The 144,179-nt window shown below is 31.6% G+C and overlaps 13 protein-coding genes and 1 long non-coding RNA gene across 22 annotated transcripts; 6 read left to right on the top strand and 8 right to left on the bottom strand.

The window, feature by feature from the left end:
* The first annotated feature begins 23,462 nt into the window (after positions 1 to 23,462).
* On the top strand, positions 23,463 to 28,587 carry LOC110652711 (vacuolar protein sorting-associated protein 20 homolog 1). 3 transcript variants are annotated; one of them, XM_021808337.2, is made up of 7 exons: positions 23,463 to 23,845; positions 24,503 to 24,606; positions 25,294 to 25,446; positions 25,738 to 25,890; positions 27,331 to 27,414; positions 28,085 to 28,235; positions 28,306 to 28,587. In XM_021808337.2, the coding sequence occupies exons 2-7, from the start codon at positions 24,505 to 24,507 to the stop codon at positions 28,329 to 28,331; spliced, it is 669 nt and encodes a 222-aa protein (XP_021664029.2). In that variant the 5' UTR covers positions 23,463 to 23,845; positions 24,503 to 24,504; the 3' UTR covers positions 28,332 to 28,587. The 3 variants fall into 3 exon arrangements, with proteins under 3 accessions (XP_021664029.2, XP_021664028.2, XP_021664027.2); XM_021808336.2 differs by having other exon boundaries at positions 23,465 to 23,845; positions 24,499 to 24,606; XM_021808335.2 differs by having other exon boundaries at positions 23,465 to 23,845; positions 24,338 to 24,606.
* Positions 28,588 to 38,810: 10,223 nt separating this feature from the next.
* Positions 38,811 to 42,823, top strand: LOC110644229 (protein TIFY 6B). Of its 3 annotated transcripts, none has more exons than XM_021796925.2 (7): positions 38,811 to 39,127; positions 40,727 to 40,911; positions 41,212 to 41,516; positions 41,595 to 41,685; positions 41,764 to 42,067; positions 42,185 to 42,245; positions 42,536 to 42,823. In XM_021796925.2, the coding sequence occupies exons 1-7, from the start codon at positions 39,043 to 39,045 to the stop codon at positions 42,624 to 42,626; spliced, it is 1,122 nt and encodes a 373-aa protein (XP_021652617.2). In that variant the 5' UTR covers positions 38,811 to 39,042; the 3' UTR covers positions 42,627 to 42,823. The 3 variants fall into 3 exon arrangements, with proteins under 3 accessions (XP_021652617.2, XP_057995950.1, XP_057995949.1); XM_058139967.1 differs by lacking the exon at positions 38,811 to 39,127 and adding an exon at positions 39,202 to 39,386; XM_058139966.1 differs by lacking the exon at positions 38,811 to 39,127 and adding an exon at positions 39,467 to 39,697.
* Positions 42,824 to 53,687: 10,864 nt separating this feature from the next.
* LOC131175478 (uncharacterized) lies at positions 53,688 to 55,968 on the bottom strand. The gene is made up of 2 exons (XR_009145676.1): positions 55,883 to 55,968; positions 53,688 to 53,992 (listed from the first exon to the last, which is right to left on the bottom strand). It is a non-coding gene; the product is annotated as an uncharacterized LOC131175478 (long non-coding RNA).
* Positions 55,969 to 56,054: 86 nt separating this feature from the next.
* LOC110644212 (surfeit locus protein 1) lies at positions 56,055 to 60,504 on the top strand. Its single transcript, XM_021796905.2, has 6 exons — positions 56,055 to 56,399; positions 56,562 to 56,677; positions 58,221 to 58,459; positions 59,114 to 59,273; positions 59,357 to 59,640; positions 60,067 to 60,504. Exons 1-6 carry the CDS (start codon positions 56,201 to 56,203, stop codon positions 60,134 to 60,136), a joined length of 1,068 nt encoding a protein of 355 aa, XP_021652597.2. The 5' UTR covers positions 56,055 to 56,200; the 3' UTR covers positions 60,137 to 60,504.
* A 1,212-nt stretch (positions 60,505 to 61,716) lies between these two features.
* LOC110644217 (uncharacterized) lies at positions 61,717 to 73,710 on the bottom strand. 3 transcript variants are annotated; one of them, XM_021796909.2, is made up of 11 exons: positions 73,087 to 73,710; positions 72,245 to 72,502; positions 69,436 to 69,678; positions 69,097 to 69,246; positions 67,628 to 68,937; positions 66,578 to 66,651; positions 66,381 to 66,462; positions 66,176 to 66,301; positions 65,939 to 66,042; positions 62,895 to 63,052; positions 61,717 to 62,199 (listed from the first exon to the last, which is right to left on the bottom strand). In XM_021796909.2, the coding sequence occupies exons 1-11, from the start codon at positions 73,525 to 73,527 to the stop codon at positions 61,960 to 61,962; spliced, it is 3,186 nt and encodes a 1,061-aa protein (XP_021652601.2). In that variant the 5' UTR covers positions 73,528 to 73,710; the 3' UTR covers positions 61,717 to 61,959. The 3 variants fall into 3 exon arrangements, 2 of the variants coding, with proteins under 2 accessions (XP_021652601.2, XP_057994898.1); XR_009145392.1 differs by lacking the exon at positions 65,939 to 66,042 and having other exon boundaries at positions 62,054 to 62,199; positions 73,087 to 73,694; XM_058138915.1 differs by lacking the exon at positions 61,717 to 62,199 and having other exon boundaries at positions 62,913 to 63,052; positions 65,939 to 66,032; positions 73,087 to 73,694.
* Positions 73,711 to 75,876: 2,166 nt separating this feature from the next.
* LOC110644228 (uncharacterized) lies at positions 75,877 to 79,892 on the bottom strand. Its single transcript, XM_058139059.1, has 8 exons — positions 79,876 to 79,892; positions 79,540 to 79,715; positions 79,332 to 79,451; positions 77,832 to 77,995; positions 77,556 to 77,645; positions 77,118 to 77,276; positions 76,295 to 76,376; positions 75,877 to 76,092 (listed from the first exon to the last, which is right to left on the bottom strand). Exons 1-8 carry the CDS (start codon positions 79,890 to 79,892, stop codon positions 76,082 to 76,084), a joined length of 819 nt encoding a protein of 272 aa, XP_057995042.1. The 3' UTR covers positions 75,877 to 76,081.
* An 875-nt stretch (positions 79,893 to 80,767) lies between these two features.
* LOC110644218 (agamous-like MADS-box protein AGL61) lies at positions 80,768 to 81,563 on the bottom strand. The gene has a single exon (XM_021796910.2). It carries the CDS (start codon positions 81,404 to 81,406, stop codon positions 80,873 to 80,875), a length of 534 nt encoding a protein of 177 aa, XP_021652602.2. The 5' UTR covers positions 81,407 to 81,563; the 3' UTR covers positions 80,768 to 80,872.
* Positions 81,564 to 84,891: 3,328 nt separating this feature from the next.
* LOC110644213 (uncharacterized) lies at positions 84,892 to 85,395 on the top strand. The gene has a single exon (XM_021796906.2). The coding sequence runs from the start codon at positions 84,892 to 84,894 to the stop codon at positions 85,393 to 85,395; it is 504 nt and encodes a 167-aa protein (XP_021652598.2).
* Positions 85,396 to 86,341: 946 nt separating this feature from the next.
* LOC110644220 (uncharacterized protein At3g17950) lies at positions 86,342 to 87,291 on the bottom strand. The gene is made up of 2 exons (XM_021796912.2): positions 87,036 to 87,291; positions 86,342 to 86,960 (listed from the first exon to the last, which is right to left on the bottom strand). Exons 1-2 carry the CDS (start codon positions 87,261 to 87,263, stop codon positions 86,463 to 86,465), a joined length of 726 nt encoding a protein of 241 aa, XP_021652604.2. The 5' UTR covers positions 87,264 to 87,291; the 3' UTR covers positions 86,342 to 86,462.
* A 1,267-nt stretch (positions 87,292 to 88,558) lies between these two features.
* Positions 88,559 to 95,087, bottom strand: LOC110644226 (uncharacterized). 3 transcript variants are annotated; one of them, XM_021796921.2, is made up of 5 exons: positions 94,734 to 95,086; positions 91,041 to 91,114; positions 89,713 to 90,196; positions 89,411 to 89,636; positions 88,559 to 89,217 (listed from the first exon to the last, which is right to left on the bottom strand). In XM_021796921.2, the coding sequence occupies exons 3-5, from the start codon at positions 90,148 to 90,150 to the stop codon at positions 88,709 to 88,711; spliced, it is 1,173 nt and encodes a 390-aa protein (XP_021652613.2). In that variant the 5' UTR covers positions 90,151 to 90,196; positions 91,041 to 91,114; positions 94,734 to 95,086; the 3' UTR covers positions 88,559 to 88,708. The 3 variants fall into 3 exon arrangements, with proteins under 3 accessions (XP_021652613.2, XP_021652612.2, XP_057995795.1); XM_021796920.2 differs by having other exon boundaries at positions 89,713 to 90,164; XM_058139812.1 differs by lacking the exon at positions 91,041 to 91,114 and having other exon boundaries at positions 94,734 to 95,087.
* Positions 95,088 to 96,109: 1,022 nt separating this feature from the next.
* LOC110644227 (uncharacterized) lies at positions 96,110 to 98,631 on the top strand. The gene is made up of 5 exons (XM_021796923.2): positions 96,110 to 96,354; positions 96,462 to 96,511; positions 96,812 to 96,938; positions 97,668 to 97,772; positions 97,884 to 98,631. The coding sequence occupies exons 1-5, from the start codon at positions 96,240 to 96,242 to the stop codon at positions 98,504 to 98,506; spliced, it is 1,020 nt and encodes a 339-aa protein (XP_021652615.2). The 5' UTR covers positions 96,110 to 96,239; the 3' UTR covers positions 98,507 to 98,631.
* A 731-nt stretch (positions 98,632 to 99,362) lies between these two features.
* Positions 99,363 to 103,588, bottom strand: LOC110644225 (uncharacterized). Its single transcript, XM_021796919.2, has 6 exons — positions 103,146 to 103,588; positions 102,755 to 102,889; positions 102,527 to 102,614; positions 101,066 to 101,160; positions 100,521 to 100,688; positions 99,363 to 99,757 (listed from the first exon to the last, which is right to left on the bottom strand). Exons 1-6 carry the CDS (start codon positions 103,498 to 103,500, stop codon positions 99,597 to 99,599), a joined length of 1,002 nt encoding a protein of 333 aa, XP_021652611.2. The 5' UTR covers positions 103,501 to 103,588; the 3' UTR covers positions 99,363 to 99,596.
* Positions 103,589 to 104,380: 792 nt separating this feature from the next.
* On the top strand, positions 104,381 to 128,520 carry LOC110644224 (translocon at the outer membrane of chloroplasts 64). Its single transcript, XM_021796917.2, has 13 exons — positions 104,381 to 104,742; positions 105,406 to 105,558; positions 109,544 to 109,668; positions 109,968 to 110,093; positions 113,486 to 113,668; positions 113,798 to 113,942; positions 115,688 to 115,850; positions 122,665 to 122,799; positions 122,950 to 123,150; positions 123,801 to 123,928; positions 124,007 to 124,058; positions 125,377 to 125,446; positions 128,019 to 128,520. The coding sequence occupies exons 1-13, from the start codon at positions 104,540 to 104,542 to the stop codon at positions 128,099 to 128,101; spliced, it is 1,767 nt and encodes a 588-aa protein (XP_021652609.2). The 5' UTR covers positions 104,381 to 104,539; the 3' UTR covers positions 128,102 to 128,520.
* A 5,270-nt stretch (positions 128,521 to 133,790) lies between these two features.
* LOC110644216 (alkane hydroxylase MAH1-like) lies at positions 133,791 to 135,503 on the bottom strand. Its single transcript, XM_021796908.2, has one exon. The coding sequence runs from the start codon at positions 135,429 to 135,431 to the stop codon at positions 133,905 to 133,907; it is 1,527 nt and encodes a 508-aa protein (XP_021652600.2). The 5' UTR covers positions 135,432 to 135,503; the 3' UTR covers positions 133,791 to 133,904.
* Between the last annotated feature and the right edge of the window lie 8,676 nt (positions 135,504 to 144,179).

Here is a 144,179-nt window from a genome sequence, read left to right as displayed (position 1 = left end):
AAAATTTTTATCCTTGAATTTGAGCCAATCAATTTGAGCCTTTTAGATAGCTCCTACATCTTCCATTGTTCTATAAGCTGAACTTTAAGAGTCTCAATCTCTTCTTGAGGCACCATTGAGTGATGAGAAGAATTGATGGCATCAATTTGACTTACTAGCACCTGGATATTTCTCCTTGAATTCCCAAATCGATGTCTACTCCACTTAGTCAGGGCTTTTTTTCACTGGTTCATATTTGTTACCAGTGAGGAAGCTGCTGGACCCCAAGCCCATACTTGCTTAAACGATTCCTCACATTCAAAAGAAACTATCCATCTTGAATCAAATTTAAATGGCTTGTAATACCGATGGAATCTAGGCTAAAGAAACAAGACCAAAGGCTTATGGTTCGAAGCATATAGTTTATCATGGATCAATTGAGCTCTATCAAACAACAGAGCCCATTCAACATTAATTGAGGCTTTATCAATACGCTCTAAATTTCGATGATTTCCTTGCTGCATATTGCCCCACGTAAATCAATTCCCTTTGAAAACCATCTCCTATAGAGCCAACTCAAATAACATATTCCCATAAGCAAATGCTGATTACAAATTAATACCCCAGGCCCTTTGCTTATCTATAAGCGCACTACAAATATTCAAATCCCCCATAATAAGCCAAGGCATCCCATTGTTCAAATTTCTTATCTATAACACACTTCTCTTTGATTTTATGTTGGGGATACCGGTTTTTAAGGATGAGAAGAGAGTTGTTTACAGACCATGTTATACCATTTAGAACCCTTGTCTTATATCATTCACATGAGAAAGTGAATGTGAAAGTGTTTTTGACTTTAGAAAGAGGTTTAATCTTAAAATTGAAAGCCAAATTCCACACTTATAAATTTCCAATAGCATTTGCATTTTGTTTTGTCATTTGATTTAAAGGCAATCAGTGCATTTGTACCTAAAAAGGGCTTGATGTAAACTCAACCTCCTTGATTTTCTGTTGGGGAGACTATCTTTTAAGGATGAGAAGAGAGTTATTTACAGACTATGGAATACTATTCAGAACCCTTGTCTTATCTCTTTCATGAGAGAATGTGAATATGAAAGTGTTTTTTACTTCAGAAAGAGGTTTAATCTTAAAATCGAAAGCAAAGTTCCATACTTGTAAATTCCCACTAGCACTTACATTTTGTTTTGTCATTTGATTTAAAGGCAATCCATGTATTTGTACCTAAAAAGGGCTTGATATAGACTCAACCTCCATGATTTTCTATTGGGAGCACCAGCTTTTAAGGATGAGAAGAGAGTTATTTGTAGACCATAGAATACTATTAAGAACTCTTATCTTATCTCTTTCATGAGAGAAAGTGAATATGAAAGTGTTTCTGACTTTAGAAAGAGGTTTAATCTTAAAATTGAAAGCCAAATTCCATACCTATTTCAATACATTTCTGACATGGTTTTCTAATACAGTCCTACAGGAAATAATCCTTCCCACTAATAACAAGCTAGATAAATTTTCCGTAGCTTGATTATCCAATTGGAGCTCTAACATAACATCCTCCCAAGACATCAAATTGATTTTATCACATAGGTCATTAATGGATTGTGAAGGATCCATAAGGCATACACTAGAAGTTACAAAGAAAGGACAAGTTTTAGGTGAAGGAAGTAAAAAGAGAAGATAATGAAGGAAAAATCAGAAACACAGAAAGTATATAAAACACACAGCCTTAAGTTCCACTCTGAAAGGAGAGAACACTTGTGACATCCTCACTTTAGATAGTTCATATATTTTATTATTCCGGTAATCAATGTCTGTCCAGACAGCCAGAATGTCTGGAATTATATTTAGATTAGAGCGATTTGTCACAACCCAACCTATGGGCCGGACCGGCACTAGGACCTGGGCCAGCCTAAAGCCCCCGAGCCGTAGTAAGCCTAACTGTTCATTTACCCAATGCTGAGGCCCATTTGGGCCCAATTTCAAGAAAACAAACGGACAGAGTCCGGCCATAAAATGGACTTACCAACGGGAAGTTTTTGACTCACCCGACCTGTAAACACAATAAACAATCCATTGGTGAGCTCAGCTCACCCTCCACATACTCATCAACATAATAATAAATGGGAGCTCAGCTCCCTCATCCAATCCATCAAACAGACTTAAAATATTAAGTTTACAGGTCCAACATGATAATAATATTACAGACCAAATTCAAATAATTACTGCTAACACATGCGGAAATTCTAGGAGTAAATAAAATTACACAAATATCGATAAACAACCTGCGAAGTATAAAAGCAGGTTAACCCAGAATAAAATATCCTCTTGCGGCTGTAAAAATTTTTGAGCAGAGTGAGCGTTCGACTCGAGAGTAAAATATCAATTTTAACCATAATCTCTATAACTATCTGTAACTAATGCACCCTGTAGAGTGAAATGCAACATCAACATCATATTCACATCATAGCATCAAAAAGGTAATTTGGAGCACTCACACACCCTGTAGCATCAATCATAATATATTGGGAGCTGATCCCCTATACAGCTCTCTTAAATCCAACCTGGTGCCAGCGAAGAACTCAAGCCGGACTTTCGCTTAATAAACCAAATCGAGGGTCCCAGCGAAGAACTCAAGCCGTGACTACCCCTCGAAGGAACGGGTCCCAGCGAAGAACTCAAGCCGTGACTACCCCGTCCTATCCATAGTCCACACCACATCACACGCACGCCAACGCACGCACACTGCTCCAAATTACCACAACACCACCACTCATGGCACATTAACCGTTATGAATGCATCATAATTCGTGCCTAGAGTTTTTCTACATCATTTTATGCATATTAGTGATGCATGGGCATCTTGAACATATAATAATATCGAAATTTAAATTAAATTTAATAGTTTACTCACAAACTTGACGACAAATTCTTCGTGGCGGTGGGCGGAGGAAGAAGGTCATCGCTCACTTGACAATTACATTACATCTATTTAATAAATTTGACTCAATACAAACAAAGAAAAATATCAAGTACATCCTAAGTCGTGCCGAAAATCCGGCAGAGTCTCCCCTATACCTAGGACCTACCCAACCTGCAAAAGGGCTAAAAACGCACTTCTATATTCACAATCCATATATCAACAGTTCAATCATATCACACAGCCCCTCTCCAGGCCCATCAAATCAATCATCCATCACAATACGCAAAATTTCAATTTAGTCCTTATTATTGATCATTTTTGCAAAAACTGCCCAAACAAGCTCTAAAAATTATAAAACTTTGCCCTGCAGTCCTTAGCAATATTAAGCTATTGCAAAAAGAATCGTAATTTTCTAAACTACCACGAATATTTTATGGATTTTTAATCCTATTTAAGCACTAGAAAATTACGTAAAAACTAGGTTCGGGTTTACCTTTGCCGATTCCGACTTCGGGGACGCGCTCGGGACGTCTGACAATGGGGGGCTAGCCAAAACCTCGGCCCAATTCGGAGACTTTTCCAGAACGTGCAGTTCGCCTAATTTTGCAGACCCGATCAACTGTCGAATTTCCGCGAATCGAGGATACCTACGCGAAGCCCATAACACGGGGGTTAGTACGTAAATTTTTCAGAATTTTCTAAGCTCATTTAATGCTCGAAAATACACTGCGAAGTTTCATGGGACCCACCGAAAAACGGTGTCGGAAAAATTCAAAATTTATGTCGTTGCGAAGCTCTCGACGAATGGAGCGTGCTGGTGGCCTCGGTTTCCTCGTGGGATTCACGGTTTTCGAGAAATCTAGCCCAAAAGTCGAAATGGGCTAAAATCTTCCCGAGCAAAAATCGGACAATCCGCTCTATGGATTTCGGCGTTCTTGGTGTCTATGGAAAGCTCTCGCCGAGTAGATGATTTTGGACACAAGACCCGGTCCAATTGGTGGCCGGATCGGTTGGCGAGGAAGTCGGACGCGCGACGGCGTGCGGCGTTCAGGGACGTTTAGGCGTTCATTCATTGTTGAAGTGGCGGCGACGGCGCTCTTACGGGCTGGTGGCAAGTGCTGAAGTGAGAGGAGAGAGAAACGAGAGAGAAGAGAGGAGAGGGCGTCGCGCGCGGGAGGAAGAAAAAGAGAAGAGACCGGTCCGATTCGACCGGTCCGATCCGGTCCGGTTCGATTCGGCCGGTTCGATTCGAAATACAAAAATTTGAATTTTTACTCTGCCTCGGGACTGAAAACGAGGTCCAAAAATTTCGAAAAAAATTCCGTAGAACTCAGAAAAATACGTAAACTTCAAATATATTTTTAGTTTTGCCACGTGATCTTTAAATTAATTTTTTAAAAATCATCAAAGTTTATATTTTCGGAAAATCGAACCCGATTTTTAAAATCCGAAAAATCTCAAAAAAATTCCTAAAATTCAAATAAAATTAAAATACCAAAAATACTCATAAATAATAAAATTTTGGGGTGTTACATTCTTCCCCCCTTACAGAAAATTCGTTCTCGAATTTTTACACAAGACAGAATAAAGTACATGATTATACATTGAACAAGTAAGGGTACTTGCTACGCATGTCCCGTTCTGACTCCCAGGTGCACTCTTCCACCGACTGACTCCTCCACAAAACCTTAACCATAGGGATCTGTTTGGATCTTAGCTGTCTTACTTGGTAGCCCACTATGGCTACAGGTTGCTCCTCAAATGTCAAATTCTCCTTTAGCTCTATCACATCCGGCTGCAGTACATGAGAAGGATCGGGAATGTATTTCCTGAGCATGGAGATGTGAAACACGGGATGAACGTGAGAAAGGTTGGGTGGTAGCTCCAACCGGTAGGCAACTGGTCCATTTCTATCCGTAACCTCAAAAGGTCCAATATACCGAGGTGCCAACTTGCCCTTCTTTCCAAATCTCATGACTCCCTTCATTGGAGAAACCTTCAGGAATACATAGTCGCCTTTGCAAACTCCACATCCCTCCGTCGGTATGCATAACTCTTACATCTGTGAAAAGTCTTGATCGTTCACGATTAAGGAACCATCTCTCAAGTGTCTTGCACGTGTCTACATCGTGCACCTTCGCTTCCCCATTTCTGTCCAACACGGAGGAGACCTACACTTTCTTCCATATAGTGCCTCATAGGGTGCCATCCCTATCTTTGGAGTGGTAATGCTTGTTGTTGTAGGCAAACTCCACCAAAGCTATTTGTCTCATCCCATTGACCTCCAAAATCCAAGACACTCATGCGAAGCATGTCTTCGATGTTTGGATTGTCCTTTCGCATCGTCCGTGTCTGAGGGTGGAAGGCATCTTGAAGTTCAGCGTGTGCCAAGTGCCTCCTGCAACTTTCTCCAAAACCGAAGTGATCGGGGCCCTCTGTCGGATATTATGGGCGGAACTCCATGCAATCTGACTATTTCTCGAATGTAGAGCCGAGCATACTGTGCCACAGAGTATGTAGTCTTTACAGGTAAGAAGTGAGCTGATTTGGTCAAGCGGCCTACAATTACCCATATCGAATCATATCCTCGCGTGGTACGAGGCAACCCAGTCACAAAATCCATAGTGATCATTTCCCACTTCCATTCTGGGATAGGGAGCTCTTGCAGCTTCCCTGATGGTCTCTGGTGTTCAAACTTCACCTTCTGACAAGTCAAGCACTTGGACACAAAGTCTGCAATGTCTCTCTTCATGCCATTCCACCAATAGCTATCTTTCACATCATGGTACATCTTGGTGGAACCTGGGTGGACACTGTACAGTGTATAGTGTGCCTCTCGCATGATTTCATTCCTGAGGTTGTCCACATCGGGCACACATATCCTAGAACCTTGTACTAGGGCACCATCATTGGCAAATCCAAACTCACCACCTTCACCTTGCTGTACTCTTTCTATGATCTTCATCAATTGTTGGTCTCTGTGCTGGGAAACTCTAACTCTGTCCCTCAGGTCTGGCCTCACTGAAAAGTGAGCCAACAATACCCCCTCATCTGAAAGATCTAGGATTAAACCTTGATCCATCAACTCATGTACCTCCTGAATCAATGGTCTCTTCTCTACTAAAACGTGCGCCAAACTGCCAGAAGATTTTCTGCTCAAGGCATCTGCTACAATATTGGCCTTCCCAGGGTGGTACTGGATGGTGCAATCATAGTATTTCAGAAGCTCCATCCATCTCCTCTGTCTCAAGTTTAAGTCCCTCTGTTGGAAGATGTACTTTAAACTCTTGTGGTCGGTGTATATCTCGCACACTTCGCCATACAGGTAGTGTCTCCAGATTTTCAGTGCAAAGATTACAGCCGCCATTTCCAAATTATGGGTGGGGTAGTTCTGCTCATGCCTCTTCAGCTGCCTTGAAGCATAAGCCACTACCTTTCCATTCTGCATCAAAACACACCCTAGGCCAACTCTGGAGGCGTCACAATACACGGTGTATCCTTCACCACTCACAGGTAGTGTCAACACAGGGGCAGTGGTTAGACACTCCTTGAGCTTCTGGAAACTCACCTCACAGTCATCTGTCCAAATGAATGGAACATTCTTCCTGGTCAACTTAGTTAGGGGAGCCGCTATCCTGGAGAAATCTTGTACAAAACGCCTATAGTAGCCAGCTAAACCCAGAAAACTTCGCACCTCAGTGACTGTTGTAGGCCTAAGCCAATCAGTTACAGCTTTAATTTTCTTGGGATCCACTTGAATGCCGTCACTAGAAACCACGTGTCCCAAGAATGAGATGCTTTCTAGCCAAAATTCACATTTTAAAAATTTGGCATATAGCTGGTGCTCCCTCAACGTCTGCAACACCATCCTCAAGTGCCACACGTGTTCTTCCTCGGTCTGAGAATATACCAAAATGTCATCTATGAATACGATGACAAAACGGTCCAAAAATGGCTTGAACACCCTGTTCATCAAGTCCATAAAGGCTGCTGGTGCATTAGTGAGTCCAAAAGACATCACCAAGAACTCATAATGACCATACCTTGTCCTGAATGCCGTTTTGGACACGTCCTCACTCCTGATTCTCAACTGATGGTAGCCTGATCGCAGGTCTATCTTGGAAAAGAATCTAGCTCCTTGGAGCTGATCAAACAGATCATCGATCCGAGGAAGTGGATACTTGTTCTTCACTGTCACCTTGTTCAGCTGTCTGTAGTCGATACACAATCTCAATGACCCATCCTTCTTTCTCACAAATAAAACAGGAGCGCCCCAAGGTGAAGTGCTCGGACGTATAAAACCCTTGTCCAAAAGCTCCTGTAGTTGTTCCTTCAGCTCTTTCAATTCTGCTGGTGCCATCCTGTAAGGTGGCATCGATATGGGGTTTGTACCCGGCACAACATCAATGCAAAACTCTATTTCCCTTCCTGGTGGCAACCCTGGAAGCTCCTCTGGGAAGACATCCATAAATTCTCTGACAACAGGAACATTTTCCATGCTGACACCTTCTACAGATGTATCTCTCACCAATGCCAAATACCCTTGGCATCCACGCCTCAACATTTTTCTGGCACTAATTGCTGACACCAAATTATATGGAGCCACGCTCCTGTCACCATCAAAGCTAAACTCTTCCACACCAGGTATGTGGAAGTATACCTTTTTGTTCCTGCAGTCTAAGGTGGCATAATGAGTTGCCAACCAGTCCATCCCCAGGATTACATCGAAATCCATTACTGGTAGAGGAACCAAGTCTGCTGGGAGGATCTTTCCATCCACTACCACTGGGCTACCCGGAAATACCATGTCTACATCTATGTTATCACTAAGTGGGGTAGCTACTGACAAAGGGCACTCTAAAGTTGTAGGGTTTCTACCCAACCTCATGGCAAACACAGGGGAGACAAATGAGTGCGTAGCACCCGGATCTATCAAAACACGAGCCTCATAAGAATAGACCAGAAGAATACCTGCCACAACTGCATTTGAAGCTTGAGCATCCTGGTGGGTCAGGGTGAAAACCCGAGCTTGACCCCTACGAGTGGCGAGAACCACGATCGACTTCTACCTCCTGATCTGCCTCCAAATCCACGTCCCCCTTGTCCTCGGCCCTGTTGGCCACTGAACTGACTGCCTGCCATGTTGGAAGCGCCCGGATACAACTGTCGAGGAACATTCGCAACAGAACCCTGTGACCCCATCTGTGGCTCGCTGAACATGGGGCATTCTCTAGCAAAGTGACCCGGTTGGCCACACCTGAAGCATACTCCTGATCCCATCAAACAAGGTCCTGAATGTCCTCTTCCACACTGTGCACAAGGTGCCAAGGAGGATCCTGAGCGACAGCTGCTGTACCAGGCTGTGACCCGCTGCCGATCCGTACCAGTGCGAATCCTCGTGGTTTGTGTCTAAAACCACTTTTCTTGTTCCTACTCTTTCCTCTGTAATTACTCTGGCCACCACTATCCGGAGTACCCATGGAAGGGACACCTGAGGAACCCTCTGCTCTGTTTTTCTTTGCTCTTCCGCTGTCATCTACAGCATAACTGATCTCAATCTGTCTAGCTCGGTCAACCACCACATCAAAAGACTGATCAGACATCATGGCCAGGTTTGCATATCTCCTGTCAAGCCCCTTTAGGAATCTTTTCACCTTCATAGTCTCTGTAGATACTGCTGTAGGGGCATATCTGCTCAATTCCAGAAATTCTGTAGCATATTCATCTACAGACCTGCCATTCTGTCTTAAGGCCTCAAAGGCCCACTGCTTCTGATCTCTGAAACTTTCTGGCACAAACCGGTTGATAAAAAGTTCCACAAACTGAGCCCATGTCAAACCCTCCATCCGGGGTAACACGTAGTCATTCATCCATTGCCTAGGCATGGGCCCCATGACGTGCTGCATACACTCTATCAATCTTCTATCAGTCCAATCAGACTGCTCTGCTGTCTGCAGGAATCCAAAAACCGATATGCATCGTCTGACACATCATAGGTACCAGGCACCAACTTCTTGAAATTTATGATCTGTTTGTAAGATTCCTCTCTTGGTGCGGTGGACTGCTGCTGCTGTAGAGGGTGGACCATATACTGCGCCATCATGTCGATGGTTCTCTGCAGACCAGCTAGAGTAGCTGCCATGGGGTCCATAGGACCCTGTGCCATGAAAGACTGTTCTTGAACTGTGGGTAGCTGCTCTTCTACTTGAGCAGCTCTAGGCCTCCTACCCCGCCTCCTCGGGGCAGGCGCCTCATCCTGTGCTGACACCTCATCAGGCACATCTGGCTCTGGTGCAGTGGCAGCTCTCCTGCTTCTACGCATTTTCCTGAAATTCAGCAGCATTAGCCCACAAAATTCAAAACTGCACATTACACAGCTCTATAGACTCATATTTATACATAACATATGGAGCAGAAACTAGAAGCAAAGATGACAATGCAAGACGAATGTGGACCCTATATTTCCGCATGTGACTCCTAGTAGACTCTTCCCAACACTTTAGACAACATTCCCTAAGAATCTGGAGCCTAAGCTCTGATACCACATTTGTCACAACCCAACCTATGGGCCGGACCGGCACTAGGACCTGGGCCAGCCTAAAGCCCCCGAGGCCCGTAGTAAGCCTAACTGTTCATTTACCCAATGCTGAGGCCCATTTGGGCCCAATTTCAAGAAAACAAATGGACAGAGTCCGGCCATAAAATGGACTTACCAACGGGGAGTTTTTGACTCACCCGACCTGTAAACACAATAAACAATCCATTGGGGAGCTCAGCTCACCCTCCACATACTCATCAACATAATAATAAATGGGAGCTCAGCTCCCTCATCCAATCCATCAAACAGACTTAAAATATTAAGTTTACAGGTCCAACATGATAATAATATTACAGACCAAATTCAAATAATTACTGCTAACACATGCGGAAATTCTAGGAGTAAATAAAATTACACAAATATCGATAAACAACCTGCGAAGTATAAAAGCAGGTTAACCCAGAATAAAATATCCTCCTGCGGCCTGTAAAAATTTTTGAACAGGAGTGGGCGTTCGACTCAGAGAGTAAAATATCAATTTTAACCATAATCTCTATAACTATCTGTAACTAATGCACCCTGTAGAGTGAAATGCAACATCAACATCATATTCACATCATAGCATCAAAAAGGTAATTTGGAGCACTCACACACCCTGTAGCATCAATCATAATATATTGGGAGCTGATCCCCTATACAGCTCTCTTAAATCCAACCTGGTGCCAGCGAAGAACTCAAGCCGGACTTTCGCTTAATAAACCAAATCGAGTGTCCCAGCGAAGAACTCAAGCCGTGACTACCCCTCGAAGGAACGGGTCCCAGCGAAGAACTCAAGCCGTGACTACCCCGTCCTATCCATAGTCCACACCACATCACACGCACGCCAACGCACGCACACTGCTCCAAATTACCACAACAACACTCATGGCACATTAACAGTTATGAATGCAACATAATTCGTGCCTAGAGTTTAACTACATAAATATATGCATATAAGTGATGCATGGGCATGCTGAACATATAATAATATCGAAATTACAATTAAAATTAATATTTTACTCACAAACTTGACGACAAATTACTGTGGCGGCTGGGCGGAGGAAGAAGGCTGTCCCGGCTCACCTGACAATTACATTACATCTATTTAATAAATTTGACTCAATACAAACAAAGAAAAAGATCAAGTACGTCCTAAGTCGTGCCGAAAATCCGGCAGAGTCTCCCCTATACCTAGGACCTACCCAACCTGCAAAAGGGCTAAAAACGCACTTCTATATTCACAATCCATATATCAACAGTTCAATCATATCACACAGCCCCTCCTGGGCCCATCAAATCAATCATCCATCACAATACGCAAAATTTCAATTTAGTCCTTATTATTGATCATTTTTGCAAAAACTGCCCAAACAAGCTCTAAAAATTATAAAACTTTGCGCCTCGTTCATTAGCAATATTACTAAGCTATTGCAAAAAGAATCGTAATTTTCTAAGCTACCACGAATATTTTATGGATTTTTAATCCTATTTAAGCACTAGAAAATTACGTAAAAACTAGGTTCGGGTTTACCTTTGCCGATTCTGACTTCGGGGACGCGCTCGGGACATCTGACAATGGGGGGCTAACCAAAACCTTGGCCCAATTCGGAGACTTTTTCGGTAACGGGTCTGTCTGGCTGGAATTTTGTAGACCCGATCAACTGTCGAATTTCCGCGAATCGAGGATACTTACGCGAAGCCCATAACACGGGGGTTAGTACATAAATTTTTCAGAATTTTCTAAGCTCATTTAATGCTCGAAAATACACTGCGAAGTTTCATGGGACCCACCGAAAAACAGTGTCGGAAAAATTCGAAATTTATGTCGTTGCGAAGCTCTCGACGAATGGAGCGTGCTGGTGGCCTCGATTTCCTCGTGGGATTCACGGTTTTCGAGAAATCTAGCCCAAAAGTCGAAATGGGCTAAAATCTTCCCGAGCAAAAATCGGACAATCCGCTCGATGGATTTCGGCGTTCTTGGTGTCTATGGAAAGCTCTCGCCGAGTAGATGATTTTGGACACAAGACCCGATCCAATTGGTGGCCGGATCGGCGGATGGCCGAGGAAGTCGGCGCAGCGCGCAGGGACGTTCGCCGGCGCCGTTGGCCCGTTTAGCGGCTACCGGGTCATTGGCCGGGCTGGTGAGGCGCTAGCGAGAGGAGAGAGAAACGAGAGAGAAGAGAGGAGAGGGCGTCGCGCGCGGGAGGAAGAAAAAGAGAAGAGACCGGTCCGATTCGACCGATCCGATCCGGTCCGGTTCGATTCGGCCGGTTCGATTCGAAATACAAAAATTTGAATTTTTACTCTGCCTCGGGACCGAAAACGAGGTCCAAAAATTCCGAAAAAAATTTCGTAAAACTCAGAAAAATACGTAGACTTCAAATATATTTTTAGTTTTGCCACGTGGTCTTTAAATTAATTTTTTAAAAATCATCAAACTTTATATTTTCGAAAAATCGAACCTGATTTTTAAAATCCGAAAAATCTCAAAAAAATTCATAAAATTCAAATAAAATTAAAATACCAAAAATACTCATAAATAATAAAATTTTGGGGTGTTACACGATTAGTCATAAATAACTCAAATAATGATAAGAAAAATTAAAAAAAATTTTAAACAATGAAATGCATTAAGGTTAAATGAGCCGTAGCTCCAGCTATGAGTGGTGACCTAATGGGAAGCGGTTGTGAAGACAGCTAACAACCCTAGACCTGTGGAAAACCCTGTGAAATAATTTTTGAGACTCTAGTGAAAAGTTATTGAGGCTTAGATGACAATAGAATGCCAAGAAAATGCTAAGAAAATTTTGTACATCGGCACAGACAAATTTAACTCGATAAGCAAAACGAAGGGCATTTTAGTCATTTCACCTTCAGAAATGATTTTTGACCAACTTGTCTATTTAAGTGAATGAGGTTTATGTCTTAAAATATGATTAAATATTGTTAAAATTTTAATTAAAAATAAGTAAAAGAAATAAGAAAAGAAAAAAAAAAGAAAAGAAAATTAAATTAAATTAGAATTATGACATCATGCACATGTACGGATGATGAAATTAAAATCTCCCAACCAATTAAAATATGACAAACCTAAATTAAATATATAAATGGGATTAAAAAGAGACAAAAATCAAAAAGTCATCCTCTTCATTTCCCTCAAGCATTGCTGATTCTCCATGGAAACACACCTCCACCATATTTCAAGCTCTTTAGCTTGAAATTCTCCCTCATCTCATACCAAAACCCATAGATGTCTTCATAAGAAATTATCCCTACACCTTGAGGAAGCTTAAGGCAGCAAAAATTTGAGGAAAAGTGAAGATTAGACAAGTCCAAGTTGGGTCATAAAAGAGGTTAGTTCTTATTTCCACATCTTTCTCTTTATTCCATATTAGGGACTTAAATTGAGTAAGAAATTGCAAGAAATTAAAATAAAATGTATGTGTATGAACATCAAGAATTTTGGCAGCCATGGGAAGAGGCTGGAATTGGTTGATTTGTTTGAATTAAATTGCTTAGGAATGGTTTCTGATGAGTATAATTGAGTTGGATGTTGATTTGTGTGTGTTGGATGCAATGATGGATTGTGAGGATTAGGGTTTGTGAATAAATTGGGGATTTGGTGCTTGGATATTTAATTGGAGTTCTAATGGTCAATTAGTGACCATTTGTAGTGAATTGGCCTTAATTTGGATGAATTGTGGTATTGAATGATAGATTGAATGTGCTGCCCAATTTCTAGAAATTCTGGATCTTAAGTCCAGTGAGTTTGGGCAGCTATAACTTGATGTGTGTAGCTTCAATTAGTGCAAAGTTAATTTTAGATGAAACTAGGGACCTAATGCCACAATTTTCATGAAGAGACCCTACCCAGAAAATCAACCTAGAGTAACCTAAAAATTGCCTAAATACGGGTAACCAAAATCTGAACCTGGAAAATGACCAAATAAATAGTATTTGTTCAAATAGTCATAACTTTGTGTAGAGAGATCCAAATGACCTGATTCTTGAACCCATGGAAAGTTTAGACAATTTAGAACAACTTTCATGAAGAACAGAAACTCAAATTCTGACTATAACCAATTCAAATTATTAGCCAAAATTAGGACATTAAAACTGCCAGAAGCCAAAACTGCATAAAATTCTAGACATGACCAATTCGGCCAGTTATGGTAATTTGACCATAACTTGAGTTACAAAATTTCAAATGGGGTGATTCAAAAAGGGAATTAAAGTAGAGACATTAATGAACAACTTTGATGAAAAAAGTTTAGCCAAATTTCTACCGTATATAGGTCCAATGGAACAGTAAACTTAGGTAACCAAAACTGAAAATTTGAAAATACATCTAGGAAACTTTAAATTTCAATTGGCAACTAATGCCAACAAATTTAGGCCCCAAAATGTGGCATGACTATGTATTTAAAATTCGTATATCTAGTAATTATGAAAAAGTTAATATTTTGAATGAATAATAATGTAAATAGTAACCACCATGACTTATGAGATAGTATAATAAATTAGAAAAGCCATTATAATTGTTAAGTATGAAATGTGATTAATAAAATTTGTGATTTTTTAATATGAGTAACCCTAAAACATAGAAGAATGCTTTAAGTACAATGGTACATGAGAACAATTGATATGAATTGTGATCAATATGGAGAATATAATGAATGTATAAATTATGATGAATACATAAACTATGTATAATTGTGATTTAGGAAGTTATACTTCTACTAGGAACAGAATTTAATGTTATAAATTATAATTGGATCTTATGATGAAATAATGAAATAATAAAATATATTAACACTTAATGGTACTAATGTGCCCATGTATTATCTAGACACGTGTGTCAGATTGGATAATTGGCATGCCAATAGGGGATTATTTGAGTAGTACTGCGTAAAGCTTTATGCCTGCATTCATGGCTTATATGCCCGATTATTTGTTACCATGTCTTTTTAGCCATATTGATTGCATACGTGGTTGACGTTCTGTATTTCACGTCCCATGGTATGAGGGCCCGAGACACCACGGTATCCAGTACCAAGGACCCGCTTATCTAGTTTAGTCAGCCTGTCATAAGCTACTTGGACAGTGAAATTTATTGAAATAAGTTAAGAATATTAGTAATTAAAAATATTAGAAATTAAATAAATGAGTAAGAAGACCAGAAATAAATTAGATTAGCTCTAAGAATTTATTTATTAGAAGGACCTGAAATGAACTTGATTAGTTATAAAAATTTTAATTATTATGAAATCTAAGACAGCCTAGAAAGTATTGAGGAAGTTATAAAAAGATTAGCCAAAATATTATAATTTAAATAAATATTACAAATGTGTCTTACATAATAATACAAGCATAATTTAACATTTTTAGATTATTTTATATTGTGCATTATTATGATAAATTTATGAACTAAGCACCTCCGCAGAGTACTAAATTAGGATAAAAGATATTTAATTTTAGAAACCTCATATGAAGTATAATTAAATCTTAATTATCCGAATTATATTTTATTTCTATATTTATTTTTATATTATTTATTTGTTATATTATTACACCACTAAGCAGCAATACTTAGCGCTATGGATTTGTTTCCTTACGTAGGCACTGAAGAAAAAGCTCAGTGGACATTCGATTGGGATTTTAGAGTTCTAATCTGTAGAGTATCCAAGGTTGTCGCCTCCTTAGCAATGCATATAGATAGGGTCCATATAAGTCATATTATGTATTTTGTATATCACAAATATTTTCTATGCTGTAATGTGATTATGAAAATGTAATTAATATATATGTGATATAAATTAATAAATTGACTATTTCATATATAATTAATTTGTATATCTTGTAAATCATGAATTTATGTAATTAGTTTATAAATCATGTAAATTAATAAAGATTGAGAATTTTTGTATATAAATTAAGCATGAATGGAATTGTATGGGAATGAGTATGTAATTGAAGTACACAAATGATATTTGAAATACTGAGATGATTATAACGTGTTGAATGAGATTATTATTGGAAATTTTTGTTGAAATTTTTTAAAGAGGTGAACAGTAAAATATGTCAAATGGTAATAAAATAGAGGAAATTTCGTCAGTTTCTCCTTAGACTATAATTTATTTTAAAATATAACGAGTTTAAAATTTTTAAAGGAATAAAGTAAGATAAGAAAGGGTGCTTCGACACCAAATGTAACACGCCTCGCTCGGCTACACTATAGACGGGTAAGGGGTGTTACAACACTCAACTTTTTTTTCATCATTTTTTAACTATATAGAAAATTGACACATGCCATAAATCAATGGCTATCATATATATAATATTATGTCATTTTGTACAAACAATTAATATAAAAGTTAATTAAAACTCATTTCACTTGGTGACTCTTAATTAGATTTATAGGATACCAATCACCAAGCTAGGGCATTATGTTTTAAATAAATTTTAATTTTTAAGATAAATTAGACTAACCAAAAGCTTGATTTTCAATTCTCTGATTTAGTCAATTAGACCAGTCCAAATTTGACAATCAAGATTATTTCTTTAGTTATTGATTTAGTTAAACATTGCATTAAAATGATTATTTACTTTTTCGATATATATGATGATTAAAAGAAATATTATAGGGTAAATTATAATTTAGTTCTTAAGATTTGATTATACCTATAATTTAGTTTCTATATTTTCAAAATCAATTAATATAATCCTTGAAATTTGATAAAATCTATAATTTAATCCCTTTATTTAATTTTTCATTTGACTATTATGATCAAAATGCTCTTAACTCTATATATATTATAACTAAACAATTTAGCCCTCCATATTTTGTATTATAAACAAAATAGTCCATTAATTTAAACTACTTTGTTCATAATACAAAACTTCAGTGAATAAATTATTTAAATTAGAAAATATATAGAGTTAAGGCCTTATGATCATTTTTGGTATAATTAATGGCAAATTGAATGATAAATTAGACGAAGAGATTAAATTATAGGTTTTATCAAATTTCAAAAATTAAATTACTTAATTTTAAAAATACAGAAACTAAGTTATAAGTTTTATCAAATCTTAAAGACTAAATTATAATTTACCCAATATTTATAAAATGGAGCGTATTCAAAGAGCACATTCACTTCCTTTAGAAAAATCATTTAGAATAAAAGAATATAAATAAATTCTCATATAATTATGTTATTTTTAGCATGACTTTTATTTATTTTAAAATAAATTATTTTTTTAATTTAAAAATTAAATTTTTTTATTTATTAAATTTTCAAATATGAAAATTAATAAAAAAAATAATTAAATTAAATTCTTACAAATTTTTAATTTTTAAATATATTAATTATGTTTAATATTAAAATTGAAAAAAATATTTTAAACATATTAGTTAAAATAATATTAAATTTTAATTTTTAAAATAAATTTTATATATTTTAATTATAAAAATTTTAAAATTTTAATAATATTTAAAATAATATTTAAAAAAATAAATTAAAACTATAATTCCAAATAAAAACAATATTCCGCACTAAAAGAGCCAAAAACGTAATCGGCTCTGCAAATTCAGGCTCTCTGTAATTTATTATGATGTTAGAAATTTTTATAAAGTTTTTATACCTTTGTAACGGAAGACCATGTGAATACGTACGATTGAGAAATTTATTAAAATTTTTATATTTTAATTTAAATGTGATATATTTTAATTATAAAAATTTTATAAGATAATAATAATTCTCAAACTTGACCCATCTCATATTTGACAAATATATTTTAATTATAAAAATTTTTCAAGATAACTGTCACGATCCAACCTATGGGCCGGACCGGCACTAGGACCTGGGCCAGCCTAAAGCCCCCGAAGCCCGTAGTAAGCCTAACTATTCATTAGCCCAACTCTGAGGCCCATTTGGGCCCAATTTCAAGAAATCAACCGGACAGAGTCCGGCCATAAAATGGACCTACCAACGGGGAGTTTTTGACTCACCCGACCTATAAACACAGTAAATACTCAATTGGGGAGCTCAGCTCACCCTCCACATACTCATATCAGCATCAAAAATAAATGAGAGCTCAGCTCCCTCATCCAATCCATCAAACATGCATATAATAATTTTACAGGTCCAACATGATAATAATATTACAGACCAAATCAAATAAATACTTCTAACACATGCAGAAATTCTAAGAGTTAATAAAATTACATAAACATTGATAAACAACCTGCGAGGGAAGAAAGCAGGTTAACCTTAAAAATATCCTCCTGTGGCCTGGAAAAATATTGAACAGGAGTGAGCGTTCGACTCAGAGAGTAAAATATCAATTTTAACCATAATCTCTATAACTATCTAAAACTAATGCACCCTGTAGAGTGAAATGCAACACCAGCAATAATTTCACATCATAACATCAAAAAGGTAATTTGGAGCACTCACACACCCTGTAATATCAATCATAATATATAGGAGCTGATCCCCTATACAGCTCTCTTAAATCCAACCTGGTGCCAGCGAAGAACTCAGCTCGGACTTCCACTTAATAACCAAATCAGGGTCCCAGCGAAGAACTCAAGCCGTGTCTACCCCGAAGGACCGGGTCCCAGCGAAGATCTCAAACCGTGTCTACCCGTCCTATCCATAGTCCACACCACATCACACGCACGCTAACGCACGCACACTGCTCCAAATTACCACAACAACATCCATGGCACGTTAACAGTTATGAATGCAACATAAATCATGCCTAGAGTTTAACTACATAAATATATGCATATAAGTGATGCATGGGCATGCCTGAACATATAATAATATTGAAATTACAATTAAAATTAATATTTTACTCACAGACTTGATAACGGTCACTGTGGCGGTTGGGCGGAGGAAGAAGGCTGTCCCGGCTCACCTGATAATTACATTACAATTATTTAACACAAATGACTCAATACAAATCAAGAAAAGACCAAATACGTCCTAAGTCGTGCCGAAAATCCGGCAGAGTCTCCCCTATACCTAGGACCTACCTAACCTGCAAAAAGGGCTCAAAACACACTTCTATATTCGCAAACCATATATCCACAACTCATTCACATCACACAGCCCCTCCTGGGCCCATCAAATCAGTCATCCATCACAATATGTAAAATTTCAATTTAGTCCTTATAATTGATCATTTTTGCAAAAACTGCTCAAATAAGCTCTAAAAATTCTAAAACTTTGCCCCGCGGTCCTTAGCAATATTACTAAGCTATTGCAAAAAGAATAATAATTTTCTAAGCTACCACGAATATTTTATGGATTTTTAATCCTATTTAAGCACTAGAAAATTACGAAAAAGCAAGGTTCGGGTTTACCTTTGCCGATTCCGACTTCGAGGACGCGCTCGGGACGTCTGACAATGGGGGGTAGCCAAAACCTCGGTCCAATTCGGAGACTTTTCCGGTAACCGATCTGTCTGGTCGGAAATTCACAGACCCGGACAATTGTCGAATTTCCGCGAATTGAAGATACCTACACGAAGCCCATAACACGGGGGTTAGCACATAAATTTTTCAGAATTTTCTAAGCTCATTTACTGCTCAGAAAAACACTGCGAAGTTTCGTGGGACCCACCAAAAAATGGTGTCGGAAAAATTTGAAATTTATGTCGTCGCGAAGCTCTCAACGAGTGGAGCGCTATGGTACTCTCGGTTTTCTCGTGGGATTCACGGTTTGCGAGAAATCTAGCCCAAAAGTCAAAATGGGCTAAAACTTCCCGGGCAAAAATTGGACAAACCGCTCGATGGATTTCGGTGTTCTTGGTGTCTATGGAAAGCTCTCGACGAGTAGATGAGTTTAGACACAAGACCCGGTCCGATTGGTGGCCGGATTGGCCGGATTTTGGCCGGGAAGTCGAAGAGTCGCGCTCATGGCTGTCGCTTCTGAGCCGTTCCTGTTCAGTGTGGCGCGCCGTGGGGAGGGGTGAGGCGACGCGCCGGCAAGCTGGGGTGGCAGGGGAGGTGGCGGCGCGGCAAGGGGAGGAGGGAGGAGAGAGAAAAAGAGAGAAGAAGGGAGAGGGGTCGAACGCGCGCGGGGAGGAGGAAGAAAAAGAAGAAGACCGGTCCGATCCGGTCCGGTTCGATTCGGTCGGTTCGATTCAAAATACAAAATTTTGAATTTTTACTCTGCATCGGGACCGAAAACGAGGTCCAAAAATTCTAAAAAAATTTCAGAAAATTCAGAAAAATTTGTAGACTCCAAATATATTTTTAGTTTTGCCACGTGGTCTTTAAATAATTTTTTAAAAATCATCAAAGTTTATATTTTCAGAAAATCGAACTCGATTTTTAAAATCCGAAAAATCTCAAATAATTTCTTAAAAATTTAAATAAAATTAAAATACCAATAATGCTCATAAAATAATAAAATTTAAAATTTTGGGGTGTTACAATAACAATAATTCTCAAACTTGACCCATCTCATATTTGATAAATATATTTTAATCACGCCTTATCTAGATGTTACATGAGATGAGAATGAGAGATAAATATCATATATGATTACTCAATTTTATAAATATTTTAATAAAAATTATTAAATTTTAATTTTTTTTTATAAAAATTACTAAATTTTAATTTTTTTGATAAAATTCATTGAATTTTAATTTAATTTCATAAAAAGTTAATGTGATCGTAAATTAAAGGTTTTCAAGTTAATCAATTGATGTATCAACTATTTTATAAATAAAATTATTTTATTTTATTATTTAAAAAAAATAGAATGTATAAAATACATCTCTCCTTTTTTTTTGCTCCTTCTTCACTAGCAGTCACTAAATAATTTTATGTGTAAAATAATTAGTAAATAAATAAGTTAACTAAAAATTTTTTAATTTCGATTATAGTGACTTTTATGAAATTAAATTGAAATCTAGTAAGTTTTATTAAAAAAATTAAAATTTAATAATTTTTATTAAAATATTCATTAAATTGAGTGATAGCATATGATAATTATCTAGAACGAGGAGAATATCGCAATCCCTAAATCTACATCAATAATAATATATTACTATTTTATTAAGAAATTAATTAATTTATATATATATATATATATATATATATATGTGTGTGTGTGTGTGTGTGTGTGTGTAATTAAGTATTATAACTTTTTAAAATAAATGTATATTTTTAGTTATATTTTTTAATAAATAAATTTACATCAATAAATTAAAATAAAAAAAGAAAATTCATGCGAAAAAGCACAATATATATAATAAAATTTACATATAAAATTTGATAATATTCATATATTTATATTTAAAATATATAATAAATTAAATTTAGGTAAATTTATTTGAAATATTTAATTAATAAATATAAAAATAAAAATTGAAATATTTAATAAATCGAAATAAATATTAAGTGTGATTAAATTTTTCAATAAAAATATAAAGAGAGAATTATTTGATAAATATATTTTAATCACCCATTGTTACATGAGATGAGAATGAGAGACAAATATCATATATGATTACTCAATTTTATAAATATTTTTATAAAAAATATTAAATTTTAATTATTTTTATAAAAATTATTAAATTTTAACTTTTTTTTTATAAAATTCATTGAAATTTAATTTGATTTCATAAAAAATTAATGTGATCATAAATTAAAGGTTTTCATGTTAATCAATTAATCTATCAATTATTTTATAAATAAAATTATTTTATTTTATTATTTAAAAAAAATAGAATGTATAAAATACATCTCTCCTTTTTTTTTTTGTTCCTTCTTCACTAGCAGCCACTAAATAATTTTATCTGTAAAATAATTAGTAAATAAATAAGTTAACTAGAAAATTTTTAATTTCGGTTATAGTAACTTTTATGAAATTAAATTGAAATCTAGTAACTTTTATTAAAAAAAATTAAAATTTAATAATTTTTATTAAAGTATTCATTAAATTGAGTGATTGCATGTGATAATTATCTAGAATGAGGAGAATATCTCAATCTCTAAATCTACATCAATAATAATATATTACTATTTTATTAAGAAATCAATTAATTTATATATATATATATATATATATATATATATATATATATATATATATATATGTGTGTGTGTAATTAAGTATTATAACTTTTTAAAAATAAATGTATATTTTTAGTTATATTTTTTAATAAATAAATTTACATCAATAAATTAAAATAAAAAAAGAAAATTCATGTGAAAAAGCACAATATATATAATAAGATTTGCATATAAAATTTGATAGTATTCATATATTTATATTTAAAATATATAATAAATTAAATTTAGATAAATTTATTTGAAATATTTAATTAATAAATATAAAAATAAAAATCGAAATATTTAATAAATCGAAATAAATATTAAGTGTGATTAAATTTTCAATAATAATATAAAGAGAGAATTTATATATTGAGAAAAAATAATAACTTAAAAAATATTATATCACAAAAGTATGTATTTATTATCATATGATTTATTTTGATATCATGTAATTATTCTGCACAATTTATTTATTATATGTTCAATATTCACTAATAGCTAACGACCGTTGGATTATCAAATAGTTAATTATATAATCATCATTAAGTTATTGTTTGAACAATATTATTTTAAATATCATTAAAATTTTATTTTAAAAATTTTTTATAATCAAATATATTAAATTGAAATTAAAATTAAATTTAAAATTTTTATTAAATATTTCATCGGCAATTAGATTAAATATTTATATATAATTTTTTTTAATTATAAAAAAGAGGGCTCTTCAAACCTTTGAATCTGAAGTTTAAAATTATCAATTGATGTCTTTAATTTAATATATAAATTTATATATTTTATATATTTTTTAATTAATTTATATATATTTCGATATAAATATATATATTTTCATGTCCTTATTTTCATGTAACTCTTTAGCTTTCTTGTTAGAAAATTGATTTCTTCTTAAGTTTACTTAAGAACATTTTTATTAAGATATTTGAGGCAAAGCCAAAAGCACAAATTTAATCTATCTCCTTTTAAAATCTAATGATTGTAATTATGAAATTTAAGAATTGTTTGTGAAAATTATTATAAAAAAGATATTTTATTAAATATGTTAGTAAAAAAAGTTTAAATTAATTTAAAATTAAATTTAATATATTTTAATATTAATAATAATTTGTTTGTAAAAAAATAATAAAAATAATTTATACGGAAATATATTTAGAAATAGACAGTAATATTCTCCTGAAATTAAAAAAAAAATCCAATAATTTTATTTTTTTTTTCAAATTGGCCGTCAAATTTTCAATTACGTGTAAATCAATCATGGCTTAATTAATAATAAAATATTTTTTCTTTAATTTTAAAATATTAAAACTATTTATTGCTTTTAATAAAAATAAAAAAATTAAAAATTCAATAACAGAAGAAAATAAACACGAGAAACCCAGAAAGATTCAAAACATTCAACCCATAAAATCGAAGAACAGGGGAAGAAAACTTACATTTCATCTCCCACATCTCACACTCACTCACTCACTCTCTCTTTCTCTCAATCGTCGGCTTTGAGCGCCATAGAGGCCTAGCGTCCGTTTAGGCGAAATTAGCGGCGATCAACTCTACGACTCCCATGCATGGATGAATTCCTTCCACAGTAGTGCCGAAGTATGGTTTTTGTTGGCTGGCCCTTTTCTAATTGGGCTGCTTTCATCCTTCTTCCTCCTATGCTGTGGTTTCTCATAGGTACTTATTGAGGGAAAAACCTGTTAGGATGGTAGAACTTTTGTAACTAATATCAAAGGTTTGCTTTTGGGAAGAAGCTGAATCAGTATAGTCTCGCCCGTTTGTAGAAGTGTTCATAATACCTAGCATGAGTGACACTGACAGGATCATGAAACTGACGTTTAAAGATGTTTTAATTAGTTTTTTAAATAATAGAGAATAATTTATAAATAATGGAAACATTTAGGGATGAAATTGTAATTTATCCAAAGAAAAATGAGCCATTGCAAAACGAATCGTTTTGCAGCACGTTGCTTCCGGCAGGCTGTCATCATCTTCTTCCCTAGCTGGCCAGAGAAAAACCAGCTCCGACGAAGGCCATTTTTGAACGATCTAGACTCTCCTGACATTTGGCAACAACACTTGCATCATCGTTGACGCTGATTCTGTTCAAGTGAGCTTGTTCACACCTCAAAACCATGAATAAAGAGAGAAAAGGAAGACCCAAGGACTACGGTATACAATTCCAAGCGCTTAGAAAACGATCCCAAACAACGAAGACGAATGATCTCGATTCCAAGCAGCGAATAGAGGGAGAAAGGGAACACCCAAGGTTTGCTAGTTGATGTTTAGGTTACTTTCTATTGGCCGTTTGGTTGCGGAGAAAAGGAAAAAATTGATAAAAATTGTTCAATTTTTGTGAAAATGAATGAAAGAAATTGTTATTTTTTGTTTGATTACCAGTATTACTCGTGGTTTTCATCATTGTATAATAAATTGTTTTAACTGGTTTTGTTAGGCATTCAATCTCTTATTAACGACTTAAAATTGATCTCACAAAATGACATATTTGCGCTGTTTATTTGAGAATTTGTGGCCACCAACAGAAATTTAGAATAAAATGCTTCTGATTGGATTCAAATTCTATTATGTATGTCTATTTGCATTATTCTATATTCCCTGTTGGACTGAGGTTCGAAACTAATGAACTCTGTTAGCTCTATTATCATTGTTCACAACATTTATGTTAAGAGAGTAAAGGAAGTTCTGGGTGTACGTGCAACACGGAGCCTTGCGTGTTAGTTTAAAGTATTGCTTGTTACAGGAACTCTTCAATCGAGGAAGAGTATCTACATTGACAATAACACAAGTGGGGGAATTCTGGATTAAGAGTTTCCCAAATCTAAAACTCTGGTATTACCTTAATTTTCATTGATAAGGAGTAGTACTAGGATCATAAACTCTTGGTTTATTACTGTTAACAAGGAAGAGATGGGGAATGTATTTGTGAAGAAGCCAAAGATCACAGATGTGGATCGGGCAATTCTCTCTCTCAAGACTCAAAGGCGCAGGCTTGCACAGTATCAACAAAAGGTTCTACTCTCTCTCTTTAAATTTTTTAGTTTTTTTTAGCATTTATTAGGTTGTGAATTTGGTGGTTATTTTAATATTTAATTTTTAGGTTTATTAGTTTATTATTTGCTTGATTCCAATGTTGAAAACTTTGAACCTCCGAGCAAAATTGGAAGGCTTAACAATAGCTACATTATGTCTTCATATATCTTAGTGGTATGGTTTTTAAGTACTAGAGAATTGGGCTGAGATTCCTTGTGAGAACTTGAAGAATCATAATGAATTCTCATCCATCTAAAAGTCCCTATAGACGACAATTTCAAATTGTAAATTCTATAACCTTTAGTTAACTCTTTTAACCCAAGAAAACTCCATTTTAAACTTCTTGACAACTTATTTCCGAGGAAAAACATTTACATATGGTGTTTCTAAGAAGACAAGCCACTATGAAAAGGTTTTCTAGCATAAAGGAAACCACATGCTCCAAATGTAGAAAAAATTGGGTCTGTGGTTATAGCTTGCTGATTCAAGGTGAAACATCAAGCCAATAAAGCACAGAGGAAAGAATGAATGCTTACTTTGAAGATCTGCAAAGGTCATGATAGTATTTTACTAAAATATTGGGTCGTTGAGCATAATTTCCAGTTATGGAGACATGTAACTTCAGCTGTCATTGTGGTAATGTTTCTATGTTCTGTATTTTCCCAGCTTGAGGAGGTTATCGAAGCAGAAAAGCAAGCTGCTAAAGATTTGATTCGTCAAAAGAGAAAGGATAGGGCATTGCTAGCATTGAAGAAGAAGAAAACACAAGAAGAATTATTGAAGCAAGTAGACACCTGGCTAATTAATGTTGAGCAACAAGTAAGTAATGATATGTAGGATACAGTTCATGTCCTTTCATTTAGTTTTCAATATCGTTTTTCATTTTTCTCTTCCTTTCTCCATACGTGATTGATTATCAACAACATAAACACAATATCACCTTCCTCTTTGAAAAACTCTACAATCCTATTAGGGAGTTTCTGCTTGATGCACTTGACAAAATTTGGCAAGTAGCAATTTTTGATTTAGGAATATTCTAGAATTTAGCATGTTCTTGATTGGTAGCCATTTGTAGATGCCCTAAATAACTCTACAATTGTTTGGGTTCAGTTGGCAGATATTGAACTGGCCAGCAAGCAGAAAGTAGTGTTTGAGAGTTTGAAGGCAGGTGCTGATGCAGTCAAGGCAATACAAAGTGAGATCAACATAGATGATGTCCAGAAGCTAATGGATGATAGTGCTGAAGCTAAAGCTTATCAAGATGTGAGTTTAATATGCCACATTTTATTGGAATCCGTAGGCATTTAAAATACTAATTTTTTGCTCCATATATATAAATCAATTGACGTTACATATGTATGCATGTATATGCATTTTTCAACTATTACAAAATGTGCAAGTGAGCTACTCTCGTTTTATTCTTCAGTTATTTTGAAAAATTGTTTTTTGTTTCAACTCAACTCAACTAAGCCTTTATCCTAAAAATTTGGGGTCGGCTATATGGATTCGCTTTCTCCACTCTAAACGATTTTGGTTTATTGTATTTTTGTTTAATTGAGTAAAAAAATACAAGCAATAGGAGTTTCTTGTCTGGTTAAACAGTGACATGGCTACCAATTCAAACTCTTGCTAACACGGAAGATGGCCTAACAATTGAGCAAGTAGGATGCTGACATTAACACAACCCCATAATACATTGCTCTAGGCATCAGGCTGCCTGTTGTTCTTGGCAACATCTAACTTTAAACTACATGCTCCTATCCACCATTTCACCTCCCACAATTTCCAGAATTATCATGTCCAAAATCTCTACTCAAATATCTTTATTCCTCCAAATTTATTTGTGGATAGGTCGTAACTAGCAGTTGAGCTAGTGGGATGCTGATGTCAATGCAAACCTGGAATACATTGCTTTAGACATCAAGCTATTTCTTGTTCTTTAGCCCATCTAATCTACATGCTCCCATGATGCAGCCAAGGAATTCAAGAAAATTCATTTTCAAATACTCAAGAAGCTTAGGGCTATGGTTTATATTTAATTTAAAGTTTATTGGCAAATTATAGAGTACTTCCTTGTTCGTTTATAGTTTTATTAAATTAGCACTAGTTTCTTAAAGTCTCAGGGGAAATTTTGTAATTTTCCTGCTTTGTTGGAAAATCTAGATTTCAATTCAAGTCTTTATATAAAGTCCTTGTTGGTTAAGGATTACTTAAAGTTTAAGATTTATTTTTGGAGTCCAAATAGGTTTACCCATGTGTGTAATGTTGTTTGAAAAGTTCTTTTTATCAATATGAATTCTAGCAATTATGCTTCGAATTGTGTGATGCAATTCAACCCTAGGGTGATGCCCATGGAGCCTTGGGTGTGATGCCATAGGAAGTTTAGTTGTGAAGCCTAAACTTTTTGTTTTATTTGTCACAGCCCAAAAATCTATTATAGAGGGTTGCAATAAGGTGTTGTGTTTTTACCTGGTGATCTTAATTTGTCTTAACTTTACAGAAGATTCATTTAAGATCAACACCTAATAGCAAATTCTATAATAGTTTTGGTGAGCCAAAGTTTTTCTTATGTTCTAATGAACCTTTAGCCTAATAATAATCGTCAATCACTTGCTTTGAGTTTTCTTCACCCTCCACTATTTCCTTTTCAGTTTATTTTAAATTTTTTTGATACAAGATCCCGAATTTGTGGTGGATTTGAAGGAAATAAATGCTATCTTGGGGGAGAAATTATCAGCAGAAGATGAAGAAGAGATCTTAGCTGAATTCGAGAACTTGGAAACTCAGGTATGAGTATCTTTAATATTAGCAACTATTTCACAGGCTGCTTCTTCTTCTTCTTCTTCTTTTAAATTTTGATTAAACTGCCAAGTGCATTATATTTATTTAAATCACTTTAATTTCTTTGTTTAAGGAATCAGACCCATTAATACCATATTTTAGGCTTTGTCGTGGTATACAAGGAATGTTGGACTAAATACTTAATCCTCTGTCAATCCCATTTGATGGTTCTAATATATATAGGACCATGAACTCATTTCTATATGGCATCTTCTAGCTGCTTTGGAATTGAAAAAATATTACTTTTGGAAGCCTAGAAATAAGGTGCAGTTGGCTTTAGAATGATTCTCTCTTGCTTGGTTTTGATAGGAGTCAGCTGATCTACTGCGGCTACACTAGTCTTTATGTTTATTTGAAAGCTAGAAAGTATAGGTATTTGTATGGACAATTAGGGTTTGCTAAGGATGTGATTGGTGATCACAATAACATGAGAAAAGTCAAAGTTTCTTGGGCTGTTTGGAGTGCTTGCACTAGTACATTTATTTATTATTATTTTTTTTTTAGCTGTCTAGACGTTTTTAGTTGGTCATATTTTGCAAAATTTTGACTTGCTTAGTGCTCAGGACTGCGCTTCTTTTTCCCTATCTTATCTGAATGAGAAACCCTTGGTTTTTAGATCATCATTGAAGACATGCGAAGAGTACCATCTAAGGAACATGAGGAAAAATTGGATCTTCCAGATGTACCAACCAAACCACCAGTTGCTCTTGAGGCAGTTAAAGATAATACTGGCATTGCTTCAGCTGAAGCTTCCGCAAAGAGAAAAGGTCTCTCTCTCTCTCTCTCATGTAATTCTAAAATGTGCAACTCAATATCCTGACAATTTATGAAATGCAGTTATGGAGGAACCGATGCCTGCATGATTGGGGAATACAGTTAAATCCTGCAATCGCATGAAGCTGCTGGCCATCCTGAATCATTATCTGCCTCCAGGTGGTGTTATCTATACATATGTTTTGCAAATTCTTCAATTTAGTGGAATTTTGCAATTGTGTGCATGTTAATTTAGATTTCCTGTCACAATTATACTAACTAGATCTGTACATATCAGTAAAATTTAAACCAAGTTACCATAGAGTATATCTTTTTATCATAATTAAATGAATTATTATTAAGTCATCTAATGGTTATTTTTTATAAAATAAATATTATGTTGTTTTTAACAAAGTAATCATAAGATTTCTCTTGTAATGTATATGATATATTTCATTCAAAATTTTTCACATAATGGGAAGAAGGAAAGGTAAAGAGAGAAGGGGTGAGCGTTCGGTCCAAACCGAACCGAACTAAACTGAACCGAATTAAATTATAAAAATCAAACCGTAAATTTTAGAAACCGAACCGAACCGAAATGGGTGAAAAACCGAATCGAACTGAACCGCTCTATTTTGGTTCAGTTCGGTTTAAACCGATTGGTTTGATTTTTTATTGATTTTTTAATTTAGACTTGATTTTCAAATTATTTGGTCTAATTTTAACTTTGATTTGAACCTAATAACCATTAATCAATGAAATTAAACAATTAATATATATATAATTAAATATAATTCATAAATTTTTCATAAAAATAAATCAATTCAAAAATCGATTCGGTTCGATTTAGTTTGATTTGACTATATAAATTACTATTCGGTTCGGTTCGGTTTAACCGATTTTTTTCTCTTCAAAACCGAACCGAATCGAAATAATCGAAATTTTTATAATGTAAAACCGAACCGAACCGATTTAATTTTAAAACCGAATCGATTGAACCAAATTGATTCGGTTCGGTTCGGTTTTTCGGTTTGAACCGAATTCTGCTCAGCCCTAAATGCACAATGTAACTTTTTAATTTTAAAATGACAAATCGATAATAAATCATTTTTCAACTATATTTTTTATTTTCACGAAATCTTATATTTTAATATATCATATTAGAAAAATAAATGGAATAACTGTAATTGAAGAGTTTTATCATTTATATGTTCTCCAAGTTTGGCAAATTAGATAAAATGTTTAGATTCTTTTAGGCATTCCCTTCTTGTTAATTGCTTTCATGTTCAATTGTTATAGCGTTAAAGTAAGAGGGTATTTAATTTGATTATTTATTTTTAATTTTTAACTTAAAATATATTTTTTAATTTATGAATTAAGTTAAAATAAGTAATTAATTATTTAATAAAATTATTTAAAAATAATTTTTAAATAATTTAAATTTTTAGTTAAAATGTATTTAAAAATAATTTAATTTATTAAAATTATAAAAAATAATATGTATTTAAAAGTGTTGTAGTTATTAAAATAAAAATAATGTTAATAATTTAAAAATTAATAAAATAATATGTTTTTTAACTTAGTGAAATAGTAATTTTTAAATAAGTATATAAGTTATGAGTAAAATATCTTTATTTATGATTACTGATATATTTTAAGTAATTTTTAAAATTTCTAAGTTAAATTAAACACTTCTAAATAAATATAATAAAAGATTGAAACTCCTATAAAAAATAAAATAATAGTAGTGGCTGATAGTGACTAATAATTAAGAATATATATATATATTCAATTTCAATAACACAATAGATAAGGAAATGAAAGGAATAACATGTATTTATAAGGACATGATTTGACTTGATTTTAATGGAATGGATTGGAGTAATTAATCATTTTTAAAATTGATTCGAATTTAATAAATGAATTTAATTCAATTTTGAATTTTATGGGTTGATTATTGGTTATTTGAATTAATTTATTTAAATAATTAATTAAATATATAATAATAATTATAAATTTTTGAGTTATTATATTTCAGATAAATATTATTTAAGTATTTTATAAGTTATTAATTTTAAAATAAAATGGCCAATATCTTTTTATATAAATTATCAATTAAAATATGTAAAATGAAGTGGTTTTGAATAGTGAGAATTGAATTTAAGAGTGGTAGAAATAATTTAGGATGAATTTTAATTTAATTCAAAATGATATTAGATATCAAAAGTTATTAATTAAATCTAAATTTAAGTCGTAATATTTGTGAGTGTTTCATTTGACTATTTTTAAATATAATATTAGAAAATAAAGCTTTTTTCTGTAAATATACTAGATTAAGGAATAACGACTCATCTCATCTGTCGTATTTATTTTGCCTATTATTAACACCCTTGTCGATGTTTCCTTTTCATTATAGTGATTTCTCCAAGTAATATACCTCTTATCAATTACATATATATATATATAATATTTATCGACACTAATTTAATTATAAAAAAATTATAATTAAAGTTTTAGTTAATTCTTAAAAAATAATTTATATATAAAAAATATTTTTCAAAATATTTTTTTATTATAATATTAAACGAATAGTATATGTATATGTAGTATAAACATGAATGTTTATATTTTAATAAGATTATTAAAATTAAAAAAAAATAATAATTTTCTCGAAATTATTTTTCTTATAAATGATTTAATTTTTTTAATTAGAAAAATATTTTTGATTAATTTATTTTTTTTAATACTTTAAATATTAAAAAAATATTTTTTATAAAATAAACAAAGCTTAAATTAAGATATAATTGTATGATTAGATTATAAATTAATTATTAATAGAATAAAAAAGAAAGAATAAAAATGGGAGCGGAATATTGGACCACTACTTTAAATTATTGATAAGTAATGGTCCCTAGAGAATTCGAATTGCCTTGACACGAACAAGAAGGGCGAGGTCAATTGCACTCATTAAAATTATTTTTTAAATGTGATAGACAACTAGCACGTGTTTGTTTGCCCTTTCTATCTTCCTTGATTAAGATACTTTCCCAATCCCTTCCTCCATAGGATAGATATGCCCAACTAAAATTAAAATTATTTTTTTTCAAAAGATTTCATTAATAAGAGATTAAATGGAGAAAAAATTCAATAAATATTGGAGAAGGAAGATATATATGCGGGATATACATTCTCATGCAACCCTTATAAAGATTTGGAGAATATAAATATATATATATATATATATTTTTTTTTTTTTCATTTACTTCTACATACATAAATGAATGAAAATCGCGTAGATTAGATTAAATATTATTTGCCATTTATAAATTGATGGCATCATATAAATTCATCTTGTTATTTTCAATATATTATGAAAATAAAACTTCTTTCAAGTCAAAAAATTCCATTAAAGGGGACAGTAATATAAAAATATAAATCCCTAATTTCCACCAAAGACAAATTGAAAAGAAAAATAATTGATCTAAAATAAATATTTTTATTAACCAAGAAATAAAAAAATAAAAAAATAAAAAGCATAAAGAGCCACTGCTGAAGAAAGTCCAGCGGCAATCATTGAGAACTAAGAAAGGTAAAAGCCTTTGCAGAGAGAGAGAGAGAGAGAGAGAGAGAGAGAGGGAGAGAGAGCTAATTCGATCTAGCATGAATAATAATATAAATTAAAAAATATATATCTAAAATAATAATGTTGTTAAATCATTCAATTTAATCTGGATTTGGAAGTACTTTGCTTCAAGAACATCCTCAAGACCATTATTCTTGAGGAATTAGGGATGCTATTGTTGGGGTATTGGGATTTTCAGGTATATGATTTGATCAAAGCTCTTAGTGAGATATATTAGGGTATTATATAATTGAATTTAAGTCAGATTTAAATTTATAAATAATATTTATGTTGGCTTTAAATTTTATATATGAGGTAAATTAATAAAATTTAAATATTTTATAAAATTATTAAATATAAATTATAGATAAACATATATTTTTATATAAATTATTAATTAACTATATAAAGTTAAATATTATTTTAATAATAATTATTAAATTTAAAATGAATATAAATAATTTAAAATAAATTTAAATTAAACTCAAATATTAAAATTATTAATTAAATATAAATCAAATATATTGATTTTCACATATGCCTTGTCATCTCTACAGGGGAGAAAGAAGACAGTAGGAATCATTCATGCCAATATGAACTGTTAAGTGCCTTTTGACATTGAAATTAGAGGGTTAAAATTATTTTTTAATAAAAAATATAATTAAAAAATTATTTTATAATTTTAATATTTTTATTATTAAAATTTATTAAATTTAATTTTTAATAATTTTTTAATATTCTAATTAATATATTTTAAAAAATATTTTTTAACAGTAATTCTAATAAGATCCTAAGTTGAAATTTTCACAAAAAATATCAAATTTAAAAAGTTTAGATATGAAATTATTAAAAATAAAATTACAAAATATTTAAATAACACTAAAATTTAATTTTTTTTTTATAAAGAATTTTGGCTTTAAAAAATCAGATTTTCTGACGAAAAAGATTCTTCTCTTCTTTAAGGAAAAAGGTAGGGACATTATTTCTCCATCTCTTTTGAGTCATATATTCCTATGGACAAATGTGTCTGCCTTTTCTTCACATGCACGCTTATCAACTTTTTTTTTTTATTATATTATTTATATTTGTTATATTTTAAAATTTATTTTCTTTAATTTTTATATCATTTTCACTAAATATAAATATTCCACATAAATTTAAATATGTATCAATCAATTCAGATTGGTTTATTTTATTATATTTTACAAAAAGTTAAAGAATAGAAAATTTCAAATTAATACACTACTTATTTGTTTCGTATTAAATAAATTTTTAAAAATATTTTTATATTTAAATATTTTTTTAAAAATAAAATAATAAAATATTTTTAAAATTTTAACAAAATTATTAAAATATAAATTTATATCACAAATACATATTCATTAATTTACTTTATTGTGTTATTTATTTATTTTTTTATGTGGTAGAAAATTAAGATTTTATAGTCTAAATATTTAATAGTGTTAAATTTAGAGAGAATGTTAGTCAAATTATAATTTAATTCATTTTAATTCATACTTATATAAGTAATTAAATTACTCTACAAATCAAAATAATTAGTTAAATTTATATTATAATGTAATTATTTATATTTATCTTTTTACATTTATACGTTCTTAATGTGAGATTTATAATTTTAATAAATGATATTGTAAATTGAAAGAAATTTATTAATTTCACTATTTTCAAGTAATATATATTTCATTAAAAAATATGATATGTATTTTTTATAAAAAAAAAATCAATTGTATATATTATTTTTTATTTATTTAATTTTTTTTTTTTTTGGGTGGGAGCATTTCCATTTTTGTATTTGTCACTATCATACACTAAGGACCACATAGTAAAAAGTAGAATAAATGAGAAAATAAAGAATACATATAATACTTGGACCAGCACAACAAAATTTTATATTATAACATGATTAAAAAAATAATAATAACAAGGCTACAATACAAAGCTTGTGGTAAATATATATTTTATATGATTATGGTAATTTATCATATTAGTGATAGGACAATAATTTTTAAATAAGTAGTGATGTCAACTATATATTAAATAAAATAATTTTCAAATATACAAATCGGATATAAATAATAAAAACTCGTTTAGAAAATAAATATAATCTAAATTAATACATAAATTGAGATGATTTTTAATCGTAAATTATATAAATGGTATTTCATTTTAGGAGATTTAACAGAAGGTATTATTTAAATAATATAAAATTTATTGTGACTTTCGATAATCGATTTATCAGTTATTTATACTTGCGTGTCGTTTATAATAGATATATATATATATTCATGAATTGGTAGGTTCAAATAAATAAGTTATGGGTTATTAAAATATCGATTTGTATAAATTAGATAATTAGAATTATGGTTGGAGAGAGAATAATTAAATTTTTTTCTCATAAGCGTCAAATTAATAGAAAGAATATAATTTTATTAATCTAACAAGTGTCACATTAACAAAATAACTTAAAAATCCGTTACTAAAAGTCACATAGATTTTTCATTACTTAAATTAAATATAAGAGATTTTATATTATAAATTGAATCTTATTATTATATATATTTAAGTTGAGATATTATATATGTAATTTATTCGATTTTTAGATAAATTTTTAATTTTAAAAAATATTAATAGATAAAAAAATTTACATAAATTTAAATGGTTATTTCACATTTCATTTTCAAGTGTCCCATGTATATTAAAAGGAAGGTAACCATCCATTTTCTCATTTATTCCATGTATGAGAAAATTCTATATAAAAGTAATTTACAATAAATGATAATTTGTCTCACTAACTCAGAGGACCACTCTGACTCTGTGGCAATCAATGGGCAATAAGTCTATTTCATTTACAATGTGATAAGAATTAGCTTAATAATTATTAAATTAAATATTTATATTTAAATTAATATATTTATTATATATTTTTTAATTAATTTTATATAAATTTAAATATAATATTTAATATATTTTTATATAAATTGATTTCATATTAAATATATATTTTATTTAAATTAAATTATATTAAAATAATATATAAAATGATTACAATAATATAAAAAATAAAATAATAAAAAATTTTTCCAACTTAATAATATCTAAAATAATATTTTTTTAAAAGTATTTTTTGACTATAAGAACAAAATTTTCATATATAGCCGCTTTAACAAGTCAAGAGCTAGCAGCTTCACATTTTTTTTTATTAATTTTTGTAATTTAAATTAATAATTTATATAAATAACAAATAATTTTTTATTTATATATAAAATTATAAACTAGAATTGAGTAAATTATAATATGACGTATTATAAATTATAAGAAATAATAAAAGTGGGACCCATGCATTGATATAATTGGAGTGGCCCCAAAGTTGTAAAACGACGTCACATAACATATTGGGAAAGGGTGGGCCACTCATTTTTTAGATAGCGATGGACCAATGGCGATGTGATGTTTGTATTCAAAAGAATTTGAGACTCGCCAATCACATGGCCCCGTCCTTCCGTCCTCCATTCCTCATTGATTGATTTTTTTATTTTTAATGGAAATTTGGCTATTTATTTTTTAATTTTTATATAATTTGATTTATTCAATATTATTTAAAATTTAATCAAAATATGAACTCATAATTTTATAGTTTCATAAATAAATTTAATATTTTGAATTAATTAAATTTAATTTATTGATATTTTTATGTATTTTATAGATATAAAAAATAAGTCTCAAATTTTAAATAAATATAGCTTAAGATTTATTATTTATTATTAACTAGTTGGTGCTTTAAAAATAAGTAGAGATGGTAATGGATATGCATTTACATATAATTAATTCGATATAATCTTTATAAGAATGGATTTAAATAGTATATTATTGATTTTAACATGAATTAGAGTTTGAATTTGAAAAATACTATTTATAATTGATTTAAGTTGAGTTTAAATTTTACATGTTAATATCTATTATTTAAATTTATTTATATAAATAAATAATTAAATAAAAATATATTTTTTATAATAGTATTTATATATTATTTTTAAATAAATAAAATTTAAATATTTTATACTATTATTCAAATTTTAAAATATAAATTATTAATAAAAATATTTTTATACAAAATATTAATTAAAATATATGAAATTAAATAAGTTCGAGTATTATTCAGTATTAATAATCAGGTTCAAACGGATTTGGATAGTTAAAAATAAAATTTTAATTGGGTTTGGAATATTTTGAGTGATATTAAATATTAATTGAATTTGGATTTAAATAGAGTAATTTTCGTAAATACTCTACCCATTGTCATCCTTAAACAATACTCCATACATTATATTTTTATTTAATTATAATTAGAGTATTAATTTATAATTTTTTGCACTATGATATTGATATACTTAATCATTAGGATATTAATCAGTCCAATATTTAAAAATAAATAAATAAATATTATCTCTTAACATAGCTCCATTCTTTTTCCATATATTTTTGTATAGGAGAGAGCGGTTTTCAGTTTAAATTAAAAAATCGAATCGAACCGAGTTAATTTAATTCAATCGGTTCAGTTTTAAAATTAATCAGTTTGGTTTGGTTTATAATTTTTAATAATTTCGGTTAATCGGTTAAGTTATTTTCATAAAAAAATAGAAAAAATCGAACCGAACCGAAATTATTAATATATATATATCAAAGAAATCAAATAAAACCGAATCAAACCCTAAGATTTAGGTTTGATCAGTTTAAAACCAAACCGAACCCAGTTGAAAATCAAATGCTCAATTTATAAATTTCGGTTTGATCGGTTTAAAATCTAATTGAATCGATATTTATGGATTTGATTCGGTTCGATTTTCTCTTATTGATCGGTTCGATTCGATTTTTAAAATTTTTAATTTTTGATTTTTGATTTTATCGGTTCGGTTCGAAACCGAACCGACCGTTTGCACACCTCTATTTTTGTATTATTACTTTTTTTATTTAAATTAAAATTATATTAAAAAATAAGAAAAACTTATCTTAAGAAGTTGACTTTAACCCGATCAACAGATCACTCCATCTTTTATATATATATATATATATATATATATATATATATATACACATACGTATGTATGTATGTGTAATTCATTAATATTAATTCATTTTAAAATGAAATAAGAGTTAAAGCAATGTTAAACATTTAGAATTATGTAAGCTGGGACAAAAAAAAAAAAACATATAATTAGAGAATAAATAAATTAAAGAAGAAAGAATGAGAAATAAGAGTGCATATATTGTAGGCAAATAATAGATTTTTTAAAATAATTAAAAATTTTGAATATTATTAATTTAATTTTTAAACTCAGACATTAATTTTAATTTTAATAATTATATCACTTGTATTCAAAATTGTTTAAGTTAAATAAAAAAATTATAAAAATAATTTTAATGTATTCAGAAACATCATTATACATAAAAATATTATTTTTATTTAGTTTTAATGTATTTTGATGGGCTCAATGTGATATTATTTTATGGGAGATGATTGATATAATTATGAAAATGATATCATTTGAAAACGATATCTTGTTATTTTAAATATGATAAGATTATTTTGTGTCGATATAAATAATATTATGATCATATGATTTTATCCTTATGAGGCAAATTTATAGGAAAAAAGTGATATTGACTTTGGGGAGTCAATTGATATTATTTATCAATATAATTTTTGATAAATTATTATTTACTTTTCTAATTATGTAAAAATTAATAATTTAATTTACATATTTTTTACAAATATATGATTTATATCTCATATTTAATTTATTTTCTATGTTATTTTTTTTTTCAATTTAACTGTTAATTAAGGAACTAAAAGACAGTTAATGAAAGATAAATGATTTAATATATAATGATAAAACTCAAGGAAAAAAATATTTATAATTGTAAAAAATTTACAAATAAAAATGTTCAACATTAACAAAAAAAAGTTAAAAAATAGATAGATAGACGATAATTTATTATCAATTAAACTTGAATATTAATTATATATAAATAATTATATATAATTATAGTAATATAAATATATATTACTAAATTAACAATAGACTAAATTTTTATGATAAAAAATGATAATAAAAAATCTAATTGCCCCATAAAAAATTTTAAGGTAAATTATTATTAGATTTTTATAGTTCTTAAAAATTAATTAAAATGTTCTGTATTTTTAAAAAAATTAAAATTTTTAATTTTTTTATTAAATTTCGGTTAAATAAAATGCTAATTAATTTATTTTATAGTTTAAGCACTGATAAGAGAGATTCAACAATATAAATAATAAAAATTAAATAATTTATTTGATAAATGAAGATAATAATTTAATATGTAGACACACGAACCAATGCCACGTGTTAACAAAACTGTCATGTTACTGAATCTACTTTCTTTCGTCTTCAACAAGCGCCAATCAATTTTGGTGTTGTCTCACGCACGTGCTCTCTTACCTACAACTCCTGGTTCTATCACCGGACCATCCGGTCTGTAATTCTAACATTGTAATTTACTTTCGAAAAATTATTAATTTAAATACAACAAAATTATAATTTTATATTAATTTTAGTATATTTTAATCATTATTCCCACATAATTTTGGACATATTTGATTTATTTGTGAATCTCAATCACGGTCTTGTTGAGACATTCAGCTCTTTTTTATTTTTATTTAGATATATTTTTTTATGTGTATTTTATTTATTAATAAAAAATATTATATTTTAATCACAAAAATTATAAAATATTTAAATATCTTTTATTAATTTCATAACATAATTTATAAATATTCGAAATCTTATATTATAATATCTTAAATTTTTCACTAATAATTTTGTATAATTAATATTGAAAATGATAAGGATGAAAAGTATATAATAATTAAAAAATATCAGATATTATATGCAACACAAACAAACGTGGTGTAATAGAATAAAATGACAAAGCAGTCGGTGTTGCATTGGTTTACCTTTATCTCCCTTCAACTCTTCTTTGCTTTCTCTGCTTAAAGAAGCAAGCATCATCTCCCTTTCCTGGTTTGTTGAAAACCTTTTGGCCAAGAGGAAACTCACACGAGAAAACGAAAGAAAAAGAAAAACTCGGTTTTCGCTTTCCAGTAAGATTATTAGCTTTGTGGGTTTGTGTTCGCTGATATCATGGAGAGAGATTTTCTGGGTCTTGGTTCCAAAAATGTTCCCGTTACTCTGAAAAAGGAGCTTACTGATGGCTATAAGGATTCGGGTATGCTTTTCTATTTCAATACTTCCACTTCTTCTTCTTCTTCTTCTTCTTCTTCTTCTTTAGTTTCCTTTTGGAAGCTTTGTTTTTGGTCTAATTGTATCGTCTGAAACTCCGTTTTTGTGTTTTGGCTTGTTTGGTTGCTGAGAAAGCGTGAGAAAAGAAAAAGACAATTTTTAACTTTTACTGTACTTGGGGTTGGGGTTCCTTTCGTGGCAGCTATTGAGTTTAATTCAGTTCTTGGGTTGGATTCCATGTTGAGGTGGGTTTGGTTTTTCTGTTTCTTTTTGGAACTTCTGCGAATTTTTTATTTTTGCCGACGGGAAACTTAAACATGAGAATTGCTTTTCATTTAATTTCTGGTTCTCTTTACACACAGTTTTCTCATCAACCAAACGTGGGTTAAGGATAGTTTCTTCTGCAAGAAACCTTGATGAGAATATTGTTTTTAACTGAAATAAAGGCACATCTTAAGCGCAAGCTTCAATTTCTTTATTGCAAGCAAGCAAGCAAGCCTAGGATACTTTACACATGTGACTTGACATAGGAGAATGGGTTGGAATGGAAATGGAGGTTAATCTCTTAATTTTTTATATTTATTAATGTCTGAATACTTATTTTTCTTAATCCTAAATTAGGGGTTAAGGATTTTAATATATATTTAAATGCTTTTAAATTCATTAATTTTTTTTTCCTTTTTTAAAAATTATGCAAATAATGTTATGTTCTTTGCATTTTATTTCATTCCCTTTCCCTTTATTATCATTACTTTCCACGTCAACTGCACTGCCTAAAAGGGTGTTTGTGTGTTTATTTATAATAATTTTTAAAATTGTAAATTGAGATTATAAGTTAAAAAAAAAATAAGAATCAAAATTTTTATATTACTATTTATAAGTTTTATATTTATAATTTAATTTAATAAAATATTTTATTATATTATCTTTATTTAATTTTTAAATTTTATCATTAATTTCACTTAATATTTTTTAATTATTTTAATAATAAATATATTTATAAATTATTTTTTTATTAAATACATTAATTATTATTAAACGCGTGACCATTTAAAATTTTAAATATTTATAAAGTCTTTATAAATTAATTTTTATAAGATAAATCAAACTCCTTCTAAAATATTTATCATTTTTAATATATAATTATGTGATTTTTTTTTTAATATTTTAGAAACTATTGAAAGAGATGTGTAAGGTATTAAATGTTGATCTTATATACTGTAAGGTAAATACTGGGCTAGTGGTGGGTATGTTCATTTTTATTGTGTTGATTTAGGAAAATGTTTTTGCTAACATGCACATGAGGTGGTCCTGTAATAAAATAATGGGAGATGTTGAGTTGCCTTTATAAAAGAAATATTCATCCCCACAAAAAAATATACATTGATGTTGTGAATTGTAGTGCCTGACAGATACAACAATGCATATTGCTGAAAAAGTATTTGCCCCACCACAGAAAGAAAACATTACCATAATATCTAATCTGAGAAATGAATTTTTTTTTTTTGAAAAAGGAACTGTATATCAAAAGATACATTGTGATTAAATAGACACAACTCATATCCATTTTCCTTTGGTTTAACAGTTCCAATGAGAGGTTCAGCAATGCAGTGGTCTTTCTCAAACAAGGTTTCTGCCATTCCTCAATTTTTGTCCTTTCAGTCTGGTGTGGAAGAAAAGCCAAGAAAGACTATTCATGATCACATATCATCCTCTGGTTTTACTCCCATTTCAACTGCTAACCAGAAGCCATGTTCTAGCATGATTCAGGTTTGTCAATATTTAGCTGCTAATTTATATTCCTGCTGTTCGTCAAATTTTATTTCCATATCCTAGAAAATGAACTCTACCGTAAAGATGAAGCATGGGATTATATGGTATCCATGAGATTATTATTTGATAGTTGTTTCGATGAATAGATTAACCTTGCTCAAGTTTGTTGAGGTTGTTGATAATGATATGTCAATGTGAAGTAAAGGATTAACCTTGCTTAATCTTAAGATATGCTTTTCATGTTCATTTTTATTTGAACTAATTTCCACCCCATTATTTTCCATCCATAAATTACAGAAAAATATGACTCTTGATAAACAAGGTGCAAACCATTATGCAATGACAACCTATACTGTGAAACATTTTGATGCATATCCGGTCCATTGCCCCCAGCAAATAAGGATATTCCCCGTCTCCGACGTCCAAAATCAAAGAATTACTGCTTCTATGAGCAGTCCAGTTTTGCAGTCCCATTTTTCTTCCACTGGGCACAATGTGGGTGGTCATTCCATGAACTCACAATTTCTTGCAGGAGTTCCAATCATAAGCCCTGTATCTGTTCATTCCACTCCAAGTTCCATTGTTGGCACGGCCGATCTTAGGTATATACATGCCTTTTTACCTAAAAATATGCTAAAGATGGCTGGAATTGCTGATATGATACTGATTTTCTTTTGTAGAAATGGTTCAAAGTCTTCTGGGGCTCCTGCTCAATTGACCATTTTCTATGCTGGTTCTGTGTTTATTTATGATGATATTTCTCCTGAGAAGGTACCATTCCTCTGCACTTCCTGAACCTTTGTCAGTAGCAGTGTGCTTTATTTATTAATTTTTCACTTGTCTATACAGGCTCAGGCTATCATGCTGTTAGCTGGAAATGGGTCTTCAGTAACTCAGAACAAGACAGTCTCCCCAGCTCAAGTGCAAGCACCAATCCGAAGGCCTTCTGCTGGTGATGATCTTGTTGGGAACAAAATCCATTCAGCATCTCCATGCTCAGGTCTTCCAAGCCCCATTTCTATAAGCTCTAGTAGCAATAATGAATTGGCAACAGTGAAATCAATGAGAGATTTAGCATCCAGAAATAACCAAACAGAACCACCGAAGGCAGTTAGTTCAGTAGGAACTGGTTCTGCAACTCTGATTCCAGCAGGTGTGCATTTAAGCTTATTGGTTACGTCTAAATTTCTCAAAATTTTTTTGAATAATTATTGAGCTGTTCTGTTATGTATAAAATGCCACTATAACAAAATTATTGCTGGCTTTGCAGTGGCTGTACCTCAGGCTCGCAAAGCATCATTGGCACGGTTTCTGGAGAAGCGCAAGGAAAGGTATGTATTAGTGTCTTTTAATTTGATGGAAATAATTTGAATTTATATAAAACATCCCTCATTATTATGAAAATTTTGAATTTATGTGGGTGTGGGGTTGGGATAGTGCCTATCCTGAGCTTGTTAGGAGAACCATTAGTGGGAAATGAAAATGAAAAAAAAAGAACAAGAAAGAAATAGATGTCAAAGATTTGGTGGTAAATCGAATATTCTGGTGTTTGGGGAGCTGATTTTAGATAATTGATGAACTTTGTTTGTTCTTCTGAGCTTAAATTTTTCTCTGCATTCAGAATGATGAATACATCGCCATACAACGTGAGCAAGAAATCTCCAGACTCTAGTTCCGCTGAATATGATGGTGTGAGTTTAGCCATCAATTAGCAGTCAAGGGGGGCCTCTAACTGAGAGGATTCAAATCCAAAATTGTGCACTCCACAAATATGAAGGAAGAGATCTATGTCAATGTCTATTTTTTGTTCTTAATTGTAAGCTCAGTTGTTTTTACTTAAAAATTTTAGAATTTCTCAATTTCTTAGATATATTGTTCTTCACTATCAGTGGCAATTTTTTGAATTTTAGTGTCTTGGCGCTACCCTTTGAGAGAAAATGGCCCGTCTGCACCGAGTAATCAATCAACCATGTTCCTTTTGCAAGATACTTCAATCCGTTGGAGCTCTTGTGTGCAGCTAAGAGTTTCCCGAACCGATTATTCCCAATGCTCAGAATTTATTAATCAATATACCTAAAAATATCAGGCAGAAAAATTACTTCTTTCGGTAGAGTAAAAAAAATTGTTGGAAGATGTAATAAATAAATAAATATAGAATGAATATATAACAATCAATTCATGAGAGATAGAAGAAAACAAGATTAAAGGTTATATGAGATTTAGTGGAGAGTACGTAACGATAATGGGTGATTCATGAACAAAAAAAATGTGTTTTTTCAATGACAAAAAAATCCTTAGTTTTAATCCACTAATCAGAGATATTAGGCCACTAATCCTTAAAAGTAGCAAGCAATTAACGTTAAAAAATAAAAATAAAATTAGTTCCCAAAAAATAGGGAACAAATTTTACGGGGCCAAAAAGGTTTTATTTTATTTTAAATAAAAAATCCAACATTCCCCCACATGATTTAAATTTTAATTAATTCTGAGCATATAATACTGTGTAATAGGCGTTATGTACCTTTAGGGTTTGAACCTACACTTAGTGTTAATGAGTTTTAATCTGAAAGAACACAGTAACATAAATATTTTAAACTAGTCCTTTTTGAACCAGATTAAAATTCACCACACACACAGTATGAGAAATCATATAAGTTCTATCAGTGTTTTGCTTTACGGTCATGCACAAGTATTTATTTCATAAGTGTTTTTAGAAAATTGCCCAAATTTTCACAGTGGCAACCCCACCACCACACTCACTAGGTGAACCCTCCAAGAGCAATATGTGATCATTACCCCACAAAAAAATATGCCATTGGGTTCATTCAGAATTTAATTCTTTCTATACATCACAGTAGAGAGCACTAAACCATAGGAATGGAACTCGAAATTTTTCCGCAATAATAAAAATATTATGTGCTCTTCCTTGTTACCATACAGTTTCGTTTTTACCCATTGAACTTTATTCATGGGATCACCATACCTCTAAAGACGGGTGTGTAACACCCTTCCTGTAGCAACTCCGTACATTCTACTGTTCCGATTACCAGTGTCGGTCCAGACAACTAGAACGTCCGGAAAAATATTTAAACTAAAGTGAGGAACTATAATTAACTCAAATATTAATAAGAAAAATTTAGAAAAAATTTTAGAAATAAAATACAACCAAGTTAAATGAGTCGGTGCCCTAGCGATGGGTAACCTAGTGGGAAGTTGCGGTTCTAGCAACTAGGAGCCCTAGACCCGGGGAAAAATTCATAAAATAATTTTTGAGACTCCAGAGAAGGGTCATTGAGGTTCCTATGGCATTAGAATGCCAAGAAAATATTTAGAAAAATTTTTCAATCGGTACAGATAATTTTGGCCCATTAAGCCAAACGGAGGGCATTTTGGTCATTTCGCCTTCAGAGGTGATTTTTGGCCGATTTGTCCAATTAAGTAAATAAATTATATAAAATAAAATGTGAATAAATATTGCTAAAAATTAAATTAAAAATGGGTTAAAAAGAAAAATGAAAGTAAATGCTTAAATATGCCATCATGCTTAAGTAAGCATGATGCAATTAAATTTTCCTACCAATTGAAATTTGACAAGCACACATTAAAACAATTAAAAAGGGAAAAAAATGGACAAAAATTCAGTTTTCTTCTTCATTTATTTCAGCTTGCCGAATCCCTCCATTCAAGCACTCTCCCATTTTTCTTCATTTACCTCAATTCTCTCACTCTACTCACCATATTTCCTCTATATTCCAATATTAAAAATTCCCCTAGACTCTAGCTAAAGTGTTTGGCAGCCAAGAAAACAAAAGAAAGTGAAGAATTAACAATAGAAAATTCTGCCCTACTAAGGTTAGTGCCATCTTTCTCTCTCTTTCTTTGGATATCAATGTTAAGACACTAAGTTAGGCTAGGAATTTGTGGGAATTGAAGAGAATTATGCATGCTAGGGTATATGGTAAATTTTTTCAGCCTATTGGGGGTGGTGATTTTGATTGTTTTGATGGGTTTAGAGTGGATTAGAGATGGTGTTTGAAGTGTATAAATTGATAATGAATTAGTATGTTTAATTAATGTATGTTGTGTGAATTGGAATGGGGAATTAGGGTTTTGGAGAAAAATTTGGTCTTTGCTTATGTAATGGTGAATGAACATTCTAATGGTCAATTAGTGACCATTTGAGGTAAATTGACCATAACTTGGAGTGAATTGTAACATTAAAAACTGATTTGGTATGCTGCCTTGTGTGACCTGCAGGTTGGATGTGAGTCCAGCCTGTTTGGACAGCCATAACTTGGGCTATGTAGGTTCAATTAGTGTTTGGCCAATTGGACATGAAACTAGACACATAATGGCACAACTTTGGTGAAGAAACCATGCCCATAAGACCAAACCAAGTGGACCAAAATCTTGCCCCAATACGGGTATCCTACAATCTATTTCTGCAGAATGACCAAATGAACAGTGATTGTTCATTTGGCCATAACTCAGTGTAGAATGGCCCAATTGACCTGAAATTTTACCAGCAATAAGCTAAGATATAGACCAACAACTTTCATGAAGAAACCCACCCAAATTATGATCAGAACCTATCCAACAAGGGAGTTACTGATCCTTTGTTCATCAGACCGTAGATATGGTCACCCAAAAATTCCAATCCGGCCAGTTGTAGTTTTTGGACCATAACTTGAGCTACAAAACTCCAAATGGAGTGATTCAAAAAAAAGAAATTCAACTAGACAAAATAAGGAACAACTTTCATGTTGACCATTTTGCCAAATTCTCACTGCAAGATTGACCAATGGAACAGTAAAACCATTTTGCCAAATTCTCACTGCAAGATTGACCAATGGAACAGTAAAAGTAAGGCATAAAAACTGAAAATTCTACCCACCTAACTTTAAGCTTAGAAATGGTATTGGCAACCAATACCAACAAATTTTGAATGCAAAATGTGGTATGTTGATGATATGAAAACCAATGTACCTATTACCTTTGCAAAAGTCAACATTTTTGTTGACCAATGAATGGAATAGTAACACTAAAACTTAAATTCCAAAAATTGTGAAACTTAAAAGTGTGAAATACCCTAGTATACCTAACAAGATTGGTTTGGATAGCTTGGCATGCCAATAGGGTTCAGTTAGCGATCGCACATGGCATTATGCCATTCAGCGATTTCATGGCTTTTAGCCATTCGACATTGTGTTGAGACTTGGCCTTGTGCTCGATGTTATTACACTTATTAGCCGCTACATTGCACACCGGGAGATACATATGTGACCGATGGTGTGACGGCCCGAGATACTTGATACCCAGTGCCAGTTTACCCGTTTATCCAGTCCAGTCGTCCAGTATAGGTTACTTGGGCAACCAAAAATGAAAGTGGATAAATTTAATAAAATAATGAACATAACCAGTACAAAATAAGTACGACTACAAATACTCAACGAAAATTTATTTACAATGAGACATCAATACATTCACTACATATTTATTTTCTGTTATTTCTTTTTATTTTATTATTGGCACCACTAAGCATTATTGCTTAGCGCGTTGCTTTTGCCACGCGTAGGTTCTAGAGATACTGACCGAGAGCCCAGTAGACCACAGACTGGGTGAGACCTCCTGCAGCTCTGCATAGTGTCCGTGTCACCTCACCATCTTCAGTGCATTGGTAGGACACTAGGTTTCATTTTGGTATTTTGTAACTAACTTTTATTTTCTCATATGTAATTGAAACTTATGTAATGTATTTTGGTATTAATGTATATAGTGGAAATTGTGTTTGTGAATGAAAAATTGAATATTTATTTATGACTTTTACATAATTATCATATGAGATGAATGATTGAGAAATGGAAATGTTGTTGAAAAACATATTGAGATTTTCTTGATGAAATGGAGTTTGGGATTGATTGGAAATGATTATTGGAAGTGTTTTTCACAGGTTCCGAAGAACTGTTTTCTCCATTTTTAGCCGGTACTCTGCCGGATTTTCTATAAAATTTTTGAAACCTCAAATAAATTATAATTTCAATAAATGACTTAAATGAATTATATTTCATAAATTATATTTAAAACTATGATAAAAATAAATTAAGGAAGAATAAAAATGATTGAGATAAAATAGAGTGTTCCGGTACACCGTGTGACATATCTTACTCGGATATATTGTAGACGGGTAAGGGGTGTCACAGGGTGTCCACTGTGGCAACTACTTTATAGGCTTCAATCCCATTCCCTTCAATGTTTGAAGAATTTGCTGGCATGCCAGTCCTTTAGTGAGCAGATCCGCAATATTAATTTCAGACCTGATAAAGTCTAAAGAAATCATACCATAAGAAATCAAATGACGTATAGATTTATGTCTAACCATTAGGTGCCTCCTTTTTCATTAAAATTTTTACTTTTAGCTCTAACTATAATAGCTTGACTGTCACAATGTATTGAAATTGGAGGTAAAGGTTTAACAATGAAAGGCAAGTCATTCATAAAATTCTAAAGCCACTCTGCTTCAGTACTAGTAGCATCTAAAGCCACTAATTTTGCTTCCATAGTAGAGCGAGAAATTATTATTTGTTTTGCAGACTTCCATGAGACTGCACCACCGCTAATGGTAAAAATTTAACCACTAGTTGATTTAGTTTCTTCTGAATCAGAAATCCAATTGGCATCACTATAACCTTCCATTATTGCAGGAAAACCATAATAATGAATAGCATAATCAATTGTTCCTTTTAGATATTTAAATACTCTTTCCAATGCATGCCAATGTAAAGAGTCTGGATTATGAGTATATCTACCTAATCTACCAACTGCGTATGCAATATCAGGCCTGGTATGATTAGCTAAATGTAATAATGCTCCTATTATTTGAGAGTATTTATATTGTGAAACACTTTCTCCAGTATTTTTTCTTAATTTAACTGCTAGATCAAAAGGACTAGATACATATGACACATTAGCATAATCAAACCTTTTCAATATTTTTTCATTATAGTGAGATTGAGTTAAAGCAATGTTGTTACCATTTCTCAATAATTTAATACCTAAAATTACATCAACTTGACCTAGATCCTTCATATCAAAATTATTAGATAAAAAATATTTGGTTGTATTGATAACATGGATATTACTATAAAAAATTAAAATATCATCTACATACAAGTAAAGAATAACATAAGCACCACCAAATTTCTTACAGTAAACACATTTATTAATAATATTAATATTAAAACCATCAGATAACATAATCTTATCAAATTTTAATGCCATTGTTTAGGAGCTTGTTTCAAACCATACAAGGATTTTACAAGCTTACACACTTTTCTCTCTTGTCCTGGTATTACAAAATCTTCTGGTTGATCCATATAAATTTCTTCTTCTAAATCACCATTTAAAAAAAGCTGTCTTCACATCTATTTGATGAATATCTACCTTATGGATAGAAGCTAAAGCAACCAAAAGTCTAATAATAGTAATTTTAGAAATAGGTGCATAAGTGTCAAAGAAATCTACTCCTTCTTCTTGTTTAAACCCTTTAGCAACTAACATAGCTTTAAATTTTTCTATGGAACCATTAGTCCTTAATTTTTTCTTAAAAACCCATTTACACCCTATTGTTTTGCAACCAGGTGGAAGATCAGATAAAACCCAAGAGAATCCATTTCACCCTTAATTACTTCTTTCCAAAATGGAGCATCAATAGAAATCATAACATCATTATATGTTTTAGGTTCATCTTCAAGCAAGAAGGTGAAAAAATCAGTACAAAAAACTTTAGTTTTTCTACTTCTCTTAACTTCTTCTAGGTTCATATGAACTCACATTATTATGATTAGAACTAGAAGAACCCTCATTAACAGGTCTAGATAACACATTTTTCATAGGAAATATATTTTCAAAGAAACATGCATCTTTGGATTCCATAATAATATTATTAGAAATTTCAGGAATATTAGAATGTAATACTAGAAAACGATATAAATTACTATTTAAAGAATATCCAACAAAAGCACAATCAATAGTTTTAGGACCTATTTTTCTTTTCTTAGTAATAGGAATATTAATCTTAGCTAAACACCCCCACACTTTAAAATATTTCAAAGAGGGCTTTTTGTTATTCCATAATTCATATGGTGTTTTACTAGAATTTTTATAAGGAATTCTATTTAAAATAAGACATGTAGAATACAAAGCCTTACCCCATAAATTATTAGGTAAACCAGAACTAAGCAACATGACATTAACCATATCTATTAAGGTTATTTTTTCTTTTTGCTATTTCATTAGATTGAGGTGAGTATGGAGCAGTAACTTGATGGATAATACCATACAATTCACAAAAATCATTCATTTCATTAGAAGAATACTCACCACCTCTATCAGTGAAGGAACGAAAGCATGAAAATTGTTACATTTGAGCATTGAATTTAAAAATTTTCTTCTAGGGTTTCATGCATTATGCCACATCTCTTATGTGTCTAATTAATTTCAATACTCAATTGCATATTAAAACACTTTTAATATGTATTAGGATCTATGTTTGCCATTCAAGATTGTGAATTAACAAATTAATTCAATTAAACCCTAGTTTAAAAGAGGAGTTTGAGCACTAACAATTTCTAGCAATTTTAATTCAAAGGGAATGGAGTGATTCTCTTTGAATTGATGAGAAAGCAAGAAAAGGAGAGGGAGAGAAAAGTGTGCCACCACCTTGAGGAAGAGAGAATGTTATGTTTTATTTTTCTTTCTTTTCCCTTTTATAATTAGGTCATTAAGTCACTTAAACCCTTTGCCACATGTCACCACCACATTGCATCTTATTTTTAATTCACTTAATCACATTAAGTCAAGTGTCAAAGCTAGACTTAATCTTGACTTTGATCACCTTGCATGATAGGAAGACAAATGGCAAACTTATATGATGCCATGTGTCACCATCTCATGGTGCCACTTGTTACCATGTGAAATGACCAAATTACCCTTATGCTGTAATTTTGAGTTCTCAACCCAAAATTATTATTTTTCCTCTATTAATCAATTTATATCAAATATAAATTAATTAATCTCTATTAATTAATTTCTCACAATTAAATTCATATTTAAACACTTTAAATATAAATTTAACTTATATTATACATCCAATAACCTAGATTTGATTTCAAGCCATGGTAGGGACTTTGCAATCTCATTGCAAACCAAACCTATTTAATTAATTAATTAAACTCTTTAATTAATCAATTAAATCACATTTTACTTGGTGATTATCTTGTATATGTGCGTGACTTACTAGGCTCATCACTAATTGGCAATGAGATATGATATTAACTCTTAATATTATCAGAACTCTTTCTTACCATAAATGATTTCTCTAAATCATTTTAGGCATCTCATAGACCATGGTTGACACCTAGCATAGCGTGCCATGGCCACCCAATCAGTAATAAGGAATACCTTAAATGAACCTTTAATCATATGTTACCATGCGCTAGAATCATTCTTCACATAAAAATCCCAATTCGAAATGAGTCATGGTTAATGTCAAACCCCATTTTACTTAACATTATGTTCTCTTTTAATTCAGTTCTTGATTAATTAGATTTTATTGTCATAAACTATTTTAATTCACTTAATCACATTAAGCCAAGTGTCAAAGCTAGACTTAATCTTGACTTTGATCACCTTGCATAATAGGAAGACAAATGGCAAACTTATGTGATGCCATGTGTCACCATGTGAAATGACCAAATTACCCTTATGTTGTAATTTTGAGTTCTCAACCCAAAATTATTATTTCTCCTCTTCTAATCAATTTATATCAAATATAAATTAATTAATCTCTATTAATTAAATTCATATTTAAACACTTTAAATATAAATTTAACTTATATTATACATCCAATAACCTAGATTTGGTTTCAAGCCATGGTAGGGACTTTGCAATCTCATTGCAAACCAAACCTAATTAATTAATTAATTAAACTCTTTAATTAATCAATTAAATCACATTTACTACATTATATCTTGTATGTGCATGACTCACTAGGCTCATTACTAATTGGCAATGAGATATGATATTAACTCTTAATATTATCAGAACTCTTTCTTACCATAAATGATTTCTCTAAATCATTTTAGGCATCTCATAGACCATGGTTGACACCTAGCATAGCGTGCCATGGCCACCCAATCAGTAATAAGAAATACCTTAAATGAACCTTTAATCATATGTTACCATGCACTAGAATCTTCATACAAAATCCCAATTGGAGTCATGGTTAATGTCAAACCCCATTTGTACTTAACATTATGTTCTCTTTTAATTCAGCTTGATTAATTAGATTTTATTGTCATAAACTATATTTTTCGACTAAATCAATCATTCTGCCATGAACTTGAAACATCAAGAACAATTAAATGAACATAGGATTTTATCCTATTTACTTAGGAACAGATTCCAACTTGATCAACCTAACTCTATATATATAACTAGTAGGAGCCAACACATGCCCATATACCTATACACAGTATAAGTATGAAAGCAATATCAAACTCAAACCACCTATATACAAGATAACTGTGTTATCTCAGGTCTAAAGATTATATGCATCGATATGATATATGACAATGCATTGATAAGAGTAAACTCCATGTGCTTGTCATATGCGTCACTGGTTCGGCCTACTTATCATGTATAAGTGCTTATCATATTTGTTATATAGTATGAGACTCACCAATCCATCTTATTTATATCTCATTTAAATACCTTGAGAACAAACATGAATACAATCTTTAAGTCATGTTCTGTGTGAAGTATCCTCGATTATGAACCAATTTATGATACTTTGTACTAGAATTACTGTCACTCATATTCTTAACAACTTAAGAATAGAATTTCTAATAAAATATTAATGGACCTTTTCTATTATACATAAATAGATTATGTAAATAGAAAAATGAAATTATCTTTTATTAATAAAATATGTACAAAATACATACTAAATGATATGATCTAGGACATACTACTAACAATCAGAACGTAAAATTTTTATTTTCCTTTCTAGTTGATTTTCAACTTCTGCTTTATAAACTTTATATTTATCAAATATTCACTTTTAGAATTAATTAAATACACATAGCAAAATTTAGAAAAATCATCAATAAATGTGACAAAATATCTCTTACCATTACGAGTCAAAACATTATTACTATCACAAATATCACTATGAATCAATTCTAACAAGCGTGTTTCCATTTCTACAGATTTAAAAGGTTTCCTGGGTTGTTTTGCTTGAACACAATTTTGAAATTTATTCTTTTTATTAATTTCATGTTTTGGAATTAAATCCAAACTCATCATTCTTTTCATAGTATCAAAATTTACATGTCCAAGTCTACCATGCCAAAAAGTATCACATTCAACAACTTTACCAATAACCATTACCAATAAAATTACCATGTTTACTAATAACAACTTTATTGGAACCAAGAACAAGTTTAAAACCATGCTGATCTAACAAAGATGCACTAATTAATTTTTTCCTAATAGAAGGAATATGAAAGACTCCATCTAATACAAGAAAGTTTCCAGAAGACAATTCCAGTTTTATTTAGCCTTCTCCTAAGACTTGAGCCTCACTCCCATTCCCCATTCTCACAGATCTTGTACCTGATACTTGATATGAAACAAAATAATTTCTATCAGTGCACACATGAATATTAGCCCCAGAGTCTATCCACCACTCATTTGAAAAAATTATGCTGGACTCTAGGTTAGAGACAAAGTACCTGTGAGATGGGGATCAGGAGCTATCTCCTATGGTCACTACATTAGCTTGTGATTTTTGACTAGAAAGTGCCTTATTATGTTGACTATGACGCTTGAAGTAATTTTTAGTAACATAATTGGTCTTTTCACAAACCCAACATTCTACACTCTTTTTCTGATTAAAATTGTTACCTTTCATTTTATTGCTATTGTTCCTATTAAAATTCTTTTTGGATGTAACCTTCTTAAAATTCTTAGATTTTAGTTTGTGAAAATTTTCAACAACATGTGCCTTGGCGTTAAATTCAATTTTTTGATTTTGGGATTGTGTAAGACGATGCCTATCTTCAATTCTCAAGGAAACAAGCAATTCATCAAAAGAAAATTTTTCAGGTTTCTGTTTCAAACTTCTAACAAAATCAAACCATGAAGGTGGTAATTTTTTAACAAGAGATGTAACCAAAATAGAATCATCAATTGAAACATATTTTATTTTCATGTCAAAAATAATATTTTCAAAATCATGAATTTGGTCAGAAACACTTTTTCCATCAACCATTTAAAAATCAAGCCATTTTTCAATTGAATATCTTTTCAAATCCTTTTCTTCAGTGCCATATTTATAATCTAAAACTTCCCACATTTCAAGAGCATTTTTGGTATGACAGAAAATACGATAAATATTATCAGATAAGGCACTTAAGATTTTTCCATGAAATAAAATATCTTTATCAGTTAAATCATCCTTAGTAGTAGTAGACTGACTAGTGGATGAAACAACTGCAAAAGTTTTTTCAGTGAAAAAGGAAGACTCTCTATCCTTAAATCTAGTCAAAATCACAGAAAATAGTTCTAATTCAGTAAGCCAAAATTTCATTTATTGTTGCCAACAAAGGAAATTTTGTCCATTAAATTTTTCTGATTTGCTAGACAAAGATTTCAACACATCCATTTCAACAATCAAGCACGAACGCTTTCCTCTCAAAGATTGAAAGAAAACTTAATACTAAATTAACAATCAGATTAAATAAAAAACAGCAAATATAGACCACAAACAAACAATAAAATTCAAATGATAATAATATAAAATCAAGAGAAAAAATGATTAGAGTAGCCTGTGAATTTGTGAATTGAAGCAAGCTGAATTTTGGTGCTACCCTTTGAGAGGAAACGACCCGTCAGCACCGAGTAATCAATCAACCACGTTCCTCTCACAAGATACTTCAATCCGTTGGAGCTCTTGTGTGCAGCTAAGAGTTCCCCGAACCGATTATTCTCAATGCTCAAAATTTATTGATCGATATACTAAAAAATATCAGACAGAAAAACTACTTTTTTCGGTAGAGTAAAAAAAATTACTGAAAGATGTAATAAATAAATAAATATAGAATAAATATATAACAATCAATTCGTGAGAGATAGAAGAAAACAAGATTAAAAGTTAGATGGGATTTAGTGGAGAGTACATGATGATAATGGGTGATTCATGAACAAAAAAAATGTGTTTTTTCAATGATAAAAAAATCCCTAATTTTAATATACTAACAAGAAATATTAGACCACTATTCTTTAAAAGTAGCAAGCAAGTAACGTTAAAAAATAAAAATAAAATTAATTCCTAAAAAATAGAGAACAAACTTTACTGGGTCAAAAAGTTTTTTTTTTGAAATTTTATTTTAAATTTTAAATAAAAAATCCAACAGATAACACTTCCGGTGAACACTTAATACCTTGTTAACTTGCAATATGTTGTAAAGATTCTATTTTTCATATTAGAAGTTCTTTTATCCTTCTTTGTATCCGTGTTCTTTATATAGCCTTCAAGGAGTGGAATTGCATTTTATCACTTAAATCAATAATTCCATGCATTGATTGTGCTTCTCAAAGGGTATTAACTATCATCTTAATAATGTAGACTCTTGTTTCAAGTATTGTTTTTTTCTTTAGACTCATGCCATGCTTGGTGTGGCAATTGCCAAGTTACAGTTATATGTAGGGCTAGAAGTTTTAACAATTGAGCTTTTGGTGACTCTGCTGTTGTCTTCAGAGTGTGATCTTGCTGTGCTGAAGATTCTGAGCATCACTACTGGTATCATGCATGAAAAATATAGAAGTGAGGGTTATTAAGCTGCTGTTGGTTGCTTAAGCAGCTTGGGAGATTTTTCATCTCTTGGGAGATTTTTCATCTCTCAAATCTCTGAATTTAGGATGCAATTTATTGAAAGCATTAAGCAGCTTCACCATTGAAATGAAATGTTAGGCAAAGTTAAGTGACACTGTCTTCTTGACTAAACTTACTAAGCTAACTAAATGCTTGTGATATGTATAAATTTAATAGAAATTAATTTTTTATTTTTAATTGAAATTTTAATAATTTATTTTTTTATTAAAATTATTTCTAATATTTTTTATATAATTTGATTATTAAAATCTACAACATATAACTATAATAATCTTATTTTAATACTTTATTTTTAATCTTTATATATTCAATTTATATTTTCAATAAAATTGTATTTTTTAATCACTTTTTGTAATTTATTTTATGTAAAAAAATAAATTAATTAACATATATATAATTAAAATATATCATTATTCATAAAAATAAATAAATAAAAAAATAAATAAATATAAAAATATCATCATAATAATCCATAAATAAACAATAAAATTATACAAAAAATTAACATTAGAAATTTATCTTGATATAAATTTACAAATAATAAATGCCTTACTATTATTACTTTTTTTCTAATAGTTGGTGTTATTTTTAAATTCAATGGCTTATAAGAAATTAAAAATTAATAAAATAAAAATAATACAAAACACTTATAAATAATGATAAAAAAAATTAAAAATAAATTTAATTCAATTATTACACCATTAATTTAATTTGATATTCAAAGTTTGCCCTTAATTTTCATTATTTTTTCCTCTTTTATTTTCTCTAATTATTGTTAAATAAATAAATAAATAAAACTGTACGAGCATCTGAATGCAAAAAGCCGTAGAGAAAAAGGGCAAATTACAAGCATATTCTGCTCGATGATTAGGGTTTTGATATCGGCAACTAAAAGGACTGATTTCGCTATCAGATTTGCGAATCAGTGACGCTTTGCCTTCTTCTTTATTCTCTTTTTCTTTTACACAATCCCTAAAACAATTTCAATAAAAGCTGAAGCAAAGGGATGATACCTGCAGAATCTTTCACAGAGGCAGAGGAGCTGCTACAACCAAAAAAGGAGGGGGCTTGATAGCTTATTATATACAGGAGAGCTGGAGATGGGTTTATGCCCAAAGTAAAACCCTAGTTTTTAAATTTTCCATATTGGGTTCTGATTTGTTGAGTAAAACCCAAATTTTTGGGCTAAATTGGGCCTCCAAAGTGATATCCGAGTCCCAATTCTGTTGGAGCCCATTTTGAATTAAAACCCCATGCCATGAGATCATAAACCCTGAAAGAGCTAGTGCAATTGCTTTCTCCAGTAAGAATAATCAGATGTCCGAGTGAAGATGGCATCACTAGCTTCCACTTTCAAAGCCCTAAGAACGGTCAGTACTGGTGTTAGTGTTGGTGGTACAGGTGGAATTGGGACCATTTATTCCCTTCCAAAGCATTGGGCTCCTTTATCTTCGTTGTTTTGCAGCTCAGCCGCTGCCGTCTCCTCTTCTGTCTCCGAAACACCTTCCACTTCCTCTCCTCAACCTCAAGGTCTATCTATATGAATATATACAAATATCTTTTTCTTTTTTTCTTTTTTTTTTTTAATTTCTCGGTCAGATCATGATTTTTTTTTTTTAAATTATGAGCAAAGAAAAGGTAACTATGCGAATGTGCTAAGAAATTTCTCAATGGGGATTTTTTGTTGTATAGGAAGTGATTTGCAAGAAAAAGCGAGAGGCTTGAGATGGTCCAAATGGTTGCTATTTCTACCTGGCGCTATCACTTTTGGCCTTGGAACTTGGCAGATTTTCAGAAGGCAAGACAAGGTATTATTTCTTTCTTCCTTTTTCTATTAACACTCAATTGGATCCTTCAATCAATAATTATTGTTGCTTAGTAATTATTATTGTTGTTTAATCTCCTTGGAATCAAATTGTAATCTGTTATTCATACTCCATAGGACAATTTGAAACTCGTTCTTAGTTTTTGAATGTTCTGTAACTTAAATGGCGTTAGTTTAAGATTAAGTGGAAATAGCATGGATACTATCAAATTTGATGCAAATTTGTCCTACAATGATTTAGATTTATCCACAAAAATTCTAGTTGGAAGCTGTTTAGTCGATTGCCAACAAAATCAAAATCGATCTTAGAATCATCTTTGGTTAACAAACTCTAGTTAAGTAGTCTAAAAGCCCCAAATATGTTTGCTTGTGTTGTGTTTTGTGTGTTTCTTTCATAAGGAATCACTAAGATGAGTTCTAAGATGTCTTGATTGAAGAAAATTGCATGAAAAAAGCCTACTTTTATAAAATAGTCGAGATGTAGTTTTATAGATAATATACCCATATGGACATATTTAGTACTGTATGGGAGTTTTATAGTACCATAAAAGGTACAACACATCTGTACGGGGGGTTTCTAAGTTTCAAACGTATGTTTCGTGCAGGAAACTAAAAGATTATTTTTCCAAAAAGGTTCGATGTCTGCCGGTTGAAGGTTTTAAATATAATATTATTCATTCTAATTGATCAACCTGCATTTATATTCTCTTATTTTCATGCGATGAGAGGCATGCTTTGCGTATTTTATGATCTAGTTGGCATTTCTAATACTTGTTTGGATGATTTAATACTTGTTTGTATTTTATGATCTAGTTTGTGTATTTTAATACTTTTTCATGTAATTAAAGAGCATGATAAATATTAAAATATAAAATTGGAGTTATTGTTACCCTCTTTCATCTGTAAAAGGCTTTGTAGAACAAGGATTAAGGTAGAGTATAATGGTTGCAACTCTGCAATTGGGAAAAGAAACAATATGATGGACTATAACTGTATGTGTGTGTGTGAATTATTTGAGCATTAAAATTTCTTTTTAATCTACTTTTTAGTTGAATGTTCCTTAGTAGTAGTAGTAGTAGTAGTAGTACATTCTTTCCATCTTACATTGTGTGTGACATTTTCTTGGGAAACAAATGCATTTATAAGCTGGAAAATTCTATCACTTAAATCTCAATGACCAGATCTGTCATTTCCTTGCCTCTTTTAATTTTATTGATATATTTTAGCAACTCTTGATCAAACCATAAAATGTCACAAGTATATGCACCAAATTTTTTGAGGCTGACACCTGGTTCTTCAGGAGAACAGAAAGTTTTTCTCATACTTTTTCCAAGACTCTACCATCTGTCTTTGAAATTCTCTGTTTGGATCTTAGTTGTAAGTGCATACAAACAGCAGATATTATAGAGTCAAAGCTGTACCCCTAATCTGCTTCTCTAAATGTAGCTTTGTTAAGTAGAATCACTGGTGGCTGTTTACAGATTTATTAACTTACTGGTGCAATTGAAAATTTATTTCCCCTTTAGATCAAAATGCTGGATTATAGACAGAAGAGATTGGAAATGGAACCTATGAAGTTTAATGACATATCCACATCAAGTGAACAATTGGATACTTTGGAGTTCAGGAGAGTGGCATGCAAAGGTGTTTTTGATGAGAAAAGGTCAATCTTTGTGGGTCCACGTTCTAGAAGCATATCTGGAGTGACTGAAAGTGGCTACTATGTCATTACACCACTAATGGCAATCCCCAACAACCGTGAGAGGTAAGCATGCTGGGAATTTTTGGTGGTTGTACTGTAGCTTAGATCAATAGTGGAACAGTACATTGAGCAATTTTGCCATGGATAATCATGGAGCAAAATGATTCATTGCTTAATCATAAATACATTGATATGTTATCTGTGCTGATGTTTTTGTTTAAGAAGAATTGAAATTATCAATTATTTGACATCTGGATCTATTGAGTTTCTGTAGCTGGCATGGTCAAATTGACAAATATGGATCTTTCTGAAGTATGAAGAACTTGAACTTCTACTTCAAGAGTCAAAACAGTAAAAGATCCTGTGGCACAGTATCAATTGATCGGGTCAACATTTACTATTTTGTTGATGAAAAATTGGAATATTTTTTCCATAACGGCCCATGTTTTGGCATACAAAGGCTGCAATGGACACAAAGGGTCTTGATAATGGGAAGAAATCATAGATGAACGGTTCTTAAAGCATAGAACTGATAGGTGATAGCTATTTTGAACAAAAAAAAATTCAGGCAATACGGTGGATCAATTTGGCAACTTTTTATAATATACAGCCAAAAGATGTCCAATACTGTTTTGATAATCTTGATTTGGACTCTTAAATTGGATGATATTTTTGTACTTCTCTTGCAGCTAACAAATATTAGTAATCTTTTTTCAGTGTGCGATCACCAATTCTGGTGAATAGAGGATGGGTCCCTCGCATTTGGAAGGAAAGATCCTTAGAAATTGCACAAGATATTGGACCACCCTCATCTACCCAAGAGAGTGAACAAAGCTCATGGTGGAAGTTTTGGTCCAAGAAGCGAAAAGTTATTGAGGTGTCTCTTGTATTTCATTGGTCTTTGGTTACTGCAGGAGCATTAACTTGGAAGATAAAATGTTTAATTCTTGTAATTTGCAGGATCAAATCCCAGCTATCACTCCTGTAGAAGTTATTGGAGTGGTTCGAGGGAGTGAAAAGCCTAGCGTTTTTGTTCCAGAAAATGATCCAAGCTCTTGCCAGTGGTTCTATGTTGATGTTCATGCAATCGCCCATGCTTGTGAGCTTCCTAAGAATACTATCTATGTTGAAGACATCAATGAAAATGTTAGCCCAGCATGCCCATATCCTGTTCCAAAGGATGTCAGTTCCTTGATACGCAGTTCGGTCATGCCACAAGACCATCTAAATTATACATTGACATGGTATGCTAGTTCTGTCACTATATATCTTTTTTTACGCATTTGCCTTCTATTTTTGTCAGCAACTGCTTTGACATTATTCTATAACCTTCTTTGGCTTGTTTTATTCCTTGATGTTTACATTTTATGTTGCATAAGACTTCAAAGATTAGACAAGATTCCTGAGTTGCAGCATTCACTTTGACTTCTTAGAGCTGATCTGTGCTTAGGTTTATCTTCTTTAAGGGATGACATTTCTATTGTCATAACATATATCCCAGATATCTGAGATTAATTGACGAAGTTTGAGGCTATCATCCCTTACCCCTGATGAATTGAGAACAGAAAGAACAAGATAATCTTTTACTCAAAAGATTCAGGTGTTTTATGAAGCAACTACAATTCCTGATATTGGTTGTATATTGAACTGAAAGAAAGTTCTTTTGTTAGGTATTCTCTGTCTGCTGCTGTTACATTTATGGCTTTCAAGAGACTAAGGCCAAAAACAAGCTGGAGATAGCAAGTCTGTTGTGTAAGAAATGTACATTTTTCGATCAATATCCTATCCTAAATTTCGTGCTAGAATTTGATTGAAGAGCATGGAGCTGCTTAATACATTGATCTTCATTTATACATCCTTACCAACTGAAAGAAATTTCTTCCGTCGGGTCTTGGAAATATTTCCTGGCATTTTGCCTTTTTTTTTTTTTTTTTTTTTTTTGGTGAAAGCTGCTATCAGCTTCAGCTTCAGCTTCTTCTTCTTCATATGGGCATGAATAAGAGGATGGTAAAAAAATGTGACGAACTATCCTATATAGTTGTTGTTTGAGATCACATTAAGCATGTATTATTGTTCAATAAGTTTCATCTTCCCAAGTTTTTTCTTCATTTTGCAGTGAAACAACAAATTTTTTTGACAATATAAAAGACGTGGGTTAACTTATCCTTCACTTTTTAAGTGATTATGTTGATAGTGTTCTTTAATGTCAATTTGTATCATAAAACTTTATGAAATTTATTTTAAATATTATTAAAATCTCTGATCTATTATTATTAGTTTGCATATTAATTTATAAGTTAAATTTTATTTATTGTGCTTCACTTTTAATTTGTATCATAAAATTTTTAAATTTTAATTTAATATATAAATAATTTAATATAAAATGATAAATATTTGATAACGTAATAAAGAAAAACAAGCTATATATAATAGCATCTTTAATTAGAGTTTGAATGTTATTAAAATAAAGTAACATAATATATATTATTAAAATTTTTCTTATATTATTCTTCAAATTTTTTTCTTATATTAAATTGAAATTAAAGAAATTAAGGTAAAATGTATATACATTTTTAGATATTAATTTAAATTGGAATTAAAAATTAATATAAAGAAACATACATTAATTTTTTAAAAATAATAATTAATCAATTATAAATTTTTTTAAAAAAATTAGATTATTCCTGAATACATAGTTTTATTTTAAATAAGTAAAATATAAATAAAATTTTAAAAATGTTTTTATTGTTAATATTTTTATAAAGCTTTTGATAATATATATTAAATTAAAATTTAAAATTTTTTATAATGCAAATCACTGAAGAATGATTGTGATAATATATCTAAATTGAGAAACAATGAATAAAATTTAATTATTTATTAGCCTACAAATCATTGATAAAAGATCATAAAGATTTTAACAACATTTTAAATTTTTTTACACAGAGACACTTTAAAGTTCAAACCCTCTTCGAAAAGAACACTATTGCTTTGGATTTAATCCTTTTTTTTAAAAAAAAAAAAAAACCTTTTTTGTTAAAGAAAAAAAAAATTCAACCCATAACCAAAACTGTCTATAAACTTAATTGAAATCAGAGTCAACAATTTCAAACTGCCCCTGAACTGACTAATTTTATAGTGACATTGTAATTTCACATAAGAAGATTTCATGGAATGGCAAGCATATTATGGATTGACATATAGGTTTAATTCTTTTTTTTTTTTTTTATTTGGCTAACATGGTGATTACAATTTTGGCTTGACTCACAAGATCATCACATGCCAGACCCTCTAGCGACGCAAGATGAACAGAAACAAAATAACACCAACCAATCTTAATTTTCTTTCATGTTCTGAACTGTACAATTTGTACACAATAGAAACTTGATTACTGAAAGAATAGAGAAAAAAAAAAAATCACAAGCAAAGAAAGCTATTGAATTGCCACACTAAAGATAAATGAAACTAAATCAATTAAATCGAGAAAGGGAAGGGGGTATGAAAGCCGACACCAAAAGAATGAAATGAATATGAAACTACTAATAATACACATACGATGATTCTCACGACAAGCGTGTTATCAGCAGAGGAGACGTCTTTATCCCTGAATGAATTGCCTTCAACAATGCCACAAAATTGAATAGACTCTCTTCAGAGAACCACTTGAGCTTCCCTATCAAAGAGCTGGCTGTATTTTCCTTATCAATGGTTGCATACTCGTCAGCCTTTGACGAGAAACAGAATTTTGTTGTAGCATGCTCAAGAATTAAGGTTACACATGGACTCTCCTTGTTCTCAATGACCTGAAAGTGGAATTCTAATTTTAATTTCACATAATTGTCCAGCTTCAGTGATTCCAGCAGCAAACTAATGTGACAAATGTCAGTTAGATTAATACGTGCAGAATATATATATATATATATATATATATATATATATATAAGTACTAAGACTTCATCCGATACTTCAAACTTTAAACTCAATATTGAATTGTTATTGTAAAATTAACATTTGAAGTTCAAATTTTAAAATTTTAGCAATAGAGTGCAACTTAAATATGAAAATCTTAAATAGAATGAAAACTATTCTAATTAAATAAACTGTGGGTAAGGATGTAAAGTTCTAGAGTAACTAAGCACCTTAAATCACTAGCTAACTTCCTATTTAAATAAAATCACTGTATTAAATAGACAAAATTTGGATCAGCAATTTCCATGTTCTGGCTCACGTTTTGGATTGTGCATTCTGGAGCGCCATTCGGTTGGGGTCAACAAATTAGGTAACATTGGATGTGAGTGAGAGAGAGAACCGGAATGAAAAGGGGGAAGCACAGTATGAGGATATGGAAGTGGAAGGCAAATAAACGAACTCCCAAAATGATCAAACCTTACAAGGCATTTAATTTGCCATCTACGAGCACAAGCTAACAAGGCTTCATATAAAAGTAAGAAAATGTATAAAAATAAAATAAAAGGAAAAATAGTAAACGAAAAGTTACCAGCTCAGATACATCACTGATGCAGCAACACCAATCTAGGGAGAAATATGGGGAGGAAGATGCATCTACTGAAGGAAAGGTGAACTGCTTAAGTTCTTCAACACACACAAAAACATGTGCTCCACTTACAAACAGTGATCTTGAAAGCCATGATTCCTCTGATTTAAAAGTTTGATACATGCCACGTGTGGAAAGCACAAAGTTAGTTGGAAAAGAAAAATGAAAAGGAAGGGGGATGGGGGGGACTACACATTCACGCACATAATCAAAAATCAATGCGATGGCATGCCACAAGTGATATTGACAGCAGTATTCTTTTGTTCTCTCTGGACGTGGCAGTGATGGTTGTAATGTAAGCCACAGGCCTTTGCAAATAGAATGGGAAAGGACTGCTTCAAATCAAAATTATGCACAAGATATTCACATCATTCATCTAAGAAAACTTCGCTTAAACAAGTGAACAAATGATCAAAATTGCAGATAGTATTTTACACTGATCAAAGGGTTTACAATTACCAGCTTATACCTTACATGTCAGTGTTCCTTTCAAAAAAATTATATATCAAGCTTAATCTGATTTGTTCAAATTTGGTCCAAAAAAAATAACTTTCCATTGAATTTGTTCATTACAATAGAAATTAACATTTTGATGAAACTAAGAACATATTTTGATTGATTTTATCAAATAAAGCATGGGAGTCTATAATGTTTATTGTTTATAAATTTGTTGGAATATCATGGATACTCTAGGGTAGACCTGGCCACAACTACGGGATCATACCAGGTCAACGGTTCCAGTCCTTGAACAGGACCAGAAACAGTCTAGGGGGACCAGTTATGGTTCCCCTTCACCCAAACCGAAACCAGAATCAGCCTGTTTGAACATGCGTGAATCTTCCCGATTTAAAAGTTTTCAATTTTTTTTAATAATTTTCCTAGATTACATAGATGATTTTGGGCATCTTTAATTCTATGGCCATTATCAAATAAGGTACACAATAATTTTTATGAATATTTAAAGTTAATTAGCACATTTAGATTTTTAAGTTCAATTTGAAAATTTTAAAATTCTATTTTTTTTTAAACATTTTTCCTAAATTATGCAGATGATTTTGAACATCTTTAATTCTTGAACCATTCTCAAATAAGGCTCACAATAATTCCATGAATTTTTGAAGTTAACTAACATATTTTATATTTTTAGGTTCAATTTGAAATTTTTAAAATTATAATTTTTTAACATTTTTCCTTGATTATATAGATGATTTTGAACATCTTTAATTTTCTCAAATAAGATACACAATAATTTCTATGAATTTTTGAAATTAATTAGTTTATTTTAAATTTTTAGTTTTATTAAAGTTTAATGAATTTAAAGACATACTATTGGGAGCGTAAGGTGTAGAAATATCCAAAAACGGTTTTAATTTGTGAATTTTTATGAACTTTGTTGTTATTATTATTATTATTCGTGAATAAAATAATTTTAAAAGAATTGAGTATTTTTTCTTAAAAGAAATGAGTTTATTATGAGTTAAAATGCTGTATTGATGCATGCATGTTATATAAACATATGTTGGTGTGAAAATTAAAATTTTTATATATTTCTTAAATTATTCATGATAAATTATATGTATTTTATATTAGATGAAATCTTCTAGTGAATTTTAGTAATGGGTATTAGGAAAAAAAATTTGAAAAGTTCATGGATATTATGAGAATTGGGAAGTTAGAATGAGCGTGTGTGTGTGTGTGCGTATAATTGGGGAGTTAAAATAAATTGTTGAGTTTAGTGATTCCTAAATGGTAATTGTATATTTTATTATTGCCGACTAAAATTGATTGTGATATTGAAATGAAACTAAGGAGATTATATTTTTACTTTCATGTTAATTAAGAAATTATATAACTAAATTATATATAATATATATGTTTTAGCAATTTTTTCTACTTTTATTAGTAGACTTTACTGTAACAATTTATATATCAATAAAAATTAATGTTCATCTTTTATTTGTAATTTTGTTAAATTCAAATTTTTTTAAGAATGTTGATTCAGATTTCATGCCGAATCGGAACCAAAACTGGACTGAGGCCCACTGGAACTGGAACCATGAACGAACCGGAACCGCTTCGAACCAGCTACTCAATGGCCAGTTACAATTCAAGCCCACCAAGGGCAAGGAACTGGACCAGGACCAGCCTTTGGCCGGGTCTACTCTAGGGTGAGTTAAATGCATTCAGCCTTCCCCTTGAATAACAAGGAGTCTATTTCCATAATCTGAAACAGTGAACTCCAAGTAAAAAATAAAAAACACCCTTAAGATTTCACCTAGGATACCTTAAGTACTAAAAAAAATCCCTCTTTTGGTGTGAAAAGCTCCAGACCTTAAGCCACTTTTAGTTATAGCATAGAATATCCACAGTGGGTCTGAAAAAATCAGATCCATTCTATAGATTGCAAAAAATGTTCAAAAACTCATAATTATGGGCATATGCATGAAAAGAAACTGCATACATAAAGGTTGCCATGATTACATCCATCACCAGGAACTCATTAAATGCTAGTTTTGTTAATGACAATGTTGGATTGTATGTCGCCACCACACTGAACACATGCCTAATACCAGATAATCAATTACATCTACTTTTTTAAGTTCTACAGTTTATCTCCTAAATTTTTCTCCTTCAGGCCAAAATAATTAAACTCATGGATTTGACGCGTAGGTCACTAGTATGATTTTTGGCATATAGAAATAAACCAGAAAAGCATCAATCAGCCTGACGAATAATGAATCCCACGAAGTATTAAACAGTTAGAGAAACTTGTAAACAGAGTTGATCAACATGCACCATATAAAACATCCAACATTGGTATGTTACTTTTTTATTCCCAAATTGTGATCTGTTATGAGTTACTTTTAACTCTGACATGCATAAATGTTAGGTCTGATATATAAATAACCACAAGTCCACAACTAGTGGGCCATTTAGTAAATTTTAAGACATAATTAAATCAACACAAATTATATTGATAAGTATACCTTCATCTTTGTGCCTAAAAAGCACCATAGCATATTGGAATATGCTTATTTTTGAACCTCCGCATATTTGTTTCTCAAACAACTCAACCTGAACCTGCTCCAAACTGCCATATAAATTCCCAAAACCCCAGTCTATCATATACAGATGCTTTTAAATATAAAAAATGGATTTAATTCAAAGCAAAATCAACCACATTATAATTAAAGTTTATATTTAAAGAGCATAAGATAGATTACCTTCTTAATATGCATTTATCATTCATTGCAAATGGACCAAAAATTTGTAACGTGCAAAGTAATTGCTTTGATTTCTCAATGCTCCTTGTTAGAAACAGGTAGGTTGCTCCCCTCTCAATGTACACCCTATCCAACAAAAGATTGCCAAACAGTTTTACAAAAATGTCCAGTAAAATAATTGCAGACAATACCAGAAATCACTAACCTCATGACCTGAAGTCCTACACCAACCAAAACTTCTTTAACATCTTCAACCTTGTGCCAACCCAGCAAACTCAAAATATTTCCTGCAAAATTTCCAAACTCACAAAGTTGAAACCAGGGTAATTAAATTTCCTCATAACCATCAGAAGACAGTGAATGAGAAGTAGGTCTCCTCAAAATGACTTGATAACAACTAACCTGACCCATCAAATGCTACACCAACTAGTAGTACATACAACTTGTTTGCACTGCTCAGCAATAAAGCTACTTCTCTGCATGCAACAAAAAAAGGAATTTGGAATACAAATGCAGAAAGTTGCAATACAACTGTTAGTGTTAAATATCAAAATCAAACATCGAAATTGTTTTGTTTTACATAGAGAACCAATGGACAAATAAAACAATTGAATCAGAAATAGCCCAATTCAATGAACAGAAAAATAATAACAAAAGGGCTGCAAACTGCACATAAAAACCTCTTTAAGGCCATGGTTGTACCACAAAATGAGTATACAAAGCCCAAGCTTGGAAGGTGCAATCTAGATAAATGCATAGGTGAAAATACAGCTCTTACTTGCAACTTAGTTACTGTATTAACTGATTGTTAATGAAGTTAAAATAAGGTATAAAGCACCCCTTTAGTGATGCGGATGGTATCACTATAAACTAGACGGTAAAACAGGCACCAGAAACATGCAACCTTTGTCAATTTTACCATTGTCTGGTCCTATCTTCTGCTTTATTCATTCAAACTAGTGGCAGTTGTGAAATGACTCTTTTAACATATCAACATTACTACTGAATTATAAGCTCAATCAGATAAAAGCAAAAGAAATGTATTATCATCAACAACAAAATGGAAAATGAAGACAATAATATAAATATACCTTTACAACAACTTGCTTAATTTAGAGCTTCTAGAGCAGATAACAAATCAATGACGAACACAGAAGAAAGTAAATGCACTTGCCAATTACTATTTACCAAGCATGCATCAGATATTTAGGATGGTCCAAATAAGACTAACCCATCAAATTCAGAAAACTCAAGTATAGAGATGAAAATCAATACCAATTTTAGTTGAGAAAAACTTAGAAAATACGGGTGAAAGAGAGGGTGCAAGTGACAACATACCAACTCCAATATTATAACTAGTATAGAATTAAGGAGAATGACTATGTTTAAAAGTTAAAAGAAAAAGGAGAAAATATACATTCATTCATTTTCATGTGATTAGAGTATATTTACCTTTCTCTGTACAAGGATTCCGGCTCAATTACACAATCACAATGCAGATAATGCCTACAGGTCTCATTAATTCTGGAATCTGCAACATTTGCATTAAAATACTTCTCAATAAAATCATCGGAAACTCTACCAATATTTGCAACTGCTGGAGTTTTAATTGCATTTTTCTGCAACTTTTTCTTATCAATAATGTCATGAGAATTGCTGGTATCAACAATTTGCTTCCTTTGCTCATCTTCATCAGTTTCATAAGTATCCTTTTCAACACTTGGTCTTTCTGATGTCCCTGTCTTGTCAACCCCATTCTCTGATAGTGAAATAATTCTTCTTCTCAGTTTCCTTTTACTTTTTGTCTTCTCCACCCAATCCGCCTCTTCATCAGCAAATTGAGCAATTTCACCACCACTAGGAACAGCAGGAAAATCAAGTCCATTTGAATTTAAAAACCTTTCATTATCCCTTAAATGATGAATTCCATATTTCTGATCATAAAGATTTTCATCATAGAGATTTGAAGATGAGTGCACTCCAATACTAAAATTCAAGTATTCTTCATTCTGTGATCGATCTTCATGTACTACATGCCCATAATCACATATATCATCTTCACTGTAGCTGGTATCACTATCAGAAGAAGCCACTGAATAGGACTCAGCAGATAGCTGCAAAATTTCTTCCACTAAATTGTGACGCCGATGCAGAATGTCCACCTGATAATGGGGAGGGGACCCAGGATGAGCAGAGGAGGAATGAGACTCTGTTGTATCATCTATGGCAGTCAATGGTGATAATCTGCCATTTTTAATAACTCTATGGTCTCCTTGTATGATTAAACCTTCATGTGAATCAGATATTTTATACTTCTGTCTTGGTCCTACCATGCCTGGTAAAGGCATATCCACAAAGGAAGCATCAGATTCCAAGCCATTTGTACTACTTTCATTTCCTGAGGCATGAAAAGAATTCAAGGCATATCTTGAACTTTCACCATGATGCTTCTGGTTCATCTTATTTTTCAGGTGATTTTCCTTCATATGATACAATGTGGCCCTGCCATGCGTACCCCCATCCACAGAATTCTCAGATTCATGATCCATCCACTCTTTAAATTCCCGCAACCAAAGAGTAGAATCCTCTCTCTTCATGAGTTCAACTCTGTTAATCAAATCAACTATTTCAGCTTCATCATCAGACAAGACGTTCTCCTCTTTGCTTTGAATATCATTATCACATGATGGTGACTCCTGGTCAGAAGAAAAGTATATGCTCTCGTCTTCACTTTCAATCGCAGCAAGTCGAGATACTTTTCTCTGCAAGGGATGTCGCAACCATATAGATAAATAGCAACATTGGAATTGACCAAAACAAAGATATGCACAGTATTTAACAGTGGGGTCAAACTATGCCATTAGAAATTGAGAACCAAAAAGTATATTCCCCGAAATCTGAACTCTGGTAAAATCACCTACCCTTTTTCTGATGATGTTACCCTCTCCTTCAGCATCATCTTTTGCAGGAGAATAAAATCCATAGCTGGAAGGTCGCTTCTGCCTGCTGGCAATTATAATTTGCCTCTTCCAAAACTCTCTTGTGCTGATTTCTTTGTCATCCAACTTCAACTAAGAAGCCACATAACAGGAAATGGTAGAGAAAGTTGTAGGTTTAGTAGGAATGTAGAATTTATAATCAAGTAACATAATGCACCATTCAGATACCATACTCTAATTGACAAGAAATAACAACTCTCCGAGTCTGAGTAGAATCCTACAAGTTCAAACGAAGAATTAATAATAGAGGCCATCACTTACTGTATCTATATAAGCAAAATAGCTGAATACTTGTGCACGATACCATCTGGCACAACACAATGGATTTCCTTCCAACCACAAATTCTGTAGAGATGGGAGGCTTGCAAGGAACTCAAGCTCCGAAAAATTGGAAATAATATTGTAGGAAACATCAAGCCCTTCGAGTGACTTCAAATTTCCAAGCCCATGTAATGTAGTTAGAGCATTGTTCCTCAAAACAAGTTTAACAATAAGACAGGAGACCTGCATAGTCCAACAACATTGGCGTATGGGTCCAGAGCTAACTCCTAAAATCAAAATTGATGGCGGAATGAAAAAAATTTCAGATTCAAACTAGAGAACATGTCACTCTACTATTAATTTATTCAAGCAATTATCTAGCAAGTGAATCTTTAAGCAAGTTTCATGATAGGATCAATCAGTTGAAGACTGTCAATTTAGGTTCCCAAATTACAGCAATTGAATATAGGAGTTACGTATTTCAAAAACACAGCTATGAAAGCTTAATATTTGATGCATCTGATACAACAATTCACTATCAACTTCACTTGGTGTCTTACTGTCTTCACCTCTGCTTAGAAGTGTAAGGCACGAGTTAGCATAACCTAGAAGTAGTGTCTATCATACATCTCTTTACAAACAAGTAATATATGTGGATAAAGAGAAAAGAAAATCAGGGGAACTCTCCATGTGAGAAAATATCAACATGAACATTTTGGGTCTGACCTAGTTGGTAGTCTAACAGAAGAAAACAAGTCAACAAATAAGATTTATGCACGAAATTCTCAAAGTATCCTTTTGGGTAACCCGATTTTGCTTCCTTAACGGCTTAACCATTTCAAGCCATTGAGTACCTGCTACTATGAAATAAAAACCATGTGGTAGCAGTAAGAAGTTGGAATTAGAGTAGCATAGCCATCAAAATAGATAATTCCACAAGTGTTAGCATGCGAGTGTGTTACTTGGCTATGCGATAAATTTGAACAATAAAGATAATTTGTTCAAAAGTCAAACTTGGCTATGACTCGACTTGTTCCAAATTCCAATCAAGTTGGGATCAGTTATATGTACCCCTGTTGTGCTCATTTTAGAGCTACATAAAAGATTTGTACTTTGGCTGGTCCTAAGCTAAAATGAGCACAGTTGTACTAGATGGCAAGCAATATAAAATTTAGTCACATTCTTGTGGCATGGATCCTTGTTGATCTCAACTACTTATTAAACTTTCATATCTCGGCTCAGTCCTTCAAGTAGATAGGACATGTGAGGAGGATATTAGTCATAGGATTAAAGCCGGATGGTTGAAGTGGAGACGCGCCATAGGAGTTTTATGTGATCGCAAGATTCCCAATAAGTTGAAAGGAAAATTTTACCGTACAGCCATACGACCAACCATGTTATATGGTAGTGAGTGTTGGACACTGAAAGAGTCGTATGTGTCTAAAATAAGAGTTGCGGAGATGAGAATGTTAAGGTGGATGAGTAGACATACTAGACTAGATAAAGTCCGTAATGAGAGTATTAGAGAAAAGGTAGGAGTGATACCAATTGAGGATAAGTTGAGAGAGGGGAGATTGAGGCTGTTTGGTCATATGAAGCGTAGACATACGGAGGCTCTAGTTAGACAAGTAGAGCACATTAGGGTAGAGGATAGAAAAAAAGAAGGGGTAGACCTAAACTGACTTGGAGGAGAGTAATATAACATGACCTAAAAGTATTACAGGTTTCCGAGGATTTAACTCAAAATCGTTTAGAGTGGAGAAAGAGAATCCATATAGCCGACCCCAAATTTTTGGGATAAAGGCTTAATTGAGTTGAGTTGACTCTTTTTGAAACTTTCAAAGTCTTCCACTGATTCAAAAATGCCTTCAAAATGTCCAAGACTCCAAGTGTTATACCCATATCCAAGTATTCATATATGACACAAGTACTATAAGATAAAGTAAAGAATTGAAATGGATGTCAAATGAATCTCTCATAGCATTCTTTACAACCAGGAAGACTTAAAGAAACTGTGAAGCTTCCTCATTTATTTAATTCAATTTTTCTTGTATTCCTAGGACTGCAGAATCACCTATATCCTAAGTCCTAACAATTTCCTCCTCTGTGATTTCTAACCAAGCCAGTGCCATACCAACTACCAAGATTCACTGATCTGCTATCGAAATTTGCATAACAAGCCAACATGCCCTTATAAGTTGTGAAATATGCTTGCCAACCTAGGTTGTGACTTATGTCACCTCTCATATGCACTCACTCGCTCTGCAATATGCTGTACACCATTGAACATCAAAACACTGCTAAGCTATTCTTTGAAGATTAGTTCCCTAGCTATATATATATATATATATATATATATATATATATATATAAACAATTTACAATCATGCCATCTAATGAGAAAAAATAGCTTAACTAACCCCTTTATGTTAATGTTCCATCAAATTAGCCACAGTGGATTTAACAGTGTTGGAGCGCACTGCCCGCTAAAGCTATAAACACCTTAGCGAATCAAGTTCAATATGTTTAGAACATCTATTTTCCTCTTCATGGCATAAATCAGTAATCTTTACTCTTAGCAGATGGAGTGGCTAAAGTCTCAAGATAGACACTAGGATGCTTATCCCATATCATATCAAAACATTTAACAGAAGATATAAATAAATACAGCTGCAACCTGAAAAACAAAATCTAGCAAATAACAAACTGGAAATGTACTTTGTAATAAACACATAAACCATAGAGATTTCAAAGCAGCCAAATCATTCAGGTAAATCTACTAGTTAAAGAATAACTTCACTGATTCTACCTCACTAAAGGGTGTAATTGTTCTCAAATGATTGAACCCAAGGTCCAGATGCTTCAATTTGGTGCATTTCCGCAGATTATCCACCTTTGCAAACTTATTTCTACTCAAATCAAGAGTTTCAACCACAGGAAGAAGTTGCAAAGACTCATCCATCAGAACCAATCGATTAAATGCGCATGATACAAAGGACAACCGGTTCCATTGTGGAGAGTCCTTTATCTCAGCAATCCTACTTGCAAACACATGACGTAGAGCATCCTAAATTTTTCAAAAGCAGAGAAAGACAACAAAAGTAGAGAAAAGAAAAGTGTCAATCACTAGTTTGAACATGAAAGTCAGCAAAAAACAGAAGGTACTCAATATAAAATAAAATAATTTAAGGAAGTATTACCAAGAAAGCAATAACCAACATGAAAGAACAAACTAATCAGCAAGAAATTACAGACTACTGTTTGGTTGATCAGTAAAAAGAATAACGTGATGCATACTATGTTTCATTAATTATTATTATTATTGTGAAAATTGCCTCCTTCAACTCTCATTAAACAAATGCCCACGGTCAGTACTGAAACAAAACAATATCAAGCAATACAATCTAATTTTGGGGTTTGCTATAATTGAACCCCAATTCCCATTACAGCCCAATCAAAACATTACCAAGCCTCCTCTTCAACCAAGCACAAATATATAAACACATATCTTTCCTTCTTTTATCCCCTCTCAATCGCTTTTATTTCCATTTATTCCAGTCTTTCGTTTACATCAAGAAAAGCCAAATATTTCAATATCCCATCGTCTTGCATTTCAACTAAAATAGAAAATTATTGCGAGAAAAAACTCACAGTTGAATTGTGACAAATGATCTTCTCCAAAGTATGTCTCAACTCAAGCAAACCTCTAGCCGCGGAAGTCGACAAATCACACCCCCTAAGCTCCAACACCTTCAATCTCCCAAAAGGAAGCAAAGAAAGCGGCGTAGGATCACGAACAGGAGGAGGCAAAACAGAAACAACCTGAAGCGACGTAAGCAACCTAAGAATACGACGGAGCTGTTCAAGTGCACGGTGATCTCCAAGGTCAGAAACGTAAGCGCGAAGATAGTCAACAGGCGCACCAGAAAGAAGATTCTCGAGCTCGTGAAGTGCCTCGAGCCTGGATTGCACGTAGTGAAGACCAGCAGGATTAAGCTTAAGAACTAAGGAGCCCTCGATCAAAGGGCCCGCTTGGTGTTCGACGAAATGGACGAGCTTCTCAAGGTATCGATCTCCGGTAACAATCGCCATGGAGGAGAGCGATCTGTGAAGTAGAAATTAGAGACATAAGAGAGAAGGAGAAGGGTTTAGAGGGAGAAGGGAGGCTTGGGAGGGATTGGAGAGAAGAAAGAAATGGCCATGGCACTCGGCAGGCTTATGGCTAAGAGACAGATGGGACGGTGATTAGCTGTAGGTGTAAAGTAATGATTGGGTTACAGTTTGGAATTTGGTTTATTATTATTATTATTATTTTTTTGAACTGCTTATTATTATTATTATTATTATTATTTAGTATGCCTATTTTAAGCTTTGCCATATAATGAACGTTTGTCTAAAAATAAATTTATTAAATACTCTTCCATTTATTTCTGGTGTTTTAAAAAAAATTATTTTATCTTATTTTATATGTCATTTTAAAAAATTAAAAAATATTAATTATTTTTTATTTTTATTTTTAATTTATTTATTTTTCTTATCAATTTTGTATATTTCAAAAATATTACAAAAGTAATTTCATTCCATTATTAACTTTGTTTTATAAAAATAAGGTCATCTAATTATCTTTTTAATTTTTATGTAAAAATAATAAGATTATTTAAAATTTGACGGAAAGAGTGTTAAATTAAATATTTAAATTTATATATTTATATATTTTAATAAATTTTATATAAATTTTAAAAAATAAGATCAATTCCTCTCTAGTATCTTTTAGGATGTTCAATTTAGTCACGATTCAATTTAATATTTTATTTTTAATTTATATTTAAATTAACCCAATTAATATATATGCAACATTTTGTAATATTTTTTTATTTTTTAATATTAAAATGTTATTTTTTATAATTAATTAAATTAAATATAAAAAATATTATTTTCATTATTTAATGCTGTTAATTAAAATGAAAGTATAAAAAAATATCAATTTTTATATTTTTATTAATTAATTAAAAATAAATTAATTAAACTGAAAAATAATAAAAAAATATTTTTATTTTCATATAATTAATTAAAATTAAAAATTATAATTATAATTAATTTTAAATATTTAAAATAAAAAATATTATTTTATATTTAATTATTTTATATTTTCATTTTCTTAATTAAAATTAAAAAAATTATAATCAAACAAAATTAAAAATATAAAATATTATTTTTCCATATTATTAATTAATATTAAAAAGTTAAATATAAAAAATTAACTAATTATAATTATTTAATTAACATTAAAAAATATTAACTAAGTAATTAATATTAAAAATATTTTAAAAAAAAGGTAACTCACACACAAAATGGTGAGTGAGTTACAATTGGGTTAAATTAGACATAAACTAAAATTAAAAGAATAAAATTGAATCAAAAATTAAAAATGAGCTAAATTAGACATTTTTAAAATGTACTGAGAGTAAATTGAGCTTATTTTCATAAATTTTTATAAAATTAATTTCGATTATGATTTGAATTCAAGATATTATAATTTTGGTGATGACCATAATACTATTGAGTTAAATTTTATTAATAATTTCAATACAAATATTTAATCTTACATTGAATGCATTTTTTAAGGTGCGGTTATTATAAATTTGAATTTATATGAGAATAAGTTTTACAACTATGAGATTAAATATTTTTATCTAAATTCGTGTAATTTTTATATACATTTTAATTAATTCTAAACAGATCTTAATATAAATATGAAAATATTTATCTTAACCTATAAATTAGTCAAACTAGTTTATAAATTAAGATTTTAAACTCATATGTTTATTTAATATATATAAATTTTATAAAATTAAGTGAATCAATTGAGCACATTTAAATGCTTAAAAAAAAAATTTATAACTCAGCCCTGCTAGCCCAATTAAGATAAAATACAAAAATTAAAAAGATTAAATGCAATCATAAAAAAAAAAAGATTTAGTTTTTTTACCATTAAACTGATTTTATTTGTCGTTCAAATTAATATTTATTTTTTTTCCTTTCCTTTTATTCTTTAACATGTTAAGATGTTTTTGTTTGACAAATAATTTTTAAAATTAAAATGAAATCACTAAAATAAAAATATTAGATACAATTATATAAAATTTGAAGAGATTTGAATTTTTTTTACCATTAAACCTATTTTATTTAAAATTTAAATTATTATTTGATATTTTCCTTCCCTTATTTATTCATTGTTATATCTAATAATTTTTTATTATCTTAGGACTTTTATTTTTTAAAAATTAATACTTTTCTATTATCATATTAAATTATATTTATTTTTATTGTATTAAAAAAATAATCTTGATTGAACAATAAATGGAAAATAATAAAAAAATAATATTTAATAAGAAGTTGAATAATTTATTCTTGTATAAATATGATAAAAATAAAGATATATAAAATATAAATATAATAATTTATTATAATAATAAAAAATTTCTTTTAAAAAAAATTCAACCGTTGGATCAATATGGGATTGAATCAGGACCTAGACCCGGGGACTTACGGTCTAGACCCAGACCCCTTGAACCATTAAACCGGAACCGCCGGTTTCAGCCCGGACGGAACTCTCGGCCAGGCCTACTATAAAGCAAGAACTCCATCATTCTGCAACTAAAAGGTCACATGTAAACAAATTAATCAACATCTCATATTTCAGTGGCTACGTACAAGGTAAATTCTGGGTTCTGTAAATTGATTCTCTCATAACTGTAGATACCATGATTGATTATCTTACAGAAATTTTGATGGACGTAAAGCTTACTTGAGCTAAGTTTAAATAGCAAGGCAAGTAAACTTTAATTAATCTGCTCACCCCTTGTTAGGATTTTCTTCTCTTCTTCGACTTCTTCAAGCAGTGCTGCTAACTCAGCTTCTGTCAAACCCTCTAACCGCTTCTGGAAAACCAAAATAAGGCCCAATTATATATTAGAGAGATATATGGCACAAAATTAAGATTTTAGTAAAGAGACAGACCAAGAATCTGTTCTATTTAAACTTCATTGTCTTGATGAAAAGGGAAATCAAGACGTGTTATGTGTTATGCCAATCTAAAGGAAGTCATCATGTTCTTGAAGTGCATGCCAATCAAGGTATATGATATGACATGTCAATCATCAGTCATCACAGCAAATGCACTTAAACAGATTCCGTGCACAGTGCAATCTTCAGGAATTTCACATGACATGGTTTTTGCAAATATCGAAAAAAAAAAAAATCATATATGTTCTGACATCCCCAAGAATGTTGCGAAGATTTAAGATTCTAGGTCCACAGGATGCTATGAAGTTACATCCCCATTGCACGAGACTCCCCATCTTCCGAGGGTTGGGAGAGAATTGTTTATGTTTCTACCACTCTATGTGAATTTCTAGTTGCAAAGTGACTTCCTATTCTTTCCGACATCATATATATTAATACAAAAACAAAAGGGTGAAGTATAAAGCTTTTGTAGAATATCCAATGGTATAAATCATTTTGATTTTCCAGTGAAAGAAATGCAGCCTCAATGGTATGCAAAGAAAAGCCTGCTTTCTGAATATATTTAAAATATAAAATAACACATCATATGCATAATTCATTGGCAAACAAGTATTAATTTTCCTAGACATCAGAAGACAAATCTAAATAGATCGTACCTGCATGACTTTGTTTTCATAGTCACGCAGTTGTTGAGCATACGTCATTTCCTTGTTTGACACCCTAAAGATATACGTTGAAATCCATCCGACTGTTAGGCCTAAAACCAGTACCAATTGAACAACATTCCCTGCTTGTAAAGGATCCACTCCAGCAAACTGCAGAATGCATAAGCAATAACAATAATAAGATTACGTGAAGAGCAAACCCGATGCACGGAATGCATCCATGATTTGGCAAACAATTCAGGCAAATAAGTGAAATTAACTACAGCAAATACTTTACTCAGGTGTCCTTTCAATGGCTAAGCATTTATCTAGATGTACATAAAAATAGTTTCCTCAGCAAAGAAAGAACAATAAACTGGATGACAATGAAGAGGAAGCAGAAAAAGGAAATTGAAAGTAGGAATGGTAATATAAGAAAAGTAAGGATACCTCCAGTCCACTTTTCAATCCAATGCCAAGAACAGTAACTCCAATTCCAATCAATAAAACATCCTTCCTAGTGTATCCAAAAGGTGTCTGCTGTAGGAATAAGTAAAAGATATGATTTAATGAGCAAAAATGTCCACTTCAATACAATAGAATAAATGTGATGACTTAAGCAGTCGTTTTAGGTGTGCAGATAGTTATGATCTAAGTCAATGAAACTAAATTACCCAAGATGACTTTGGGAAGAAAAACAATTCTAAAATAGCTGTTCATACATGCCTTGCCTTGATCAGAGGAAACATCTTCATTGTTATTGGAGTCTGAGGAGCTGCTACTTCTAGGGATAATAAAGTTAATTTTCTTTGACATCATGCTGCTGGATCCTCTTCTTGGATTTTCCAAGAATGCGACCCTTCTACAAAAGCTTTGTGAAATTAATCTCCCTGAAATTGAATGGGAAAATAGAATCAGCAGACAAAAGCTATTAGTAACACTGTAAACCTTGATACAAAATCACTAGTTATGTTTTATTTAAAATGTCAACTATGACTATAACCCAAAATCGCTCAGAGTGGAAAAAGCGAATCCATATAGCCAACCCAATTTTTTTTGAGTTGTCAACTATGACTATTGACAGTAAATTGTAAATGCATAGTTTTCATTTATAGAGGTGGATTTCATAGTTTTTGAATTGGGTATTGTCCGTAACAAATTCGAAAAGCAACAGGAAAGCATGTTGGAAGACTAACAAACAATAAGGATTTCTCTTTACTTGTAATCAACTGGAAAAGGAACACTAAAAAATTGTTTTCGGTATTTTTCTTTTCGGTTTGAAAATAGAGAGAGTAAAGGGTTATTTACTTTTTGTTTTCATCGAGATAGAGGACATAGAGGAAGAGTGATAAGAGAGAGCACAAGAAGGATCAAATAGAGAAAGAGAAAATGTGAGAGGAAAAAGAGAGTGATGATAGAGGGCGATATGAATTTCATATGTAATATTTTTTTTGAATTTTTTTATTTTACACTGTGGCACATATAAGGTTGGCTAGAGATATGAGGGGTTTTTGACGTGAGGGACTGAAGTGTAACAAATTATAAAGTTAAGGGATTTTATGGTAACAAACTGAAGACGAGGATGGACGTGTAATAATTTCAAAAGTTGAGGAACAACTAGTAAAAATTAGCCTCACGCAATGTTTATGCATTTTAGTCGGTAATCCTACATTTTTGCATTTGGATGGAGAACTAGAAATCCAATTATTTGAATTTTGTGTAACAAAGATGTGCGCTTATAAAGGCAGTTAAAAAGCAAATTTTCAACCAAACCCTTGGGTTGAAATTACTCTTTAGTAGATAATTCAAATTCGCTCACAGGAATTTTCATTCACACTCACTGATGTATCCAGAATAAAAAACCTAGGGATTACATGTCCTTTCAACTAATTTAAACAGAAATATCAAATTCAATCCATTCATATCAAATCCCTGTGGGCAAATGCATTACAGAGCTTAACTTTTCCACTAACTCATGTCAAATGCTGCCAATTTCTATCAATTAAATCCTCCGTCAAAAGCAACTTAATTAGCTAATAAAAATCTTGCATGAGCTTTACAGCAAGGCACTCTAAGAACCACAAAGCTTGCATCATACTATACAAAGATTGTAAAACCTAACAATTCAATGAATTAAAAGCATCCAAAGCAATGAATCACCATAACAAAGAAAGAAACAAAAATCATAGGATTTAGGTATTGCAAATAAACCAGGAAAACACTAACCTTGGAAATCTCCAGCTCCCAAATGCAATAATGGAATACTTGAAATACCCACATAGGAAATAGGTCTATTTCTGCAAAAAATGTTGCAATTTGGATTTCCATGAAGAAGAGAAGTCATCGCTGCACAAGAGAATTCATCCTGATAAAGTTAAATCATTAAAAAATAACTAAATAAAAGGAAAAAGGGAACCAATTCATATTTCATTACCTGGATGAGGATTGAAGAGGAAGAAAGCGGGTGGCTGGAAGTGACAGTGAGCGAGTTTCTCTAGCTTTATCTTGTAATTAAGTAAATTGAAGAAATCTTCTACCCCTGCTAAAAGGCAAACACTTGTAGTGCAAAACGCCACGTCGTTGAGTATGTTACCAGTAACTGGTTCTCTCCTTTTAGAAACAACAAAAACAATCTTGTTTTACGGGCTATTAAATTAATGACTGGCTCTTGTTTAAGCAACCAGAGATTTATCCATTTTAGTCAAATGGATTGAATTATCACATAGCTTATCAAATGGCAACACATTAGGATGCATAACAGGCAGAGTACGCGTGCGAATTATCCATTTAAGTCTTAAATTTAAACTTATTAATATTTATAAATTTATTTTAAATTTATTAAAATTTATCTCTAAGTATTTAAATTTATTTTAAACTCAATATTATTATATAAATAAAAATAAAATCTCTTTAATTTAATATATTTTAATTAAAATTTTAGATAAAAATATATTTAATTAGTAATTTATATTTTAAAATTTTAATAATTATATAAAATATTTAAATTTTATTTATTTAAAATATAATATATATAAAATATATAAATATTATTATAAAAATATATATTTTATATTTAATTATTTATTTATATAAACAAATTTAAATAATAAATATTTAACATATAAAATTTAAATCCTTATTATAAATATTATTTTTTTTTAAAAATTATTTTAAATTCAATTTTATATATATGTATATATATATATTACTTAATCGGATGCAATAACAAAATTTCTATCGCTTAAGCAAGGGTATGATCTGCAAGATAAAAGGGATGAGATTAAAATCCAACCGAATCCAAACTGCCTAATCCAATACAAAGAGGAAGAGACAATTTTAGTTCGATTCGAGCTCATAAGCCATTAACCGATTTCAATTCCGAATTGTTCTCAAGTCATTACAGTCCCAAGTCTATTTATCTCCTTTAAAAAAAAAAAATTAATAGTCGACGTAATCCAACCATGCTTCCCTAAGTTAAAATTAATCTTTGATTAAAAAATAATAATGTCTGAATGTAAATTTTATGAGAAAAAATTTTCATTAAAATTAACATAATTTTATTTTAAAAAATAAAAATAAATAAAAAAAATTTGTAAAATTATGAAATATGTTTGAATATAAATTATATAAAATATAAATTTTATTAAAATTATTATAATATTAATAATAATTTATTTTTATCACTAATTAATGTATCTTGAAAAGAAAAAAAATAATTAAAAAAAATAACAAACTTCAAGAAACTAAGAATGAAGATTCTTTTGCAGTCACTCAAAAAAATTTCTGGTCGCAGCTCTCCGCATCTTCATCTCCTCAATTCTCATAATCAAATTCCTCCTCAACCCTTCCAAGCTTGCCTTGTACTGTACAAGCTCCTTCATATCCAAATCCTCTATCGACTGTTGCCACCAGAACACATCCTCCACCTCCTCTTCCTCTTCCTCTTCCTCTTCCTCTTCCTCCGCAGGAAGATATAATTCACTAGTAGAGGCAGTGCTTATGCTTTCGGTTAGATAGCGACGAACGACTGAGTCCGCAGAAGGTTTACCAAAAGCGTAGGGTTTTCCCGCCGGGGAGAACGTGATGACGGCAGCTTCTACACCACATAAGTTGCATACTTCGCCGGCTTTTTTGAAAAGACCAGTGCGACGCTTTGAGAAAGCCAAGATTAGGCTCCTTCTGTCTTGTATTTTCTTGATTTCAATTCTTCTCCGCCCCCTACCGCCTCTTCTCCACTCCCTAGCGCCTCTTCTCCGGGATTGCTCCGGCGGCGCATCGGAGTCTGCCGCGGTGATTTCCATTTGCAGAACAGAATAAAGAAGAGTAACCAAATTAAGGGTGCAGAACAGGACAAACAAGAGCAGCCAAATTAGGGCATATATAGGGTTGCGATGAGAGAGATTATATCCTTTATGAATTATATTTCCTAATTGAATAGAAGTCCAAATATCAGAAGTATAAATAAGCCTACTTAAATTTTTTTTTTCTAAATAAACCTAAAACTTTCTTAAAATGTCAAGTAAGTCCTAACGCTTAGCAAGTGAAAACACACCCCCATTGCCTGAGAGTAAAAGTAATTTTTTAATATAATTTATATTTCTATATATTAATTAAAATTAAAAAATATATATTTTCCTCTCCTCAAGCAAAAGTTGTGGGTCCTTCCCTCTCTATATTAATTTATAAAAAATAAAAATTTTAATTAGAATTTCAAAAAAATTTATTATTAAACTTAATCGATTTAAATTAAAATTAAAAAACTTTATGATTTGATCTTTAATTATTATTTTCAATTAGCGACTTTGACCCAAAACCCTTCAGCCACCAAATCGAAAACACTTATTTTAGACAGATTTTATAAATTATAAATAAATTAATTTTAAAAACGTGAAAAAGATTTAAAATTCTTAGGTTATTAGAAAATATTTTTAAAGGATATTTATTCATTTATTTATTTTAAAATTATAGAATCCCAAATTAAATCTTAACTTAATTAGTATAAAATTTAATAAATTAATCATGTAGAAATTATTTCAATCCATTTAGTTTGATATTAATTTAATATGTATTAAAATTTTTATTTATTTTATTTTAACTTATTAATTTGATATCATAAATTGAAAAAGATATATTTGATAGTGTTAATAATAGAACAATTATTCAACATTTTCAAACTATGAAAACTCATCAATGACAATTATAATTTTTTTAAAGTTAAATATGTATATATATTTAAATAAAATTTACCCACTAAATAAAATTTATAGTCTTATCACTATTGTGGCGATTTATAGGAGTGTGAGATTTCGAGTTTGAATTTCAGTCGAACCCATTATAAGTTGTATTTTTTATTTATATTTCCTCATACTGAAATTAAATACAAATGATTAATTTTTTTTTTATTTTTGACATAAATAGATAAATAAATTTTTTTCTTTTTATGAGGTATGGTGAAATAGATCATATGTATATATAAAATAAAATGAATTGTGCATATTGTGGGTGGTCCTTCCTATTTCCCAACTTTGGATCATTAATTAATTAATTAACAGGGAGACTTGAATTTGAAAAAATAAATTTATATTTAATTTATACATTTTAATTATAATGATGAAAATTTATAATGGATGGTAGAGTGAATTTAATATAAATTTTATTTTATTTTATTTTATTTGTTTCAACTAACATTTAAATTTAAAAATAATATTAATACTATTAAATTTTGAAATAAAATTAATTTTGGTTCAAGGGAAAAGAATTCTTTAAACCAGAGACTTTCTCTTAAGTTTCATTTGAAATTTTGATTAATAAAAAAAAAAAAATACATTAAAACTGAATTTTGGAGAAGTCATATTATTGAAAAAAATCTTAAAAATATTTTATTATTTTAAAGTTATTATAATTAAAATTAAAAATATTTGATAAATATTTTTTAATAATACTTTAAATAATTAAATTAGAAGGGGTAGAAGTTAGGTGAAGTGCACACAGATCATAGAGAAGAAAGGAATAGCTTGTCACCATATCCCAATCATTAGTTTGGTAGCATCTTTAAGTGCGCTTTGCTAAATGTCCCAATCTTTTGTCCATGCCTCACCCATGTTCATTTCCTCATCTAAATAAACAAATTACAACTTTAATAATAATAATAACAATAAAAAATAAAATTTAAAAAAATTTGAAAGCAATAGGGTGACATGTTTTTTTTTTCCTATTTTATTAGTCTTTTTATTGATATATGTTAAATAATTTTGACAAATAATTAAAAACAATCTATTAATTAACATATGCTTTCTCTCTTCATTCCATTTGATTATGAATAATCAAAATTAATATATGGAAAGATTATTTAGTGCACTAGCCTATTAGATTTAATATAAAAAATTAATATAAAAATAAAATTAATCCAAATTTTATGAAAATAAAATTAATATGATTCTATATATTTAAAATTAAATTAACACTTCTAAATTTAAAAATTTTTATATTTTATTAGATTATTTACTAATTTAAATTTTTATAATATTTTGATTAAAAAAATTTGAGTAGGCTAAATGAAAAGTTATGTTTGAAATATAGTTTATAGTGTTTTAAAAATAAATTGTTTAAAAAATATATTTTTTATATAATTTTTAAAGTAAAAACTTTTAAAAGAAATAAAAAAAATCCCTTTTCTCTTTATTAAATGTCGACTTTGATTTAAATATTTTTAAATTTCAATTATTAAAATCTTATGTCATATGAAATCATAATAGTTATTTAAAATTTTATTTTGTAATCTTTTAAGAATATTAAATTTTTTAAATTCACAATTTTAGGCATTATAAAATTCTGCTCATTGTATTGTATATCTCCAAAAATAAATTTTTATTAAATTTTCTGTTAAATTAGAACAAGAGGAATTGTTTCAAAAAAATTATATTAATATATATTTAAATAATTATTCACTAAAAAAATTATTTATAAAATTTAGACATTTATTTTCAAAACATATCTTATATTTAAATTATAAGAATTTTAATAATGATATTTAAAAAATTACCACATGACATGTTTTTTTTTTCCAATTTTATTAGTTTTTTAATTGATATATGTTAAATAATTTTGAGAAAATAATCTATTAATTAACATATTTACTTATTAACACAACTTGAAATAAAATTATAATTAATTAAAAATTTTGTCATTAACTAAATTTTACAATATAATTATTACAATATGAATATATAAAATATAGAAAAATATATATTAAATTATTTTATTAAAATAAAATAATAAATAATTTGCATAATGTGAAGGGAAAACCAAAATTACTTTGACCCCTTAAAATAAAATCTTGACTATGCCAACTCCATGCTTTCTTATTAACAATTAGGTGGAGTTTATCCTTCTTATTTCATAGAAAATCCACAAGAACATTAAATTTATGTGCTCAGAATTTTCATAGACACACCCATATTTTTATTTTTGATAAAAAAAATAATTATTAATTATTGTAATTACTAATTTGACCACTAATTGACGACAGCTGATATCAGCTTATGATCTAAACATGCCCTAATTAAGTTGCATGAAGAATTCATGCATCTACCTGTAAGCCTATGAATGATATAGTTTAATCTCAATTGAAAAATATGGAGATGGAAGAGTGAAGGCATTGCCTAATCTTAGACAAGGACCCTCTCTCTTGTCTCTTTCTTAACTACCATTTCATCTCCAACTTAAAAATATAATGACCCATTTCCACAAACTCCATCAACCTTCTCTCTCTCTCTCTCTCTCTCTCATGGGTAACGCAACTTCTTGTGCTCCTTCCAATGGAGTGGTAAAGGTCCTGCTGCTCTCCAATGGTTCCTTACAAATCTACACAAAGCCAGTAAAAGCAGCAGAGCTGATGCTAGAAAACCCTGGAAATTTTCTCTGTGATTTCAGCAGTCTCAAAGTTGGCCAAAGAATTCATGGTGTATCAGCTGATGAAGAGCTAGAGAGACGCCAACTCTACTTTCTTCTTCCTATGGACCTGCTCTACTCTGCGCTTACACAGGAGGAAATGGCTTCTTTTACCTGCCAGGCAAGCAAAGCTTTCAAGAACAATAATAATCATTTTGGCAAGGTTCTTGGTGAGTTTTGCATTTTTCCTTCAGAGATTAAGACAATGGATCATATTGGTTCAACCAGCACTGATGATGATGATGATGATGAGCCAAAGCTTGTGGAGAGATTCTCCAAGCAAAGATCATGGAAGCCTGCTTTGGAGACCATCGTTGAAACTCCATGGAGGCCAATCTGATGCAATATAATTTTTTTTCTTATTTTATTTATATTTTTTTCTTATTTCAAAGAGATCACCTGAATTATTTATTAATTTATTATATTCTTTATGGGAATTTATTGGCTGATATGTTAGAAGTAGGATCAGTATAGTGAGTTATTGTCAATCAAGTTCATTTTATAATTAAAATTTGCTTTTTATATATATTTGATTAATCACTTTAATTAACTAGAGATGATTCTATCATCTAAGGCTACCAAACCCATTTGTATAATTTAATCAAAATTGTTGTTACCATAAACTCATCCCTCTTTTCCTTTGCCCAATTTCAAATAGAAATTTCTTTTTATTTTATGTAACACTTTAAACTAATTAATAAATGGGATAATTGTAAAAAAAATATATGTATTTTTTAAATTTTGTAATTTAATTTCGAACAACATTAATAATTTTATTTATATTATAAAAATTATTAATTAAATTTTAAAATTTTTAATTCTTACTGATTCTACTCTATTTTTAAAAAAATTAATATATCCAGCATTATATAAAAATATAATTTTAATAATATATAATATTTTTTAAATAACGTACTAAATATAATATGTTCTTTTATTTATTTATATAATATATAAATATATAAAAGAGAAAAAAAATATTGAGTTTATCTAAAATATTTTCATTATTTTTATTATTTTAAATTATAATTATATAAATTTTATTATTTAAATTATTTTTAATATTATTATTAATTTAAAATTTTTAACCTACTTATATTTAATATCTAATTACTTCAAAATAAAATTTTATAAAAAAAAATTAATTAAAATAAAAATTATTTTTTAAAAAATAATTCACATAGAAGTTTTGAAAAAAATATAATAATTTTAAAAAACAATTAACTAAAAAAATATATATATATATATTATTTCTCTTACTCGAAGAAAATAAAATAATCAATAAATTAATTTAAATTTTTACTTTCCTATTTTATTAACCCAATCAAAGAAAGCCTAAATACAATTTATAAATAAAAAGATAATTAAATTGAACAAAAATTTAAAAAAAAAATTGAAAATTTTAATTTATCCTACTCCACCGCTACAGATCCCCGTAAGTGATACCGGAAATCTACAAAGAATCCCAGCCGTTGATGTACCACCGTCAACCTCACTGGCCGGAGGCAGAACTCTCCCATCGGCAAACAGCATACGTCCATTTACTCCATTCCTCGGCTGAGCCACCATCACACCTGCAAGCTCCACGGCAGCATCACCGTAGAAAGCTCCATCTCCAAACCTCCTTTCAACCTCTAGAAATTCTCCAAGGGACGCCGGCTTTGCCTCTCCATCACTACAAAGCCTCCACCATCTTCGGCGCCGAAGGAGCTCCGCTGGATCTCTTTTATTCTTCTTTTTCTTGTTGTTGCTATCAGTGCCGGTGGACGACGAAGCAGCGCCGGCGCCAGCATTCGAGTTCGAGTCACGTGGCTGAGGGGACGCTCTGAAAGTAATGGCAGTTAAAGTGACGCCCATGAGAGTGCCTAATGTGGTGCTTCTATCATGGAAGAAGGAGCCTGTGGACTGGGGACCCAGAGAAAAATTAAAGAAGAATTAATCATGAAGAAATGGGTGTTGTGAGAAAGGGTGGATGGATACCTCAGTGTCGAGATCGGAGGAGGAGACGGCAGAGCTGTTCGGTGAAAACGGCGGTGGAAGCATGTCGTTGGTTGGATCTGACATCGCTCTCTCACTGTGGATGTGTAGTCTAGCAGTGTAGGGTAGCCAAGCGAGTAGCAAGCTTATACTTTTGCCAAGTATTGGGGGGTACGAGACGAGAAGAGAATGGAGAGAGTCGCAGAGAGAGACAACGAAGGTGAGGGTCATGATTTCATTGATTTGTCGTCTGTGTTAAATTATTTCTAAGAAGTGATATTACAATTTCAACCTCTTTTGAATAAGTCTTATGTAATATTGAGAATTCAGATTGAATTTTTTTTTAGGTAAAAATTAAAAACAATGAATATTTTTTTTAAATATATATTTTTTTAAATTAAAAATATTAATTTTTTTATTTTAAACATAAAATTAATAGAAAAAAATAAATGAATTAAACTTTTATAAAATTTTATTTTATCCGTTTCATTTCAAGAATTTTTTTCAAATTTTTTAAAAAATTAAAAAAATATCATTAATAATTATTAAATCTATAAAGGGTTTTAGTCAAATTATAATTTAATTTATTTTGACATAAAATTATATAAGTGATTAAATTATTTTACACATTAACTTATATTTATTTCCAACGTGAAACTTAAATTTCCAACACTCTCTAAGTGTAAATTTATTTTAATTTGAGCTTATATGCGTAATTAAGTTATTTTATATATTAAAATAATTAATCAAGTCAATATTGTACCTTCAAAATGTAGAAATGTGAAAAAAAAGATATAAATATATTGAGAATAATTATAGATAAAGGTCAAGTTGAAAAAAAAAATCTTTAATTTTCTTAAATGATAAATAAAATAAGACAAAAATAAATAGGATGGAGAGAGTAATTTCTAAACAAAGAAAATAAGAAAATAGTATATTTATCTTATTTATATAAATTTAAAAAATACATGATAATTTATTATAAAATATTAGATATAAAAATATCACAATTCAACTGAGTTAGTCCATGAGTTCTCATTTTCATTAATCAAATTTTAATTGTGTTGAGAAGCATTTTATGATTATTTATCATAAATATATTAAGTTGATGTGGGAAGGTATATTCTTAAAATTACTCGATGAGAAGACTTAATTTAATTTTAATAATGAAAGTTGATTCAAAAATACTTCTAATAAAAAAAAATATCACAAAACAAAATCGCATTCATATTACTTAAGATTTATTCCTAAAATGGCCAATATTCCAATTTTCTATTTTAAATTTAAATTATATCCTTAAATGTCAACAATACTATTGTATTATTAATGATGATCACAAAGGACAGCCAAAACCCATTTCCCTGAAGCAATAAGATATGAAAGGCAAATTAACTTTGAAATACGAGTATAAATATTTGTAACAAAAGTCCTCCAATTTAAAAGTAATCTGTCTGTAAGATTCTGAAACTTTAATCAAAGGTTTAAACCTGCCATAAAGTTGCTCATAAAATTTTGCGTATGTAAAATTATATAATCTATCAATATATTTCTTTACTATATTAACAAAGAGTACCAATGTACACCAAGATCAAGATCAAATTCAAAAATTCTACACGCCAATGATCTTGAAAAGAATTCCCAATACTATCCTGAAACTAAAACCATGACGAATCTGTCTACATAGCTGACAGATCACGGATGAAGTCATCCCACATAGTACTTGCAATAGAGTCACGCAACTGTGAACTAAACTCGAGTTGTTCCATCTCAAAAGCAATCTCCACAGCCTGATTCTCAACTTGTATCATTGACTGTTCAACCTCTATTGGGGGCAATGACTCTTCAATTTCTAGCATGTTATCCTGTTCGTACATTCTAAATATGAAATCATCTGGTTTCTCCCTTCGGATGTAATTGTGTATTGCACACGCTGCTACAACCAACTTAACCTGTGTTTGTAAAGGGTATGGAGGAGCTGACAACAATATAGGGAAGCGTGCTTTCAGAGCACCAAAGATACGATCAGTGGCATTTCTCAACAATGAGTGCCTTTGATTGAATAGTTCTCTAGGATCTTGAGGATGATAACCAATGGGATATTCATTTGTGTGATAAGGGATCCCATCGTATGGGGCTATGTAGCCTGGCATATTTGCATATTTGTTATCCACAAGATAGTACTTACCTGCACCATTAGAAATATTCACCAACAACAGCAGTACAACGTCAAAGAGAACACAAATTATGCAATGAGTTCAAGAATGAGAATGATATATGTCAAAATTAAACATCTCTGAATACTGCATGAGCACATCCTTTCTCATTGGGTGGCCAAATAACCTTTAACCAAGCCACAATGTAAAGGGTACATACAATACCTTCAGGGACCTGCAACTTGTTACGCCTTGTAAGAGCTGAGTTTAGAACTCGTAAATCTGATGCTGAGCCTTCCCAGCCAGCTAGAACATAATGGAATTTCAGGTCAAATGAACAAGCTGCCAGAACATTTTGTGAAAGTAATCCATTCTTGTTACGGAAGGGCCCCTGTTCATCCACACCCACCATTACAGGAATGTGTATGCCATCAACTGCTCCCACACAATCCTAGTTATAGAAGTTTTGAGGTGAGATAGAGATGACCATCAGATAAGAGAATAAATTCAAACTACAAGAGCATTACCTTAAAATATGGATAAAATCTAGGATCTCCCAAGATTTCTGGTGGAACCTCAGATCCTGGGGGCTGAAAGAAATCTATTGAAATTGCCATAATAGCATTTAAAACATTGTTGAAATGACGACTGATGGTTTCTCCTGAATACCGGAATAACTCTTGGACAGCTCGAGTGCGGAGATTATGGCCAATGATGAACAAGAATATGGCTAATTGCTCTTCAATCTTGATTCTATTTGTATGGCGTAACAGGCCCTTGGCTTGCAAAATATCACATAACTTGTAGAACACCTGCTTATCCATGCAAAAATTTTCCAGACAACGGTCACTTGGACCACTTAGTACCTCATCTACAAATTTGGTACCAGTGGCCAAACTCATGCTTAGTTCTTTTGGCATGTAATTCCCCAAAACTCCATCCTTCTCCTCATCAGAGCTCTCCATGGCAGAATTAAGCTCTGCACTCAATAATATAAGCACATCAAAGTTGCTGCATAAAAAGATGAAAACCTAAGTTCATACTTCAAGATTACTAAGTAAAGAGAAGGAACCATGCACAAACAAAGAAAATGGAGGAAAATAAAAGAAAAGAAAAGAAATGGAATTATATACAACAGAGAAGGAGCTATATACATCAACCAGAGATTGTCACACCAAACAAATTCTTAGGTGAGACCCATGTGTTCAATATTCAAGCCCTACATCTTCACAAACGGAACATTGGATTTACTACAATGTTTATACTTTATATACATTATGCATACAAAGTTCAAGTTAAATTGCATATGAACAAAAATTTCAATCTATAATAGAACAGTTCAGCTCAATATTATATTTAATAAAAGATGGCATATATGATCCACATGAATACAGTAGTAATCAACAGGCAGGTTGTGAAGAATGTAAATCACAGAAATGTTATGGTACCAAGCATGCAACCAACATGTGTGAGTTGACTTATATATTTGATATAATCACAAAAACTAAACATCAACTAAAAAAGACACAGGCTTTCACAACAGGTTGAGGATGGGATTTCTTCCTTCAAACTATTAGGACAAGTAATTTTAGATCTCCTAGTTGTCGACGAGTACTGGGATGCATAGATCATTGAGGACAAGAGTAAAGCCCTATATTTTCATAACGTCACAATCAACTCAAAATTCACAACTGTATAGGCAATCAAAACTCAAATTTTTTAAGGAGGTACAACAACAGCAAAATAATCCCAATGTTGGAAAATGGTAGTCATTTAAAATACATTAGACTTGAAATATCAATATTTAGAGTTAAATAAAATACAAATGCAAAAGGAGATGTGTGAAGGAACAAACCTTTTTATCCCTTCAAGTTAGATGTGAAAGCTTGATGACTTTGACTTCAAGAGATTTCAGATAAGGTAGCAGCACTGGTAAGAAATAGGCAACAAGTCATTGACATCAAATTGAAGAATAGGGGACAAAGAAATTCCACTCAATAAGGTTGGAGATTGTAGTAAGTTTCAATCTTAACTGGAAACAAACAACTCGTCAATCTTCCAGATAAGGGCTGAAATACAATATTAGCCATTTCATATCCATTCCCTCTTTGACATATGAAGCACTCCTAAATACTTACTCCAATGCAACAAAGTTGCAAACACGGAACCAAGGAGTAGCAGCAAATGGTTCCTCTTTGAAAAGGAACAAGACATGTTCTTTAAGATAATCCAATCAACATGATGTTATTACCAAATTCCATCTCTGGCAACTTGAACTCTTTGGAAAATTGAATCTGAACATCCTATGCATAAGCATCTCTTTGCTGCTAATATTCCATATCCATATGATGCAAAGTTGGATTTTTCAGTTTTAATGTTTCCTATTCTAGTTAGGATTTTATTTTAGTGCTTCCTATTCCATTTTAGTTTCCTATTCTATTTAGGATTTTAATGTATTGGGATTTTTCTTTCTAGTTTTCCTATTTTAATTAGGATAAGTTATATCCTATTTCATCTAGACTTCCTAAAGTATTTAGGTTTATCTTTATCTAAACTTCCTAGAAAGTCAATTTATTTTCCTATTAGGTTTAGCAGATCCAACCTCTAAATAGCCCAAATATCCTATGTAATTTCAGTTTTTGAGTTTTGATTAGTATAATTCTAATGAGAAATTCTCTCAAATACTTTGAGAATTGCATGTGTTCTTTTATGAGATTCACATTGCATTAGGTGGTATCAGAGTGAGGAAATCACCCCAATCGAGATGGCTTTACCTTGATAGAGGTGGCAATTATAGTGATTCTTGCGATGGAGATTAGGAAACTAGAGCCCTTGACCATAGGGATGAAACATTGCAACGATGAGAATAATGTTCGGAGTAACTGATGGATCTCATAATCAAGCGTATCAAGAAATGCTTTGAAGAAATTGCAAGCTGTCTTGGTGCTTTGGGAACTAAAACAAACAAGGATTAGTATGATGATAGAAGGCTAAGAGATCGCGTAGCTCGAGGTGACCCTATCAACAGACCTTCTCCTGCATGTAGGTAATATGTTTGTGATGAAGATTTAGAGGAGGAAGATGAATATGAGCCAATCTAGTTCAATAGGCACCATTGGTATGGTGGTGATAGGAGAAGAGGCGCGGCTTATCGATTGAAAAATTGATATTCCTAATTTCTATGGGAATCTCGACATAGAGGAATTCTTTGATTGGATTGTAGAAGTGGATAGATTCTTTGACCGTATGGACATAGCACCTAAGAAACGAGTCAAATTGGTGGCTTTATTGGTTCAAAGGTGATGCTTCTGCTTGGTAGCAATGACTACAATCTAGAAAGAAGTGAGAAGGTAAAGGACTAGTTCGTACATGGTGTATGATGAAATATTTGCTAGAACATGAATTTTTGCCTCTAGATTATGAGTAGATTTATTCAAACAAAAACAACGATGTCAAAAATAGTCAAACCAAGGTTGTTAGAGTTTGAAAAACAAGAAAGTAAAGAACAAAGGGAGCTTTGGGATTCAACAATGCAACATGAAGTGGAGGAGCCTAAGTTTAAAGAATTTGAAGTACAAACTTTAATCGAATTTCCTTTTGTTATAGTTGAAAATGAAGATCTTGAGGAATGAATCTTAAGGAATGAAAATTATTACGTCTTGAAGACTTCAATGGAAATTGAGGAAGGACAATCCATGGAGATGGTGGTCTGTGATTCCCATGGTACTCTGACACGTTGATGGAAGAGCAAGTAAACTCTTAATAGGCCGAATGGAGCAAAAAGGCACTCGCTTGGAGAAGAGCAAACCGATGTGACTGCACTTGATGGGGAGTGTTGGGAATCCCATCATTGAAAAAATATGAAGTAAAAGGGCAAATATATGCAGTTGGGTTACACATTAAATTGACTAGTCATTTCGATGTGTAAAGTAATACAATTATTTATATAAGTCCGAATTAAAATGAATTAATATATAATTTGCCCAATACTCTCTCTAAAATTTAACATAGTATCAGAGTCTTTCAGATCAAAAAGCTTAGAGTTCAAGTACAATTAATCCCCATTTATTAATTAAATATTTCAGCATAAGACAAAGTGAGCCTATGCTTATTCATACTTCAAGTCCAATGGGCATTTGCGTGTTGGGGGTGTATTAGAGATATAAAAGTATTCACGAGGCTCTCACCTACAAGTTTAAACTTTTTGATTGAGTGGTTTATTGACAGAAACAATATTGGAAGTTGGAGAAAAACAAGTCATGAAGATAATGGAGACTAAAAATTTATCTAATTCCTTAATTACTGTTGATTTTGTTATCCAGGTATTTTTGCAAATCCCAAGGGCAATGTGAAGTTGCTAGCTTCAATTATTTATAATTCACCATTGCTGACATTGACCAAGAAGACAATATGGTGTGTTGGTCCTATAAAGTTTTTTATTCTTCAATATTTTAAAATTCGAGGATGAGTTTTAAGCGGGGGAGAATGGTATGCGAATTGTCTACAAAACATTGTTGGATTGTTGCAAACTGTTTTAACTCGACGATGAATTATTTTCAAGTGGGGGAGTATAATGTGGAGCTAGATTTTTCAATTTTAATGTTTCCTATTCTGGTTAGGATTTTATTTCAGTGTTTTCCTATTCCATTTCACTTTCCTATTCTAGTAAGGATTTGCTTTTAGTTTTCCTATTTTAATTAGGATTAGTTATATTCCTATTTTTATCTAGACTTCCTAAAATATTTAGATTTATCTAAACTTCCTAGAAAATAGATTTATTCTCCTATTAGATTTAGGAGATCAAACCTCTAAATAGCCCATATATCCTATGTATCAATTTTTAAAGATTTAATTAATAAAATTCTGTAGAGTTTTTCTCTCAATACTCGTGTATTGTGTGTGGAGAGTATTGTATTTGAGCTTCACTCTGCATCACCATATTAACAGTCTTTGGCATAAAATTTACAATTAAACTGGTACAAACATAACGGTGATTAACAGTTGAAGAAGCAATCAGAAAATGAACACTGCTGCTGGTATCAGACATCTCTTTTTTAGTCAAAATTTACACAAATTTTAAAGCCTCATAAACATTAGAATCCACTCCAATGAAGGGCTTACCATACCACAAAACAGGTAGTTATTACAATCGAAGGATTAAAGTCCAACAAATCATTTGCAATAAGACATACAATGGAAAGTAAGGGGAAAAAGCATTACAAACAAACCCAGGATGAAATTATCATTATAAGAAAAATACATATAAAGCATTGGCATGCTAAACCCATAAACAATAACAATGGTGAAGTAAACTACACATGGAAACACCATCAAACCATCAATTTTTGTTTCTCAAACGCTAATCAAACAGTAAGTAACTCATCAATAAGTGGGGAAAAAAAACCATCAATTTTTGTAACACGAACACCAATCCAACAGCAAGCAACTCATCAACTTGAAGAACAAAGCCACATTAACCATTTATAATCAACAAATCAAAATCATTGTAACCCTTTCTCAAAATGATTAAAAAACACAAAAGTGTTACCTTAACTGCTGGAACTTCAAATGTCCAACAGTCGCCGGAGCCAAAGCTTGATGAACCGAATCAAAAGTCAAAGCAGAAAGCGAGACGCCTGTGTCATTTGCGTCGTTCGTGATATGGGAATGCGAAAGCCCAATAAAATTCCAAACCTGAAATGGGAAGTAATTGGCCAGAGAGTCAATGTACGACCGTCCGCGTTGGCGAAGTTTGTAAGAGCTTGTGGGAGGCGAACCAGAAGTTCAAAACAGAAGTTGAAACGCTGGAAGCTTTGGTGTGAAAGCATGGAAGGGAAAGAGAAATGGGAATAGGAAGGAGGAACCCAAATGGCGATTGTTATAAAGCTTCTGCTCAAAACCTTCCAGCTTTGGTGAAACCCGAGTTCTGTAGTCGGGTTAACCCGGTTGTGGGGTCCGCTATTCGGACTTGCCTAAATTTCAATGGCTAAGTTGAGAATAAATAAATTAAAGAAATTATTTGAAAAATATAAAAATAATTTTATTTAATTTACATTATCAAATTAACTCTATTTAAATTATACTTATTTTAATAAATTTATTAATTTATTTATTAATTTATTTTATAGGTATTATAACCTTTCCCCGTAACGACAGTAACAAGTCTTCATGCAACTTTTTGATAATTTCTAGAAAATAAAAATTTTTGATAATTTATTAATATATACTGTAAATTTGTTATTCACATGACATATATGTAAATTTTTTATAATTTTGAAAATAAATATTTTTAGTATGAGCAGAAAATTAATTTTATAATTTTTAGAGTTATAAAAGATAACCATAGAAAATTAATCCTAGTGTTTAAATCAATTAAAAATTAGATTTAATATATTTTATAATTAAAATACTAAATTAATGAAATAATTTTTTTTAATAAATTTAAAACGATTGCTGTCAAGCTAAAATTCATATATAATTATTTTAATTTTATATATATTTTTAAAATTTTATATATTTTATTTCGAATCGAGTTTAATTATATGAATCTGAATTTACAAAATTGAAATCAACATTTAAAAAAAATCAAAATGGAAAATTCAATTTAAACAGTATGAAAATCTCTCGGTGAAAATATTAATAAATGTTATTTTTTTATGTTGATTAAATAAAAATAAAATAATATTTAGATAAAATTCTCACAACAAATTTTAAATTTAAATTATTACTTTATAAATAAAATTTCTTTGAATATATATATATATATAACATAAAAATTCTAAATATTAAATAGAACAAATGAATAATGTAGGGGTCACCCTCAAGAAGGAAATAAATAAATAATAATAATAATAATGATAATAATAATAATAATATGGACGAAGGTGGCAGATGGTTACAGTCAGAGCCACATTCGCTGTGGGTGGAGAAGATAAGGACGTTAAAAGGAGAGACAGTGACAACTTTTCAAACGTGATACAAAAGGAAACACAACTAACCACCAAAGACAAACTCTCTGTCCCTCGTTTTGTCAGACCTCAGTGTTTCTCAATCCATGGCGGATCAAACCCAGAACCCACAAATATTTGAGCTCAACAATGGAAGCATGCTAGTCAAGATCACCAACCTCGGTTGCATTATTACTTCCTTGTCCGTACCTGACAGAAATGGTAGATAATGCTTATGTTTCTTTTTTTGTTTCCTTTCTCTTTTTCCTCAAATCATGTTATTCAATTTCTATCTCATCAATGATTGCTGGGTTTTCTATATATTGAAGGGAATTTAGCTGATGTTGTTCTTGGATTCGACTCTGTTGAGCCATATCTGGTAATTCTATTTGCTTCATCTTTCTTTTATATTCTAATCAAACTTATTGGCAAATTCAAGGAAGGAAAAAAAAAAAAAAACCCAACTTATATTTTGTTAATGATGTGATCCAAATTCTATCAACCTTGCTTGTAGTTGCCATTTGATCTTTCTGGCCAATCCTGTTCATGGGATTTCTTTCCCTCTAGAAAGTTTTTTCTAGAGCTTGCATTAGCTTTCTGAGGGAATCATAGTACTCTTGTTGACAGTCCTTTTTTATTTTTTAATTTTCCTGTTCTGATTATATGTATGTGTGACCAGAAAGGTGCTGCACCTTATTTTGGGGCCATTGTTGGCCGAGTGGCAAACAGGATTAAAAATGGAAAGTTTACTCTCAATGGGGTCGAGTACACTTTGCCCATTAACAAGCCTCCAAACAGTCTTCATGGTGTGTAATCATAAAATTCTTTAACCCTTTTAATCATGCTCTTGTTTAGTTCAATCCTGTTGTAACTGTCATGGGATCAATGCATATAGTTCTAAGGCATTTTGTTATTTCTATTTTGAAGAGGTTATATGGCTGAAATTACTTGACAGCTTGATTCATGAGGTCCAGTGGCAAAATGAGTGAATGGTAAACCTGGGACAATGATATTTGTATGTAATTTTCTTTTTATAAACCAGTCAAAACACTGTTTTCTTTTGAAAAACACCATTTTTCCAGCAACATTCTTGTAAAGTGATGCGACTTCATGTTCTCTAGCTGTTGGCTGAAAATTATATTTGAAAGGAATTCTCAAGAACCCTGCAACTCACAATAAGGCTCATAATATGATGAATCCTTGATCCCATTGATAACGAGTGGGACCAAATCCTCCAAGCTACCAACAAAAGAACTAGACCATTTGATCCTCTATCAGCCAAACGGCAGAGGATCACGAAATCTTGGTGATCTTCTCTATCTAATGAATGGGGAGTCCGCTTCTCATAATATGATAAAGCATTAAAAAAAGATCCATATAAACTCTATTTTGTTTTCTGGGAAAAGCAATGTAGTGCTAGTTCGAATTTTCATTTAGTGCAGGCTTCTTCTTACTTCAAAGAATTTATCATTTTGAACCTTGCTTTTCTAAAAGTTATTGTACGTAAATATTGATACTCTTCTTCTCATGTTTAGGTGGGCACAAGGGTTTTGATAAGGTGATATGGGAGGTAGCAGAATATAAGAAGGGTGAAAACTCATCAATTACCTTCAAGTATCAAAGTCATGATGGAGAGGAAGGTAGCGCCACCGCAGCTGCTGCCAACACCACCCCCTCCCCCCTCTTCTCTCTCTCTCTCTCTCTCTCTCTCTCTTTCTCTCTCTGATCTTTTATGTTTCTTGTGGTAATAGGTTACCCTGGGCATCTTTCTGTAACTGCAACTTACACTCTTACTTCAAGCACGACAATGAGGCTCGACATGGAAGCAGTGCCCAAGGATAAAGCAACTCCAGTCAGCTTAGCGCAGCATACCTATTGGAACTTAGCTGGCCACAACTCTGGGAACATACTAGACCATTCAATTCAAATATGGGGATCTCATGTTACACCTGTAGATGAGAACACTGTACCAACTGGTGAAATCATGCCAGTTAAAGGCACACCTTTTGACTTCTCCTCTGAGAAGAGAGTTGGTGCTTCAATCCATGAAGTTGGTTTAGGCTATGATCACAACTACGTGCTTGACTGCGGGGAAGAGAAATCAGGTTTGAAACGTGCTGCAAAACTTAAAGATCCATCAAGCTCAAGGGTGCTTAACTTGTGGACCAATGCTCCTGGGATGCAGTTTTACACTGGAAACTATGTGAATGGAGTTGTTGGTAAAGGAGGTGCTGTTTATGGAAAGCATTCAGGTCTGTGTTTGGAGACACAAGGATTCCCTAATGCCATAAACCAATCAAACTTCCCTTCAGTGGTCGTTCAACCTGGTGAGACATATAAGCACACCATGTTGTTTGAGTTTTCAGTTGAGTGAATTATTAGTATTTGAGCGCCAGTGAGAATGAAGTTTAATTCTGGTTTTGCAGAATCACAAACGTGTATGAACTTGTGTTGCTGATCTGATACTGCCTCGAATAATAAAGTGATTCTAGTTTTATACGGCTTTGTGCAGCTATTATTTTCTTTACTTTTAACTGAACCATTCTGGAATTGATTACGATATAGATAACTAGTGAACCTTAAGCAATTGACTGAAGCTGACAATTTCATGGCAAGAAAATGCAATTAATAGATTATCCTCACGTTCATGTCTCCTCTCTCTAATATCTAGATCTTGGTCGAAACAGCAGAACCAGAAGTTGGATTACCAGATTGCTATGTCAATTGTTGGCGAGTCTTCTTTCAGTTATGAGATTTATTGGTCATCCATAGATAACCCTACGGTTTCTCAGGTAGGTTAGGTTGGTGTAGTTTTTGCTATCATGATATAATGGAAGATATATGACTTTATATAACATATGCATGTTTCCTTGAATCTCATGTCAAGTTCATATTTCCATTCTGATTTAATTATATAAAATAATATTATAAAATTATTAAATTAGAAACAAAAATTCAACTATTAAATTTAATCAAAACCAATCAAACTAAGACCGAATCAAAACTAAATTGATACCATGATTAGAGAACCAGTACAGTCTCGATCCCCTTAACAAAGTTGCCTTTTCTTCAAATCTGCAAGCAATAATCTATCATTCATATAATTTCCATCCAGAGAAGAAGAGTTTCATCAGCCATACATTTCTACAAAATATGTGACTTGAAAAGCATTTTCAGTGACTTAAAACATCAGTGACTATACAGCTAATCAACTCATGATACCAAAATGCTTAGGAAAATTGCAGTTACATCCAGAATTTATTTATTTTTGTAAATTCTCAGAATAATAATTTTGATAATTGATTAGGGTATTGGGATTCTGTTTTGTATAATAATCACACAATAACAAAATTGTTTGGTAAAAAAATTGTTAAGTCTCATGTTCTCAGCTGGTACGATTGTTTACTGAGGCGATTGAAGATGGAAACCAAAATGAAGCAGAAAGCATAGCAATGAATTCTGGTTTAAGCCTTAATCCTTGAAGATTCCCCCACAGCATGCTCCATCCTTGTATACCACTCTCCTATTCGGGTGTGCTCCACCATATCTCTACCGGACCTCAGATACCGGATGGGTCTTAATACTCCAAAAACAGCAAGGTCTGCCAAATTCGGCTTTGATCCTCCTGAGGGAATGGAATCAATGATAAATATCTTGATCTCAAACTCAGCTTTCAAATAATGAGCAAGGTTTATGTAATAAATCTTCAAGGAACAATCTTCAAATTCATGAATCAAATTTAAAGCCAATCATTTCACCAAAGCTACATGCCTCCTTTTAAGAGCATAATAACAATTGAGCATGATCAGCATAATACACAATTGAACATGATCTATGTACTTTTTCTTTTCGCATGATCTATTCGTACAGAACCTAGGTCTTAATTACCTTTTTTTTATGAAGGCTGAAACCCAAATATGGGGTCAAAGATGATTGATGACCCTTTTTTTTAGTTCATTTGGCGCCAACTAAGATTTAAACTCAAGACCTCAGCATGGAGATGACTCTAGTACCATATGTTATATGCATATTAAATATCAAAGAACTTTTTGTTCAACTATTTCATAATAGCATTCATTTGGATAGATGCACATTTGGAAATGATGGTTGATTTGAATTTATAGTAGGAAAAAATAATAAAATTAACACAAGATCCCTTCCTTGCAAGTCACTACAACTAGGAGAAAAAAAAAACCCTCCATGTTAATTGAAGATATCTGCTGCTAATATGTTTTTCTAAACCATGTAAACGTAATGAATGCATGATATGTTTATAAATTAAATAAATGCTATCAAACAAGGGCCATATTTATTTAATGCAAAGCCTATGGAGTTATACATCACAAAAATGAAACATCATGCGGTATGTTGAGAAACACAATGCATACCAAGAAACTCTCGGCCATTTAAAGCATCCACCCATGTCTCTGCAGCTTCATACAAGGCAGCACGCTCATCTGTAATGTTATATTTCTTCTTCAAATTCTTGGACACAAAATACATTGCTGCAGCTCCAGCATACTTCACTGTAATTTTTTCTGTGAAGCTAAAATTTCCTACAAGACAATCAAGATCATGAGCCAAAACATGAAATACAGATCGAGTGAGAAATATTGCCCATGAAAATACAGAAAGCATTTAGCATATAAAAGTGAAAGGGTTGTAAATTTTAGTCCTTTTCCAACATATTACTCCACATACTGGTTTTGTATAACATCCAATATGGTCTTCAGTTTACAATATTCTATGAAAAAGGCCCAAACATGCATTCATTTACAACATACTAAGCTATCTTCTTGACCCATTAACATAACGATGTAACGTATCTTTAATTCTTTATTGCAAACAAAAATTTAGCACAGATACATGCATATGATGTAGACATAAAAGGGAGACAAAAATGCAAATTCTGCAGGAAAAAAAAAAGTTTTACCATTGCTTGTGATATAGTCAAAGGATTCAAGAGCCTCAGAAGTATTGCGGTATATGTTTGGAGATAGGACATGTACCAAGTGATTATCCACCCACCTACATAATGAAGTCATTAAGTCACCTAGCATTAAAATCCGAGAAACAGCTAAAGCATGCACAAAATGATAAAAATTGAATGGCACAGTAACCCAAATGCATAAACTTGTCAGCGTGCAACATGCTAAAGTAAAGGGCATCAATTTCATGATTACCAAATATACATTCATGTTCCTAACACAAGTAGATATATATGTTTCTTATGCAGGGACATTACACAATGGTTTTCAGTATAGATATATAAATATGGCTCTTCATGCCAGCTACTTAGTACTTACACAAGTTCATATATTCTACAGCTAAAATAAAGACAATGAAGCAATTTTTTCTTCAGAACAATTTAGTATCAGCTGGAAATCTACAAAGTCATTGTACTTCCTCTAATTCGTCTTCTTGTGTGGGAAGAAATTTTATCGAGGAAACCCTCAGTACAAGAAGGACTGGATATAAAAAAGAAACAAACAAAATAAAAACTTCTAACAAATACAAAAGAACTCTGCAGTACACTGAATGTCCTCCTAAAGAAACCAAACCAAAGACTACATGAGGATCGAGCAAATCAACATAGATTTAAATCATAGCAATGGCCAGGAGGGACGAAAATGAAAACATTGTGGCCATAGCATAACAGCATGGCCCATTGCTACTCGCTATGCAAATTATTTTGTAAAACATTAGAATATGCATTGCATGAATAAATATCCCAAGAGTTAAATAAAATAAAATAAAGAAGTGCAAAACCATAAAAAAAAAAAATTTGGGCCGTCAATGAATTGATTCAATGAATTGATTCAATGAAACCTTAATAAGTATCCAGCCCAAAACATTAAAGGGCCCTGGAAACTAAGCTCCAAAAGGATCAATGACCAATCAACTCCCAAAGCGACAAATTCAAACCATAAAGTAGACTTTCGTTAACCAACAGTTGAGAAGCCTATAATTTTTTTTTTTTAATTTAGTTCATGATAGATAATTAAAATTTATTACAAGGCCCCACCATCTCATACAAGGAAAAAGAATCAGAAAATAAAACTACAAAAGCAATAAGAAAGGTTAAAAAAAAAAAAATTCTGAATCTAGTAGTAGCAAAATTGAGCTAATGCCCAGGATAAAGCAGCTACCAAAAAGAAAAAGAAAGTACAGAGAATTTAATTAAAAAAAAGCACAGAGAGTGATAATCACTCTCTCTAACCATAAACAAGCCACATAAGAATCTCAAGAAGAACTTCAGCTGACACAATTAAATCCACATTTTAATAACCACAATAGAATTTTTAGATTTTAAATCTCGTTGAAGTGAGCCAAATGAACAGCTGGTGAAAAAAAGAAGAGCGAGGGAGGAGGTTTACAGGTGAAAGCAACATACCGACGCCACTTTTCCTCTTCACCACCATTACTTGAGGCCAAATCAATCTTTTTCTTAGATACCTTGCTGCCCAACTTATCAATGATGACTGCACACATACCACATATTAGTTCCATCTTCAACTGGTACAAGTTCCATAACTTAATGGTTTACAGAATCTTTCTATTAACATTCAGCATTCAGACTTGAAACCAAGTAAAATTTATGTAAAATGACGAAAATGAAAACCTGATGAATCAACAAGCTGTTCACCATCCACCATCAGTATAGGCACCTTCTTATAATCAGACCACTTGATCTCTTTCTTGCTAATTGGGTTGACTTCCACAACTTTGTATGGTATATCATAGTAGTCAAGAAATGCTGAAAAACAATAAATTTCATTAAATCATAAACCGCTCCATAAAACTTAAAACTCTTCAATCTCTTTCCTTTGAACCAAAAGATTCATTATTGACCAAAGAATTCATAATCAAAGAACTTGTTAGGAAAAAATCATATAATTACTCATTTCCCATTTGCATTAGAACACCCAAAAAAAAAAAAAAAACACTAGAAGAGAAAAGAAATTTAACACCACAATTCAATACCAAATACATATAATAAGAGAGATATAAACCTTTAACTTTATTGCAAAAAGGGCAAGCTTCATACTGGTAAAGAACAACGTCCTTAGGCACAAGTTCCGGCGGAGGCGGCTCCTTCGCATAGGCTTCTTGAGAAATGGATGTGGCAGCAGCCGCGGAAACCAAAGCTCCAGCAACCCCAATAGACGCAGCTCGCGCAGAGCAGGTATTGCAAAGCCGAGAGAACCAATGTTGATGTTTGTAGGAACTGCCTGTACCGCCTGTACAATAGAGTGCCGCCTGGAGCAGGCGGCAGTTGGCGGCAGCAGCGGTGGCAGCGCCGCCGTCGTGGGTGGCTGCAAGTGTTCGGGAGAGGATGGAGGACGCGAGAGTTGTGGCTCTTCTCATGATTCTCAGCGGAGAGAGAGATCTGCTCACAGGGAAGTGGAATTAACGAGAGGCTCAAGAAGGGTTTATGTATTTCTAGAAATTACTTTCAAATTATAGAATACACTCAAATAATTAAAAAAAAAACAATGTATTAATATTTATTAAAAAATTAATTAAATTACAAATTTAGGAAAATAGAATTAACTATACATGCATACGACAATTTTTCATTTAAACTAGCGTGGTGATAAAATTGAAAAAAAAAATTAAATACTTAATTATTAAAATTAAAAATTCACGATTTAATTAAAAAAGCTAAGTTTATAGAATTTCATATTTTATTATGATATATTTTAAATTATTTTTGTATATTTCAAGACTTTTTTTACATTACTTTATTTGTATAAAAAGTATTTTTTTTTAATTTTCACATTCTTAAAGCAATTTTAAACATAAATATCTAAAGTTTATTTTCTTTTATTATTATTATTATTATTAAATAATAACTTTTATACTTTATTATTTCATTTAAATTAGTTATTTAATTCTCTTAATTTATGTACATTTTATAATTTTTCTCTCATTTAATTACATTAAATAATAAAAAAATTTAATTTAAATTTGGTGGGAGAATAAAAAATAGATGGAATAAAATGTAAAAGTTAATTAATATATTTGCAAAAATAGTTGCGTTAAATAATTATTTTTATTAAATAAAATTAAATAATAATTTTTTATGTATATCGAAGTGAATGAGAATATTAAAAATAATATTGGAAAAATACCTTTAGGGACCTTGATGCAAATTGCACAAAAACAAGGGGGCAAACTAAAGTAAACCTAAAACAATTTATTTTATTTTATTTTCTAAAACCCTATATAAGCAGAAAATGAGAACTCGGTGTTTCCGCCTGCCAGCCTCACTCTTCATTATCTATAAGCCTTCTCTCCCTCTTCATCTATCTATCTATCTATCTCAGTTTCTTTATAGAACTTAGATTCTAGGGTTTTTAAAGAGAAGAAGAATTGCCTCTGGTAGTGAGGGGATTGGGGAAACATGGCCTCTAATCCCGCTAATCTGTGGGTGCTATTGGGGCTTGGTCTAGCTGGGATTCTCTTAATGACTAGAAAGTTGAAGAAAGCGATAAGGGAAGATTTTGGCGCTTTTGTCGAGAAGCTTCAGCTCCTTCCTCCGCCGCAGCCTGCTCCTCCGAAAGCTCCTCATCCCCTCTCTGGCCTTACCTTCGCTGTTTCTGACGTGTAAGTAGCTGTTCGGTTAATTATATGTATACAAAGAATGACCAGGTCGACTGTGGTTTTATTTGTGAGCTAAAGGAATCACTTGACGATGCTTGTCAGTAAGAAAACTTGAGGGAAATGTGAAACTTTAAAAAAAAAAAAAGAATTGGGTACTGTTTTTGATGATCAAGAAAGTAGAAGAAAAGAGAAAATTATGCCTTTTGAATGCTTAGAAGCGCCAGATAGCTAAATTGGGCTAAGTTATATGAGAATTATAGACTTATTGGGAGAAAGTAGAAAAAGAAGGGGAAAGGCTGAACAGCTGAAGAATTTGTCTTTAAAATTCCGGTGTTTACACTATCTTCTCCCTAAGGAAATTGAGCAAGTACATTCTTAAGTAATAAAACTATTTCTTTTGTATCGAATGCAATTTTAGAAATTGGGCTCATGTGCTTCAATATTTGAGACAAGCGGTCTTCGACTGGAGTTATAAAATTGAAAACTTTTATGCTACATTTGTTGCAAGCATGTTGCTGCAGTTTTTAGGGGAACCTTTTCAATCAGTATAACATGTACAAGGTTCTGTTCAACATGGGTTGTCTTTATAGTCTTTCTTGTTTCATCGAAGTTTATAATTTTAATTTTTTCTTATATAGCCTATTAAGTGGCATTTGTGATTATCAGATTTGACATTGAAGGATATGTGACTGGATTTGGTCATCCAGATTGGGAGAGGACACATGAGGCAGCTTCTTGGACGTCTCCTGTTGTTTCAGCTCTTGTTGAAGGAGGTGCCACTTGCATTGCGAAAACAATTGTGGATGAACTGGCTTATAGGTATTTGTTTCTTTCCATTTCTTTTCATGGGCTGTAAATTGTGTATACACACAGTAATTGACTGGCGATGAGAATTTTCATCTGTGGATTTATCATTAATTTTTAGTTGCTATGAGATTTTTTTTATGTAAAGTGAGTGGCTATCTTTGTTTTCCCAGTTCCTAGTGTGATGATAGTGGTTTTAAATCGTGGTCATCGTGGGTAACGGAAACTGGTCTATTTGTAATGGTAACGGCTCGACGGTACACAAATTTTTTTTGAAAAATTGCAAAGTTTATGAAATGACTAGATATTGGTAGATATAAGTAAAACGAAGATACACAAAGATGGGAACATTGGTTGGGAAGCTGGATACAAAGAGAATGAAAACAAATGAAGAAAGCCTGCCTGCTATACTTTTTAAGCTGCTGCATTATTGGGCTTAACGGCTATCGTTACATTACAGTAATAATAGCTAGGGGCGTAAAAGAATTGAGCCGAGCTGAGTTTTGGCTTTTTCAGGTTTTGTTCGTCAATATTGATTTACGTTCATGTTTTGTTCGAGTTTTAACATTAAGGTTCGAGTTCGGCTCGTTTAAAATATGTTAAATTCGAGCTTGATTCGAGCTTGGCTCATTTTAAGTTTATTTATTATATTAACGAGCCAAACTCGAGCTCGACTCGTATCAAGTTCAATGAATTATTAAAACGAACTCAAACGCAAGCTCGATAAGGTTAAGCTCGGTTCGAGTTCGATAAGCTTGAGCTCAAATTTGATTGAGTTATGTACCTGTTATTATACCTGTTTTAACTTATAATTATTGTCGTAATACATTATTTCATAAGTCCATAGTCATGATAATAGAAAATAACAATAAAAATAATTTAAAACACATTACAAATTATTTTAAAATAACACAAATTGCAACACCATCATAATTCAAATAAAATTAATTATTCTTTATTTTTTTAATTTAAAACTATGTAGTTTTAAAATTACATTATAAATTTTATTTAATAATAATTAAATTGTTATTTTATTTTTCTAATATTATTTTAATAAAATATATTACTTTCTGTATTATTAATTAATTCATATTGTTAATCATTTTTATTAATTTTTATATAAATATATTATAATTTGAGTTTTTTACTATTTTTATATTTAATTTATTTAAATAAGTTTAAAAAGATTAAATATATTAGATTATTTAATTTATCAAATTATATTTTGTGATTTATATCTTTTATCAATACTCTATATAAGATATGAACAAATTAATTTGTATGTAATAAATAGACAATTAATATTAAGTATAATAGTAATTATGAAAGCACATATTTAAGTTATATATATGGAAGATGGATCAGTGTTAAACTTAAACTTTAACCTTTTAAAGGTTTACAATTTATAGAGAGAGATATTATGAAAGTAGATACTAGGAAAAGGATAGTTAGAGAGTAATAATATATAGATAGATTAGTTAGTGTTAATAGAAAAAAATATGTGAGAACTGTAAAGAGAGAGAAAGTAATAATAATGGTTAGATTAGTATTAAACTTGGAGTTTAATCTTTTAAAAGTTCAAAATATAGAGAGAAAGAAGAGAAGAGAGAGAGAGAGATGAATTCATGTTTTAAATCGTACGACCACCGCCAAAATTGCGTAATTAAGTTCTGATTTATTTAGTACTTTAATACAGATAAAATAGTTCAAATTAATTTTTATGTATTTACTATATATATATATATATATATATATATATATATATATATATATATACACTCAACTCAACTCAATTAAGCCTTTATCCCAAAGATTTGGGGTCGACTATATGGATTCGCTTTCTCCACTCTAAACGATTTTGGGTTAAATCCTCAGAAATGTGTAATGCTTCTAGGTCATGTTGTACTACTCTCTTCGAAGTCAATTTAGGTCTACCCCTTTTTTTCTTTCTATCCTCTAACCTAATGTGCTCTACTTGTCTAACTGGAGACTCCATATGTCTACGCTTCATGTGACCAAACCGTCTCAATCTCCCTTCTCTCAACTTATCTTCAATTGGCATCACTCCTACCTTTTCTCTAATACTCTCATTACGGACTTTATCTAGTCTAGTATGGCCACTCATCCACCTTAACATTCTCATCTCTGCAACTTTTATCTTAGATGCATAGGACTCTTTCATTGCCCAACACTCACTACCATATAACATAGCCGGTCGTATGGCTGTACGGTAAAATTTTCCTTTTTATTTATTGGGAATCTTACTATCACATAAAACTCCCGTGGCACGTCTCCACTTCAACCATCCGGCCTGAGCCTAGATATTTAAGGTGATTATTTTGGGACAGTACCACTCCATTCAAATTTACTCATTCCCTATTACCAGTTTGGCCTTCACTGAACTTGCAATGCATGTATTCTGTCTTCGTTCTACTTAACTTAAAACCCTTTGATTCTAGAGTATTTCTCCAAAGCTTTAGCTTTCTATTGACTCCTTCTCGTGTCTCATCTATCAGAACAATATCATCCGCAAACAACATGCACCAAGGAATACTCTCTTGTATATGTTTCGTCAATTCATCTAAAATTAATATAAAAAGGTAAGGGCTTATGGCTGATCCCTGGTGTAATCCAATTGAGATCGGAAAATCTCTTGTGTCCCTCCACTGTGTGCACAATAGTAGTTGCTCCTTCGTACATATCTTTCAACACTTATATGTACCTAAGAGATACCCTCTTTTGTTCTAACACATTCTATAAGACATCTTTTGGAACACTATCATAAGCCTTCTCCAAATCAATAAAAATCATGTGTAGATCTTTCTTCACATCTCTATATTTCTCCATCAAGCTTCTAATGAGAAAGATCGTATATATAATATTTTAAATTTATTTCTCATATAAAATTAACTTCATTTTTTGTGAAAATTATATTTAAAATACAAATAATTATATTTTATAAATGCACTTTTTATTTTGATTATATCGTAAATTTATATAATAATATAATATTTAATAATATATTATTTTATTATATTGGAGCCATATATTTAATATTCTGATTTTATTTTTATACAAATTAACTTTATTTAAAAAAATAAATTACAAATAATTATATTTTATATATTAATTATATTATAAGACATACGGAGGCTCCAGTTAGACAAGTAGAACACATTAGGCTAGAGGATAGAAAGAAAAAAAGGGGTAGACCTAAATTGACTTGGAGGAGAGTAGTACAGACTTATTAAGCATTACACATTTACACATTTTAAAAAAAAAAAAAAAAAAAAAAAAAAAAAAAATCCATATAGCCCATATTTTTTTTTTTTTTTGTTTTGTTTGAGTTGTTGAGTTGAGTTGAGTTGAGTATTAATTATATTATAATTTTAAATAATATATTTTTATGTATTTTTTTAAACCAATCATAAATAAAATAAATATATTTACAACATTATAAATTACAATTACTAATATAAATGTTTTTGTAAACGAACTAGTTTACGAGCTTATGAATGAACTTTAAAACGAGCCTATTTACAAACTTATTAACGAGCTAGTTTACGAATCTGTTTAACGAGTCAGATCACGATACTGTTCAACTAGCTAGATCGCGAGCCTGTAAACGAGCCCAGCTCAATTTCGAGTTCGAGCTTGAGCCAAATACTGCCAAGTTCGAGCTCAGCTCGTTTATTAAATGAACTTAAAATTCGAGTTCGAGCTTAACTCGTTTAGAAATGAGCTTTTATTGAGCCGGGTTTCGAGTAGCTTACGAGCGGCTTGGTTCATTTATATCCCTAATAACAGCCTTTACCCATGCAAATCAAGAAATGCCTTTAAATAATGGCCTAACAGGTAAAGGCCTTAGAAACCTGTAAATAACGGCCGCTTTTAAAACCTTGTTACTGATGATAGCTTTATTAATACCAATATGAGTTTATTTTTTGTGCTTTCTTCTATTTAGTGGATGTCAGTTCTTCTGAGAATGCTTTATTTTCAGTATAAATGGAGAAAATAAGCATTATGGTACACCGACCAATCCAGCAGCACCTGCATATGTACCAGGTGGATCTTCTAGTGGAGCTGCTGTTGCTGTAGCTGCTAAACTTGTTGATTTCTCTTTAGGTAAGCTTCTTTTTTGCTTTCTAGGCTGTGTGAGAATTTCAGAAGTCTTGTAAAGAAGCATTATTTTGTTGAAAATTGGCTGTTTCTTGGGCCATTTTAATGCTTTATCAACGTCTCTTTATTGACTAATAAATAGAGAGAGAGAGAGAGAGAGAGAGATTCCTAACTTTGATAACATTGATGTTTATGAGATACTGTTGGTTGCTTTATGGTTTTTATGATTAATGCTAATTATCTATTATACTTAAGCTTTGCATTGTTATTTTGAGTAATGTCTTCATACAAATATTTTATGGCAGGTGTTGATACTGTTGGTGGTGTTAGAATACCTGCTGGATTTTGTGGCATTATAGGATTCCGACCGTCATATGGAGCCATCCCTCACTTTGGGATTTTACCTGTCTCGACAAGTCTTGACACTGTTGGTATGTGTGCATGGCAATTTGTGACATATCCTGATGTGCTACCATATAACTCTAAAAATGAAAGTTAAGAATCATGTTTCTGGTTCTTGTTCTATATTTTGATTGAGGTTAAGAGATAGATGATTATGTCGACTATCCTATGCTTTGTTTTCTTATGGTAACACCTAATAATAAGCCATTTGGATTGTTGATTGAAAATTCTTAAGTTTTTTCTTTTTGAAGAAGAGAGCTAAATTGATTTCTAATTTGCTTCATGTGCTATATGCTTTTATAAGCATCAGTAAAAATAAAGTATAGATCTATGCTGAGTATGATTTTTGGTTTCACTGGAAAAAAGGCTTTAAGTGACCTGAACACTTTTTTACATAGTTTGATCTAACCACTTAGTTGGGATTGATATTTGACTGGCTAAATTCTCCTAGGTTGCTTTTAGATTTAAATTTTTTAAATCCTAGGACAAGTAAGGGTGTGACTTGTAAAAAGGAGAAAAATAGACTTCTCTAACCAATTCCTTAAGGACATACATTAAATGACACCTTTTTGATAATTGATATGTTACAATTTTGAATTGAAGGGTGGAGGTGAATGAGTGGGCTAGAGACAAGAGTTCATGAAGTATGAAGATTGGGCTTACTTGGGCTTGGACTAACCATTGCGAAAAGGTTAGAACTAACTAACTAGTTAGTTGATTCTTGACCCTTATAAACCCCTTCAACTTTATGTTTCTTTTAGATGTGGGACTCTTAATAGTAGATATTTGAAATTTACCTTCAAACAATTTTTAGTCTATATATTCATGAAGTTAAATCTCCTTTCAATGAATCTACCTAACTAAAAAAAAAAATCTATGGCCTTGTTTAGTGAAAACATGCTTATTTATTGAGAAATTATTTAGTGGGAAGTTGCAATGGCTATTGTTTGATTCACTTTCCTTTTTCTGGGAGAGCACAAATATTTTCTTTGTTTCACTTACCTCCTTTGTAGGAACTAGGAAGTATATTCCTTTCTATCTTATATAAATTTAGGAAAGAATTCAAATAGTACGTTGGGTGCTTTTGTCCACTTGGGAAGTTGAACTTACCCCTCATTAAGTTACTTCCTTTCAACTGCGGAAGTCGAGTGGTCAAAGGGAAGTCCTACTTCCCCTTGATTTTGTGGGAGAGAGTTGTGGAGCATCGACTACGTCATGATACTTCTATCTCTCTCAATCAATTTGGTTTCATGCCCGGTCGTTCAACTATGAAAGCGATCTTTCTCATTAGAAGCTTGATGGAGAAATATAGAGATGTGAAGAAAAATCTACACATGGTTTTTATTGATTTGGAGAAGGCTTATGATAGTGTTCCAAGAGAGATCTTATGGAATGTGTTAGAACAAAAGAGGGTATCTATTAGGTACATACAAGTATTGAAAGATATGTATGAAGGAGCAACAACTATTTACACCAAGGATCAGCCATAAGCCTTACCTTTTTGATGAACTGATTTAAACATATACAAGAGAGTATTCCTGGTGTGATGTGTTTGCGATGATATTGTACTTCTATCTCTCTCAATCAATTTGGTTTCATGCCCGGTCGTTCAACTATGAAAGCGATCTTTCTCATTAGAAGCTTGATGGAGAAATATAGAGATGTGAAGAAAAATCTACACATGGTTTTTATTGATTTGGAGAAAGCTTATGATAGTGTTCCAAGAGAGATCTTATGGAATGTGTTAGAACAAAAGAGGGTATCTATTAGGTACATACAAGTATTGAAAGATATGTATGAAGGAGCAACTACTATTGTGCGCACAGTGGAAGGGGACACAAGAGATTTTCCGATCTCAATTGGATTACACCAAGGATCAGCCATAAGCCCTTACCTTTTTACATTAAGTTTAGATGAACTGACGAAACATATACAAGAGAGTATTCCTTGGTGCATGATGTTTGCGGATGATATTGTTCTGATAGATGAGACACGAGAAGGAGTCAATAGAAAGCTAGAACTTTGGAGAAGTACTCTAGAGTCAAAGGGTTTTAAGTTAAGTAGAACGAAGACAGAATACATGCATTGCAAGTTCAGTGAAGGCCAAACTGGTGATAAGGAAGGAGTTAGTTTGAATGGAGTGATACTGCCCCAAAGTAATCACTTTAAATATTTAGGCTCAGTCCTTCAAGTAGATGGGGGATGTGAGGAGGATGTTAGTCATAGGATTAAAGCCGGATGGTTGAAGTGGAGACGTGCAACGGGAGTTTTATGTGATCGTAAGATTCCCAATAAATTAAAAAGAAAATTTTACCGTACAGCCATACGACCGGCTATGTTATATGGTAGTGAGTGTTGGGCACTGAAAGAGTTGTATGCATCTAAGATAAGAGTTGCAGAGATGAGAATGTTAAGGTGGATGAGTGGCTATACTAGACTAGATAAAGTCCGTAATGAGAGTATTAGAGAAAAGGTAGGAGTGGTGCCAATTGAAGATAAGTTGAGAGAAGGGAGATTGAGGCGATTTGGTAATGTGAAGCGTAGACATACGGAGGCTCCAGTTAGACAAGTAGAGCACATTAGGTTAGAGGATAGAAAGAAAAAAAGGGGTAGACCTAAATTGACTTGGAGGAGAGTAGTACAACATAACCTAGAAGCATTACACATTTCTGAGGATTTAACCCAAAATCGTTCAGAGTGGAGAAAGTGAATCCATATAGCCGACCCCAAATTTTTGGGATAAAGGCTTAGTTGAGTTGAGTTGAGTTGTGAATCCTCATCCATCCAAGCATACCTTTAGATTGAATTTATCTATTCTACTCTTGCTCTGATAATAACCATTTTGTCTTTTTTAAGTCCAAGCTGAATTACACCTATGGTGGATATGAGTACCAGTGAACACAAATGAATTGGCTGTGACTGAGACATAAAATGGTCTTACATTTAGTGTGGGCAAATAACCTTTTATCAATCAGTCTGTTTGGGACCTTCCAAGTCTCATTTTGAATGTTCTTATAGTTTATAGAAATTATGTAATAGTGATCAAAGTAGAATATAAGTTTGAAGTTGAATCCCATGTATATTTGCACAATCTGTTGATAAAAGTTAACATTATGCATTCATGTGTAATATCTTCTCAAAAATTGCACAACATACATCAGCCCTGTTGTTTTACATTAAAAAATATGGGTTGAATTTACGGTTTGGAATGCATTCTCATCCCTGAACTTATTCAATTTAACCTGTTACACCTTTAAACCATTCAAGAAGCCTGTTACACCCCCCTGAACATGCAAATTTCATAACAATTAAGTACAATTTTTACCCTTGTCAAAATGGATAGTTAAGAATGCTGGGACTTTGGTATGCAGTTGCCCTTTCAATATCTTATGGTGATGGCTGTCTGAAATTATTTTTGCAGGATGGTTTGCCAAGGATCCAAATGTTATGCGTCGTGTTGGACATGTGCTCTTGCAACTGCCTTTTGGAGTTCAACGAAATCCGAGGCAAATTATAATAGTTGATGATTGTTTTCAACTACTAAAGATTCCTGTTGACAGGGTTGCGCAGGTGGTGATTAAATCCACTGAGAAGCTTTTTGGAAGTACGTCTTGCTTCTGGCCATGAGTATTTGTCTAAATCATTTTTGGTTGTTGTTGTTGTTGCAATATATTATGACCTTTTAGTGTTCAAAATGGAATTTGCCTAAATTATAACTGTGAAATTTTTTCAGGACAAGTATTGAGGCATGAAAATCTTGAGGATATTCTCTCTTCTAAAGTTCCAAGCTTAAAACAGTTCCATGACAAAAAAACAAATAGTGAACTTAGTACTTCTTCAATAAGATTGCTAGCCAATATTTTGCAGCTTCTGCATAGGTGAGCTTTCTTATTTCATGACTGAATCCTGTATTATTGGAAATTTTGCTTTGCAAAAGCTGAGAAGAGGCAACTTCCAAGTGATAATTTGGCATTGGTGGCGTAGATGCTCCATTTACTGCTAGCTTTATGGAGCTGTCTTCTTTTTTCCATTTTCTTCTGAGATTAAATAATGTGAAGAAGTCTTTGTGACTAGGGACCTTTGCTTTTGGCATTTCAAGGAACATAAACTTTTGACAAACCTGCTTCTTGACAGGACGGTTTTATTCACCTTAATGGAGTCAGGTAGGGGTATTCAATGGGTTAGGAAAACTGGCAATCTCTAAATTAGGACACTTGTTTTTGTAAATTTGCATAAAACTTTGAAATTACATAAAACAGTTATGACTTCTGATCTAAAATTATAAAAACCCTAGAGCAGCAGTTAATTTGGTCGAATAAACGTAAATATACAACTTCAAACCAACAAAAAACTAGTCATTAGTGTTGCAAATATATATGAAGTCTAGACCACAATTCTGAATTTCTTCAAGTCCTTAAAAGCATGCTTACTTTAAATAGTATTTCTTCTCTAGTTTCATCTCTACCTACCAATTTAGTTTTTATGAAAAATTGCAGAAAAAAATATTTACCCATGGAAGATAGAGACATTTTCTCTTAGTAAAAAAGCTGGAGCAAGTAAACATGTATGCAGATTTCCATTGAAATTTGGAAAACGTTATTTTTCAGTTTTTCAAATGTTAAATTGAAAACTAGGAAAGCTATTAAAATCAATTTTCCAAAGTCTGTGAAATTGGAATGATGAGAAACAAGGTTTTCTTGGATAACAGATTCCATTTCTTTACTGGTAATTACATTTTCTAATTATTTTCTTGCAAGTTTTCTAGATCTAAATGCACTGTAAATTTCCTTTCTTTTCAGACCCCTCTTTTGCAATGATGTTGTCCTTACTTATCTAAAGAAAGCCTATGCTTGATTCAAGAGAAGTTTTAGTGGTTGTTGGAGAATTAGCGAATTTCCATGCAGAAGAGACAATCACAATTGTGAAAATGTAGGCTGGTTATTTAGGCTAGATTTATGGTTTATGTCAGGTTCTTAGCTCATGAACCCTACTCAGCTACCAGCCTACCATCTCAATCAGTAATTGCAGAACAGAAGAAGAGTAGAAGAGAAGAGGGATAAAGTGACTGCCAACTACTATTCTTCTAACCACTTAACTATATCAGCTAATTCAACTCTTCCCTTAGTCGTAACAGTTTATTAGAAAGCTAGAGAATAGAAAATCAGATTAACAACCAGAATTTGTAACCTAAGAGTAGCTACACACCAAAATAAATTATGGGTGCCGTTTACAGTGTAGTTAAGGCACTGTGAATTGAATTGGATTGGTAAGTGAAGAAATATGCTTGGATTGAACATTTGAAGGGTCTCATAGGCATCACAGCTTGGATGAATTGCATCACGCAATCCAAGAATAACCGTTGCAGGTTTTGGACTTCTATAATTAACCCCGTTCTTGTGAAGATTTGGACTCTGAGTAAAGAAAACTAAAGGGATTAATGATATTTGCCAAGGCTGAGTAAGTCTTGGAATTTAATTTCAAGATGATGACTTTGTTGTCATGTTCACTTTCATGATGTAGGAGTTTTATTTAGATCATGCAGAGAAGGTTTGGCTGTTGATTTTGTTTTACTTTTAGCTTGATGCTATTTTTGGATAATGTGTTTGTCTGGATCTTTTGACAGATATGAATTCAGATATAATCACGAGGAATGGATTAATGTGGAGAAGCCTAATCTGGATATCTCTGCGCAAATAAATGAAATCTTAGAGATAACAGATACAGATATTGGAATTTTTAAATCCATCAGCAATGAATTACGTGCAGCCATTGACTCACTTCTAAAGGTAATGTTTGTGGCTAGTTGTGGAAATTGTCATTATGACCCATATGATTTGTTCATATATATATATATATATATATATATATATAGAGAGAGAGAGAGAGAGAGAGAGAGAGAGAGAGAGAGAGAGAGAGAGAAGCAAATTAAAAACCAGATTTGTTGCCTTGAGTAGCTAGGGACTAAAATAAATTATGGGTGCCAATTACGGTGTAGTTAAGGCACTGTGAATAAGAGAATGAATGTCTTCACCCTTATATATTTGGAAGTCATGTTTGCTCAATTATATTGCTTATTTGACCACAATTGATCCAGGATTGAATTCAACTACCTGACAAAAGGTGGGTTATTTAGGGTCTTTAAGAATGCTAGGTCTCTTTATGCTGAAATGACTAAGACAAGGGAAAAAAAAGAAGGATTTGAAGCACGAAAAAAACAAGAAGTTATGGATTTGCATGTTACTTGGGGAAACATCATTCTTTTCATCTTTTATAAAGAAAACATCAAAATCATAAGTAGTCTGAAACCTAAAACATCATATAAGATACTATAGTTTGTTCTTTTCCCCATCTATTATGTATTTTGAAATTTTAAAATTCCCGTGGCACTTGGTAGCTGGTATGCTCTTTTGCCAGGGCTGACGGCTTCTAAAACATTATTTTCTTTTTGTTTCCATAGATAAAGAACATTTATATCATGTACTGCATGAGGGTAAGCATTTGTGCAACGGTGAGGTTGTGTCATGTTGGCTTGGAGGTTATGGGTCTAACCAGGGAAGCTTCTTCCTTGCATTGCAAGGAAAGGGCTCTACATGTAAAACCCCCTTTAGACTGTGCGATGTGGGAAGTGTTGAGGCACACCCTATATCGTGGTTGTTAATGGTGTGCCTCAGGTGCAAGGCCTACAGGGCTCCAGCCCTAGTGCCTCTACAGTTGGAAGGCAGGCGAAGTCTATCAAGTGCACGCCTTCCTAAGTTCCACCTTTTGTGAGCACTTCATCTAAAAAAGGACTACCATCAAACTCAAAACTTTGTGATCTATCAGAATTGGGTGTTGATGTGCCAGAAAGTCATCTGAAGTGCTGTAGACAGTGATGGAAAGTTGCCGGAAACATGTCAGACCATCACATCTGAAGTCCCCAGTCACCAATACTTATACTTCCAAGTACACATGCTTTAAATTCTCCCCTAATATCTGGTTCTCAATCATCTTTCATTCTCTCACATATTCATTTGACTCTTCAACTCCTTTGTTTTATGTTCCTTTTTTTTTTATTTTATAAAACAGCATTTACTAATAGGGCTACTTGGGTTTGTTTCTAGGTGTAATCTGATTTTTTGGTTTTGTCTCTGGGTCTCCAAGAATCTGATTTTATTTTATTTTCTAACAAATGCCTTCTTAAAGGATACACACGCACGCACACACACACACACACACGTGTGTGTGTGTGTGTGTATGTGTGTTAAAGTCTTTAATATATATATATATATATATATATATATATATATATATATATATATAGGAAAATGCTAAAGTCTGTATTTATTCTGTGCATTTTAATTAACTTTGAAATAATACTTGAAAATTGTTTAACTTTGGTCAATTTGGTTAAATAGAGCTAACATCTTGATCTTATTATGAAATATTTTTTATCAATTTTGAATTTTTATTATTTTTTTGTTGTGCCTCATGCCAGTGTCACTCAGGCATGCTTCTACACTTTGTGCTCAATAGTAACAGTGCCCTATATTACATAGCAAATCCTTCTCTAGTCATCTTGATTGGTTACATGAAACTGAAATATTGATTACTGTTGAGATTAGAGAGAATTGAAGAATTTCTTGATGTATTTCACAGTGTTACAATGATTCAAATTTATACACAAAGACTATAGCTTTAATAGGAAAAAAAATGAAAGCTAATAAATACAAATATCCCTAATATCATTAATTTACATTCTAATTTACAGCTAATGCACTAATGAAGGGATTCCAACACTCTCCTTCAAGCTGGTTCATGTATGTTACACATGCCCAACTTGCAAACTAGGGTATGAAACACCTTACAACTTAACCCTTTAGTGAACACATCAGCTAACTGATCTTTCGAACCTACGTAAGAGACATTTAAGGAGCCATCCACAATTTTTTCTTTTATGAAGTGTATCAATCTCTATATGCTTGGTCCGATCATGCTGAACTGGATTATGAACTATACTGATTGCAGCTTTGTTATCACAAAACAAGAACAAACCATTAGCTTCAAACCATTTTAATTCTTCTATCAACTTCCGTAACCACAATAACTCACAGATACCTTGAGCCATTATCCTTAATTCGGCTTCTGCACTGGATCTAGCTGTCACATTTTGCTTCTTACTTCTCTAGGTGACTAGATTACCATCAACAAAGGTACAGTATCCTGATGTTATCTCCTATCATCAAGAGACCCAGCCCAATCTGCATCTGGAAAGGCTTTAATCTGAAGGTGACCATGCTTTGAGAAAAGAAGTCCTTTCCCAAGTGTAGATTTTACGTATCACAAAATGCAGAAAACAACCTCCAAATTAGATTCACGAGGATCATGCATATACTGGCTCACTAGACCAACTGCATATGCTATGTCCGGTCTAGTGTGTGAAAGATAAATTAGTTTGCCAATCAACCTCTGATATCTCCTTAAATCTACTGATTTTCCAACTCTAGCTTGCAATTTATGATTGGCCTCAATAGGAGACTTTGCCGGTGTACAGCCCAGCATTCCTGTTTCTTCCAACAGATCCAAGATATACCTCTATTCCAAGAAAGTACTTGAGCCTTCCCAAATCTTTAATTTCAAACTTCTGTGCTAGGCGCTTCTTTAAAAGAGCCATTTCTTTCTTATTGTCACCAGTTACCACAATATCATCCATATAGACAATAAGTAATGTGATTTTGCCTCTACGATGACTCATAAACAAGGTATGATCAGCATTGCTTTAGCAGCATCCAAAGGCGATCATCGCTTTACTGAATCTATCAAACCATGCTCTAGGTGACTGTTTTATACCATACAAAGCCTTTTTCAATCTACAAACTTTCCCTCTGGTCTTCTCATCCTCAAACCTGGGAGGAATTTCCATATAAACTTTTTCTTCCAAGTCACCATGTAAAAAGACATTTTTAATATCAAACTGCTGCAAGTCCCACTCAGGATTCGCTGCACATGACAACAGAATTCTGATGGTATTCATTTTAGCAATAGGAGCAAAGGTCTATTGGTAATCTACTCTATACGTCTTTGTGAAGCCTTTTGCTACCAGTCTGGCCTTATACCTCTCAATTGAACCATCTGCTCTATGCTTCACAGTGAACACCCATTTGCATTCAACTGGCTTTTTTTCTAGTGGGAGAGTAACCAGTTCCCATGTCTCATTCTTTGCCAAAGCTTTTTTTCTCCTCCACTATAGCTGCCCTCCATTTTAGATCGAGGTAAGCTTTCTTCCAATCCTGTGGGATAGAGACAGAGGAAACAGACAGTAGAAAGGCTCTGTAGGATGGAGACAGAGAATTATAGGAGATAAAATTAGAGATGGGATGTTTAGTATAGGTCTTAACACCTTTCTAGAGAGCAATAGGAATATCAAGATCATTATCAAAAGAAATAAGAACAGACTGAGAATCAAAATTAGACTTATCAGGAGCCAAAGGAGACTTATCACATACCTCAAGATATCCGGGAATTGAATCCAGGGATTTCGATTGATTAGAAATCTCCTGCTCGATGGCTATATCTATCCTATTTCATCGAGTATATGTTCTCAAATTTGGCCTTTTCAACCTTTCTCAAGATTTAGGTAACTCTCCCTGAGTTTCATTGTTAGGTATAGGCTCTAAACCTAGATTCTCCCCTGAAATTGAGGGTTGGGAGAGGATGAGGATGAAGGAAAATACACCTCTTCCTTTCTATGCTCCCCTTGAAGAGGTGGATGGAAATAAGATTCAGATACCCTGAAGGTAACGTACATGCTCACAAAATATTTTCGTGAAGGAGGATGATAACACCTATATCCCTTCTGAGTGCTAGAATAACCAACAAAAACACATTTCAGGGCTCGGGGTTCTAATTTCCCACTATTAAGCTTATGAACAAAGCAAACACAACCAAATACCTTTGGAGGAACGGTATATGAATTTTTACCTTGCAAAATCTCTAAAGGACTCTTAAACTCCAATGTCCGAAGAGGTATTCTGTTAATAAGATATGCAGCAGAAAGAATAGCATCGCTCCAGTAAGGTTTAGGAACATTCATGGTAAATATAAGAAACCTAGCAACCTCAAGTAAGTGTATTTTTTCTGTCAGATATCCTATTTTATGAACTAGTATTAACACAACAAGTCTGATGTAAAATCCCATGTGCCTTCAAATACTCCTGGAAGACTCCATTCATATATTCTGTACCATTATCAGTTCTCAATATTTTAACATGAGCATCAAATTGTGTATTAATCATTTTATAGAACTGCTAAAAACAAGAGAAAATTTCATTTTTCCCTTTCATCAAATATACCCAAGTTAACCTACTGCAACAATCAATAAAGGTCACAAACCATCTGTAACCCAATAAAGACACAGTTTGAGTAGGTCCCCATACATCAGAATGGATAGTCATAAAAGGAACTGAAGTCTTATTATTTATTGCAGGATAAGATTATCTAGTATGTTTAGCAAACTCACAAGCATCACATACTAACAATTCAGTTTTGCATTGTTTACACAGAAAAGGATAAAGTTTTTCTAACACAATAAATGAAGGATGTCTTAGTCTCCTATGCCACGTAATAATTTGTTCCTCAGCACCCATAGATTGCCCTAACATGGCCTGGCCAACATAATCATTCAAGAGATATAGCCCATCTTGCAGTCTACCACTGCCAATCATTCTCCCTGTCGTCAATTCCTGAAATACGCAGTGAGTTGGGAAAAATTCAATTTTGCAGTTTAGAGCTTTTGTGATTGAACTGACAGACAAGAGGTTAATAGGAAAGCTAGGCATATGTAAAACAGAACTAAGACTTATATTAGGGGTGCATTTAACAAAACCTGTTTCAGAAACACTAGATAAGGATCCATCCGCAGTGCGAACTTTTTCTTTTCCTGAACATGGAGAATAGGATATGAATTTATTTGAAGAGCCTGTCATATGCTTGTTTGCTCTAGAATCTATAACCTAAAAAGAATTATTAAGATTGGCAAGAAAAGCATTACTTGAGTTGACAAAGTTAGAAGAGGCAACTGTGGTGGATTGCGATTCAAGTTGTGATAGCAAACACCTTAGAGTCTGGACCTCTTCATTGGAAAACATCTCAGTGGTGGTAGTATCTTCAGATAGATTCACAGCCTCAGATACATTAACTTGTGGTCTAGTAAGGCTCAGCCTTTTTCCTCCATGCCCTTTAGTGGGGCGTCCATGCAAATTTTCAACAGTGTTCCTTAGTATGCAGGTTTTTTTCCACAATAGTCACAATGTAATTGATCCTTATCTAATGAACCATCTGACTATTCACGTGAAGAATTAGCAACTAGCCCTGCCTTATCAACTGACATTGAATGAATCATGGCACTCCTCCTGCTGAACATAAGAGTATGTCTGTCTTAAGGTAGGTAAAGGATCATTTTCAAGCACTTGGACCCTAATTTGATCATATTTCATATTCAACCCAGCAAAAAAATCGTAGATCCGCTCTTTCTCTACCAACTTTTGAAATTTAATAGCATTTTCAGGACATAAAGCCTAAAAGTCCTGGTAAAAGTCCAGTTCCTGCCATAGACCTCTCAATTCTGCATAATATTGAGCAATAATTAGTTCACTCTATTTCATACTATGAACCTCGTTTCGAAGCTTATACACTTGTGCATCGTTTCCAACTTGAGCATAGGTTTGAGAAATTGCACTCCAAATGGCAGTTGCACTATTCAACAGTAAATACCCACAAGCTATATGTGGTTGCATAGAATTGATAAGCCATGACATGATAAGAGAATTTTTTGACTCCCATTGACTATAGGTAGAAACAGACTTTTCTGGTTTTTGCTTATCTCCAATAAGATAACCCTGCAACCCTCTAGCTTGAATAAAAAAGAGACACGATCTAGATCATGCAAGGTAATTTGTCCCATCAAGCTTTACGGGGCTAATAATTAATGAGGATTTTCAGTTGTAGTAATCATTTTCCCTTCAACTACTGAATTTTTTGCATCAGATATAATTCAGAGAACTGATTAAAAGAAATAGTAGGCAAAAGACAAATACCCAAAAACAAAATTGCAAACCAAGAGATAGGAGTGAGTTGGGCAAAGGCGCGGTACACTAGGGATGTCGTCGAAAAAAAAGTATGGCCGGAAAAACTGACCAAGAACAGGCTCACTCGCCGACACATGTACACGAGGCGGAAACCTTCTGTCGGCTCGTGGGATCATGCATCTCACCGGATGGCGGCAAGGACCGGCGACGAGGTTCTCTTCCTTCCTAAAGGGGCGGTGACAATTACCTCCCTCAACAGACCCGCTTTCAAGGCTTACCCACACAAATCCTAACTATTTCTCATACCATGTTGAGATTAGAGAGAATTGAAGAATTTCTTGATGTATTTACAGTGTTACAATGATTCAAATTTATACACAAAGGCTATAGCTTTAATAGGAAAGAAAATAAAAGCTAATAAATACAAATATCCCTAATATCACTAATTTATATTCTAATTTACAGCTAATGCACTAATTAAGGGATTCCAACAATTACGCTCTCAAAAATATAATATCTTATTTACTTTTGGGTTCAGGACGATGGAATTCTGGTTATCCCTACAACTGCTTATCTTCCTCCAAAACTTGGTGCAAAAGAGATGCTATCAGAGGATTACCAGATTCATTCATTTAGTCTGTTGAGTATTGCAAGCCTATCAGGTTGTTGTCAGGTGAAATGCTCTCTCTTTTTCATGCTCTGACCTGCACACGCAAAAGAATAGTATTTCCTATGTCTTGGATATTTATTTTGAAACAATTTATAGATCTGAGTTCTTCTCATATTGGTAGAATTAAATGTTTTTGTTTTCTTGATGCTTCAGGTGACCATTCCACTAGGACATTATGATAAGCGTCCAGTTTCAGTATCCTTCATAGCCAGGCATGGGGGTGATCGCTTTCTGCTGGATACTGTACAGATCATTTATGCATCTCTTCAAGAGCAGGTTGATATGCTTGCCAAGTCCAAATTATCTCCTAATTCTGACAGTAAGGAAAGAACTGCTGAGATGGCTAAAGAAAAGGTAGACTATCCATTTCTTTTGTATTTCTAAAATCTGCCAATCCTTCCAGCCCATTGGAATTGATTTGGATGAGGATTGGTTTTATTTGGCTGCCCATCTTCATTTTGTCTTGCTAATCTATCATATCGTTATATTGATTTTGAGTAGTTTAAATTAACATCACTTAAAGCGAGTATCAACAGTGTGTTGCAAGAGATGCTCATCCATTTTATTTAGGTGTACTAGTAGATAATTGGATATGCTATTTTAACTCAAATGGGTTTTGTTGGAGCTTCACCATTGAGTGTATTTGGAGATTGATGTGGACTTGCTGTCTAACAGAGTTGAATATCGAAAAAGGATCCACATAGCCAGCACCGATTAGTTTGAGATTAACGCTTAACTGTTGTTGTTGTTCACCGCTGAGTTTATGTTTTTGCTGTGCGCAAATCTAATTAAGGTTTTGGCATGAAGCTTACACATTTGAAAGGCCTAATGTCTGTGATAAACTTATTTCAAGCAAGTTCAGATTTTATTGTTAAATTTCCTAATCTATTTGTGGGAAGCCGGCAAACCCTTACACTGTAACCATGCGTCTGCTGTCAGCTAATACATTTTGGCCCAGCCAGAACTGCTTAATAATTTTATTTGTTTTTAATTCTATGGTTTAGGGCAACCAAGCATTCAAAGATAAGCAGTGGCAGAAGGCTATTGGCTATTATACCGAAGCAATCAAACTCAATGGCAAGAATGCAACATATTATAGTAACAGAGCTGCAGCATATCTTGAATTAGGGAGGTATTCTTTTATTCTTCAATGTTATTTCATCAGTTAATGAATGTTATAAATGCCTGACATTGCTTTTTGTGCTTCCAGTTTTGTTCAAGCTGAGGGTGATTGTACTGAAGCTATCAGCCTTGATAAGAAGGTGATTTCTTAAGTGACAGAATCTTTTTGGTTAAGCAATTGATTGATGCTAATTTTTTTTATCATCCTAAATTCGTAATACATATGTATTGACTGTTAGAGCCCTCAACAGCAAAAGCTATTGTTGATCACTAAGGCTATACAAAGGCCTTCTGCCCTATTCATGCGTAATTTGTGTATTTATCTTTCTTAGTGTATGTTCAAAAACATTCTCTTATAACTTAAAATATTTAACTTTATTATTCTTGATATGGGATAAACACTAGCTCAAAATACTATACTCAAGGTTCACCTACTCTGAATTTAGATTGATAGATAATGGGTATCGAAGTTTTATATGGTAATGGTATTATTGTGGAGTTGAACTGTAAAGGTCTGAAATGCTTGTGCTACCATTTCTTTTTTAAATTTAGTAAAATGAGTAAAGTTTATAGGTCAGATGAAAGAGAGAGAGAAGAAAGAGGGACTAGATATGAATGTGATAATATATTAAAGTAGGCATTTTCAAGAAGTCCCACTAGTTTGGCTTTAAAGGAGGTCCAAAGAAGAGTTGGCATCTTTTCTTAAATTGAGAGGAAAGGTAAATTTAAGTAAGAAAGAGATGTTTCTCGTACTAGCCCTAACTGGTGTGCCAGTCCTTTCTCCCGTCCTCTTGTACTTTTGTAATGTATGCTATTCAGTGCAACTTTTCATCGTTCTACAATTTCTTTGTGGATTAACAGTCTTAGATCTTTGAACTTGGAAATGTTCCTGGTTTGGTTTAGTCAATTGGCTTCGTTTGCCAGCAACGGCCAATGGTCTTCAGCTAATTGCCTGATTCATATCAAGTGGTTTTCCTTGTTGAATTTCATTATTTGGATTACCATTTTGGTAAAAAGGATTTCCTTCTTGCATCCTCATAATTTTATTAGCTGCATGTTTTTGACAATCTTAAGGCCATGTTTGGTTTTAACTATTCAAAGGAGTAATCTTGATTCTTGAAGAATTAATGGATTTGGGTTCTGTATAATCCATTGCTTGGTTGATTAAAGTAAGATAAAATTTGTGGACTTCTCAAAATCTTTCATCTGGTGAAATCCCTCAAAGTTAGGGCTTTGAGAGCCCACGTACTCACCTCTTAGGTTAGGGTTATAAAATGATACTTCAGCTCCAAAGTTTTAAATCTATTAAATCTGCGTGACCTATGGTTTAATTTTGAACACTTAGATAAAACTCTCTTGGTATTTCTTGTGTTGTTTGGCCTTGAATGGCTAAAGGCCATTATTGAAAATTATATTGAAATCCTGTAACATCATTTCCTGCTCTTTACTTTGTTCCAGAATGTAAAGGCCTATTTACGCAGAGGCACAGCGAGAGAGATGATTGGTTATTATAAGGAGGCAATTGAAGGTGAGAATATCATATTTTTTTATGTATTTTCTGCCTGTTAAATAGATGTTTCTCCATTTATTATCTTGTAATCTATTTTGGCTGTTTTGGATCTTGCCAAAATGAAATAGGGAGAATGCTTTGCAGTACTTAATTTCAGGTTAACTTGACAATTGGGATTTGGGATGGTTCAAATGGAAAATGATTACCCATTTGTTGCTGCAAAATGTTATCTCAAGACAGCATATTTTGCAGTGAGAAATGGGTTTTGGAATTTAAATTGTATAATCATTGTTAATCTCGGAAGGAACATGATATTAGAGAAGAGTTCAAATTGGTTGAAAAAGTTCTTTGCCCTTAAGCCAGCACTTTTTTTACTCAAAATGTTTCACTTTTTGGGTTATCTTAGTCTTAATCGAATGTTATTTGTAGTAGTGATTCGAAAAGTTGGTTAAAAACTTGCTCAGTTATTTTCTTTAGCACTATTTTTTCTTTTTTCAAAAGATAAACTGAAGTGTTTATGCATTCTGTAATGTTATTGATAAAACATGAAAAGGAAACTTATATATTATTATTGTTGTTGTTGTTGTTGTTATTATATATTAATGTCAAATCTTCAGTTTTACTCAAGTAGTAGTGTTAAATAAGGCTACTTGTATATGGTTACCATACCTTAACCCTTTAAATACTGGTGAAACCAATGAAATTTTGGAAACTAGTGATTGACCCGCACATTACTATTGTTGGATATTTGCACCTGAGTTTAGGTAAATAGGTGATGAGCAATTGCTTAAGTAATGATAAAAACCGTTAGGGTTGGCAATATTGGACACAACACAAAACCTGCATGAAATTAGAGGGTTTGGGTTTAGGCTTATCATGTTTGTGCCATAATCATGTCGACCTGATTGTGACAGGGAAATAATCATGTCATGTTCAGGGTTTGACCTGCTGAATCATAAATGATATTCTTAACCTGTTAAAAAGTTCTGTCACGTTTTGTTGACACATTTAACCCAACATGCAACTCATAATGCCTATATAGAGAAATATAAATTTATTTTTTAAATAATACTATAACTAATTATATTTTATATAATATGTAAATTAATAAATACTATAATATAATCACTTTAAAAAATTAAAAATAATAATTTGTTATATTGATTTATACTAGAAATTAATGATATAATTATCAAGATAAGCAACTTATTTTACCATGTTATGTTATATATTTAATTAATAATACTATATATGAACATATACAATTTTTAATATACGTGTAATTCAGTCTACTTATATTGATAAGTGACTTATTAATATAGTAATTATATTAATTTAGTTATTGGTTTTTTTTAATTTATTTTATGGTGTATATATAATATTCTTTTTTTAGAATAGCATTATTTTAATCATCACTTCACGTAGCTATTTATATTATATTTATGATTTATTGTTTTGGTAACTTTTTATATTATAAAATTGATGAGTCTAAATACATTGGATTTGTGTCAATATGTGTTAAAACGTCTAGTACTGAATTAAATGGTTCATAATATTATATGTGCTAAACGTGTTATCATGTCATGTTATCCGATTGAAAAACGGGCCGTGTTTGTGTTGACTCAAATTTTGTTATGCCCATATGTTCACATGAACATGACCCCTGAATACGAATTGCTACCCCTAAAAACAATGCTCAAGCAATGGAAATATGGGTCAATGACAAAAACCTGAACAATTATTGACCGGATGAAGTTAGCCTAATTTCTAACTGTTATTTTTTAATTTTTTTACTTTATTGTTATGTTGTATGTTGGTTTGGTATTGATTAGGATTAATTACTCAACCCCCCTCCCCCTTCAAGATTTGCTCCAAATTAAACTTAAAAGTTTCTATACTTCAAAATCAGCGAATTTCATGCCCATACTACCTTAATGGAATATATATATATATATATATATATATATATATATATATATATATATATATAATAAAAGTTTTATGGTTTCATAAATCGAATCATTAGCATAGAACAAGGATAAAAAATCTAATTAGGGTTTTTGTATAATTAGCCATATGTTGCAAGGCATCTCCAAACACACTGCAAAAATTGATAGAAATTAAAAAAAAAAAATCTGGTTATATTCTGAACAAAACTGCTTTATTTATTTATTTATTTATTTTGTGGTATTCTCCTTTATTATGTTACTCTGATGTGATCAATCATAATGCATTATAGCTTATAAATGAATGATGGATATATTCTGGTTAAAAAAAAAAAATGAAGGATACAACAGCAGTTTTAACTTTCAAGAACTAATTTGTTTTCCTTGAAACTCTCTTGGTTGTCAAACAAAAGAAAGTCTCTTTCTCCTCATTCTCTCTCCCGCTATTTTCACCCTACGCAAGCAACTTAAAATATCTCTTTCCTCCACCTCTCCTCTCCATTTAACCACCACCACACCCACCACCCAAATCCCTCCTTCCCACACTACCAACACCCCCCCCCCCCCCCCCCCCCTCTTTTTTTAGCCAAACCAAGTTTGAATACAAGTCATGACTAAGCTTATTGACACTTGTTTGCCTGCAGATTTTAAATACGCCCTGGTGCTTGAGCCAACTAATAAAAGAGCTGCCCTTTCTGCTGAAAGATTAAGAAAGTTGTTTGTGTAGAAGATTGAAGAATGCGTCTGTCTAGGAATGGCGAAGTATACAATTTATCATTTTTTATGAAAGCCTTATATCAATCTCTGTTCAGCAGACGGCATAATCAACATTTTGATGATCGTTACTTCTCAATCATCTCACACAAAAATTTCTTTAAGAGTGCTTCACAAGTAGGGACGGGAGAGTAATCCTTCTTCATGGAAGGTATGGAGGTCTGAAATTATTTTTGTTTGATCCAGTATTAGTTTTTAGCATATATAACTGGGTAGTTATCGCTATTATTAGAATTTTGTAAGTATGGTACAATTTTGTTTGTTTTAATATCTTTATGTAAGGGTTGTAATTTTAGTTTTGAGGAGGATTTGTCTACGTATGATCTTGTGTTGATTATGTAGCTTATAATTGACGTTGTTTTTCCTTTGAAACTACTTTACCTGGGATTTATGATTTTCTTCTTCTTTTTGGTACTTTAGATTCTCTTATGTTTTTCCTTGGAAACGACTTTACATGGGATTTATGGGTTTTCTTTTTTTTTTTTTTTTTTTGAATTTAGAAATTCTTTAAGTGGATGAGAGCTGGTAGAATTTGAACTATTGACCTTCTGCACCATGAAATATTCATTTTACGAATGAAACAGTAATTGGACTATTGAACTATTTGCTATGATACAAATTTTGCTTATATTAATATTTTAATGGAAAGGTTTAATTTTAGTTTTGAGGTGGTTTTACTTGTTTATGATCTTGTATCATGTACCTTATTATTCCCTTTGTTTTTCCTTGGAAACAAGTATACTTTTTTCTTAAAAAATATATAATGAGAGCTGCTAGATCTTAAACCCTACTTTGTACTATGGTTTTCTTGTATTAGTATTTACCATGGTTATTAAAGGTGTACTGGTTCAAGCTCATCAAAAACACCACGGCTTTATGTGTCTAAGTGTGTGCTTTTGTTCTAGGCACAAGGCTCTAGAAGGGCACATCTTTTTTATTCCATCTTTGACAAGCATTTCGATTGATAACAAAGTACTACTAATCAATTCAAAACTAATCGTCAGAATCTCATTAAATTAATGCACGTAAGATTATAAACTTCTCATATTTTCATTTTCATTGCTACCATTCTTATTTTTTCTTTTTTCTTTTTTTTTCTTAAAGTGATATATCTACATAGATTTATGCCAAAGAAAAGGGGAAATGAATTACACATTAGCTTGAAAACTAATATTTTTTAAGTTTTTAGAGATAACGAAAATGAAGATATTGATTTTAAAGGTAAGATGAATATTTAGATGATGAAGGTATAGAAGAAGATAAAGAAGATTATGATGCTGCCCTTGATGAAGATTTAGGTAGTTATTTGATGATGGTTTTTTTTATTTTAGTTATGAGACATTAGAAGGATATTCAAGTTTTAATATATTGTTTTAAATTTTTAATAGTTTATTTTTATATTATTTGGATTGTAAAGTTATTGTTACTTGAATGTTTATTATTTTTAATTTTATAGTTGATAGAATATATACATTTATTTGACTTTATAGAAATTTTTATTTATTTATTTATTTTAACACTTCATCTCACATAAGCACGCGTCTTTCGATAGCTCAGTGCTCTTAAGCTTTCAATAACTATATTTTTTACTTCCAGAAATGGATAAATGAGGGAGGGAATAAGTTTTGGCAATTATAATGGCATCACATCTCTAATTTGATTTGACATGAATTTTCATTTTAAAAAATAAATAGCTTGAAAATTTGCTTGGCAAACACCCCCTTTTTAACTCAAATTTTGACAATGAATTCCTCAAAATGACTTTGATATTCACATTTAACTAATTTCACAATTATCATTAATTATTTAAAAAAATAAAAACATACAATTATCGCTAAATTTAGCACAAAAATTCGCTTAGAATTTGGTTGATTATCAACCAAATCTGAGGTTGGATAAAAGTGATATCTTGTTCTCTCTAGGACTTTTACTTTCTGAAATGCTTCTTGACATAAAAATCAATCCAAGCCCCAATCTAAACTTTGTAGCCTAAAAAAAAAAAAATTCACCATTATTCTTAATAAATTAATTTTTTTTATTTAAATTACTACCATTAATTTTTTTTAATTATTAATTAATTTTAAATAGTTTAAAAAATATAAAATGATGATTCTTATTATGAAAAACGTTAATAATATACACTTATTTTTATATATAAATGTTTTTAATATTAATAAATATTTAATTATTTATGATCAAATAATTTTTAAAATAATTCTGAAATATTTTTCAGAAAACATTAAATCAAGGTGAATTTAAATATTTAAATAAATATTACATAATTATTAATTATATTGTGATCAAAGAAATTAATATAAAAACCCCTACTTTTGTAAGACTGATACTCAGATTTTTTTAAAAAATAATAATAATGGAAAATTCTGTTATTTCACTATTTTATTTTATTTTTTTTTCTAAAGGTAGAAATAAGAGATAATATAGGCTCCTAATATAAAGAGTTATTTTAAATTGGATTTAATTTTTTTATTTATAAAAAATTTATTAAAGAATGTTTTATACAATTGTTTGTCAAATTGATTGTGGCCATGATAAATTAGATTGTGAAAATATAAATTTTTTCTTTAAATTCTTTTCTAAGAGTCGGTCCGTTATAATATAATATATAAATATATAAAATTTATATATTTAATAAATGTGTCATTTTATACATATTATATTTTAAATTCAAGATGCATTACATCTGTACAATTTTTTTTTTTTTTTTATCCCATTGCTTTGTTTGATAACACAAATTAATCACTTTAATGACGAATGCTTGGCAATGATATATTGATAAAACTTAAGCTTAATGTTGAACCAAAAATATAACAAATAAATAAATAAAGCCGCCAAAATGCTCATTTTATATCAATAACATAAGATAAAAAGAATTAAATTTAATAATTATAATTGTAATAATTTTAAAATAGTAAACTTTATTAACATATAATTATGTGATAAAGCAGATTTAAACCGCAATGTTGAACATATTCTCAATATGCTAAATGGCCAGTGTCACGATTCAACCTATGGGCCGGACCGGCACTAGGACTTAGACCGACATAAACCCCTCGAGGTCCATAGTAAGTGTTACTGTTCTCAAACCCATGACCAGACCCACAATTTAGGCCCAATATATATATGTAAAATAATTTAAATTAAACAGTTATAATTTTATTTCGGGCCAACTTAACCCAGTAATTATCAGAAACTAAAATTAGGGGAGCCCAGCTCAACTCTGTTACATCATTTACAAACTATTTAAAACTCATAAAATTTTTTTCATTTGTTAATACAAAAACTTAAATTCATGCAGTCTCTAACAAAATTAATGCTACTACTAGTACATGCGGAGTTCTAAATTACAAATTTAGATAATAATAATACAGTTAAGTAATTTTTTTCATAACCTGCGAGGAAAGGAACAGGTTATTCTGAAAAAGGTCTCCTCCTATAGCTTGGAAAAATATGGTGAACAGAAGTAAGCATTCGACTCAGAGAGTAAAATACCAATTTTAAGTATAATTTCTATAGCTATCTAAAGCTAATGCATCCTAAAGAGTGGAATGCAACACTATCAAAATTTTCATACACATTACATCATAACAACAAAAAGGCAATTTGGAGCACTCACACACCCAACACTATTTAAACAGTACATATATAGGAGTTGATCCCCTATAGCTCTTTTAATCCAACCTCTGCCAACGAGTGTCTCTCAAGCCGGACTTTCGCTTAATAAACCAAATGCGGGGTCCCAGTGAGTGTCTTTCAAGCAGTGTCTACCCCGACTTATCCATAAAGGACTGGGTCCCAGCGAGTGTCTCTCAAGCCGTGTCTACCTGTTCTGTCCATATCCAAACCATACCACAAGTACGCCAACGCACGCACACTGCTTCAAATTATCACAAACAACATCCATAGCGATTCATCAATTAAGAATGCAATATAAAACAAGTCTAGTGTTTAACTACATAGATACATATTTATAAGTGATGCATGGGCATTCTTGAATATATAATAATATTGAAATTATAATTAAAATTAATATTTTACTCACAATACACCATAGGCTATTGTGGCTGTTGGGTGGAAGAAAATAGTTGACCTCAATCACCTAGATAATTATATTATAGATTTATTAGTACTAATTCAAAATAAGACTTTAAAGAAACAACAGACAGCCTAATTCATGTCGGAAATTCAGCAGAGTCTCCCCTATACCTAGGACCTACTAAACCTGCAAAAAGATTCAAATAACACTTCTAAATCCGCAAATCACACAATCACAACTCAATCACATCACAAAGCCTCTCCTGGGCCCACCCAAACAGTCAACAGTCATAAACTTGAAAAATTACGTTTTAGTCCCCATAATTGACATTTGATAAAAATTTACTCCGACAAGCTCTAAAAATTCTAAAATTTTGCCCCGCAGTTCTTAGCAATATTATAGAGCTAACGCAAAAGAAATTACAATTTTCTAATCACCCATGAATATTTTATGAATTTTATTCTAACTCAGTACAAGGCAAAATTTGAGCAATGTAGAGTTTGGGTTTAGCTATGCCAAATCTGACACCTGAAACGTGTTCAGAACGTCTGAAAATGCTAGGATTGACTATCATATCGATCACATTCTGAGATGGGCAGCCGGATCTGGCTGAAATGCGGTCCCAACGCCGATGAGCTATCCTCGATCCGATTGCACCTAAATTAAGTCTAAATTGTGTTAATAATTATCATAAAATTATTTTTTAAATTTTAGAAATCGAAAAAGTTCGAAAATCTCATCAGGCAATTTGGACCGTCCGATTATCGCCTTTTTTCAACAGTATCCGATAGGAGCGGGATTGGTCCTATCTCGAAGATCTCGTCGTCCCGAGTCCATCAGTGGTATCGGATTTCTGATCCGACGGTTGGATCGCCGGAAAAGTAATCGAAAACTGAGAAACCCATATGATTTTCTTCCAACTTTCCCTCGCCGGTTCTCTTTCCTCCGGCCACCAAACGGGGTGCCACTAGTCTCATCTAAAAGTTCATCATCTTGGAAGTCCGTGGAACTTGAAATCACCTGAAACGACCGCTAGAGTCGGCCGGGGTGATGCTGTAAAGTAGGGCCCCTGTCGCGCACTCTCTCCCTCTCTCCTCTCTTTCCTCTCTCCTTCTCTCTCTTTCTGCCGCCTCCTGCTGGGTTTCTACCGCCTCCTGCTGGTTGTTCTGACATGGGAGAAGGCCGGCGATACCTCACCGGCACTGATGCTGGCCGGCTGGACGGAAGTGGGGGGAAGAAAGTGAGGGGGAGAGTGGAGTCGGGGAGAGAGAGTGTTGGGGGAGGGGGGGGAGGGGGTGTGGCGGCTGTTTGGGGCTGCTGTGTTTCAAATTTTCTTGTTTTTTTTTTTTTAAATCGTTGAACTTTTCTTGTTTGTTCACATAAGTCTCTAATTTTTCTTTAATACATTTAAATTGATAATAATAATAATGTTAATAATAATAATAATAATTAAATTAGTGACCACTAAATCAATTGTTAATAATATAAAATAATATTTTATTAAACATTTAATATAAATGAAATTTCATAGTAAAATATTAATTTAAATTTATAAATAAAATATCAATAAATTATTAGTTCAATAAGAGAAAAATAATAAAAATATATTTATTTGAAATATTGGGTTGTTACAGCCAACTTAGCAAGAACTAGTGAATTACATATAAATGGTCTTGCATAAGTTGGATTGATGACGACCTCTTCAAGAACCAAACCTCTTAGAAACCCTAACCTTCAAACCCTTTTCCATATAAAGTACAATGGAAATAGTTGGAGTAACAGGATGGTTTTCAACCACCTGAAAGGAATAATTCCATAAAACAGAAGCAGCAATCGTTTTCATTTGTAGAAAGGCCAATTCCCTACCTATACAACTTCTGGGTCCTGCATTGAATGCTATGAACTTGTGAGAAGGCACTTGTTTGATTCCTCCTCCTTCTGAAATCCACCTCTCTGGTTTAAATTCTAAGCAATCTTTGCCCCATATTTCTTCTAGCCTTCCCATTGAGTATAATGAGAACAAGATCCTCATATTTCTTGGCACTTTATGCCCGCTAGGAAGAGTGTCTTCTTCAATTGACACTTTGTGCTCGAAAGGTACAGGTGGGTACAGCCTCAGGACCTCGCATATAACTGCATGGAGATAAACTAGTTTTCTTACCTCTTCAATACTGAAAACCCTCCATTGTTCACCAGTTTCTGCTCCTAAATTTGCTTTGATCTCCTCCAGGATCTTCTGCTCTACATCTGGGTGTGTTGCAACAACCCAGAAGATCCAAACAAGAGCAGCACCTACGCTGTCTTTACCAGCTGCCAAGAGATTAAAAGCCATATCTCTTAAAAACTTGTTTGATTTAGTCAGGATTCCACATTCTGCTGCTTCTTGTGCAAGACCCTCATCTTCAGCAAGAAAGTACGTTAATAAGTTGAAATCTTTTCCTTCCATTTGTTCTTTGCAGCTTTGGCCAACCTCCTTTTGCTTTCTTGCAATGCATTGCTCCAGGAATTCATCAAAAACTATCCAAGCTGTCTTAAACTTCTTCTCTTTCCCAATCTGAAGCCATCTTAGCAGCTTCCAAATGCTTGCAGGCAAGGCATGTCGGTAAATGACTCCCTCCTCGAAATCATCAAAAGCCTTCTGATAAGGAATTTGAGGGAATTCAACTGAAAGAGAATTTGGGTCGAAGCCTATAACCAACTGGCAGATATTATCAAATGTGAATCGCTGAAACACATCTTGCAAGTCTACTTCATATGAAACATTTTCCAGAACTGGAAATAGACCCTGTAAGATCTTCTGCTTCAAACTGATCTCTACAGCAAGCTCGAACCTCTTGTTCTTAAACAAAGAGTGAATTATTCTCCTCTGAGCTCTCCAGGTATCTGAGTCAGAATTGAAAATCCCATCTCCAAGAGGTTCAAAAATCTGCTTGAACTCAGCACCCTTGGGATAGTTGGAGAAGTTCTTACTCAGAACGTATTGGACGTCCAAGGGATCACTAATCAACAAGAAATCCATGCCACTAAACCAAGGTCCTTTGAACACATAAGTGCCTTTACTTCGTTGAAGAACAGAGGTGGCGTGATCATGGATATGATCGAAGTTGCGAAGAAGCGATGGAATCATCCCAAAAATAGGCCAATCGATGGCTATAGAGTTTCTTCCATTCCACCAAATCCATAGAAAAACAATAACAATGCAGAGAAATGCTGCCAACTCTGTCACCATTTTTTTTTCTTGATAAGCAACTCTCGCGTTGTTCTGAACCTTGTACTGTCGATATTTATAGATAAAGTTGATGTCTTTTTTTCAAATAGATATTATAATTTTAAAATATGATGAGCTCGTCAGGTGAACATGTGACCCTGGAAATCCCACCTCATTGATTCATTCGCAGATGGAGACAGGAGGGATCTACATTCACTCTAAGATCTATTTTATTTTATTATCATGTCCCTTCGCATGTTATTCGTATTTATTGCATGCCGCGCCCATTAAATTTCCAGGGAGAGTGAGCCAACATTTTACCGATTAATCGTGGAGAATTAAATGAATAATGTGTTTATGAATAATATTTTTTATGAAAATTATATTTTAATATTTTTTATTATTTAATTATATTGTTTAATTTATAGTATGTATTTATATTATGTATTTATAAATATTTTATATTTTAATAAAATTATTAAAATTTTAAAAATAATTTTTTTAAATGACTTTCTCTTTTTAAAATTTTTTTTTTAAATATAACTTAATTTTTTTAATAAAAAAATATTTTTTATTAATTTATTTTCTAAATATCTAAATGTTAGAAAATTTGAAAAATTTTTTTTTTAGAAAAATATTTTTTTAAAATAAACGAAACCTAAATCTTCTTTTGAGAGAATTTTAAGAGTGTATTTTCCATTTTAAATTACAGCAAAAATCAAATGATTCATTAGTAAGAAACATCTTTTCTTCATAAATTCGACTAATTATGTTGATTAATATTTCAAATATTAAAATGTGATTTTTTAGAACAATTTATAATTTAATTTATGAGAAATAACAAAAATTATAATTTTATTTTTATTTTTAGTGAAAAACAAATTAGTTTTTAAAATATACTTTTTGTTAACAAAATATTTTTTTATTAAAATTAGTCACTAGTAAGTTAAAAATCGTAATAGTTTATTCCATCACATTTATTTTTATAATAGTTTATTCCTTATAGTTTTAGTATATGTAATGACTTAATTCCTAAATTTTGGTTGATTGATACATTTTATCGTTAATTAGCGATGAATTTTAATAAAATTTATTAATAGAAAATATATATTAAAAATTAATTTTTTTAATTAAAAATAAAAGGTTAAAATGTTAAATTATAATTTTTATCATACTTCAGTGATTAAAATATAAATAATATTTTCTTTTAATGGTAATTTATAATTTATTCTTTAAATTATGATAAAAATTATAATTTAATTTTTTTTATTTTTAATGATAAATAAGTTAGTCTTCGAGATATATAATTTTTATCATATTTTGAAAATTAAATTGTAAAGGCTAAATTATAATTTTAATCCAAATGTTTGTGTGTGTTAGGGCTTTAATCCAAACATTTGATTTTAATATAATTGTTCAAAATTTCAAAATTTGTAAAGATTTTATCCAATTTTAGATACCCCCTTCTCCTCTCTCTCTCTCTCTCTCTCTCTCTCTCTCTCTCTCTCTCTCTCTCTCTCTCTCTCTGTGCTTAATTTGTCTCAATTTCATTAATGTTGTTTAATCCGAGTTCTTTCAATATTCTAAAATAACTAATTTCTTGCGGGACTTCCTGGCTGAAGCTGTTGTTTTGGAGATCTTATTTCCATTACAAAGCTGAAAGTAGCCTGCAAGTTTCAGGGACTGCAAATTTAACACGGCCGGTGACCCTCCGGTGCCAAGTGCTGCAGGTGATACTGACACCTTGATTTTGACAGAAATGATTAGTATCGTTCCATGTGCTCAAAGCCCCAAAAATGTAATGAGTTGAATTCAAGCAAAAGGTTTGGAGATCAGTCTCGTTGCCTGCAATGTCAGAGGTGGTTGAGCTACAGCAAGGAGAAAATAAAATAGGAAGACCATGCAAAAGAAAGCAATAAATTCTGGTAGTAGAGCCCCATACGCATGGTTGCAGAAATTCAACTACTTGATTAATACCCAAGAAATAATGAAGGGTAAGAGTTAAAATCAGTAAGATATTTGGTGGAATTGAATGCAGAAATCAGAAGATAATCGGTGAAATTGAATAATTATGAACATATTCTAAATCTAATTAAAATTTATTTTCAATCATTAAATTTATATCACATTCAATTATTATTACTTAAAAAAATCGTTAAATCTATTTTTTTTCATATATTAATTAATATGTTATATAAAAATATTGTTATTAATAATTTATTTTAAAAAACTAATAATTTTATAAAATATTTAAAATTTTTTTATTTAAAATATAAAATTTTATAATTAAATATTAAAAATTTGATATAAATATTATTTTTTAAATTTAAATCCATTTAAAATCAGCTTATTTCCCACAAATAAAATCGAAAATAATTGCTTCCACCAACTGCAGAAAAGCATTAAATGATGATATTATAGGGCAAGTGAAAGTCGAGCAGTAAATTAGCTTAATTCTTACTACAGAAGTTGGTGGGTGCAGTTAATTTCGGTTGAGCTTCCCTCTCTAAGAGCTATAAATTTGAGACTAAAGTATTATTTCTTTGAAAAAAATATATTTTTGTTATTTTTTTAAAATATATATATATATATTTTAATTTTTTTAGGCCTCTGGCTTTAGTAAATATTTTTATTTTTATATTAATTCAAATTAATTAACAATTAATTTTTTTTAATACTTTTTTCTGTTAGAAGGGACAAGAACTCGATCACCCCATTTGTTATTGAATTTTAAAATTTTAAAAATATACTTTTAAGAAAATGATTTTAAAATTTTAAAATAATTTTAAAAAATTATTTTATTATTTTAATGTTTTTATAATTAAAATATATTAAATTTAATATTTTTAATTAATACATTTATGAAAGTTTGTTGGGCAGAACTGTTGTGGGTGCATTATTAATTGCAGTCTGCAGAGGCTCTCCCAAATTAAATTCGAGCCATACTGGATTAATGCAGCTGAATAAGTAAATATAAAATTCATTATATTTATATTTTCATATAAATTCCATTGAAAATTAAGTCCTATGGATTAGAGATTATAATAGCATTTGTAGATAAGAAATTTCCTTTATGGGTTTTTTTGTTCACTATCCTTTATTAAAGCTCGCTGGATCCTTGTTTTGTACTCACTAAATTGAGTATGAATATGGATATTTAATGGTGAAAAAATTATTAATTAATTTTTATATTTTAATAAAATTAATTTTTTAATTTTAAAAAAATATTTCATTTAATTTCATTTTTTTAGTTTATGAACTATTTAATAATTTGGTTAACTTTTCTATTAATTAAGGGGGAGAATATTTATAAATAGAAACTAAATAATTCATAAATTTAAAATTATGAAAGCTAAATAATTATATTATTTAAAATAGAGAGATTGAATAGTTAATTTGAAAAAAAAATTTTAAATAACGGAAAAGGCTAAATAATTTATGAATGTATTTTTTTAAAATAGAGAGATTAAATAGTTAGTTTGATTAAAATATAAAGACTAAATAATAATTGTAACACCCCTATATTCATCAGTCCGGACAGTTAGGATATTCAAAACCATAATTAAGTCATCTAGAAAAGTCACAAATAAAAATAAATAACAATTACATGAAGGTAAAATTGAAATAAGAAAAATAAAGCATAAAGGGTTAAATGAGCCAAGTTCACAGTGATGGGTAACCGTACTAGGAAGTGACTACGAGATTAGTTACTGCCCAAATTTCGTGTGGAATACTATGACACCCCAGGCCTAGGGATAATTGCGAAGTTAGTGGTAATGTGAAAACCACAAAAAGGACTTGAGAACAAACTCAAATAATTAAATAAGTGTTCAGAAAATAATCTAGAGTTATTGGAAAAACGGATCAGACCGGTAAGGGATAATTTGGTCAATTCACTGTTAGAGGTGACTCTTAGTCTAAATGTCCAATAAAATATAAAAAATTAAAATTATGAAAAACATATTAGAAATGAAGAGATTAGTGGAAAAAGAAAGGAAAAGAAAAATTAATTTAAAGAAATTATGACATCATCATGATGAAGTAAGCATGACTTAATTAAAATTTTTAATTTCTAATTTATTAATTATGGAGATAATTACACCTAAATAAAAATAAAATTAAAAAAAAAACATTATCTTCTTCATTTTTCCTTTGGCCGACTCTCTCTCTCCATTTCTCTCTCTTTTCCATTTCTTCCACCATTGAAGCTCACTTTGAAGCTTCTTAAACCCTAAATTCAACCATAAATTTTATAGTTTCCTTAGTTAAATCTTGTAATTGAAGCTTGGTAAGAAGATTGGAGCAAGAAAGAAAAAGGAAAAATAGAGGAAATTGGGAAGCTTCAAGTTGGTCAACATAAGGTAAGTCTCTCACTTAACTTAATTTAGTTTATAAACATAGAATGGAGGTTGAACAAGTGGAAATACATAGAAAATTAAAGAAATTATGTATGAATTTTCAAGAAAGAAATTTTGGCCAGCCTTGCAATTGAGGGGAATTGAAGTGTTCTAATCTAATTAAATGTGTATTAATGCTTAAAGGACTAAGGATAAATGATTTGTATGTTTAAATTTCATGAATTGAAACAATTGATGAATTAGGGTTCTTGATCAATGGGAAATTTGGGCGAATTGGTGAATGGATGCCAATTGACCTAATTGAGGCTTAAATTGGTCAATTGGTGTGAAATGGGGTGTGATTGCATAGTTGAAATTGGAATTGAATGGTGAATGGTAATGGTCTAATATGGACAGCCTGACCATGGTCAACTTAAATGGCCATAACTGAAATTTTGTTGCTCCAATTGGTGTGAGGCCAATTGGAGATAAAAATTAAGATCAAAAGCAACAATTTTCATGTAGAAACTTTGCCCTAAAACTAACCACAAGTTGGTCTAAAAATTGGTTAAATCCGGAATAGGTACCATACCACTGGGCAAAACTGACCATATGAACAGTACATGTTCAAATGGTCATAACTTGGTGTAGGAAGGTCCAAATGACCTGATTTTTATACCATTGAAAAGCTTAGACATAGCACAACAACTTTCATGAAGAACATAAATTCAAATTCTGACCATAACCTAGTCAATTCGCCAACCAAATTTGGGTCACCAAAACTACCAGAACCCTAAACTTGCCCAGAATTCTGGAATTTGGCCAATCCGGCCAGTTATGGTTAAATGACCATAACTTGAGCTACAAAACTCTAAATGGAGTGATTCAAAAAGAGAATTGAAGCTAAGACAATAAGGAACAACTTTAATGAAGGGAAGTTGGCCAAATTTCTACTGTAAAAGGTCCAATGAAAAGTAAAATCAAGTGACCCAAAACCAAAATTTTGAAATTTCACTTAAAGAGTTTGGAATTTCAATAACATAATTGTAACCCAAAATGTAGTATGTAGTTGTAATTAGAACTAACATACTTATTAAAGATGAAAAAGTCAATATTTTAACTTGAATAGCGAAGTGAATAGTAATAAAAAATACAACAATTACAAAAAACTTAAAAGTTTATAAATTTTAAGGGTTAAATTAAGTGTACAAAATTTAATTATTAAATTTATTAGTTAGAAATAAATTGAATAGATATTAAAACACTTTAATTATGTGTTTTAGTGGGAAAGGAGCCTCCAAGGAAGGAGGAGGAATTGAACCAAGTCAAGCCTAGATAAGAAATTTGTGCACAACTAGCCTATTTTTATGTTTTAAATTTATAATGGGTTTTGAATAACTTTGTATGATTTAATTATGCTTTCTCCTATGCATTTAAGGATTTATTGCATAGTTTTGTGAATTATAAATTGTGAATTATACATTTGAGGTATTGTCAAACTTGTGCATGAATTTACAATAATTAAATATGTTCAGTGATTTGTAAATACTTTTGTGAATATAAACTATTTTGAATACATTTTGAAACGACAGTCGGCATGGCAATGTGAATGAATTCCTCATTGGCTTGTCTAATGGGATGAATTGAATTCCCTCTCTGGCTGAAGTGTTGAGGTGTGTACCAGTTGTCATGGTGTACAACCCGATATTGTTTTAATGTCATGCTCTAAGCTGCGTGAATATTTTCTACATCCTTAAATTATGCATATTTTGATAAAATGTTATTAAAACAAATATTTGTTAGTGGTTGGAAAATGATATATTGTTTCATGGTTCAAAAAAAAATATAAATATTTCAATTACTTTATTATGAATTGGATAAATTGTTATTACTCAATCAAACGCTATTCATCAAATAATTTGTGTGATTGAAATTATCGATTTTGATTTTATGAATTTTGAAGAATTAAAATATTTTGAGCCTTTTTGCTATGATTTGTCAAAGTATACTTTGTATTAAATTTTAATGTATTTGTTGTGCACCACTGAGTTGACCGCTCAGCAATAGTTTTGTTTGTTATCGCAGGTGGAAAGAAAGGATAGAGCAGCTAAGTGAGATCACTTGAAGCTGTGACTTGAAGACGTATTGAGAATATTTTTGAGTGCATTGCAGGTATACTCATATACTTTAGATTTTGATGTAATCATGTAACTATTTGTATATAAGAACGTTCGAGTAGTTGTACAAAAATATTTATAATATTATTTTTGAATTGTAATCAAATGCAAATTATTGTAATATTAGTATGAGATTTTATTTACTTGTATATTTTGATAAAATTAATTTTATCACTCCAATGGATGTTGCAAGGTGCTTTGTGGTCGCCTGGACGAACACTCACCGAAGTGGGAAAGAGTGAGGAGTCGCCACTTTAATTTTGAGGGAAATTAAAGGAAACCATTTGTACAAAAAAAGATAAATTAAAAGAAACTACTTCGAAAACAGAGATTCTAGGTTCGGGTCCATATACAGGCGAGGAAGGTGTTAGGCATCCCGCCTCGTCCCTCTATGAGGGTAAACAGATTTAACATTATGCTCCTCATAAATTAAAATCGAAAGTTAGGGGGTTAGAATGATGATGTTAATCCCTTTGATAAAAGGGAATATTTGATTTTTCACTGTTTCGGGTTACCCAAATACATAAGTACATGAGACGACCCCTAGTAAGTTGGTGTTGTATTGCAGTTTTTTGTTTAGAGGGTTACTTTGCATATTTTAGTTTGGATTTGAGAGAATCCGGGTAAAAACTTCTCTCGATCTCTAGGGGTAATCGGTTTAAAGCTCGAGTGAGGAATCTCATATAAGAACTCTCCTCCGGTCTCCACTCATTTATTAAAAATTTTGGTTGAGAATCGGATAAAAACTCACCTCCGATCTCTTTAAATTTTAATTTAAGCATGAAGAATCTCGGATAAGAACTCTCCTCCGATCTCCACATATTTATTAAAATTTTGGATTGAGAATCGGATAAGAACTCTCCTCCGATCTCTTTAAGTATTTAGTAAAATTTTGATTGAAAATCGGATAAGAACTCTCCTCTGATCTTTTTAAGTATTTAATTTTAGAGTTTTAATGGAGGATCTCGGATAAGAACTCTCCTCCGATCTCTTTAAGTATTTATTAAAATTTGATTGAGAATTGGATAAGAACTCTCCTCCGATCTCTTTAAGTATTTATTAAAATTTGATTGAGAATCGGATAAGAACTCTCCTCCGATCTCCTATTTTTTGTTTGAATGAGGATCAGGTAAGAACTCTCCCCCGACCTCTTAAAATTTAATTACAATCATATATCGTAAGAACCTTAGACTAAGGGTTCTGGCATCCGAAGACGCCGGGAACCCGAACGAGGCTTCTCTTAGCCCATTGATACCTTATAGCCGGAGAGGGGATATCAGACTGAATCTTTTCCGATCTCCTTTGTGATCGCCTTACCGGTACCTTTTGGCAGGCGATGTCCGATCTCTTTCGTTTACTGATCTGGGATCCGATCTTACCTCGATCCTTATTATACCAGGTTACCTCCTGATCTTGTTTAGTGATTCGACTTCAAAACTCTTCCTCCGATTTATTATCCAAACTTTTATTATTTTAAAGAAACTCTCGTGTTTAAGACACAGTTATCAACCTTTATTAAACTACCTATACGTTACCAGTAACCAGAACACCTATATTTGGAGGTAATAAGGCCAAGAACAAATAAATAACATGAACTGATGAAATAAAGGTAAACTCAAGAGAATAACTATCTTCGTGGGGGCTCTTTAGCATAACATAAACTTGACGAAAATTACGAGCATGAAAACAAAGAAAATAATAAATAAAAAAATGAACACTTGATAAAGCAATGGTCTAGACGCTCACCTGTAGGGAGTTGAATCTATTGAACTAACTATGGAATCACAAATGTAGTAGAGCTGTGTGCTAACAATCTGGGGACTAATGCTTGCCTTGAAATAACGAATACCAAGTTGGAATGCAGTCAAGCCAAAGTGACAGTAACCGGGTTGGAATGAGATTGAGCTTGGAAAATGAAAGGTTGGTATTAAGATGGTGAAGACAAAACAGAAACTGATAGATGGTATCACAGAGTAATGAACGAACTGAAAATGAAGAGTTTCAGCGTCCAGCACTCTTTTAATGGAAATACTTTAGAAAACTGGTTTCTGAAGTTTTTCTATTTTGAAAGCTTAAAAATAGCAGAGTAGCAAGACTGAATCAAGTTTCAGAGCCTTTCCACTATAATCACCACCCTTTTTTTTTCGTCCCCTTTAAACAGTTTACATGCAGGTATTTATAGGGAACGGGTGCTCCCAATGAAGGGTTAAGATTTCCCTTGAGGGAGATGGAAGGTTTAGATTTTAAAAGATATA

This window comes from Hevea brasiliensis, chromosome 17 (assembly GCF_030052815.1).
Source record: "Hevea brasiliensis isolate MT/VB/25A 57/8 chromosome 17, ASM3005281v1, whole genome shotgun sequence".
Lineage (NCBI taxonomy): Eukaryota > Viridiplantae > Streptophyta > Magnoliopsida > Malpighiales > Euphorbiaceae > Hevea > Hevea brasiliensis.
Note: the sequence above shows the minus strand (reverse complement) of the source record. Positions and strands in the feature narration are given on the sequence as shown.

Coding starts and splice junctions, on each gene's coding strand:
- LOC110652711 (XM_021808337.2), top strand. CDS start 24,505: ATGGGGAATGTATTTGTGAAGAAGCCAAAGATCACAGATGTGGATCGG. Junction 25,891..27,330: donor AAGCTAAAGCTTATCAAGAT/GTGAGTTTAATA, acceptor GTGGATTTGAAG/GAAATAAATGCTATCTTGGG. Junction 27,415..28,084: donor TCGAGAACTTGGAAACTCAG/GTATGAGTATCT, acceptor CTTGGTTTTTAG/ATCATCATTGAAGACATGCG.
- LOC110644229 (XM_021796925.2), top strand. CDS start 39,043: ATGGAGAGAGATTTTCTGGGTCTTGGTTCCAAAAATGTTCCCGTTACT. Junction 41,517..41,594: donor GTTGGCACGGCCGATCTTAG/GTATATACATGC, acceptor TTTCTTTTGTAG/AAATGGTTCAAAGTCTTCTG. Junction 42,068..42,184: donor TGCAACTCTGATTCCAGCAG/GTGTGCATTTAA, acceptor CTGGCTTTGCAG/TGGCTGTACCTCAGGCTCGC.
- LOC110644212 (XM_021796905.2), top strand. CDS start 56,201: ATGGCATCACTAGCTTCCACTTTCAAAGCCCTAAGAACGGTCAGTACT. Junction 56,678..58,220: donor TTTTCAGAAGGCAAGACAAG/GTATTATTTCTT, acceptor TTTCCCCTTTAG/ATCAAAATGCTGGATTATAG. Junction 59,274..59,356: donor AGAAGCGAAAAGTTATTGAG/GTGTCTCTTGTA, acceptor TGTAATTTGCAG/GATCAAATCCCAGCTATCAC.
- LOC110644217 (XM_021796909.2), bottom strand. CDS start 73,527: ATGGCGATTGTTACCGGAGATCGATACCTTGAGAAGCTCGTCCATTTC. Junction 66,463..66,577: donor TGTAGCATTTGATGGGTCAG/GTTAGTTGTTAT, acceptor GAAATTTTGCAG/GAAATATTTTGAGTTTGCTG. Junction 66,302..66,380: donor GTAGGACTTCAGGTCATGAG/GTTAGTGATTTC, acceptor TTTGTTGGATAG/GGTGTACATTGAGAGGGGAG.
- LOC110644228 (XM_058139059.1), bottom strand. Junction 79,452..79,539: donor CCTCTTCAATCCTCATCCAG/GTAATGAAATAT, acceptor TCTCTTGTGCAG/CGATGACTTCTCTTCTTCAT. Junction 76,377..77,117: donor ATGAAAACAAAGTCATGCAG/GTACGATCTATT, acceptor TTGGTTTTCCAG/AAGCGGTTAGAGGGTTTGAC.
- LOC110644218 (XM_021796910.2), bottom strand. CDS start 81,406: ATGGAAATCACCGCGGCAGACTCCGATGCGCCGCCGGAGCAATCCCGG.
- LOC110644213 (XM_021796906.2), top strand. CDS start 84,892: ATGGGTAACGCAACTTCTTGTGCTCCTTCCAATGGAGTGGTAAAGGTC.
- LOC110644220 (XM_021796912.2), bottom strand. CDS start 87,263: ATGACCCTCACCTTCGTTGTCTCTCTCTGCGACTCTCTCCATTCTCTT. Junction 86,961..87,035: donor CCTCCGATCTCGACACTGAG/GTATCCATCCAC, acceptor CTGGGTCCCCAG/TCCACAGGCTCCTTCTTCCA.
- LOC110644226 (XM_058139812.1), bottom strand. CDS start 90,150: ATGGAGAGCTCTGATGAGGAGAAGGATGGAGTTTTGGGGAATTACATG. Junction 89,637..89,712: donor GATTTTATCCATATTTTAAG/GTAATGCTCTTG, acceptor TTCTATAACTAG/GATTGTGTGGGAGCAGTTGA. Junction 89,218..89,410: donor CAAGTTGCAGGTCCCTGAAG/GTATTGTATGTA, acceptor CTAATGGTGCAG/GTAAGTACTATCTTGTGGAT.
- LOC110644227 (XM_021796923.2), top strand. CDS start 96,240: ATGGCGGATCAAACCCAGAACCCACAAATATTTGAGCTCAACAATGGA. Junction 96,355..96,461: donor GTCCGTACCTGACAGAAATG/GTAGATAATGCT, acceptor TATATATTGAAG/GGAATTTAGCTGATGTTGTT. Junction 96,939..97,667: donor GCCTCCAAACAGTCTTCATG/GTGTGTAATCAT, acceptor TCTCATGTTTAG/GTGGGCACAAGGGTTTTGAT.
- LOC110644225 (XM_021796919.2), bottom strand. CDS start 103,500: ATGAGAAGAGCCACAACTCTCGCGTCCTCCATCCTCTCCCGAACACTT. Junction 102,890..103,145: donor TTTTTGCAATAAAGTTAAAG/GTTTATATCTCT, acceptor ATTGTTTTTCAG/CATTTCTTGACTACTATGAT. Junction 101,161..102,526: donor GAAGAGGAAAAGTGGCGTCG/GTATGTTGCTTT, acceptor TTCATTATGTAG/GTGGGTGGATAATCACTTGG.
- LOC110644224 (XM_021796917.2), top strand. CDS start 104,540: ATGGCCTCTAATCCCGCTAATCTGTGGGTGCTATTGGGGCTTGGTCTA. Junction 104,743..105,405: donor ACCTTCGCTGTTTCTGACGT/GTAAGTAGCTGT, acceptor TGTGATTATCAG/ATTTGACATTGAAGGATATG. Junction 123,151..123,800: donor CTGAGATGGCTAAAGAAAAG/GTAGACTATCCA, acceptor TCTATGGTTTAG/GGCAACCAAGCATTCAAAGA.
- LOC110644216 (XM_021796908.2), bottom strand. CDS start 135,431: ATGGTGACAGAGTTGGCAGCATTTCTCTGCATTGTTATTGTTTTTCTA.